Raw genomic sequence first — 144,179 nt, 5'->3', positions numbered from 1 at the left:
ATGGGTTGCGGAGGATTTTTAACTGAGTGTTAAATTGCAATCCATAAGTCATTTCATACAAAAATATAGCCCGTTACGCATGATAAATCGCATTACAATCATCTATGATTAATTATGTCAGCTTTTTGCTAATGGGCAAAATAATGGTATGTTTGACTCGGATAAATATCCCACCACATGTTCACTTGAGAATTTAATGAGCGTTTATTATTCTCTTAAAAGCTTTGCGTCCATAGCTCATTTGCATCTTTAACATGTTTCAAACATGCATATCCATTTTTAAAACATGTGTGGATGAAAGGTCTTTCTTGCAAAATTCCAAGCTATTAGGGTTAAACTAGTGGAATTTCCCAAAATTGGATAACAAAACTTTTGTGTTCATTTGTGTTGGGTGAATAAATTTTCTTTATTTATATTTGTTATTGTTTTAAATTTTTTCCATACATCAACTATAAAATTTTCATTTTGTTGTAAGTTTTTTGGCTTGTTTGTTTTCGGGATGAAGGGAGAGCGAAAAGTCAGAGTTTTGATTTAAGAAAAGAGTGTACATCTAAAATGGCAAAGCACAATGCACAATTGTAGGGAGAGATAATTCCAAACAGTGTCTGTAATTTTTAAGGATTGCAAGCTCTTTTTGGTTTTTATATCTCAGGGTTTGCAATCATCGGGAAAAATTGGTGGCAGAGGATTTTTAACTTAGTGTTGAATTGCAATCCATAAGTCATTTCATACAAAAATATAGCCCATTACGCATGATAAATCACTTTACAATCATCTATGATTGTTAGATCAAATTTTTGAAAATGGGCAAAATAATGACTTGTTAGACTCGGGTAAATATCCCACCGCACATTCACTTGAGAATTTAACGAGCGTTTGTTATTCTCTTTAAAAGCTTTGGATCCATAGGTCATTTGAATCTTTAACATGTTTCAAGCATGCCTATCCATTTTTAAAAGATGTGTAGAAAAAATCTCCTTCATGTAAAATTCCAAGCTTAATACGGTTGGACTAATGGAATTTCCCAAACTTGGATAACAAAACTTTTGTGTTCGTTTGTGGTGTGTGAATAGATATTTCTATTTACATTAGTTATTATTTTAAATATTTTCCACACATCAACTATAAAATTTTTATTTTGTTGCGATCTTTTGTGCCTTTTTTGTTTACGAGATGAAGGGAGAGCGAAAAAATCGAAGTTTTGATTTAAGAAAAATGTGTACATCTAAAACGGAAATGCACAATGCACATATGTAGAGAGAGATAATTCCAAAGAGTGTCAGTAATTTTTAGGGATTGTAAGCACCTTTTCGGTTTTATGTCTCAGGTTTTGCAATCGTCAGGAAAAATGGGTTGCGGAGGATTTTTAACTGAGTGTTGAATTGCAATCCATAAGTCATTTCACACTAAAATATAGCCCGTTACTCATGATAAATCACATTACAATCATCTATGATTAATTATGTCAGCTTTTTACAAATGGGCAAAATAATGGCATGTTTGACTCGAGTCAATATCCCACACCAAGTTCACTTGAGAATTTAATGAGCGTTTCTTATTCTCTTTAAAAGCTTTGCATCCATAGCTCATTTGCATCTTTAACATGTTTCAAACATGCATATCCATTTTTAAAACATGTGTGGACGAAATCTCGTTCTTGCAAAATTCCAAGCTATAACGGTTAAACTAGTAGAATTTCCCAAAATTGGATAACAAAACTTTTGGGTTCATTTGTTTTGGGTGAATAAATTTTCTTCATTTATATTTGTTATTGTTTTAAATTTTTTTCCATACATCAACTATAAAATTTTCATTTTGTTGTAAGCTTTTTGCCTTGTTTGTTTTCGGGATGAAGGGAGAGCGAAAAGTCAAAGTTTTGATTTAAGAAAAAAGTGTACATCTAAAATGGAAAAACACAATCCACAATTGTAGCAAGAGATAATTCCAAAGAGTGCCTGTAATTTTTAGGGATTGTAAGCTCTTTTTAGTTTTTATATCTCAGGTTTTGCAATCGTCGGGAAAAATTGGTGGCAGAACATTTTTAACTGAGTGTTGAATTGCAATCCGTACGTCATTTCATACAAAAATATAGGCCGTTACGCATGATAAATCGCTTTACAATCATGAATGATTGTTAGATCAAATTTTTAAAAATGGGCAAAATAATGACTTGTTTGACTCGGGTAAATATCCCACCGCACGTTCACTTGAGAATTTAATGAGCGTTTGTTATTCTATTTAAAAGCTTTGGATCCATAGGTCATTTGAATCTTTAACATGTTTCAAGCATGCATATCCATTTTTAAAACATGTGTAGAAAAAATCTCCTTCATGTAAAATTCCAAGCATATTGGGTTGGACTAATGGAATTTCCCAAACTTGGAAAACAAAACTTTTATGTTCATTTGTGCTGTGTGAATAGATATTTTTTATTTACATTAGTTATTATTTTAAATATTTTCCACACATCAACTATAAAATTTTTATTTTGTGGTAATCTTTTTTGCCTTTTTGTTTTTTTGCTGGATGAAGGAGGAGCTAAAACTCAAAGTTCTGATTTAAGAAAAAAGTGTACATCTAAAATGGAAAAGCACAATGCACAAATGTAGAGAGAGCTATTTCCAAAGAGTGTCTGTATGTTTTAGGGATCGTATGAACCTTTTCGTTTTTATATCTAAGGTTTTGCAATCGACGGGAAACGGGGGAGGCGGGCGATTTTTAACTGAGTGTTGACTTCAAATCCATAAGTCATTTCTTACAAAAATATAGCCCGTTACGCATGACAAATCACTTTACAATAATCTATGATTGTTAGCTAAATTTTTTGAATATGGGCAAAATAATGGCTTGTTTGACTCGGGCAAATATCACACCGCACGTTCACTTGAGAATTTAATGAGCGTTTGTTATTCTCTTTAAAAGCTTTGGATCCATAGGTCATTTGAATCTTTAACATTTTCTGGCATGCATAACCATTTTAAAAACATGTGTAGAAAAAATCTCCTTGATGTAAAATTCAAAGATATTAGTTTTGGACTAGCGAAATTTCCCAAACTTGGATAACAAAACTTTTGTGTTCATTTGTGGTGTGTGAATAAATTTTCTTCATTTAATTTTTTTATTGTTTTAAACTTTTTCCGTACAACAACTATGAAATTTTCATTTTGTTGTGATATTTTTGCCTTTTTTGTTTACGGGATGAAGGGAGAGCGAAAAACTCGAAGTTTTGATTTAAGAAAAATGTGTACATCTAAAACAACAGTGCACAATGCACATATGTAGAGAGAGATAATTCCAAAGGGTGTTTGTAAGTTTTATGGATTGTAAGCACCTTTTCGTTTTTATATCTCAGGTTTTGCAATCGTCGGGAAAAATGGGTTGCGGAGGATTTTTAACTGAGTGTTGAATTGAATCCATAAGTAATGTCATACAAAAATATAGCCCGTTACGCATGATAAATCACATTACAATCATCTATGATTAATTATGTCAGCTTTTTGAAAATGGGCAAAATAATGGCATGTTTGACTCGGGTAAATATCCCACGCAAGTTCACTTGAGAATTTAATGAGCGTTTGTTATTCTCTTTAAGAGGTTTGCATCCATAGCTCATTTGCATCTTTAACATGTTTCAAACATGCATATCCATTTTTAAAACATGTGTGGATGAAATCTCTTTCTTGCAAAATTCCAAGCTATTAGGGTTAAACTAGTGGAATTTCCCAAAATTGGATAAAAAAACTTTTGTGTTCATTAGTGTGGGGTGAATAAATTTTCTTTAATTATATTTGTTATTGTTTTAAATATTTTCCATACATCAACTATAAAATTTTCATTTTGTTGTAGGCTTTTTGCCTTGTTTGTTTTCAGGATGAAGGGAGAGCGAAAAGTCAAAGTTTTTATTTAAGAAAAAAGTGTACATCTAAAATGAAAAAGCACAATGGACAATTGTAGGGAAAGATAATTCCTAAGAGTATCTGTAATTTTTAGGGATTGGAAGCTCTTTTTAGTTTTTATATCTCAGATTTTACAATCGTTGGGAAAAATTGGTGGTAGAGGATTTTTAACTGAGTGTTGAATTGCAATCGATAAGTCATTTCATACAAAAATATAACCCGTTACGGATGATAAATCACTTTACAATCATCTATCATTGTTAGATCAATTTTTTTAAAATTGGACAATTAATGACTTCTTAGACTCAGGTAAATATCCAACCGCACGTTCACTTGAGAAATTAATGAGCGTTGGTTATTCTCTTTAAAAGCTTTGGATCCATAGGTCGTTTGAATCTTTAACATGTTTTAAGCATGCATATTCATTTTTAAAACATGTGTAGAAAAAATCTCCTTCGTGTAAAATTCCAAGCTTAGTAGGGTTGGACTAATGGAATTTCCCAAACTTGGATAACAAAACTTTTGTGTTCATTTGTGGTGTGTGAATAGATATTTTTTATTTACATTAGTTAATATTTTAAATATTTTCCACACATCAACTATAAAATTTTTATTTTGTGTGATGTTTTTTGCCTTTTTTGTTTACGGGATGAAGGGGGAGCGAAAACTCAAAGTTCTGATTTAAGAAAAAAGTGTACATCTAAAATGGAAATGCACAATGCACAAATGTAGAGAGAGATATTTCCAAAGAGTCCCTGTATTTTTTAGGGATCGTATACACGTTTTCGTTTTTATATCTAAGGTTTTGCAATTGTCGGGAAACGGGGGAGGTGAGCGATATTTAACTGAGTGTTGACTTCAAATCCATAAGTCATTTCTTACCAAAATATAGCCCGTTACGCATGACAAATCACTTTACAATCATCCATGATTGTTAGCTCAACTTTTTGAATATGGGCAAAATAATAGCTTGTTTGACTCGGGCAAATATCCCACCGCACGTTCATTTGTGAATTTAATGAGCGTTTGTTATTCTCTTTAAAAGCTTTGGATCCATAGGTCATTTGAATCTTTAACATGTCTCAAACATGCATATCCATTTTTAAGACATGTGTAGAAAAAATCTCCTTCTTGCAAAATTCCAAGATATTAGTTTTGGACTTGTGGAATTTCCCAAACTTGGATAACAAAATTTTTGTGTTCATTTGTGGTGTGTGATTAAATTTTCTTCATTTATTTTTTTATTGTTTTAAACAGTTTCGTACATCAACTATGAAATTTTCATTTTTCTGTGAGCCTTTTGCCTTGTTTATTTTCAGGATGAAGGGAGAGCGAAAAAACAAAGTTTTGATTTAAGAAAAAAGTGTGCATTTGAAACGGAAAAGCACAATGCACATATGTAGAGAGAGACAATTCCAAAGAGTGTCGGTAATTTTTAGGAATTGTAAGCACCTTTTTGTTTTTATATCTCAGGTTTTGCAATCGTCAGAAAAAATTGGTGGCGGTGGACTTTTAACTAAGTGTTGAATTGCAATCCATAAGTCCTTTCATACAAAAATATGGACCGTTACGCATGATAAATCACATTACGATCATCTATGATTAATTATATCAGCTTTTTAAAAATGGGCAAAATAATGGCATGTTTGACTCGGGTAAATATCCCACCGCAAATTCACTTGAGTATTTAATGAGCGTTTGTTATTCTCTTTAAATGCCTTGCATCCATAGCTCATTTGCATCTTTAACATATTTCAAACATGCATATCCATTTTTAAAACATGTGTGGATGAAATCTCTTTCTTGCAAAATTCCAAGTTATTAGGGTTAAACTAGTGGAATTTCCCAAAATTGGATAAAAAAACTTTTGTGTTCATTTGTGTTGGGTGAATAAATTTTATTTATTTATATTTTTTATTGTTTTAAATTTTTTCCATACATCAACTATAAAATTTTCATTTTGTTGTAAGCTTTTTGCCTTGTTTGTTTTAAGGATGAAGGGAGAGCGAAAAGTCAAAGTTTTGATTTAAGAAAAGAGTATACATCTAAAATGGAAAAGCACAATGCACAATTGTAGAGAGAGATAATTCCAAAGAGTGTCTATAATTTTTAGGGATTGTAAGCTCTTTTTAGTTTTTATATCTCAGGTTTTTCAATCGTCGCGAAAAATTGGTGGCAGAGGATTTTTAACTGAGTGTTGAATTGCAATCCATAAGTCATTTCATACAAAAATATAGCCAGTTACGCATGATAAATCACTTTACAATCATCTATGATTGTTAGATCAAATTTTTGAAAATGGGAAAAATAATGACTTGTTAGACTCGGGTAAATATCCAACCGCACGTTCATTTGAGAATTTAATGAGCGTTGGTTATTCTCTTTAATATCTTTGGATCCATAGGTCATTTGAATCTTTAACATGTTTCAAGCATACATATCCATTTTTAAAACATGTGTAGAAAAAATCTCCTTCATGTAAAATTCCAAGAATAATAGGGTTGGACTAACGGAATTTCCCAAACTTGGAAAACAAAACTTTTATGTTCATTTGCGCTGTGTGAATAGATATTTTTTATTTAAATTAGTTATTATTTTAAATATTTTCCACACATCAACTATAAAATTTTTATTTTGTGGTAATGTTTTTTGCCTTTTTTTTTTTTTTTCTGGATGAAGGAGGAGCTAAAACTCAAAGTTCTGATTTAAGAAAAAAGTGTACATCTAAACTGGAAATGCACAATGCACAAATGTAGAGAGATATTTCCAAATAGTGTCTGTCTGTTTTAGGGATCGTATGCACTTTTTCGTTTTTATATCTAAGGTTTTGCAATCGTCGGGAAACGAGGGAGGCGGGCGATTTTTAATTGAGTGTTGACTTCTAATCCATAAGTCATTTCTTAAGAAAATATAGCCCGTTATGCATGACAAATCACTTTACAATCACCTATGATTGTTAGCTCAACTTTTTGAATATGGGCAAAATAATGGCTTGTTTGACTCGGGCAAATATCCCACCACACGTTCACTTGAGAATTTAATGAGCGTTTGGTATTATCTTTAAAAGCTTTGGATCCATAGGTCATTTGAATCTTTAACATGTTTCTGGCATGCATATCCATTTTTTAAACATGTGTAGAAAAAATCTCCTTCATGTAAAATTCCAATATATTAGTTTTGGACTAGTGGAATTTCCCAAACTTGGATAACAAAACTTTTGTGTTCATTTGTGGTGTGTGAATAAATTTTCTTCATTTACTTTTTTTATTGTTTTAAACTTTTTCCGTACATCAACTACGGAATTTTCATTTTGCTGTGATCAATTTGCCTTTTTTGTTTATGGGATGAAGGAAGAGCGAAAAACTCGAAGTTTTGATTTAAGAAAAATGTGTACGTCTATAATGGATATGCATAATGCACATAAGTAGAGAGAGATAATTCCAAAGAGTGTCTGTAATTTTTAGGGATTGTAAGCACCTTTTCGTTTTTATATCTCAGGTTTTGCAATCGTCGGGAAAAATGCGTTGCAGGGGGATTTTTATTAACTGAGTGTAGAATTGCAATCCATAAGTCATTTCATACAAAAATATAGCCTATTACGCATGATAAATCACATTACAATCATCTATGATTAATTATGTCAGCTTTTTGCGAATGGGCAAAATAATGGCATGTTTGACTCGGGTAAATATCCCACCGCAAGTTAACTTGAGAATTTAATGAGCGTTTGTTATTCTCTCTAAAAGCTTTGCATCCATACCTCATTTGCATCTTTAACATGTTTCAAACAAGCATATCCATTTTTAAAACATGTGTGCACGAAATCTTTTTCTTGCGAAATTCCAAGCTATTAGGGTTAAACAAGTGGAATTTCCCAAAATTGGATAACAAAAATTTTGTGTTCATTTGTGTTGGGTGAATAAATTTTATTTATTTATATTTTTTATTGTTTTAAATTTTTTCCATACATCAACTATAAATTTTTCATTTTGTTGTAAGTTTTTTGCCTTGTTTGTTTTCGGGATGAAGGGAGAGCGAAAAGTCAAGGTTTTGATTTAAGAAAAAAGTGTACATCTAAAATGGGAAAGCACAATGCACAATTGTAGGGAGAGATAATTCCAAAGAGTGTCTGTAATTTTTAGGGATTGTAAGCTCTTTTACGATTTTATATCTCAGGTTTTGCAATCGTCGGGAAAAATTGGTGGCAGAGGATTTTTAACTGAGTGTTGAATTGCAATCCATAAGTCATTTCATACAAAAATATAGACCGTTACGCACAAGAAATCACTTTACAATCATCTATGATTTTTAGATCAAATTTTTGAAAATGGGCAAAATAATAACTTGTTAGACTCGGGTTAATATCCCGCCACACGTTCACTTGAGAATTTAATGAGCGTTTGTTATTCTCTTTAAAAGCTTTGGATCTATAGGTCATTTGAATCTTTAACATGTTTCAAGCATGCATATCCATTTTTAAAACATGTGTACAAAAAATCTCCTTCATGTAAAATTCCGAGCTTAATAGGGTTGGACTAATGGAATTTCCCAAACTTGGATAACAAAACTTTTGTGTTCATTTGTGGTGTGTGAATAGATATTTTTTATTTACGTTAGTTATTATTTTAAATATTTTCCACACATCAACTATAAATTTTTTATTTTGTTGTGATCTTTTTTGCCTTTTTTGTTTACGGAATGAAGCGGGAGCGCAAACTCAAAGTTCTGATTTAAGAAAAAAGTATACATCTAAAATGGAAATGCACAATGCACAAATGTAGAGAGAGATATTTCCAAAGAGTGTATGTATGTTTTAGGGATCGTATGCCCTTTTTTCGTGCCCTTTTTTCGTTTTTATATCTAAGGTTTTGCAATAGTTGGGAAACGGGGGAGGCGGGCAATTTTTAACTGAGTGTTGACTTCAAATCCATAAGTTATTTCTTACAAAAATATAGCCCGTTACGGATGACAAATCACTTTACAATCATCTATAATTGTTAGCTCAAATTTTTGAAAATGGGCAAAATAATGGCTTGCTTGACTTGGGCAAATATCCCACCGCACGTTCACTTGAGAATTTAATGAGCGTTTGTCATTCTCTTTAAAAGCTTTGGATCCATAGGTCATTTGAATCTTTAACATGTTTCTGGCATGCATATCCATTTTTAAAACATGTGTAGAAAAAATCTCCTTCTTGTAAAATTCCAAGATATTAGTTTTGGACTAGTGGAATTTCCCAAACTTGGATAACAAAACTTTTGTGAATAAATTTTCTTCATTTACTTTTTTTTATTGTTTTAAACTTTTTCCTTACATCAACTATGAAATTTTCATTTTGCTGTTATCTATTTGCCTTTTTTGTTTACAGGATGAAGGGAGAGCGAAAAACGAAGTTTTGATTTAAGAAAAATGTGTACATCTAAAACGGAAATGCACAATGCACATATGTAGAGAGAGATAATTCCAAACAGTATTTGTAATTTTTAGAGATTGTAAGCACCTTTTCATTTTTTTATCTCAGGTTTTGCAATCGTCAGGAAAAATGGGTTGCGGAGGATTTTTAACTGAGTGTTGAATTGCAATCCATAAGTCATTTCATACAAAAATATAGCCCGTTACACATGATAAATCACATTACAATCATCTTTGATTAATTATGTCAGCTTTTTGCAAATGGGCAAAATAATGGCATGTTTGACTCGGGTAAATATCCCACCGCTAGTTCACTTGAGAATTTAATGAGCGTTTGTTATTCTCTTTAAAAGCTTTGCATCCATAGCTCATTTGCATCTTTAACATGTTTCAAACATGCATATCCATTTTTAAAACATGTGTGGATCAAATCTCTTTCTTGCAAAATTCCAAGCTATTAGGGTTAAACTAGTGGAATTTCCCAAAATTTGATAACAATAAATTTGTGTTCATTTGTATTGGGTGAATAAATTTTCTTTATTTATATTTGTTGTTGTTTTAAATTTTTTCCATACATCAACTATGAAATTTTCATTTTGTTGTAAGCTTTTTTCCTTGTTTGTTTTCAGGATGAAGGGAGAACGCAAAGTCAAAGTTTTGATATAAGAAAAAAGTGTACATCTTAAATGGAAAAGAACAATGCACAATTGTGGGGAGAGATAATTCCAAAGAGTGTCTGTAATTTTTAGGGATTGTAAGTTCTTTTCAGTTTTTATATCTCAGGTTTTGCAATCGTTGGGAAAAATTAGTGGTAGAGGATTTTTAACTGAGTGTTGAATTGCAATCAATAAGTCATTTCATACAAAAATATAGCCCGTTACGCATGATCAATCACTTTACAATCATCTATGATTGTGAGATCAAATTTTTGAAAATGGGCAAAATAATGACTTGTTAGACTCGGGTAATATCGCACCGCACGTTCACTTGAGAATTTAATGAGTGTTTGTTATTCTCTTTGAAAGCTTTGGATCCATAGGTCATTTGAATCTTAAACATATTTCAAGCATGCATATCCATTTTTTAAACATGTGTAGAAAAAATCTCCTTCATGTAAAATTCTAAGCTTAATAGGGTTGGACTAATGGAATTTCCCAAACTTGGATAACAAAACTTTTGTGTTCATTTGTGGTCTGTGAATAGATATTTTTTATTGACCTTAGTTATTATTTTAAATATTTTCCACACATCAACTATAAAATTTTTATTTTGTTGTGATCTTTTTTGCCTTTTTTGTTTACACGATGAAGGGGGAGCGAAAACTCAAAGTTCTTATTTAAGAAAAAAGTGTACATCGAAAATGCAAACGCACAATGCACAAAAGTAGAGAGAGATAGTTCCAAAGAGTGTCCGTACGTTTTAGGGATCGTATGCACTTTTTTCGTTTTTATATCTAAGGTTTTGCCATCGTCGGGAAACGGGGGAGGCAGGCGATTTTTTACTGAGTGTTGACTTCAAATCCATAAGTCATTTCTTACAAAAATATAGCCCGTTACGCATGACAAATCACTTTACAATCATGTATGATTGTTAGCTCAACGTTTTGAATATGGGCAAAATAATGGCTTGTTTGACTCGGGCAAATATCCCACCGCACGTTCACTTGAGAATTTAATGAGTGTTTGTTTTTCTCTTTAAAAGCTTTGGATCCATAGGTCATTTGAATCTTTAACATGTTTCTGGCATGCATATCCATTTTTAAAACATGTGTAGAAAAAATCTCCTTCATGTAAAATTCCAAGATATTAGTTTTGGACTAGTGGAATTTCCCAAACGAGGATAACAAAACTTTTGTGTTCATTTGTGGTGTGTGAATAAATTTTCTTCACTTACTTTTTTTATTGTTTTAAAATTTTTCCATACATCAACTATGAAATTTTCATTTTGCTGTGATCTAATTGCCTTTTTTGTTTGCGGGATGAAGGGAGAGCGAAAAACTCGAAGTTTTTATTTAAGAAAAATGTGTACATCTAAAACAGAAATGCACAATGCACATATGTAGAGAGAGATAATTCCAAAGAGTGTTTATAATTTTTAGGGATTGTAAGCACCTTTTCGGTTTTATATCTCAGATTTTGCAATCGTCGGGAAAAATGGGTTGCGGAGGATTTTTAACTGAGTGTTTAATTGCAATCCATAAGTCATTTCATAAAAAAATATAGCCCGTTATGTATGATAAATCACATTACAATCATCTATGAGTAATTATATCAGCTTTTTGCAAATGGGCAAAATAATGACATGTTTGACTCGGGTAAATATCCCACCGCAAGTTCACTTGAGAATTTAATGAGCGTTTGTTATTTATTTAAAAGCTTTGCATCTATAACTCATTTGCATCTTTAACATGTTTCAAACATGCATATCCATTTTTAAAACATTTGTGGGTTAAACTAGTGGAATTTCCCAAAATTGGATAACAAAACTTTTGTGTTCATTTGAGTTTGGTGAATAAATTTTCTTTATTTATATTTGTTATTCTTTTAAATTTTTTCCATACATCAACTATAAAATTTTCATTTTGTTGTAAGCTTTTTGCCTTGTTTGTTTTCGGGATGAAAGGAGAGCGAAAAGTCAAAGTTTTGATTTAAGAAAAAAGTGTACATCTAAAATGGAAAAGCACAATGCACAATTGTAGATAGAGATAATTCCAAAGAGTGTCTGTAATTCTTAGGGATTGTAAGCTCTTTTTAGTTTTTATATCTCAGGTTTTGCAATCGTTGGGAAAAATGGGTTGCGGAGGATTTTTAACTGAGTGTTGAATTGAATCCATAAGTAATGTCATACAAAAATATAGCCCGTTACGCATGATAAATCACATTACAATCATCTATGATTAATTATGTCAGCTTTTTGAAAATGGGCAAAATAATGGCATGTTTGACTCGGGTAAATATCCCACGCCAAGTTCACTTGAGAATTTAATGAGCGTTTGTTATTCTCTTTAAAAGGTTTGCATCCATAGCTCATTTGCATCTTTAACATGTTTCAAACATGCATATCCATTTTTAAAACATGTGTGGATGAAATCTCTTTCTTGCAAAATTCCAAGCTATTAGGGTTAAACTAGTGGAATTTCCCTAAATTGGATAAAAAAACTTTTGTGTTCATTAGTGTGGGGTGAATAAATTTTCTTTAATTATATTTGTTATTTTTTTAAATATTTTCCATACATCAACTATAAAATTTTCATTTTGTTGTAGGCTTTTTGCCTTGTTTGTTTTCAGGATGAAGGGAGAGCGAAAAGTCAAAGTTTTTATTTAAGAAAAAAGTGTACATCTAAAATGAAAAAGCACAATGGACAGTTGTAGGGAAAGATAATTCCTAAGAGTGTCTGTAATTTTTAGGGATTGGAAGCTCTTTTTAGTTTTTATATCTCAGGTTTTACAATCGTTGGGAAAAATTGGTGGTAGAGGATTTTTAACTGAGTGTTGAATTGCAATCCATAAGTCATTTCATACAAAAATATAGCCCGTTACGGATGATAAATCACTTTACAATCATCTATCATTGTTAGATCAAATTTTTTAAAATTGGACAATTAATGACTTCTTAGACTCAGGTAAATATCCAACCGCACGTTCACTTGAGAAATTAATGAGCGTTGGTTATTCTCTTTAAAAGCTTTGGATCCATAGGTCGTTTGAATCTTTAACATGTTTTAAGCATGCATATTCATTTTTAAAACATGTGTAGAAAAAATCTCCTTCGTGTAAAATTCCAAGCTTAATAGTGTTGGACTAATGGAATTTCCCAAACTTGGATAACAAAACTTTTGTGTTCATTTGTGGTGTGTGAATAGATATTTTTTATTTACATTAGTTATTATTTTAAATATTTTCCACACATCAGCTATAAAATTTTTATTTTGTGTGATTTTTTTGCCATTTTTGTTTACGGGATGAAGGGGGAGCGAAAACTCAAAGTTCTGATTTAAGAAAAAAGTGTACATCTAAAATGGAAATACACAATGCACAAATGTAGAAAGAGATATTTCCTAAGAGTCCCTGTATTTTTTAGGGATCGTATACACGTTTTCGTTTTTATATCTAAGGTTTTGCAATTGTCGGGAAACGGGGGAGGTGAGCGATATTTAACTGAGTGTTGACTTCAAATCCATAAGTCATTTCTTACCAAAATATAGCCCGTTACGCATGACAAATCAGTTTACAATCATCCATGATTGTTAGCTCAACTTTTTTAATATGGGCAAAATAATGGCTTGTTTGACTCGGGCAAATATCCCACCGCACGTTCATTTGTGAATTTAATGAGCGTTTGTTATTCTCTTTAAAAGCTTTGGATCCATAGGTCATTTGAATCTTTAACATGTCTCAAACATGCATATCCATTTTTAAAACATGTGTAGAAAAAATCTCCTTCTTGTAAAATTCCAAGATATTAGTTTTGGACTAGTGGAATTTCCCAAACTTGGATAACAAAACTTTTGTGAATAAATTTTCTTCATTTACTTTTTTTTATTGTTTTAAACTTTTTCCTTACATCAACTATGAAATTTTCATTTTGCTGTTATCTATTTGCCTTTTTTGTTTACAGGATGAAGGGAGAGCGAAAAACGAAGTTTTGATTTAAGAAAAATGTGTACGTCTAAAACGGAAATGCACAATGCCCATATGTAGAGAGAGATAATTCCAAAGAGTGTCTGTAATTTTTAGGGATTGTAAGCACCTTTTCGTTTTTATATCTCAGGTTTTGCAATCGTCGAGAAAAATGGGTTGCGGAGGATTTTTAACTGAGTGTTGAATTGCAATCCATAAGTCATTTCATGTAAAATATAGCCCGTTATGCATGATAAATCATATTACAATGATCTATGATTAATTATGTCTGCTTTTGCAAATGGACAAAATAATGGCATGTTTGACTCGGGTATACATCCCACCGCAAGTTCACTGGAGAATTTAATGAGCGTTTGTTATTCTCTTTAAAAGCTTTGAATCCATAGCTCATTTGCGTCTTTAACATGTTTCAAACATGCATATCCTTTTTTAAAACATGTGTGGATGAAATCTCTTTCTTGCAAAATTCCCAGCTCTTAGGGTTAAACTAGTGGAATTTCCGAAGAATTTCCCAAAATTGGATAACAAAACTTTTGTGTTCATTTGTGTTGCGTGAATAAATTTTCTTTATTTATATTTGTTATTGTTTTAAATTTTTTCCAGACATCAACTATAAAATTTCCATTTTGTTGTAAGCTTTTTGCCTTGTTTGTTTTCGGGGTGAAGGCAGAGCGAAAAGTCAAAGTTTTTATTTTAGAAAAAAGTGTACATCTAAAATGGAAAAGCACAATGCACAATTGTAGGGAGAGTTAATTCCAAAGAGTGTCTGTAAATTTTAGGGATTGTAAGCTCTTTTTAGTTTTTATATCTCAGGTTTTGCAATCGTCTAGAAAAATTGGTGGCAGAGGATTTTCAACTGATTGTTGAATTGCAATCCATAAGTAATTTCATACAAAAATATAGCCCGTTACGCATGATAAATCACTTTACAATAATCGATGATTGCTAGATCAATTTTTTGAAAATGGGCAAAATAATGACTTGTTAGACTCGGGTAAATATCCCACCGCACGTTCACTTGAGAATTTAATGAGCGTTTTTTATTCTCTTTAAAAGCTTTGGATCCATGGGTCATTTGAATCTTTAACATGTTTCAAGCATGCATATCCATTTTTAAAACATGTGTAGAAAAAATCTCCTTCATGTAAAATTCCAAGCTTAATAGGGTTGGACTAATGGAATTTTCCAAACTTGGATAACAAAACTTTTGTGTTCTTTTGTGGTGTGTGAATAGATATTTTTTATTTACATTAGTTATTATTTTAAATATTTTCCCCACATCAACTATAAATTTTTTATTTTGTTGTGATCTTTTTTGCCTTTTTTGTTTATGGGATGAAGGGGGAGCGAAAACGCAAAGTTTTGATTTAAGAAAAAAGTGTACATCTAAAATGGAAATGCACAATGCACAAATGTAGAGAGAGATATTTCCAAAGAGTATCTGTATGTTTTAGGGATCGTATGCACTTTTTTCATTTTTATATCTAAGGTTTTGCATTCGTCGGGAAAGGGGGGAGGCGGGCGATTTTTAACTGAGTGTTGACTTCAAATCCATAAGTCATTTCTTACAAACATATAGCCCGTTACGCATGACAAATCACTTTACGATCATCTATGATTGTTAGCTCAACTTTTTGAATATGGGCAAAATAATGGCTTGTTTAACTCGGGCAAATATCCCACCGCACGTTCACTTGAGAATTTAATGAGCGTTTGTTATTCTCTTTAAAAGCATTGGATCCATAGGTGATTTGAATCTTTAACATGTTTCTGGCATGCATATCCATTTTTAAAACATGTGTCGAAAAAAATCTCCTTCATGTAAAATTCCAAGATATTAGTTTTGGACTAGTGGAATTTCCCAAACTTGGATAACAAAACTTTTGAGTTCATTTGTGGTGTGTGAATAAATTTTCTTCATTTACTTTTTTTATTGTTTTAAACTTTTTCCGTACATCAACTATTAAATTTTCATTTTGCTGTAATCTATTTGCCTTTTTTGTTTACGGGATGAAGGGAGAGCAAAAAACACAAAGTTTTGATTTAAGAAAAATGTGTACATCTAAAAAAGAAATGCGCACAATGCACATATGTAGAGAGAGATAATTCCAAAGAATGTTTATAATTTTTAGGGATTGTAAGCACCTTTTCGTTTTTATATCTCAGGTTTTGCAATCGTCGGGAAAAATGGGTTGCGGTGGATTTTTCACTGAGTGTTGAATTGCAATCCATAAGTCATTTCACACAAAATATAGCCCGTTATGCATGATAAATCACATTACAATCATCTATGATTAATTATGTCAGCTTTTTTCAAATGGGCAAAATAATGGCATGTTTGAGTCGGGTAAATATCCCACCCCAAGTTCACTTGAGAATTTAATGAGCGTTTGTTATTCTCTTTAAAAGCTTTGCATCCATAGCTCATTTGCATCTTTAACATGTATCAAACATGCGTATCCATTTTTATAACATGTGTGGACGAAATCTCTTTCTTGCAAAATTCCAAGCTATTAGGGTTAAACTAGTGAAATTTCCCAAAATTGGATAACAAAACTTTTGTGTTCATTTGTGTTGGGTGAATAAATTTTCTTTATTTATTTTTGTTATTGTTTTAAATTTTTTCCATACATCGACTATAAAATTTTCAATTTGTTGTAAGCTTTTTGCCTTGTTTGCTTTTGGGATGAACGTAGAGCGAAAAGTCAAAGTTTTGATTTAAGAAAGAAGTGTACGTCTAAAATGGAAAAGCACAATGCAAAATTGTAGGGAGTGATAATTACAATGAGTCTCTGTAATTTTTAGTGATTGTAAGCTCTTTTTAGTTTTTATATCTCAGGTTTTGCAATCGTCGAGAAAAATTGGTGGCAGAGGATTTTTAACTGAGTGTTGAATTGCAATCCATAAGTCATTTCATACAAAAATATAGCCCGTTACGCATGATAAGTCACTTTACAATCATTATGATTGTTAGATCAAATTTTTGAAAGTGGGCAAAATAATGACTTGTTGGACTCGGGTAAATATCCCACTGCACGTTCACTTGAGAATTTAATGAGCGTTTGTTATTCTCTTTAAAAGCTTTGGATCCATAGGTCATTTGAATATTTAACAAGTCTCAAGCACTCATATCCATTTTTAAAACATGTGTAGAAAAAATCTCCTTCATGTAAAATTCCGAGCTTAATAGGGTTGGACTAATGGAATTTCCCAAACTTGGATAACAAAACTTTTTTGTTCATTTGTGGTGTGTGAATAGATATTTTTTATTTACATTAGTTATTATTTTAAATATTTTCCACACATCAACTATAAAATTTTTATTTTGTTGCGATCTTTTTTGTCTTTTTTGTTTATGGGATGAATGGGGAGCGAAAACTCAAATTCTGATTTAAGAAAAAAGTGTACATCTAAAATGGAAATGCACAATGCACACATGTAGAGAGAGATATTTCCAAAGAGTGTCTGTATGTTTTAGGGATCGTATGCACTTTTTCGTTTTTATATCTAAGGTTTTGCAATCGTCGGGAAACGAGGGAGGCGGGCGATTTTTAACTGTGTGTGTTGACTTCAAATCCATAAGTCATTTCTTACAAAAATATAGCCTGTTACGCATGACAAATCACTTTACAATCACCAATGATTGTTAGCTCAACTTTTTGAATATGGGAAAAATAATGTCTTGTTTGACTCGGGCAAATATCCCACTGCACGTTCACATGAGAATTTAATGAGCCTTTGTTATTCTCTTTAAAAGCTTTGGATCCAAAGGTCATTTGAATGTTTAACATGTTTCTGGCATGCGTATCCATTTTTAAAATATGTGTAGAAAAAAACTCCTTCATGTAAAATTCCAAGATACTAGTTTTGGACAAGTGGAATTTCCCAAACTTGGATAACAAATTTTTTTTGTTCATTTGTGGTGTGTGAATAAATTTTCTTCATTTACTTTTTTTTTGTTTTAAACTTTTTCCGTACATCAACTATGAAATTTTCATTTTGCTGTGATCTATTTGCCTTTTTTGTTCACGGGATGAAGGGAGAGCGAAAAACTCGAAGTTTTGATTTAAGAAAAATGTGTACATCTAAAACGGAAATCCACAATGCACATATGTAGAGAGAGATAATTCCAAAGAGTGTCTATAATTTTTAGGGATTGTGAGCACCTTTTTGTTTTTATATCTCAGGTTTTGCAATCGTCGGGAAAAATGGGTTGCGGAGGATTTTTAACTGAGTGTTGAATTGCAATCCATAAGTCATTTCATACAAAAATATAGCCCGTTACGCATGATAAATGACTTTACAATCATCTATGTTTGTTAGATCAATTTTTTGAAAATGGGCAAAATAATGACTTGTTAGGCTCGGGTAAATATCCCACCTCACGTTCACTTGAGAATTTAATGAGCGTTTGTTATTCTCTTTAAAATCTTTGCATCCATAGCTCATTTGTATCTTTAACATGTTTCAAACATGCATATCCATTTTTAAAACATGTGTGGAATAAATCTCTTTCTTGCAAAATTCCAAGCTATTAGGGTTAAACTAGTGGAATTTCCCAAAATTGGATAACCAAACTTTTGTTTTCATTTGTGTTGCGTGAATAAATTTTCTTTATTTATATTTTTAATTGTTTTAAATTATTTCCATACATCACCTATAAAATTTTCATTTTGTTGTAAGCTTTTTGCCTCTTTTGTTTTCAGGATGAAGGGAGAGCGAAAAGTCAAAGTTTTGATTTAAGAAAAAAGTGTACATCTGAAATGGAAAAGCACAATTTAAAATTGTAGGGAGAGATAATTCCAAAGAGTGTCTGAAATTTTTAGGGATTGTAAGCTCTTTTTAGTTTTTATATCTCAGGTTTTGCAATCATCGGGAAAAATTGGTAGCAAAGGATTTTTAAATGAGTGTTGAATTGCAATCCATAAGTTATTTCATACAAAAATATAGCCCGTTACGCATGATAAATCACTTTGCAATCATCTATGATTGTTAGATCAAATTTTTGAAAATGGGCAAAATAATGACTTGTTAGGCTCGGGTAAATATCCCACCGAACGTTCACTTGAGAATTTAATGAGAGTTTTTTATTCTCTTTAAAAGCTTTGGATCCATAGGTCATTTGAATATTTAAAAAGCTTCAAGCATGCATATCCATTTTTAAAACATGTGTAGAAAAAATCTCCTTCTTGTAATATTTACATTAGTTATTATTTTAAATATTTTCCACACATCCACTATAAAATTTTTATTTTGTTGTGATCTTTTTTGCCTTTTTTGTTTACAGGATGAAGAGGGGGCGAAAACTCAAAGTTCTGATTTAAGAAAAAAGTGTACATCTAAAATGGAAATGCACAATGCAAAAATGTAGATAGAGATATTTCCAAAGAGTGTATGTATGTTTTAGGGATCGTATGGACTTTTTTTGTTTTTTTATCTAAGGTTTTGCAATCGTCGGGAAACGGGGGAGGCGGGCAATTTTTAACTGAGTGTTGACTTCAAATCCATAAGTCATTTCTTACAAAAATATAGCCCGTTACGCATGACATATCTCTTTACAATCATCTATGATTGCTAGCTCAACGTTTTGAATATGGGCAAAATAATGGCTTGTTTGACTCGGGCAAATATCGCACCGCACGTTCACTTGAGAGTTTAATGAGCGTTTTTTATTCTCTTTAAAAGCTTCGGATCCATAGGTCATTTGAATCTTTAACATGTTTCTGGCATGCATATCCATTTTTAAAACAAGTGCAGAAAAAATCTCCTTCATGTAAAATTCCAAGATATTAGTTTTGGACTAGTGGAATTTCCTAAACTTGGATAAAAAAAATTTTGTGTTCATTTGTGGTGTGTGAATAAATTTTTTTCATTTACTTTTTTATTGTTTTAAACATTTTCCATACATCAACTATGAAATTTTCATTTTGCTATGATCTATTTGGCTTTTTTGTTTACGGGATGAAGGGAGAGCGAAAAACTCAAAGTTTTGATTTAAGAAAAATGTGGACATCTAAAACGGAAATGCACAATGCACATATGTAGAGAGAGATAATTCTAAAGAGTGTCTGTAATTTTTAGGGATTGTAAGCACCTTTTATTTTTTATATCTCAGGTTTTGCAATCGTCGGGAAAAATGGGTTGCGGAGGATTTTTAACTGAGTGTTGAATTTCAATCCATAAGTCATTTCATACAAAAATATAGCCCGTTACGCATGATAAATCACATTACAATCATCTATGATTAATTATGTCAGATTTTTGCAAATGGGCAAAATAATAGGCATATCTAACTCGAGTAAATATCCCACCGCAAGTTCACTTGAGAATTTAATGAGCGTTTGTTATTCTCTTTGAAAGCTTAGCATCCATAGCTCATTTGCATCTTTAACATGTTGCAAACATGCATATCCATTTTTAAAACATGTGTGGATCAAATCTCTTTCTTGCAAAATTCCAAGCTATTAGGGTTAAACTAGTGCAATTTCCCAAAATTGGATAACAAAACTTTTTTCCTCATTTGTGTTGGGTGAATAAATTTTTTTTATTTATATTTGTTATTGTTTTAAATTTTTCCACACATCAACTATAAAATTTTCATTTTGTTGTAAGCATTTTGCCTTGTTTGTTTTCGGGATAATGGGAAAGCGAAAAGTCAAAGTTTTGATTCAAGAAAAGTGTGTACATCTAAACAGGAAAAGCACAATGCAAAATTGTAGGGAGAGATAATTCCAAAGAGTTTCTGTAATTTTTAGGGATTGTAAGCTCTTTTTAGTTTTTATATCTCAGGTTTTGCAATTGTCGGGAAAAATTGGCGGGAGAGGATTTTTAACTGAGTGTTGACTTCAAATCCATAAGTCATTTCTTACAAAAATATAGCCCGTTACGCAGGACAAATCACTTTACAATCATCTATGATTGTTAGCTCAACATTTTGAATATGGGCAAAATAATGACTTGTTAGACTCGGGTAAATATCCCACAGCACGTTCACTTGAGAATTTAACGAGCGTTTGTTATTCTCTTTCAAAGCTTTGGATCCATGGGTCATTTGAATCTTTAACATGTTTAGAGCATGCATATCCATTTTTAAAACATGTGTAGAAAAAATCTCCTTCATGTAAAATTCCAAGCTTAATAGGGTTGGACTAATGGAATTTCCCAAACATGGATAAGAAAACTTTTGTGTTCATTTGTGGTGTGTGAATAGATATTTTTTATTTACATTAGTTATTATTTTAATATTTTCCACACATCAACTATAAAATATTTATTTTGTTATGATCTTTTTTGCCTTTTTTGTTTACGGGATGAAGGGGGAGCGAAAACTCAAAGTTCTGATTTCAGAAAAAAGTGTACGTCTAAAATGGAAATGCACAATGCACAAATGTAGAGAGAGATATCTCCAAAGAGTGTCTGTATGTTTTAGGGATCGTATGCACTTTTTTCGTTTTTATATCTAAGGTTTTGCAATCGTAGGGAAACGTAGGAGGCGGGCGATTTTTAATTGAGTGTTGACTTCAAATCCATAAGTCATTTATTACAAAAATATAGCCCATTACGCATGACAAATCACTTTACGATCATCTATGATTGTTAGCTCAACGTTTTGAATATGGGCTAAATAATGGCTTGTTTGACTCGGGCAAATATCCCACCGCACTTTCACTTGAGAATTTAATGAGCGTTTGTTATTCTCTTTAAAAGCTTCGGTTCCATAGGTCATTTGAATATTTAACATGTTTCTGGCATGCATATCTATTTTTAAAACATGTGTAGAAGAAATCTCCTTCATGAAAAATTCCAAGATAATAATTTTGGACTAGAGGAATTTCGCAAACTTGGATAACAAAACTTTTGTGTTCATTTGTGGTGTGTGAATAAATTTTCTTCATTTACTTTTTTTTATTGTTTTAAACTTTTTCCGTACATCAACTATGAAATTTTCATTGTTTTGTGATCTATTTGCCTTTTTTTTTTACGAGATGAAGGGAGAGCGTAAAACTCTTAGTTTTGATTTAAGAAAAAAGTGTACATCTAAAACGGAAATGCACACCGCACATATGTAGAGAGAGATAATTCCAAAGAGTGTTTGTAATTTTTAGGGATTGTAAGCAGCTTTTCGTTTTTATATCTCAGGTTTTGCAATCGTCGGGAAAAATGGGTTGCGGAGGATTTTTAACTGAGTGTTAAATTGCAATCCATAAGTCATTTCATACAAAAATATAGCCCGTTACGCATGATAAATCGCATTACAATCATCTATGATTAATTATGTCAGCTTTTTGCTAATGGGCAAAATAATGGTATGTTTGACTCGGATAAATATCCCACCACAAGTTCACTTGAGAATTTAATGAGCATTTATTATTCTCTTAAAAGCTTTGCATCCATAGCTCATTGGCATCTTTAACATGTTTCAAACATGCATATCCATTTTTAAAACATGTGTGGATGAAATGTCTTTCTTGCAAAATTCCAAGCTATTAGGGTTAAACTAGTGGAATTTCCCAAAATTGGATAACAAAACTTTTGTGTTCAATTGTGTTGGGTGAATAAATTTTCTTTATTTATATTTTTTATTGTTTTAAATTTTTTCCATACATCAACTATAAAATTTTCATTTTGTTGTAAGCTTTTTGCCGTGTTTGTTTTCGGGATGAAGGGAGAGCGAAAAGTCAGAGTTTTGATTTAAGGAAAGAGTGTACATCTAAAATGGCAAAGCACAATGCACAATTGTAGGGAGAGATAATTCCAAATAGTGTCTATAATTTTTAGGGATTGCAAGCTCTTTTTGGTTTTTATATCTCAGGGTTTGCAATCATCGGGAAAAATTGGTGGCAGAGGATTTTTAACTTAGTGTTGAATTGCAATCCATAAGTCATTTCATACAAAAATATAGCCCATTACGCATGATAAATCACTTTACAACCATCTATGATTGTTAGATCAAATTTTTGAAAATCGGCAAAATAATGACTTGTTAGACTCGGGTAAATATCCCACCGCACGTTCACTTGAGAATTTAACGAGCGTTTGTTATTCTCTTTAAAAGCTTTGGATCCATAGGTCATTTGAATCTTTAACATGTTTCAAGCATGCATATCCATTTTTAAAACATGTGTAGAAAAAATCTCCTTCATGTAAAATTCCATGCTTAATAGGGTTGAATTAATGGAATTTCGCAAACATGGATAAGAAAACTTTTGTGTTCATTTGTGGTGTGGGAATACATATTTTTTATATACATTAGTTATTATTTTAAATATTTTCCACACATCAACTATAAAATTTTTATTTTGTTGTGATCTTTTTTGCCTTTTTTGTTTACAGGATGAAGGGGGAGCGAAAACTCAAAGTTCTGATTTAAGAAAAAAGTGTACATCTAAAAGGAAAGTGCACAATGCACAAATGTAGAGAGAGATATTTCCGAAGAGAGTCATTATGTTTTAGGGATTGTATGCACTTTTTTCGTTTTTATATCTAAGGTTTTGCAATTGTTGGGAAACGGGGGAGGTTGGCGAATTTTAACTGAGTGTTGACTTCAAATCCATAAGTCATTTCTTACAAAAATGTAGCCTGTTACGCATGAAAAATCACTTTACAATCATCTATGATGGTTAGCTCAACGTTTTGAATATGAGCAAAATAATGGCTTGTTTGACTCGGGGAAATATCCCACCACATTTTCACTTGAGAATTTAATGAGTATTTGTTATTCTATTTTAAAGCTTTGGATCCATAGGTCATTTGAATCTTTAACATGTTTCTGGCATGCATATCCATTTTTAAAACATGTGTAGAAAAAATCTCCTTCATGTAAAATTCCAAGATATTAGTTTTGGACTAGTGGATTTTCCCAAACTTGGATAACAAAACTTTTGTGTTCATTTGTGGTGTGTGAATAAATTATCTTCATTTACTTTTTTTATTGTTTTAATCTTTTTCCGTACATCAACTATGAAATTTTCATTTTGCTGTGATCTTTTTGCCTTTTTTTTTTATGGGATGAAGGGAGAGCGAAAAACTCGAAGTTTTGATTTAAGAAAAATGTGTACATCTAAAACGGAAATGCACAATGCACATATGTAGAGAGAGATAATTCCAAACAGTATTTGTAATTTTTAGAGATTGTAAGCACCTTTTCATTTTTTTATCTCAGGTTTTGCAATCGTCAGGAAAAATGGGTTGCGGAGGATTTTTAACTGAGTGTTGAATTGCAATCCATAAGTCATTTCATACAAAAATATAGCCCGTTACACATGATAAATCACATTACAATCATCTTTGATTAATTATGTCAGCTTTTTGCAAATGGGCAAAATAATGGCATGTTTGACTCGGGTAAATATCCCACCGCTAGTTCACTTGAGAATTTAATGAGCGTTTGTTATTCTCTTTAAAAGCTTTGCATCCATAGCTCATTTGCATCTTTAACATGTTTCAAACATGCATATCCATTTTTAAAACATGTGTGGATCAAATCTCTTTCTTGCAAAATTCCAAGCTATTAGGGTTAAACTAGTGGAATTTCCCAAAATTTGATAACAATAAATTTGTGTTCATTTGTATTGGGTGAATAAATTTTCTTTATTTATATTTGTTGTTGTTTTAAATTTTTTCCATACATCAACTATGAAATTTTCATTTTGTTGTAAGCTTTTTTCCTTGTTTGTTTTCGGGATGAAGGGAGAACGCAAAGTCAAAGTTTTGATATAAGAAAAAAGTGTACATCTTAAATGGAAAAGAACAATGCACAATTGTGGGGAGAGATAATTCCAAAGAGTGTCTGTAATTTTTAGGGATTGTAAGTTCTTTTCAGTTTTTATATCTCAGGTTTTGCAATCGTTGGGAAAAATTAGTGGCAGAGGATTTTTAACTGAGTGTTGAATTGCAATCAATAAGTCATTTCATACAAAAATATAGCCCGTTACGCATGATCAATCACTTTACAATCATCTATGATTGTGAGATCAAATTTTTGAAAATGGGCAAAATAATGACTTGTTAGACTCGGGTAATATCGCACCGCACGTTCACTTGAGAATTTAATGAGTGTTTGTTATTCTCTTTGAAAGCTTTGGATCCATAGGTCATTTGAATCTTAAACATATTTCAAGCATGCATATCCATTTTTTAAACATGTGTAGAAAAAATCTCCTTCATGTAAAATTCTAAGCTTAATAGGGTTGGACTAATGGAATTTCCCAAACTTGGATAACAAAACTTTTGTGTTCATTTGTGGTCTGTGAATAGATATTTTTTATTGACCTTAGTTATTATTTTAAATATTTTCCACACATCAACTATAAAATTTTTATTTTGTTGTGATCTTTTTTGCCTTTTTTGTTTACACGATGAAGGGGGAGCGAAAACTCAAAGTTCTTATTTAAGAAAAAAGTGTACATCGAAAATGCAAACGCACAATGCACAAAAGTAGAGAGAGATAGTTCCAAAGAGTGTCCGTACGTTTTAGGGATCGTATGCACTTTTTTCGTTTTTATATCTAAGGTTTTGCCATCGTCGGGAAACGGGGGAGGCAGGCGATTTTTTACTGAGTGTTGACTTCAAATCCATAAGTCATTTCTTACAAAAATATAGCCCGTTACGCATGACAAATCACTTTACAATCATGTATGATTGTTAGCTCAACGTTTTGAATATGGGCAAAATAATGGCTTGTTTGACTCGGGCAAATATCCCACCGCACGTTCACTTGAGAATTTAATGAGTGTTTGTTTTTCTCTTTAAAAGCTTTGGATCCATAGGTCATTTGAATCTTTAACATGTTTCTGGCATGCATATCCATTTTTAAAACATGTGTAGAAAAAATCTCCTTCATGTAAAATTCCAAGATATTAGTTTTGGACTAGTGGAATTTCCCAAACGAGGATAACAAAACTTTTGTGTTCATTTGTGGTGTGTGAATAAATTTTCTTCACTTACTTTTTTTATTGTTTTAAAATTTTTCCATACATCAACTATGAAATTTTCATTTTGCTGTGATCTAATTGCCTTTTTTGTTTGCGGGATGAAGGGAGAGCGAAAAACTCGAAGTTTTTATTTAAGAAAAATGTGTACATCTAAAACAGAAATGCACAATGCACATATGTAGAGAGAGATAATTCCAAAGAGTGTTTATAATTTTTAGGGATTGTAAGCACCTTTTCGGTTTTATATCTCAGATTTTGCAATCGTCGGGAAAAATGGGTTGCGGAGGATTTTTAACTGAGTGTTTAATTGCAATCCATAAGTCATTTCATAAAAAAATATAGCCCGTTATGTATGATAAATCACATTACAATCATCTATGAGTAATTATATCAGCTTTTTGCAAATGGGCAAAATAATGACATGTTTGACTCGGGTAAATATCCCACCGCAAGTTCACTTGAGAATTTAATGAGCGTTTGTTATTTATTTAAAAGCTTTGCATCTATAACTCATTTGCATCTTTAACATGTTTCAAACATGCATATCCATTTTTAAAACATTTGTGGGTTAAACTAGTGGAATTTCCCAAAATTGGATAACAAAACTTTTGTGTTCATTTGAGTTTGGTGAATAAATTTTCTTTATTTATATTTGTTATTCTTTTAAATTTTTTCCATACATCAACTATAAAATTTTCATTTTGTTGTAAGCTTTTTGCCTTGTTTGTTTTCGGGATGAAAGGAGAGCGAAAAGTCAAAGTTTTGATTTAAGAAAAAAGTGTACATCTAAAATGGAAAAGCACAATGCACAATTGTAGATAGAGATAATTCCAAAGAGTGTCTGTAATTCTTAGGGATTGTAAGCTCTTTTTAGTTTTTATATCTCAGGTTTTGCAATCGTTGGGAAAAATGGGTTGCGGAGGATTTTTAACTGAGTGTTGAATTGAATCCATAAGTAATGTCATACAAAAATATAGCCCGTTACGCATGATAAATCACATTACAATCATCTATGATTAATTATGTCAGCTTTTTGAAAATGGGCAAAATAATGGCATGTTTGACTCGGGTAAATATCCCACGCCAAGTTCACTTGAGAATTTAATGAGCGTTTGTTATTCTCTTTAAAAGGTTTGCATCCATAGCTCATTTGCATCTTTAACATGTTTCAAACATGCATATCCATTTTTAAAACATGTGTGGATGAAATCTCTTTCTTGCAAAATTCCAAGCTATTAGGGTTAAACTAGTGGAATTTCCCTAAATTGGATAAAAAAACTTTTGTGTTCATTAGTGTGGGGTGAATAAATTTTCTTTAATTATATTTGTTATTTTTTTAAATATTTTCCATACATCAACTATAAAATTTTCATTTTGTTGTAGGCTTTTTGCCTTGTTTGTTTTCAGGATGAAGGGAGAGCGAAAAGTCAAAGTTTTTATTTAAGAAAAAAGTGTACATCTAAAATGAAAAAGCACAATGGACAGTTGTAGGGAAAGATAATTCCTAAGAGTGTCTGTAATTTTTAGGGATTGGAAGCTCTTTTTAGTTTTTATATCTCAGGTTTTACAATCGTTGGGAAAAATTGGTGGTAGAGGATTTTTAACTGAGTGTTGAATTGCAATCCATAAGTCATTTCATACAAAAATATAGCCCGTTACGGATGATAAATCACTTTACAATCATCTATCATTGTTAGATCAAATTTTTTAAAATTGGACAATTAATGACTTCTTAGACTCAGGTAAATATCCAACCGCACGTTCACTTGAGAAATTAATGAGCGTTGGTTATTCTCTTTAAAAGCTTTGGATCCATAGGTCGTTTGAATCTTTAACATGTTTTAAGCATGCATATTCATTTTTAAAACATGTGTAGAAAAAATCTCCTTCGTGTAAAATTCCAAGCTTAATAGTGTTGGACTAATGGAATTTCCCAAACTTGGATAACAAAACTTTTGTGTTCATTTGTGGTGTGTGAATAGATATTTTTTATTTACATTAGTTATTATTTTAAATATTTTCCACACATCAGCTATAAAATTTTTATTTTGTGTGATTTTTTTGCCATTTTTGTTTACGGGATGAAGGGGGAGCGAAAACTCAAAGTTCTGATTTAAGAAAAAAGTGTACATCTAAAATGGAAATACACAATGCACAAATGTAGAAAGAGATATTTCCTAAGAGTCCCTGTATTTTTTAGGGATCGTATACACGTTTTCGTTTTTATATCTAAGGTTTTGCAATTGTCGGGAAACGGGGGAGGTGAGCGATATTTAACTGAGTGTTGACTTCAAATCCATAAGTCATTTCTTACCAAAATATAGCCCGTTACGCATGACAAATCAGTTTACAATCATCCATGATTGTTAGCTCAACTTTTTTAATATGGGCAAAATAATGGCTTGTTTGACTCGGGCAAATATCCCACCGCACGTTCATTTGTGAATTTAATGAGCGTTTGTTATTCTCTTTAAAAGCTTTGGATCCATAGGTCATTTGAATCTTTAACATGTCTCAAACATGCATATCCATTTTTAAAACATGTGTAGAAAAAATCTCCTTCTTGCAAAATTCCAAGATATTAGTTTTGGACTTGTGGAATTTCCCAAACTTGGATAAAAAAACTTTTTTGTTCATTTGTGGTGTGTGATTAAATTTTCTTCATTTATTTTTTTTATTGTTTTAAACAGTTTCGTACATCAACTATGAAATTTTCATTTTTCTGTGAGCCTTTTGCCTTGTTTATTTTCAGGATGAAGGGAGAGCGAAAAAACAAAGTTTTGATTTAAGAAAAAAGTGTGCATTTGAAACGGAAAATCACAATGCACATATGTAGAGAGAGACAATTCCAAAGAGTGTCGGTAATTTTTAGGGATTGTAAGCACCTTTTCGTTTTTATATCTCAGGTTTTGCAATCGTCAGAAAAAATTGGTGGCGGTGGACTTTTAACTGAGTGTTGAATTGCAATCCATAAGTCATTTCATACAAAAATATGGACCGTTACGCATGATAAATCACATTACTATCATCTATGATTAATTATGTCAGCTTTTTAAAAAAGGGCAAAATAATGGCATGTTTGACTCGGGTAAATATCCCACCGCAAGTTCACTTGAGTATTTAATGAGCGTTTGTTATTCACTTTAAATGCCTTGCATCCATAGCTCATTTGCATCTTTAACATATTTCAAACATGCATATCCATTTTTAAAACATGTGTGGATGAAATCTTTTTCTTGCAAAATTCCAAGTTATTAGGGTTAAACTAGTGGAATTTCCCAAAATTGGATTAAAAAACTTTTGTGTTCATTTGTGTTGGGTGAATAAATTTTATTTATTTATATTTTTTATTGTTTTAAATTTTTTCCATACATCAACTATAAAATTTTCATTTTGTTGTAAGCTTTTTGCCTTGTTTGTTTTCAGGATGAAGGGAGAGCGAAAAGTCAAAGTTTTGATTTAAGAAAAGTGTGTACATCTAAAATGGAAAAGCACAATGCACAATTGTAGGGAGAGATAATTCCAAGGAGTGTCTATAATTTTTAGGGATTGTAAGCTCTTTTTAGTTTTTATATCTCAGGTTTTTCAATGGTCGCGAAAAATTGGTGGCAGAGGATTTTTAACTGAGTGTTGAATTGCAATCCATAAGTCATTTCATACAAAAATATAGCCAGTTACGCATGATAAATCACTTTACAATCATCTATGATTGTTAGATCAAATTTTTGAAAATAGGAAAATAATGACTTGTTAGACTCGGGTAAATATCCAATCGCACGTTCATTTGAGAATTTAATGAGCGTTGGTTATTCTCTTTAATATCTTTGGATCCATAGGTCATTTGAATCTTTAACATGTTTCAAGCATGCATATACATTTTTAAAACATGTGTAGAAAAAATCTCCTTCATGTAAAATTCCAAGAATAATAGGGTTGGACTAAGGAGGAGCTAAAACTCAAAGTTCTGATTTAAGAAAAAAGTGTACATCTAAACTGGAAATGCACAATGCACAAATGTAGAGAGATATTTCCAAATAGTGTCTGTCTGTTTTAGGGATCGTATGCACTTTTTCGTTTTTATATCTATGGTTTTGCAATCGTCGGGAAACGAGGGAGGCGGGCGATTTTTAACTGAGTGTTGACTTCAAATCCATAAGTCATTTCTTAAGAAAATATAGCCCGTTATGCATGACAAATCACTTTACAATCACCTATGATTGTTAGCTCAACTTTTTGAATATGGGCAAAATAATGGCTTGTTTGACTCGGGCAAATATCCCACCGCACGTTCACTTGAGAATTTAATGAGCGTTTGGTATTATCTTTAAAAGCTTTGGATCCATAGGTCATTTGAATCTTTAACATGTTTCTGGCATGCTTATCCATTTTTAAAACTTGTGTAGAAAAAATATCCTTCATGTAAAATTCCAATATATTAGTTTTGGACTAGTGGAATTTCCCAAACTTGGATAACAAAACTTTTGTGTTCATTTGTGGTGTGTGAATAAATTTTCTTCATTTACTTTTTTTATTGTTTTAAACTTTTTTCGTACATCAACTATGGAATTTTCATTTTGCTGTGATCAATTTGCCTTTTTTGTTTATGGGATGAAGGGAGAGCGAAAAACTCGAAGTTTTGATTTAAGAAAAATGTGTACATCTAAAACGGAAATGCATAATGCACATAAGTAGAGAGAGATAATTCCAAAGAGTGTCTGTAATTTTTAGGGATTGTAAGCACCTTTTCGTTTTTATATCTCAGGTTTTGCAATCGTCGGGAAAAATGGGTTGCAGGGGGATTTTTAACTGAGTGTTGAATTGCAATCCATAAGTCATTTCATACAAAAATATAGCCTATTACGCATGATAAATCACATTACAATCATCTATGATTAATTATGTCAGCTTTTTGCGAATGGGCAAAATAATGGCATGTTTGACTCGGGTAAATATCCCACCGCAAGTTCACTTGAGAATTTAATGAGCGTTTGTTATTCTCTCTAAAAGCTTTGCATCCTTACCTCATTTGCATCTTTAACATGTTTCAAACAAGCATATCCATTTTTAAATCATGTGTGCACGAAATCTTTTTCTTGCGAAATTCCAAGCTATTAAGGTTAAACAAGTGGAATTTCCCAAAATTGGATAACAAAACTTTTGTGTTCATTTGTGTTGGGTGAATAAATTTTCTTTATTTATATTTTTTATTGTTTTAAATTTTTTCCATACATCAACTATAAGTTTTTCATTTTGTTGTAAGTTTTTTGCCTTGTTTGTTTTCGGGATGAAGGGAGAGCGAAAAGTCAAGGTTTTGATTTAAGAAAAAAGTGTACATCTAAAATGGGAAAGCACAATGCACAATTGTAGGGAGAGATAATTCCAAAGAGTGTCTGTAATTTTTAGGGATTGTAAGCTCTTTTACGATTTTATATCTCAGGTTCTGCAATCGTCGGGAAAAATTGGTGGCAGAAGATTTTTAACTGAGTGTTGAATTTCAATCCATAAGTCATTTCATACAAAAATATAGCCCGTTACGCATAATAAATCACTTTACAATCATCTATGATTGTTAGATCAAATTTTTGAAAATGGGTAAAATAATAACTTGTTAGACTCGGGTAAATATCCCACCACACGTTCACTTGAGAATTTAATGAGCGTTTGTTATTCTCTTTAAAAGCTTTGGCTCCATAGGTCTTTTGAATCTTTAACATGTTTCAAGCATGCATATCCATTTTTAAAACATTTGTAGCACAATTCTCCTTCATGTAAAAATCCAAGCTTAATACGGTTGGACTAATGGAATTTCCCAAACTTGGATAACAAAACTTTTGTGTTCATTTGTGGTGTGTGAATAGATATTTTTTATTTACATTATTTATTATTTTAAATATTTTCCACACATCAACTTCAAATTTTTTATTTTGTTGTAAGCTTTTTGCCTTGTTTGTTTTCGGGATGAAGGGAGAGCGAAAAGTCAAAGTTTTGATTTAAGAAAAGAGTGTACATCTAAAATGGAAAAGCACAATGCACAATTGTAGGGAGAGATAATTCCAAAAAGTGTCTGTAATTTTTAGGGATTGTAAGCTCTTTTTAGTTTTTATATCTCAGGTTTTTCAATCGTCGGGAAAAATTGGTGGCAGAGGATTTTTAACTGAGTGTTGAATTGCAATCCATAAGTCATTTGATACAAAAATATAGCCAGTTACGCATGATAAATCACTTTACAATCATCTATGATTGTTAGATCAAATTTTTGAAAATGGGAAAAATAATGACTTGTTAGACTCGGGTAAATATCCAACCGCACGTTCATTTGAGAATTTAATGAGCGTTGGTTATTCTCTTTAATATCTTTGGATCCATAGGTCATTTGAATCTTTAACATGTTTCAAGCATGCATATCCATTTTTAAAACATGTGTAGAAAAAATCTCCTTCATGTAAAATTCCAAGAATAATAGGGTTGGACTAATGGAATTTCCCAAACTTGGAAAACAAAACTTTTATGTTCATTTGTGCTGTGTGAATAGATATTTTTTATTTATATTAGTTATTATTTTAAATATTTTCCACACATCAACTATAAAATTTTTATTTTGTGGTAATCTTTTTTGCCTTTTTTTTATTTGCTGGATGAAGGAGGAGCTAAAACTCAAAGTTCTGATTTAAGAAAAAAGTTACATCTAAAATGGAAATGCACAATGCACAAATGTAGAGAGTGATATTTCCAAATAGTGTCTGTCTGTTTTAGGGATCGTATGCACTTTTTCGTTTTTATATCTAAGGTTTTGCAATCGTCGGGAAACGAGGGAGGCGAGCGATTTTTAACTGAGTGTTGACTTCAAATCCATAAGTCATTTCTTAAGAAAATATAGCCCGTTATGCATGACAAATCACTTTACAATCACCTATGATTGTTAGCTCAACTTTTTGAATATGGGCAAAATAATGGCTTGTTTGACTCGGGCAAATATCCCACCGCACGTTCACTTGAGAATTTAATGAGCGTTTGGTATTATCTTTAAAAGCTTTGGATCCATAGGTCATTTGAATCTTTAACATGTTTCTGGCATGCATATCCATTTTTAAAACATGTGTAGAAAAAATCTCCTTCATGTAAAATTCTAATATATTAGTTTTGGACAAGTGGAATTTCCCAAACTTGGATAACAAAACTTTTGTGTTCATTTGTGGTGTGTGAATAAATTTTCTTCATTTACTTTTTTTATTGTTTTAAACTTTTTCTGTACATCAACTATGGAATTTTCATTTTGCTGTGATCAATTTGCCTTTTTTGTTTATGGGATGAAGGGAGAGCGAAAAACTCGAAGTTTTGATTTAAGAAAAATGTGTACATCTAAAACGGTAATGCATAATACACATAAGTAGAGAGAGATAATTCCAAAGAGTGTCTGTAATTTTTAGGGATTGTAAGCACCTTCTCGTTTTTATAACTCAGGTTTTGCAATCGTCGGGAAAAATGGGTTGCAGGGGGATTTTTAACTGAGTGTTGAATTGCAATCCATAAGTCATTTTATACAAAAATATAGCCTATTACGCATGATAAATCAAATTACAATCATCTATGATTAATTATGTTAGCTTTTTGCGAATGGGCAAAATAATGGCATGTTTGACTCGGGTAAATATCCCACCGCAAGTTCACTTGAGAATTTAATGAGCGTTTTTTATTCACTCTAAAAGCTTTGCATCCATACCTCATTTGCATCTTTAACATGTTTCAAACATGCATATCCATTTTTAAAACATGTGTGGACGAAATCTCTTTCTTGCAAAATTCCAAGCAATTAGGGTTAAACTAGTGGAATTTCCCAAAATTGGATAACAAAACGTTTGTGTTCATTTGTGTTGGGTGAATAAATTTTCTTTATTTATATTTGTTATTGTTTTAAATTTTTTCCATACATGAACTATAAAATTTTCATTTTGTTGTAAGCTTTTTGCCTTATTTGTTTTCGGGATGAAGGGAGAGAGAAAAGTCAAAGTTTTTATTTAAGAAAAAAGTGTACATCTAAAATGGAAAAGCACAATGCACAACTGTAGGGAGAGATAATTCCTAAGAGTGCCTATAATTTTTAGGGATTGTAAGCTCTTTTTAGTTTTTATATCTCAGGTTTTGCAATCGTCGAGAAAAATTGGTGGCAGAGGATTTTTAACTGAGTGTTGAATTGCAATCCATAAGTCATTAGATACAAAAATATAGCCCGTTACGCAAGTTAAATCACTTTACAATCATCTATGATTGTTAGATCAAATTTTTGAAAATGGGCAAAATAATGACTTGTTAGGCTCGGGTAAATATCCCACCGCACGTTCACTTGAGAATTTAATGAATGTTTGTTATTCTCTTTAAAAGCTTTGGATCCATAGGTCATTTGAATCTTTAACATGTTTCACGCATGCATATCCATTTTTAAAACATGTGGAGAAAAAATCTCCTTCATGTAAAATTCCAAGCTTAATAGGGTTGGACTAATAGAATTTCCCAAACTTGGATAACAAAACTTTTGTGTTCATTTGTGGTGTGTGAATAGATATTTTTTATTTACATTAGTTATTAGTTTAAATATTTTCCACACTTCAAGTATAAAATTTTTATTTTGTTGTGATCTTTTTTGCCTTTTTTGTTTACGGGATGAAGGGGGAGCGAAAACTCAAAGTTCTGATTTAAGAAAAAGTGTACATCTAAAATGGAAATGCACAATGCACAAATGTAGAGAGAGATATTTCCAAAGAGTGTTTGTATGTTTTAGGGATCGTATGCACTTTTTTCGTTTTTTTATCTAAGGTTTTGCAATCGTGGGGAAACGGGGGAGGCGGGTGAGTTTTAACTGAGTGTTCACTTCAAATCCATAAGTCATTTCTTACAAAAATATAGCTCGTTACGCATGACAAATCACTTTACAATCACCTAAGATTGTTAGCTCAACGATTTGAATATGGGCAAAATAATGGCTTGTTTGACTCGGACAAATATCCCACCGCACGTTCACTTGAGAATTTAATGAGCGTTTGTTATTCTCTTCAAAAGTTTTGGATCCATAGGTCATTTGAATCTTTAACATGTTTCTGGCATGCATATCCAATTTTAAAACATGTGTAGAAAAAATCTCTCTTCAAGTAAAATTTCAAGATATTAGTTTTGAACTAGTGGAATTTCCCAAACTTGGATAACAAAACTTTTGTGTTCATTTGTGGTGTGTGAATAAATTTTCTTCATTTACTTTTTTTATTGTTTTAATCTTTTTCCGTACATCAACTATGAAATTTTCATTTTGCTGTGATCTATTTGCCTATTTTGTTTACGGGATGAAGCGAGAGCGAAAAACTAGAAGTTTTGATTTAAGAAAAATGCGTACATATAAAACGGAAATGCACAATGCACATATGTAGAGAGAGATAATTCCAAAGAGTGTTTGTAATTTTTAGGGATTGTAAGCACCTTTTCGTTTTTATATCTCTGGTTTAGCAATCGTCGGGAAAAATGAGTTGCGAAGGATTTTTAACTGAGTGTTGAATTGCAATCCATAAGTCATTTCATACAAAAATATATCCCGTTACGCATGATAAATCACATTACAATCATCTATGGTTAATTATGTCAAATTTTTGAAAATGGCCAAAATAATGACTTGTTAGACTCGGGTAAATATCCCACCGCACGTTCACTTGAGAATTTTAGGAACGTTTGTTATTCTCTTTAAATGCTTTGGATCCATAGGTCATTCGAATCTTTAACATGTTTCAACCATGAATATCCATTTTTAAAACATGTGTAGAAAAAATCTCCTTCATGTAAAATTCCAAGCTTAATAGGGTTGGACTAATGGAATTTCCCAAACTTGGATAACAAAACTTTTGTCTTCATTTGTGTCGGGTGAATAAATTTTCTTTATGTATATTCGTTATTGTTTTAAATTTTTTCCATATATCAACTATAAAATTTTCATTTTGTTGTAAGTTTTTTGCCTTGTTTGTTTTCGAGATGAAGGGAGAGCGAAAAGTCAAAGTTTTGATTTAAGAAAAAAGTGTACATCTAAAATGGAAAAGCACAATGCACAATTGTAAGGGGAGATAATTCCAAAGAGTTTCTGTAATTTTTAGGGATTGTAAGCTCTTTTTAGTTTTTATATCTCAGGTTTTGCAATCGTCGGGAAAAATTGGTGGCAGAGGATTTTTAACTCAGTGTTGAATTGCAATCCATAAGTCATTTTATACAAAAATATAGCCCGTTACGCATGATAAATCACATTACAATCATCTATGATTAATTATGTCAAATTTTTGAAAAAGGGCAAAATAATGACTTGTTAGACTCGGGTAAATATCCCACCGCACGTTCACTTGAGAATTTAATGAGCCTATGTTATTCTCTTTAAAAGCTTTGGATCCATAGATCATTTGAATCTTTAACATGTTTCAAGCATGCATATCCATTTTTAAAACATGTGTAGAAAAAATCTCCTTCATGTAAAATTCCAAGCTTAATAGTGTTGGACTAATGGAATTTCCCAAACTTGGATAACAAAACTTTTGTGTTCATTTGTGGTGTGTGAATAGATATTTTTTAATTACGTTAATTATTATTTTAAATATTTTTCGCACATCAACTATAAATGTTTTTATTTTGTTGTAATCTTTTTTGCCTTTTCTTTTCCGGGATGAATGGGGAGCGAAAACTCAAAGTTCTGATTTAAGAAAAAAGTGTACATCTAAAATGGAAATGCACAATGCACAAATGTAGTGAGAGATATTTACAAAGAGTGTCTGTATGTTTTAGGGATCGTATGCACACTTTCGTTTTTATATCTAAGGTTTTTCAATCGTCGGGAACTGGGGGATGAGGGCGATTTTTAACTGAGTGTTGACTTCAAATCCATAAGTCATTTCTTACCAAAATATAGCCCGTTACTCAAGACAAATCACTTTACAATCACCTATGATTGTTAGCTCAACTTTTTGAATATGGGCAAAATAATGGCTTGTTTGACTCGGGCAAATATCCCGCCGCACGTTCACTTGAGAATTTAATGAGCATTTGTTATTTTCTTTAAAAGCTTTGGATCCATGGGTCATTTGAATCTTTAACATGTTTCTTGCATGCATATCAATTTTTAAAACATGTGTAGAAAAAATCTCCTTCATGTAAAATGCCAAGATAAATGTTTTGGACCAGTGGAATTTCCCAAACTTGGATAACAAAACTTTTGTGTTCATTTGTGGTGTGTGTATAAATTTTCTTCATTTACTTTTACGTGATGAAGGGAGAGCGAAAAACTCGACGTTTTGAGTTAAGAAAAATGTGTACATCTAAAACGGAAATGCACAATGCACATATGTAGAGAGAGATAATTCCAAAGAGTGTCTTTAATTTTTGGGGATTGTAAGCACCTTTTCGTTTTTATATCTCAGGTTTTGCAATCGTTGGGAAAATGGGTTGCGGAGGATTTTTAACTGAGTGTTGAATTTAAATCCATAAGTCATTTCATACAAAAATATAGCCCGTTACGCATGATAAATCACATTACAATCGTCTATGATTAATTATGTCAGCTTTTTGCAAATGGGAAAAATAATGGCATGGTTGACTCTGGTAAATATCCCACCGCAAGTTCACTTGAGAATTTAATGAGCGTTTGTTATTCTCTTTAAAAGCTTTGCATCCATAGCTCATTTGCATCTTTAACATGTTTCAAAAACGCATATCCATTTTAAAACATGTATGGATGAAATCTCTTTCATGCAAAATTCCTAGCTATTAGGGTTAAACTAGTGGAATTTCCCAAAATTGGATAACAAAACTTTTGTGTTCATTTGTGTTGGGTGAGTAAATTTTCTTTATTTATATTTGTTATTGTTTTAAATTTTTTCCATACATCAACTATAACATTTTCATTTTGTTGTAAGCTTTTTGCCTTGTTTGATTTCGGGATGAAGGGAGAGCAAAAAGTCAAAGTTTTGATTTAAGAAAAAAGTGTACATCTAAAATGGAAATGCACAATGCACAAATGTAGAGAGAGATATTTCCAATGAGTGTCTGTATGTTTTATGGATCGGATGCACTCTTTCGTTTTTATATCTAAGGTTTTACAATCGTCGTGAAACGGGGGAGGCGGGCGATTTTTAACTGAGTGTTGACTTCAAATCCATAAGTCATTTCTTACAAAAATATAGCCCGTTACGCATGACGAATCAATTTACAATCATCTATGATTGTTTGCTCAACTTTTTGAATATGGGCAAAATAATGGCTTGTTTGACTCGGGCAAATATCCCACCGCACGTTCACTTGACAATTTACGGAGCGTTTGTTATTCTCTTTAAAAGATTTGGATCTATAGGTCATTTGAATCTTTAACATGTTTCTGGCATGCATATCTAATTTCAAAACATGTGTATAAAAAATCTCCTTCAACTAAAATTCCAAGATATTAGTTTTGGACTAGTGGAATTTCCCAAACTTGGATAGCAAAACTTTTGTGTTCATTTGTGGTGTGTGAATAAATTTTCTTAATTTAATTTTTTTATTTTTTTAAACTTTTTCCATACATCAACAATGAAATTTTCATTTTGCTGTGATCTATTTGCCTTTTTTGTTTATGGGATGAAGGGAGAGCGAAAAACTCGAAGTTTTGATTTAAGAAAAATGCGTAGATCTAAAACGGAAATGCACAATACACATATGTAGAGAGAGATAATTCCAAAGAGTGTCTGTAATTTTTAGGGATTGTAAGCACCTTTTCATTTTTATATCTCAGGTTTTGCAATCATCGAAAAAAATGGGTTCCGGGGGATTTTTAACTGAGTGTTGAATAGCAATCCATAAGTCATTTCACACAAAAATATAGCCCGTTACGCATGATAAATCACATTACAATCATCTAGGATTAATTATGTCAAATTTTTGAAAATGGGCAACATAATGACTTGTTAGACGGGTAAATATCCCACCACACGTTCACTTGAGAATTTAATGAGCATTTGTTATTCTCTTTAAAAGCTTTGGATCCATAGGTCATTTGAATCTTTAACATATTTCAAGCATGCATATCCATTTTTAAAACATGTGTAGAAAAAATCCCCTTCATGTAAAATTCCAACCTTAATAGGGGTTGACTAATGGAATTTCCAAAACTTAGATAACAAAACTTTTGTGTTCATTTGTGTTGGGTGAATAAATTTTCTTTATTTATATTTGTTATTGTTTTAAATTTTTTCCATACATCAACTATAAAAATTTCATTTTGTTGTAAGCTTTTTGCTTTGTTTGTTTTCGGGATGAAGCGAGAACGAAAAGTTAAAGTTTTGATTTAAGAAAAAAGTGTACATCTAAAATGGAAAAGCACAATGCACAATTGTAGGGGGAGATAATTCCGAAGAATGTCTGTAATTTTTAGGGATTGTAAGCTCTTTTTAGTTTTTATATCTCAGGTTTTGCAATCGTCGGGAAAAATTGGTGGCAGAGGATTTTTAACTGAGTGTTGAATTGCAATCCGTAAGTCATTTTATAAAAAAATATAGCCCATTACGCATGATAAATCACTTTACAATCATCTATGATTGTTAGATCAAATTTTTGAAAATGGGCAATATAATGACTTGTTAGACTCGGGTAAATATCCCACCGCACGTTCACTTGGAAATTTAATGAGCATTTGTTATTCTCTTTAAAAGCTTTGGATCCATTGGTCATTTGAATCTTTAACATGTTTCATGCATGCATATCCATTTTTAAAACATGTGTAGAAAAAATCTCCTTCATGTAAAATTCCATGCTTAATAGGGTTGGACTAATGGAATTTCCCAAACATGGATAACAAAACTTTTGTGTTCATTTGTGGTGTGTGAATAGATATTTTTTATTTACATTAGTTATATTTTAAATATTTTCCACACATCAACTATAAATTTTTTATTTTGTTGTGATCTTTTTTGCCTTTTTTGTTTACGGGATGAAGGGGGAGCAAAAACTCAAAGTTCTGATTTAAGAAAAAAGTGTACATCTAAAATGGGAATGCATAATGAAAAAATGTAGAGAGATATTTCCAAAGAGTGTTTGTATGTTTTAGGGATCGTATGCACTTTTTCGTTTTTATATCTAAGGTTTTGTAATCGTCGGGAAACGGGGGAGGCGGGCGATTTTTAACTGAGTGTTGACTTCAAATCCATAAGTCATTTCTTACAAAAATGTAGCCCGTTATGCATGACAAATCACTTTACAATCATCTATGATTGCTAGCACAACTTTTTGAATATGGGCAAAATAATGGTTTATTTGACTCGGGCAAATATCCCATCGCACGTTCACTTGAGAATTTAATGAGCGTTTATTATTCTCTTTAAAAGCTTTAGATCCACAGGTCATTTGAATCTTTAACATGTTTCTGGCATGCATATTCATTTTTTAAACATGTGTAGAAAATATCTCCTTCACGTTAAATTCCAAGATATTAGTTTTGGACTAGTGGAATTTCCCAAACTTGGATAACAAAACTTTTGTGTTCATTTGTTGTGTGTGAATAAATTTTCTTCATTTAATTTTTTTATTGTTTTAAAATTTTTCCCTACATCAACTATGAAATTTTCATTTTGCTGTGATCTATTTGCCTTTTTTGTTACGAGATGAAGGGAGGGCGAAAAACTCGAAGTTTTGATTTAAGAAAAATGTGTACATCTAAAACGGAAATTCACAATGCACATATGTGGAGAGAGATAATTCCAAAGAGTGTCTGTAATTTTTAGGGACTGTAAGCACCTTTTCGTTTTTATATCTCAGGTTTTAAATCGTCGGGAAAAATGGGTATCGGAGGATTTTTAACTGAGTGTTGAATTGCAATCCATAAGTCATTTCATACAAAAATATAGCCCGTTACGCATGATAAATCACATTACAATCATCAATGATTAATTATGTCAACTTTTTGCAAATGGGCAAAATAATGGCATGTTTGACTCGGGTAAATATCCCAGCGCAAGTTCACTTGAGAATTTAATGAGTGTTTGTTATTCTCTTTAAAAGCTTTGCATCCATAGCTCATTTGCGTCTTTAACATGTTTCAAACATGCATATCCATTTTTAAAACATGTGTGGATGAAATCTCTTTCTTTCAAAATTCCAAGCTATTAGGGTTAAACTAGTGGAATTTCCGAAAATTGGATAACAAAACTTTTGTGTTCATTTGTGTTGGGTGAATAAATTTTCTTTATTTATATTTTTTATTGTTTAAAATTTTTTCCATACATCAACTATAACATTTTCATTTTGTTGTAAGCTTTTTGCCATGTTTGTTTTCGGGATGAAGGGAGAGCGAAAAGTCAAAGTTATGACTTAAGAAAAAAGTGTACATATAAAATGGAAATGCACAATGCACAAATGTAGAGAGAGATATTTCCAAAGAGTGTCTATATATTTAGGGATCGGATGCACTCTTTCGTTTTTATATCTAAGGTTTTGCAATCGTCGGGAAACGGGGGAGGCGGGTGATCTTTAACTGAGTGTTGACTTCAAATCCATAAGTCATTTCTTAGAAAAATATAGCCCGTTATGCATGACGAATCACTTTACAATCATCTATGATTGTTAGCTCAACATTTTGAATATGGGCAAAACAATGGCTTGTTTGACTCGGGCAAATATCCCACCGCACGTTCACTTGAGAATTTAATGAGCGTTTGTTATTCTCTTTAAAAGCTTTGGATCTATAGGTCATTTGAATCTGTAACATGTTTCTGGCATGCATATCCAATTTTAAAACATATGTAGAAAAAATCTCCTTCAAGTAAAATTCTAAGATATTAGTTTTGGATTAGTGGAATTTCCCAAAGTTGGATAACAAAACTTTTGTGTTCATTTGTGGTGTGTGAATAAATTTCCTTAATTTAATTTTTTTTATTGTTTTAAACTTTTTCCGTACATCAACTATGAAAATTTCATTTTGTTGTGATCTATTTGCCATTTTTGTTTACGGGATGAAGGGAGAGCGAAAAACTCGAAGTTATGATTTAAGAAAAATGCGTAGATCTAAAACGGAAATGCACAATGCACATATGTAGAAAGAGATAATTCCAAAGAGTGTCTGTAATTTTTAGGGATTGTAAGCACCTTTTCTTTTTTATATCTCAGGTTTTGCAATCATCGGGAAAAATGGGTTCCGGTGGATTTTTAACTGTGTTTTGAATTGCAATCCATAAGTCATTTCATACAAAAATATAGCCCGTTACGCATGATAAATCACATAATGACTTGTTAGACTCGGGTAAATATCCCACCACACGTTCACTTGAGAATTTAATGAGCATTTGTTATTCTCTTTAAAAGCTTTGGATCCATAGGTCATTTGAATCTTTAACATGTTTCAAGCATGCATATCCATTTTTAAAACATGTGTAGAAAAAATCTCCTTCATGTAAAATTCCAAGCTTAATAGGGTTGGACTAATGGAATTTCCAAAACTTGGATAACAAAGCTTTTGTGTTCATATGTGTTGGGTGAATAAATTTTCTTTATTTATATTTTTTATTGTTTTAAATTTTTTCCATACATCAACTATAAAAATTTCATTTTGTTGTAAGCTTTTTGCCTTGTTTGTTTTCGGGATGAAGGGAGAGCTAAAAGTTAAAGTTTTGATTTAAGAAAAAAGTGTACATCTAAAATGGAAAACCACAACGCACAATTGTAGGGGGAGATAAGTCCGAAGAGTGTCTATAATTTTTAGGGATTGTAAGCTCTTTTTAGTTTTTATATCTCAGGTTTTGCAATCGTCGGGAAAAATTGGTGGTAGAGGATTTTTAACTGAGTGTTGAATTGCAATCCACAAGTCATTTCATACAAAAATATAGCCCGTTACGCATGATAAATCACTTTACAATGATTTATGATTGTTAGATCAAATTTTTGAAAATGGGCAAAATAATGACTTGTTAGACTCGGGTAAATATCCCACCGCAAGTTCACTTGAGAATTTAATGAGCGTTTGTTATTCTCTTTAAAAGCTTTGCATCCATAGCTCATTTGCATCTTTAACATGTTTCAAACATGCATATCCATTTTTAAAACATGTGTAGATCAAAATCTCTTTCTTTCAAAATTCCAAGCTATTAGGGTTAAACTAGTGGAATTTCCGAAAATTGGATAACAAAACTTTTGTGTTCATTTGTGTTCGGTGAATAAATTTTCTTTATTTATATTTGTTATTGTTTTAAATTTTTTCCATACATCAACTATAAAAATTTCATTTTGTTGTAAGCTTTTTGCCTTGTTTGTTTTCGGGATGAAGGGAGAGCGAAAAGTTAAAGTTTTGATTTAAGAAAAAAGTGTACATCTAAAATGGAAAAGCACAATGCACAATTGTAGGGGGATATAATTCCGAAGAGTGTCTGTAATTTTTAGGGATTGTAAGCACTTTTTAGTTTTTATATCTCAGGTTTATCAATCATAGGGAAAAATTGGTGGCAGAGGACTATTAACTGAGTGTTGAATTGCAATCCACAAGTCATTTCATACAAAAAATATAGCCCGTTATGCATGATAAATCACTTCACAATCATCTATGATTGTTAGATCAAATTTTTGAAAATGGGCAAAATAATGACTTGTTAGACTCGGGTAAATATCCCACCTCACGTTCACTTGGGAGTGTAATGAGCGTTTGTTATTCTCTTTAAAAGATTTGGATCCAGAGGTCATTTGAAACTTTAACATGTTTCAAGCATGCATATCCATTTTTAAAACATGTGTCGAAAAAATCTCCTTCATGTAAAATTCCAAGCTTAATAGGGTTGGACTAATGGAATTTCCCAAACTTGGAAAACAAAACTTTTGTCTTCATTTGTGGTGTGTGAAAAGATATTTTTGATTTAGATTAGTTATTATTTTAAATATTTTCCACACATCAACTATAAAATTTTTATTTTGTTGTGATCTTTTTTGCCTTTTTTGTTTACGGGATGAAGGGGGAACGAAAACCCAAAGTTCTGATTTAAGAAAAAAGTGTACATCTAAAATGGAAATGCACAATGCACAAATATAGAGAGAGATATTTCCAAAGAGTGTCTGTATGTTTTAGGGATCGTATCCACTTTTTCATTTTTATATCTAAGGTTTTCCAATCGTCGGGAAACGGGGGAGGCGGGCGATTTTTAACTGAGTGTTGACTTCAAATCCATAAGTCATTTCTTACAAAAATATAGCCCGTTACGCATGACAAATCACTTTACAATCACCTATGATTGTTAGCTCAACTTTTTGAATATGGGTAAAATAATGGCTTGTTTGGCTCGGGCAAATATCCCACCGCACGTTCACTTGAGAATTTAATGAGCGTTTGTTATTCTCTTTAAATGCTTTGGATCCATAGGTCATTTGAATCTTTAACATATTGTTAGCATGCATATCCATTTTTAAAACATGTGTAGAAAAAATCTCCTTCATGTAAAATTCCAAGATATTAGTTTTGGACTAGTGGTATTTCCCAAACTTGGATAACAAAACTTTTGTGTTCATTTGTGGTGTGTGAATAAATTTTTTTTATTTACTTTTTTTATTGTTTTATACTTCTTCTGTGCATCAACTGTGAAATTTTCATTTTGCTGTGATCTATTTGCCTTTTTTGTTTACGGGATGAAGGGAGAGCGAAAAACTCGAAGTTTCCATTTAAGAAAAATACGTCCATCTAAAACGGAAATGAACAATGCACATATGTAGAGATATAATTCCAAAGAATGTCTGTAATTTTTAGGGATTGTAAGCATCTTTTCGTTTTTATATCTCAGGTTTTGCAATCGTTGGGAAAAATGGGTTGCGCATGATTTTTAACTGAGTGTTGAATTGCAATCCATAAGTCATTTCATACAAAAATATAGCCCGTTACGCATGATAAATCACATTACAATCACCTATGATTAATTATGTCAGCTTTTTGCAAATGGGCAAAATAATGGAATGTTTGACATAGGTAAATATCCCACCGCAAGTTCACTTGAGAATTTAGTGAGCATTTGTTATTCTCTTTAAAAGCTTTGGATCCATAGGTCATTTGAATCTTTAACATGTTTCTTGCATGCATATCCATTTTTAAAACATGTGTAGAAAAAACTCCTTCATGTAAAATTCCAAGATATTAGTTTTGGACTAGTGGAATTTCCCAAACTTGGATAACAAAACTTTTGTGTTCATTTGTAGTGTGTGAATAAATTTTCTTCATTTACTTTTTTTATCGTTTTATACTTCTTCCATACATCAACTATGAAATTTTCATTTTGCTGTGATCTATTTGCTTTTTTTGTTTACGGGATGAAGGGAGAGCGAAAAACTCAAAGTTTTGATTTAAGAAAAATACGTCCATCTAAAACGGAAATGCACAATGCACATATGTAGAGAGATAATTCCAATGAATGTCTGTAATTTTTAGGGATTGTAAGCACCTTTTCGTTTTTATATCTTAGGTTTTGCAATCGTCGGGAAAAATGGGTTGAGGATGATTTTTAACTGAATGTTGAATTGCAATCCATAAGTCATTTCATACAAAAATATAGCCCGTTACGCATGATAAATCACTTTACAATCATCTATGATATTTTTTGCCTTTTTTGGTTACGGGCTGAAAGGGGAGCGAAAACTGAAAGTTCTGATTTAAGAAAATAGTGTACATCTAAAATGGCAATGCGCAATGAACAAATGTAGAGAGAGATATTTCCAAAGAGTTTCTATATATTTTAGGGATCGTATACACTCTTTCGTTTTTATATCTAAGGTTTTCCAATCGTCGGGAAATGGGGGAGGTGTGCGATTTTTAACTGAGTGTTGACTTCAACTCCATAAGTCATTTCTTACAAAAATATAGCCCGTTACGCATGACAAATCACTTTTAATCATCTATGATTGTTAGCTCAACTTTTTGAATATGGGAAAAATAATGGCTTGTTTGACTCGGGCAAATATCCCACCGCATGTTCACTTGAGAATTTAATGAGAGTTTGTTATTCTCTTTAAAAAATTTGGATCCATAGCTGATTTGAATCTTTAACATGTTTCTGGCATGCATATCCATTTTTTAAACATGTGTAGAAAAAATCTCCTTCATGTAAAATTCCAAGATATTAGTTTTGGACTAGTTGAATTTCCAAAACTTGGATAACAAAACTTTTATGTTCAATTGTGGTGTGTGAATAATTTTTCTTCATTTACTTTTCTTTTGTTTTAAACCTTTTCCGTACATCAACTATGAAATTTTCATTTTGCTGTGATCTATTTGCCTTTTTTGTTTACGGGATGAAGGGAGAGCGAAAAACTCGAAGTTTTTATTTCAGAAAAATGTGTACATCTAAAATGGAAATGCACAATGCACATATGTAGAGAGGGATAATTCCAAAGAGTGTTTGTAATTTTTAGGGATTGTAAGCACATTTTCGTTTTTATATCTCAGGTTTTGCAATCGTCGAGAAAAATGGGTTGCGGAGGATTTTTAACTGAGTGTTGAATTGCAATCCATAAGTCATTTCATACAAAAATATAGGCTGTTACACATGATAAATCACATTACAATCATCTATGATTAATTATGTCAGCTTTTTGCAAATGCGCGAAATAATGGCATGTTTGACTCGGTTAAATATCCCACCTCAAGTTCACTTGAGAATTTAATGAGAGTTTGTTATTCTCTTTAAAAGCTTTTCATCCATAGCTCATTTGCATCTTTAACATGTTTCAAACATGCATATCCATTTTTAAAACATGTTTGGATGAAATCTCTTTCATGCAAAATTTCAAGCTATTAGGGTAAAACTAATGAAATTTTCCAAAATTGGATAACAAAACTTTTGTGTTCATTTGTGTTGGGTGAATAAATTTTATTTATTTACATTTTTTATTGTTTTAAATTTTTTCCATACATCAACTATAAAATTTTCATTTTGTTGTAAGCTTTTTGCCTTGTTTGTTTTCGGGATGAAGGGAGAGTGAAAAGTCAAAGTTTTGATTTGAGAAAAAAGTGTACATCTAAAAAGGAAAATCACAATGCACAATTTTAGGAAGAGATAATTCCAAAGAGTGTCTGTAATTTTTAGGGATTGTAAGCTCTTTTAAGTTTTTATATCTCAGGTTTTGCAATCGTAAGGAAAAATTGGTGGTAGAGGATTTTTAACTGAGTGTTGAATTGCAATCCATAATCATTTCATACAAAAATATAGCCCGTTACGCATGATAAATCACTTTACAATCATATATGATTGTTAGATCAAATTTTTGAAAATGGGCAAAATAATGACTTGTTTGACTCGGGTAAATATCCCACCGCACGTTCACTTGGGTATTTAATGAGCGTTTGTTTTTCTCTTTAAAAGCTTTGGATCCATAGGTCATTTGAATCTTTAACATGTTTCAAGCATGCATATCCATTTTTAAAACATGTGTAGAAAAAATCTCCTTCATGTAAAATTCCAAGCTTAATAGGGTTGGACTAATGGAATTTCCCAAACCTGGATAACAAAACTTTTGTCTTCATTTGTGGTGTGTCAATAGATATTTTTTATTTACATTAATTATAATTTAAAATATTTTCCACACATCAACTATAAAATTTTTATTTTGTTGTGATCTTTTTTGCCTTTTTTGTTTACGGGATGAAGGGGGAGCGAAAACTCAAAGTTCTGATTTAAGAAAAAAGTGTACATCTAAAATGGAAATGCACAATGCACAAATGTAGAGAGAGATATTTCCAAAGAGTGTCTCTAAGTTTTAGGGATCGTATGCACTTTTTCGTTTTTATATCTAAGGTTTTGCAATCGTCGAGAAACGGGGAAGGCGGGCAATTTTTAACTGAGTGTTGACTTCAAATCCATAAGTTATTTCTTAAAAAAATATAGCCCGTTACACATGACAAATCACTTTACAATCACCTATGATTGTTAGCTCAACATTTTGAATATGGGCAAAATAATGTCTTGTTTGTCTCGGACAAATATCCCACCGCACGTTCACTTGAGAATTTAATGAGCATTTTTTATTATCTTTAAATGCCTTGGATCCATAGGTCATTTGAATCTTTAACATGTTTCTTGCATGCGTATCCATTTTTAAAACATGTGTAGAAAAAATCTCCTTCATGTAAAATTCATAGATATTAGTTTTGGACTAGTGGAATTTCCCAAACTTGGATAACAAAAAATTTGTGTTCATTTGTGGTGTGTGAATAAATTTTCTTCATTTACTTTTTTTATTGTTTTATACTTCTTCCGTACATCAACTACAAAATTTTAATTTTGCTGTGATCTATTTGCCTTTTTTGTTTACGGGATGAAGGAAGAGCGAAAAACTCGAAGTTTTGATTTAAGAAAAATGTGTAAATCTAAAACGGAAATGCACAATGCATATATGTAGAGAGAGATAATTCAAAAGAGTGTCTTTAATTTTTAGGGATTGTAAGCACCTTTTCGTTTTTATATCTCAGGTTTTGCAATCGTCGGGAAAAATGGGTTGCGGAGGATATTTAACTAAGAGTTGAATTGTAATCCGTAAGTCATTTCATACAAAAATATAGCCTGTTATGCATGATAAATCACATTACAATCATCAATGATTAATTATGTCAGCTTTTTGCAAATGGGCAAAATAATGGCATATTTGACTCGGGTAAATATCCCACCGCAAGTTCACTTGAGAATTTAGTGAGCGTTTGTTATTCTCATTAAAAGCTTTGCATCCATAGCTCATTTGCATCTTTAACATGTTTCAAACATGCATATCCATTTTTAAAACATGTGTGGATGAAATCTCTTTCTTGCAAAATTTCAAGCTATTAGGGTTAAACTAGTGGAATTTCCCAAAATTGGATAACAAAACTTTTGTGTTCATTTGTGTTGGGTGAATAAAATTTCTTTATTTATATTTTTTATTGTTTTAAATTTTTTCCATACATCAACTATAAAATTTTCATTTTGTTGTAAGCTTTTTGCCTTGTTTGTTTTCGGGATGAAGGGAGAGCGAAAAGTCAAAGTTTTGATTTAAGAAAAAAGTGTACCTCTAAAATGGAAAAGCACAATGCAAAATTGTAGGGCGAGATAATTCCAAAGTGTGTCTGTAATTTTTAGGAATTGTAAGCTCTTTTTAGTTATTATATCTCAGGTTTTGCAATCGTCGAAAAAAATTGGTGGCATAGGATTTTTAACTGAGTGTTGAATTGCAATCCATAATCATTTCATAAAAAAATATACCCCGTTACGCATGATAAATCACTTTACAGTCATCTATGATTGTTAGATCAAATTTTTGAAAATGGGCAAAATAATGACTTGTTCGACTCGGGTAAATATCCCACCGCACGTTCACTTGGGAATTTAATGAGCGTTTGTTATTCTCTTTAAAAGCATTGGATCCATAGGTCATTTGAATCTTTAACATGTTTCAAGCATGCATATCCATTTTTAAAAGATGTGTAGAAAAATCTCCTTCATGTAAAATTCCAAGCTTAATAGGGTTGGACTAATGGAATTTGCCAAACTTGGATAACAAACCTTTTGTCTTCATTTGTGGTGTGTGAATAGATATTTTTTATTTACATTAGTTATTATTTTAAATATTTTCCACACATCAACTATAAAATTTGTATTTTGTTGTGATCTTTTTTGCCTTTTTTGTTTACGGGATGAAGGGGGATCTAAAACTCAAGTTCTGATTTAAGAAAAAAGTGTACATCTAAAATGGAAATGCACAATGCACAAATGTAGAGAGAGATATTTCCAAAGAGTGTCTGTATGTTTTAGGGATCGTATGCACTTTTTCTTTTTTATATCTAAGGTTTGGCAATCGTCGAGAAACGGGGGAGGCGAGCGATTTTTAACTGAGTGTTGACTTCAAATCCATAAGTCATTTCTTACAAAAATGTAGCCCGTTGCGCATGACAAATCACTTTACAATCACCTATGATTGTTAGCTCAACTTTTTGAATATGGGCAAAATAATGGCTTGTTTGTCTCTGGCAAATATCCCACCGCACGTTCACTTGAGAATTTAAAGAGCGTTTGTTATTCTCTTTAAATGCTTTGGATCCATAGGTCATTTGAATCTTTAACTTGTTTCTTGCATGCATATCCATTTTTAAAACATTTGTAGAAAAAATCTCCTTCATGTAAAATTCCAAGATATTAGTTTTGGACTAGTGGAATTTTCCAAACTTGGATAACAAAACTTTTGTGTTCATTTGTGTTGTGTGAATAAATTTTCTTCATTTACTTTTTTTATTGTTTTATAGTTCTTCCGTACATCAACTATGAAAATTTCATTTGCTGTGATCTATTTGCCTTTTTTGTTTACGGGATGAAGGGAGAGCGAAAAACTCGAAGGTTTGATTTAAGAAAAATGTGTACATCTAAAAGGGAAATGCACAATGCACATATGTAAAGAGAGATAATTCCTAAGAGTGTCTGTAATTTTTAGGGATTGTAAGCACCTTTTCGTTTTTATATCTCAGGTTTTGCAATCATTGGGAAAAATGGGTTGCGGAGGATTTTTAACTGAGTGTTGAATTGCAATCCATAAGTCATTTCATACAAAAATATAGCCCATTACACATGATAAATCACATTACAATCATCTATGATTAATTATGTTAGCTTTTTGCAAATGGGCAAAATAAAGGCATGTTTGACTCGGGTAAATATCCCACTGCAAGTTCACTTGAGAATTTAATGAGCGTTTGTTATTCTCTTTAAAAGCTTTGCATCTATAGCTCATTTGTATCTTTAACATGTTTCAAACATGCATATCCATTTTTAAAACATGTGTGGATGAAATCTCTTTCTTGCAAAATTCCAAGCTATTAGGGTTAAACTAGTGGAATTTCCCAAAATTGGATAACAAAACTTTTGTGTTCATTTGTGTTGGGTGAATAATTTTTCTTTATTTATATTTGTGGTTGTTTTAAATTTTTTCCATACATCAACTATAAAATTTTCATGTTGTTGTAAGCTTTTTGCCTTGTTTGTTTTCCGGATGAAGGGAGAACGAAAAGTCAAAGTTCTGATTTAAGAAAAAAGTGTACATCTAAAATGGAAAAGCACAATGAAAAATTGTAGGGAGAGATAATTCCAAAGAGTGTCTGTAATTTGTGGGGATTGTAAGCTCTTTTTAGTTTTTATATCTCAGGTTTTGCAATCGTCGGGAAAAATTGGTGGTAGAGGATTTTTAACTGAGTGTTGAATTGAATCCATAAGTCATTTCATAGAAAAATACAGCCCGTTACACATGTTGAATCACTTTACAATCATCTATGATTGTTAGATCAAATTTTTGAAAATGGGCAAACTATTGACTTGTTAGACTCGGGTAAATATCCCACCGCATGTTCACTTGAGAATTTAATGTGTTTGTTATTCTCTTGAAAAGCTTTGGATCCATAGGTCATTTGAATCATTAGCATGTTTCAAGCATGCATATCCATTTTTAAAACATGTGTAGAAAAAATCTCCTTCATGTAAAATTCCAAACTTAATAGGGTTGGACTAATGGAATTTCCCAAACTTGGATAACAAAACTTTTGTGTTCATTTGTGGTGTGTGAATAGATGTTTTTTATTTACATTAGTTATTATCTTAAATATTTTCCACACATCTACTATAAAATTTTTATTTTGTTGTGATCTTTTTTGCCTTTTTTGTTTACGGGTTGAAGGGGGAGCGAAAACTCAAAGTTCTGATTTAATAAAAAAGTGTACATCTAAAATGGAAATGCACAATGCACAAATGTAGAGACAGATATTTCCAAAGAGTGTTTGTATGTTTTAGGGATCGTATGCACTTTTTCGTTTTTATGTCAAAGGTTTTGCAATCGTCGGGAAACGAGGGAGGCGGGCGATTTTTAACTGAGTGTTGACTTGAAATCCATAAGTCAATTCTTGCAAAAATATAGCACGTTACGCATGACAAATCACTTTACAAGCACCTATGATTGTTAGCTCAACTTTTTGAATATGGGAAAAATAATGGCTTGTATGACTCGGGCAAATATCCCATCGCACGTTCACTTGAGAATTTAATGAGAGTTTGTTATTCTCCTTAAAACCTTTGGATCCATAGGTCATTTAAATCTTTAACATTTTTCTGGCATGCATATCCATTTTTAAAACAAGTGTAGAAAAAATCTCCTTAATGTAAAATTCCAAGATATTTGTTTTGGACTAGTGGAATTTCCAAAACTTGGATACCAAAACTTTTGTGTTCGTTTGTGGTGTGTGAATAAATTTTCTTCATTTTCTTTTTTTGTTGTTTTAAATTTTTTCCGTACATCAACTATGAAATTTTCATTTTGCTGTGATCTATTTGCCATTTTTGTTTACGGGATGAAGGGAGAGCGAAAAACTCGAAGTTTTGATTTAAGAAAAATGTGGACATCTAAAACAGAAATGCACAATGAAAATATGAAGAGAGAGATAATTCCAAAGAGTGTCTGTAATTTTGAGGGATTGTAAGCAACTTTTCGTTTTTATATCTCAGGTTTTGGAATCATCGGGAAAAATGAGTTGCGGAGGATTTTTAACTAAGTGTTACATTGCAATCCATAAGTCATTTCATACAAACATATACCCGTTACGCATGGTAAATCACATTACAATCATCTATGATTAATTATGTCAGCTTTTTGCAAATGGGCAAAATAATGACATGTTTGACTCGGGTAAATATCCCACCGCAAGTTCACTTGAGAATTTAATGAGTGTTTGTTATTCTCATTAAAAGCTGCGCATCCATAGCTCATTTGCATCTTTAACATGTTTCAAACATGCATATCCATTTTTAAAACATGTGTGGATGAAATTTCTTTCTTGCAAAATTCCAAGCTATTAGGGTTAAACTTGTGGAATTTCCCAAATTTGGATAACAAAACTTTTGTGTTCATTTGTGTTGGGAGAATAATTTTTCTTTATTTATATTTTTTATTGTTTTAAATTTTTTCCATACATCAACTATAAAATTTTCATGTTGTTGTAAGCTTTTTGCCTTGTTTGTTTTTCGGATGAAGGGAGAGTGAAAAGTCAAAGTTTTGATTTAAGAAAAAAGTGTACATCTAAAATGGAAAAGCACAATGCAAAATTGTAGGGAGAGATAATTCCAAAGAGTGTCTGTAATTTTTAGGGATTGTAAGCTCTTTTTAGTTTTTATATCTCAGGTTTTGCAATCGTCGGGAAAAATTGGTGGTAGAGGATTTTTAACTGAGTGTTGAATTGCAATCCATAAGTCATTTCATAGAAAAATACAGCCCATTACGGTTGATAAATCACTTTACAATCATCTATGATTGTTAGATCAAATTTTTGAAAATGGGCAAAATAATGACTTGTTAGACTCGGGTAAATATCCCACTGCATGTTCACTTGAGAATTTAATGAGCGTTTGTTATTCTCTTTAAAAGCTTTGGATCCATAGGTCATTTGAATCTTTAACATGTTTCAAGCATGCATATCCATTTTTAAAACATGCGCAGAAAAAATCTCCTTCATGTAAAATTCCAAGCTTAATAGGGTTGGACTAATGGAATTTCCCAAACTTGGATAACAAAACTTTTGTGTTCATTTTTGGTGTGTGAATAGATATTTTTTATTTACATTAGTTATTGTTTTTAATATTTTCCACACATCAACTCTAAAATTTTTATTTTGTTGTGATCTTTTTTGCCATTTTTGTTTACGGGTTGAAGGGGGAGCGAAAACTCAAAGTTCTGATTTAGGAAAAAAGTGTACATCTAAAATGGAAATGCACAATGCACAAATGTAGAGAGAGATATTTCCAAAGAGTGTCTGTATGTTTTAGGGATCATATGCACTTTTTCTTTTTTATATCAAAGGTTTTGTATTCGTCGGGAAACGGGGGAGGCGGGCGATTTTTAACTGAGTGTTGACTTGAAATCCATCAGTCATTTATTACAAAAATATGGCCCATTACGCATGACAAATCACTTTACAATCACCTATGATTGTTAGCTCAAGTTTTTGAATATGGGCAAAATAATGGCTTGTTTGACTCGGGCAAATATCCCACCGCACGTTCACTTGAGAATTTAATGAGCGTTTGATATTCTCTTTAAAAGCTTTGGATCCATAGGTCATTTGAATCTTTAAAATGTTTCTGGCATGCATATCCATTTTTAAAATTTCAAATCTCCTTCATGTAAAATTCCAAGATATTAGTTTTGGACTAGTGGAATTTCCAAAACGTGGATAACAAAAGTTTTGTGTTCGTTTGTGGTGTGTGAATAAATTTTCTTCAATTAATTTTTTTATTGTTTTATACTTTTTCCGTACATCAACTATGAAATTTTCATTTTGCTGTGATCTATTTGCCTTTTTTGTTTACGGAATGAAGGGAGAGCGAAAAACTCGAAGTTTTGATTTAAGAAAAATGTGTACAGCTAAAACCGAAATGCACAATGCACATATGAAGAGAGAAATAATTCCAAAGAGTGTTTGTAATTTTTAGGGATTGTAAGCACCTTTTCATTTTTATATCTCAGGTTTTGCAATCGTCGAGAAAAATGAGTTGCGGAGGATTTTTAACTGAGTGTTGAATTGCAATCTATAAGTCATTTCATACAAAAATGTTGCCCGTTACGCATGGTGAATCACATTACAATCATCTATGATTAATTATGTCAGCTTTTTGCAAATGGGCAAAATAATGGCATGTTTGACTCGGGTACATATCCCACCGCAAGTTCACTTGAGAATTTAATGAGCGTTTGTTATTCTCTTTAAAAGCTTCGCATCCATAGCACATTTGCATCTTTAACAGATTTCAACCATGCATATCCATTTTTAAAACATGTGTGGATGAAATATCTTTCTTGCAAAATTCCAAGCTATTACGGTTAAACTAGTGGAATTTCCAAAAATTGGATAACAAAACTTTTGTGTTCATTTGTGTTGGGTGAATAAATTTTATTTATTTACATTTTTTATTGTTTTAAATTTTTTCCATACATCAACAATAAAATTTTCATGTTGTTGTAAGCTTTTTGCGTTGGTTGTTTTCGGGATGAAGGGAGAGCGAAAAGTCAAAGTTTTGATTTAAGAAAAAAATGTACGTCTAAAATGGAAAAGCACAATGCACAATTGTAGGGAGAGATAATTCAAAAGAATGTCTGTAATTTTTTGGGATTGTAAGTTCTTTTTAGTTTTTATATCTGAGGTTTTGCAATCGTCGGGAAAAATCGGTGGTAGAGGATTTTTAACTGAGTGTTGAATTGCAATCAATAAGTCATTTCATACAAAAATATATCCCGTTACGCATTATAAATCACTTTACAATCTTCTATGATTGTTAGATCAAATTTTTCAAAATAGGCAAAATAATGACTTGTTAGACTAGGGTAAATATCCCACCGCACGTTCACTTGAGAATTTAATGAGCATTTTTTATTCTCTTTAAAAGCTTTGGATCCATAAGTCATTTGAATCTTTAACATGTTTCAAGCATGCATATCCATTTTTAAAACATGTGTAGAAAAAATCTCCTTCATGTAAAATTCCTAGCTTAATAGGGTTGGACTAATGGAATGTCCCAAACCTGGATAACAAAACTTTTGTGTTCATTTGTGGAATGTGAATCTATATTTTTTATTTACATTAGTTATTATATTAAATATTTTCGACACATCAACTATAAAATTTTTATTTTGTTATTATCTTTTTTGCCTTTTTTTGTTTACGGGATGAAGGGGGAGCGAAAACTCAAAGTTATGTTTGAAGAAAAAAGAGTACATCTAAAATGGAAATGCAATATGCACAAATGTAGAGAGAGATATTTCCAAAGAGTGTCTGTATGTTTTAGGGATCGTATGCACTTTTTTGGTTTTTATATCTAAGGTTTTGCAATCGTCGGGAAACGGGGGAGGCGGGCTATTTTTAACTGGGTGTTGACTTCAAATCCATAAGTCATTTCTTACAAAAATATAGCCCGTTACGCATGACAAATCACTTTACAATCATCTATGATTGTTAGCTCAACGTTTTGAATATGGACAAAATAATGGCTTGTTTGACTCGGGCAAATATCCCACCGCACGTTCACTTGAGAATTTAAAGAGCGTTTGTTATTCTCTTTAAAAGCTTCGGATCCATAGGTCATTTGAATCTTTAACATGTTTTTGGCTTGCATATCCATTTTTAAAACATGTGTAGAAAAAATCTCCTTCGTGTAAAATTCCAAGATATTAGTTTTGGACTAGTAGAATTTCCCAAACTTGGATAACAAAACTTTTGTGTTCATTTGTGGTGTGTGATTAAATTTTCTTCATTTACTTTTTTTATTGTTTTAAACTTTTTCCGTACATCAACTATGAAATTTTGATTTTGCTGTGATCTATTTGCCTTTTTTCTTTACGGGATGAAGGGAGAGCGAAAAACTCGAAGTTTTGATTTAAGAAAAATGTGTACATCTAAAACGGAAATGCACAATGCACATATGTAGAGAGAGATAATTCCAAAGAGTGTCTGTAATTTTTAGGGTTTGTAAGTACCTTTCCGTTTTTATATCTTAGGTTTTGCAATCGTTGGGAAAAATGGGTTGCGGAGGATTTTTAACTGAGTAATGAATTGCAATCCATAAGTCATTTCATACAAAAATATAGCCCGTTACACATGATAAATCACATTACAATCATATATGATTAATTATGTCAGCTTTTTTCAAATGGGCAAAATAATGGCATGTTTGACTCGGGTAAATATCCCACCACAAGTTCACTTGAGAATTTGATGAGCGTTTGTTATTCTCTTTAAAACCTTTGCATCCACAGCTCATTTGCATCTTTAACATGTTTCAAACATGCATATCCATTTTTAAAACATGTGTGGATGAAATCTCTTTCTTGCAAAATTCCAAGCTATTATAGTTAAACTAGTGGAATTTCCCAAAATTGGATAACAAAACTTTTGTGTTGGGTGAATAAATTTTCTTCCATAGATCAACCATAAAATTTTCATTTTGTTGTAAGCTTTTGCCTTGTTTCTTTTTAGGATGAAGGGAGAGCGAAAAGTCAAAGTTTTGATTTAAGAAAAAACTGTACATCTAAAATGGAAAAGCACAATGGACAATTGTAGGGAGAGATAATTCCAAAGAGTGTCTGTAATTTTTAGGGATTTAAAGCTCTTTTTAGTTTTTATATCTGAGGTTTCGCAATCGTAGGGAAAAATCGATGGTAGAGGATTTTTAACTGAGTGTTGAATTGCAATCTATAAGTTATTTCATACAAAAATATATCCCATTACGCATTATAAATCAATTTAAAATCTTCTATGATTGTTAGATCAAATTTTTGAAAATGGGTAAAATAATGACTTGTTAGACTAGGGTAAATATCCCACCGCACGTTCACTTGTGAATTTAATGAGTGTCTGTTATTCTCTTTAAAAGCTTTGGATCCATAGGTCATTTGAATCTTTGACATGTTTCAAGCATACATATCCATTTTTAAAACATGTGTAGAAAAAATCTCCTTCATGTAAAATCCAAGCTTAATAGGGTTGGACTAATGGAATTTCCCAAACTTGGATAACAAAACTTTTATGTTCATTTGTGGTGTGTGAATAGATATTTTTTATTTATATTAGTTATTATTTTAAACATTTTCCACACATCAACTATAAAATTTTTATTTTGTTGTGATCTTTTTTGTATTTTTTGATTACAGGATGAAGGGGAGCGAAAACTAAAAGTTCTGATTGATGAAAAAAGAGTCCATCTAAAATGGAAAAGCACAATGCACAAATGTAGAGAGAGATATTTCCAAAGAGTGTCTGTATGTTTTAGGTATCGAATGCACTTTTTTTCGTTTTTATATCTAAGGTTTTGCAATCGTCGGGAAACGGGAGAGGCGGGAGATTTTTAACTGAGTGTTGACTTCAAATCCATAACTCATTTCTTACAAAAAGTATAGCCCGTTACACATGACAAATCACATTACAATCAGCTATTATTGTTAGCTAAACTTTTTGAATATGGGCAAAATAATGGCTTGTTTGACTCGAGCAAATATCCCACCGCACGTTCACTTGAAAATTTAATGAGCGTTTGTTATTCTCTTTAATAGCATTGGATCTATAGGTCATTTGAATCTTTAACATGTTTCTGGCATGCATATCCATTTTTAAAACATGTGTAGAAAAAATCTCCTTCATGTAAAATTCCAAGATATTAGTTTTGGACTAGTGGAATTTCCCAAACTTGGATAACAAAACTTTTGTGTTCAATTGTGGTGTGTGAATAAATTGTCTTCATTTTCTTTTTTCTTTTTTTTAAACTTTTTCCGTACATCAACTATGAAATTTTCATTTCGCTGTGATCTATTTGCCTTTTTTGTTTACAGGATAAATGGAGAGCGAAAAACTCGATGTTTTGATTTAAGAAAAATGTGTACATCTGAAACGGAAATGCACATTACACATATGTACAGAGAGATAATTCCAAAGTGTGTGTGTAATTTTTAGGGATTGTAAGCACCTTTACGTTTTTATATCTCAGGTTTTGCAATCGTCGGGAAAAATGGGTTGCGGAGGATTTTTAACTGAGTGTTGAAGTGCAATCCATAAGTCATTTCGTACAAAAATATAGCCCGTTACGCATGATAAATCACATTACAATCATCTATGATTAATTATGTCAACTTTTTGCAAATGGGCAAAATAATGGCATGTTTGACTCGGGTAAATATCCCACCCCAAGTTCACTTGAGAATTTAATGAGCGTTTGTTATTCCCTTTAAAAGCTTTGGATCCACAGGTCGTTTGAATCTTTAACATTTTTCAAGCATGCAAATCCATTTTTAAAACATGTGTGGATGAAATCTCTTTCTTTCAAAATTCCAAGCTATTAGGGTTAAACTAGTGGAATTTCCCAAAATTGTATAACAAACCTTTGGTGTTCAGTTGTGTTGGGTGAATAAATTTTCTTTATTTATATTTGTTATTGTTTTAAATTTTTTCCATACATCAACTATAAAATTTTCATTTATTGTAAGCTTTTTACCTTGTTTGTTTTCGGGATGAAGGGAGAGCGAAAAGTCAATGTTTTGATTTAAGAAAAAAGTGTACATCAAAAATGGAAAAGCACAATGCACAATTGTAGGGAGAAATAATTCCAAAGAGTGTCTATAATTTTTAGGGATTGTAAGCACGTTTTCGTTTTTATATCTCAGGTATTGCAATCGTCGAGAAAAATGGGCTGCGGAGGATTTTTAACTGAGTGTTGAATTGCAATCCATAAGACATTTCATACAAAAATATAGCCCGTTACGCATGATAAATCACTTTACAATCGTCTATGATTAATTATGTCAGCTTTTTGCAAATGGGCAAAATAATTGCAAGTATGACTCGGGTAAATATCCCACCGCAAGTTCACTTGAGAATTTAATGAGGGTTTGTTATTCTCTTTAAAAGCTTTGCATCCATAGCTCATTTGCATCTTTAACATGTTTCAAACATTCATATCCATTTTTAAAACATGTGTGGATGAAATCTCTTTCTTGCAAAATTCCAAGCAATTGGGGTTAAACTAGTAGAATTTCCTAAAATTGGAAAAGAAAACTTTTCTGTTCATTTGTGTTGGGTGAATAAATTTTCTTTATTTATATTTGTTATTGTTTTAATTTTTTCCATACATCAACTATAAAATTTTCATTTTGTTGTAAGCTTTTTGCCTTGTTTGTTTTCGGGATGAAGGGAGAGCGAAAAGTCAATGTTTTGATTTAAGAAAAGAGTATACATCTAAAATGGAAAAGCACAATGCACAATTGTAGGGAGAGATAATTCCAAAGAGTGTCTATATTTTTTAGGGATTGTAAGCTCTTTTTAGTTTTTATATCTCAGGTTTTTCAATCGTCGGGAAAAATTGGTGACAGAGGATTTTTAACTGAGTGTTGAATTGCAATCCATAAGTCATTTCTTACAAAAATATAGCCCGTTACGTATGACTAATTACTTTACAATCATCTATGATTGTTAGCTCAACATTTTGAATATGGGCAAAATAATGGCTTGTTTGACTCGGGCAAATATCCCACCGCACGTTCACTTGATAATTTAATGAGCGTTTGTTATTCTCTTTAAAAGCTTTGGATCCATATGTCATTTGAATCTTTAACATGTTTGTGGCATTCATATCCATTTTTAAAACATGTGAAGAAAAAATCTCCTTCATGTAAAATTCCAAGATATTAGTTTTGGACTAGTGAAATTTCCCAAACTTGGATAACAAAAATTTTGTGTTCATTTGTGGTGTGTGAATAAATTTTCTTTGTTTACTTTTTTTATTGTTTTAAACTTTTTCCGTACATCAACTATGAAATTTTCATTTTGCTGTGTTCTATTTGCCTTTTTTTTTTTACGGGATGAAGGGAGAGCGAAAAACTTGAAGTTTTGATTTAAGAAAAATATGTACATCTAAAACGGAAATGAACAATGCACATATGTAGAGAGAGATAATTCCAAAGAGTGTCTGTAATTTTTAGGGATTGTAAGTACCTTTTTATTTTTATATCACAGGTTTTGCAATCGTCGGGAAAAATGGGTTGCGGAGGATTTTTAACTGAGTGTTGAATTGCAATCCATAAGTCATTTAACACAAAAATATAGCCCGTTACGCTTGATAAATCACATTACAATCATCTATGATTAATTATGTCAGCTTTTTGCAAATGGGCAAACTAATGGCATGTTTGACTTGGGTAAATATCCCACCGCTAGTTCACTTGAGAATTTATTGAGAGTTTGTTATTCTCTTTAAAAGCTTTGCATCCATAGCACATTTTCATCTTTAACATGATTCAAACATGCATATCCATTTTTAAAACATGTGTGGACAAAATCTCTTTCTTGCAAAATTCCAAGCTATTAGGGTTAAAATAGTGGAATTTCCCAAAATTGGATAACAAAACTTTTGTGTTCATTTGTGTTGGGTGAATAAATTTTCTTTATTTATATTTGTTATTGTTTTAAATTTTATCCATACATCAACTATAAAATTTTCATTTTGTTGTAAGATTTTTGCCTTGTTTGTTTTCGGGATGAAGGGAGAGCGAAAAGTCAGAGTTTTGATTTAAGAAAAAAGTGTACATCTAAAATGGAAAAGCACAATGAAAAATTGGAGGGAGAGAAAATTCCAAAGAGTGTCTATAATTTTTAGGGATTGTAAGCTCTTTTTTAGTTTTTATATCTCAGGTTTTGCAATCGTCGGGAAAAATTGGTGGCAGTGGAGTTTTAACTAAGTGTTGAATTGCAATCCATAAGTCATTTCATACAAAAATATAGCCGGTTACGCAAGATAAATCACTTTACAATCATCTATGATTGTTAGATCAAATTTTTGAAAATGGGCAAAATAATGACTTGTTAGACTCGGGTAAATATCCCACCGCACGTTCACTTGAGAATTTAATGAGCGTTTGTTTTTCTCTTTAAAAGTTTTGGATCCATAGGTCATTTGAATCTTTAACATGTTTCTGGCATGCATATCCATTTTTAAAACATGTGTAGAAAAAATCTCCTTCATGTAAAATTCCAAGATATTAGTTTTGGACTAGTGGAATTTCCCAAACTTGGATAACAAAACTTTTGTGTTCAATTGTGGTGTGTGAATAAATTTTCTTTGTTTACTTTTTTTATTGTTTTAAACTTTTTCCGTACATCAACTATGAAATTTTCATTTTGCTGTGTTCTATTTGCCTTTTTTTTTTTACGGGATGAAGGGAGAGCGAAAAACTTGAAGTTTTGATTTAAGAAAAATATGTACATCTAAAACGGAAATGAACAATGCACATATGTAGAGAGAGATAATTCCAAAGAGTGTCTGTAATTTTTAGGGATTGTAAGTACCTTTTTATTTTTATATCACAGGTTTTGCAATCGTCGGGAAAAATGGGTTGCGGAGGATTTTTAACTGAGTGTTGAATTGCAATCCATAAGTCATTTAACACAAAAATATAGCCCGTTACGCTTGATAAATCACATTACAATCATCTATGATTAATTATGTCAGCTTTTTGCAAATGGGCAAACTAATGGCATGTTTGACTTGGGTAAATATCCCACCGCTAGTTCACTTGAGAATTTATTGAGAGTTTGTTATTCTCTTTAAAAGCTTTGCATCCATAGCACATTTTCATCTTTAACATGATTCAAACATGCATATCCATTTTTAAAACATGTGTGGACAAAATCTCTTTCTTGCAAAATTCCAAGCTATTAGGGTTAAAATAGTGGAATTTCCCAAAATTGGATAACAAAACTTTTGTGTTCATTTGTGTTGGGTGAATAAATTTTCTTTTTTTTATATTTTTTATTGTTTTAAATTTTTTCCATGCATAAACCATAAAATTTTCATTTTGTTGTAAGCTTTTTGCCTTGTTTGTTTTCGGGATGAAGGGAGAGCGTAAAGTCAAAGTTTTGAGTTAAGAAAAAAGTGTACATCTAAAATGGAAAAGCACAATGCACCATTGTGGGGAGAGATAATTCCAAAGAGTGTCTTTAATTTTTAGGGATTGTAAGCTCTTTTTTAGTTTTTATATCTCATGTTTTGCAATCGTCAGGAAAAATTGGTGGCAGAGGATTTTTAACTGAGTGTTGAATTGCAATCCATAAGTCATTTCATACAAAAATATAGCCCGTTACGCATGATAAATCACTTTACAATCATCTATGATTGTTAGATCAAATTTTTCAAAATGGGCAAAATATTGACTTGTCAGACTCAGGTAAATATCCCACCGCACGTTCACTTGAGAATTTAATGAGCGTTTGTTATTCTCTTTAAAAGCTTTGGATGCATAGATCATTTGAATCGTTAACATGTTTCAAGCATGGATATCCAATTTTAAAACATGTTTAGAAAAAATCTCCTTCAAGTAAAATTCCAAGCTTAATAGGGTTGGAAAAGTGGAATTTCCAAAACTTGGATAACAAAACTTTTGTGTTCATTTGTGGTGTGTGAATAGATATTTTTTATTTACATTAGTTATTATTTTAAATATTTTCCACACATCAACTATAAAATTTTTATTTTGTTGTGATCTTTTTTGCCTTTTTTGTTCACGGGATGAAGGGGGAGCGAAAACTCAAAGTTCTAATTTAAGAAAAAAGTGTACATCTAAAATGGAAATGCACAATGCACATGTGTAGAGAGAGATATTTCCAAAGAGTGTCTATATGTTTTAGGGATCGTATGCACTTTTTCATTTTTATATCTAAGGTTTTGCAATCGTCGGGAAACGGGGGAGCCGGGCGATTTTTAACTGAGTGTTGACTTCAAATCCATAAGTCATTTCTTATGAAAATATAGCCCGTTACGCATGACTAATCACTTTACAATCATCTATGATTGTTAGCTCAACTTTTTGAATATGGGGAAAATAATGGCTTGTTTGACTCCGGCAAATATCCCATCGCACGTTCACTTGAGAATTTAGTGACCGTTTGTTATTTTTTTTAAAAGCTTTGGATCCATAGGTCAGTTGAATCTTTAACAAGTTTCTGGCTTGCATATCCATTTTTTAAACATGTAGAAAAACTCCCCTTCATGTAAAATTCCAAGATATTAGTTTTGGACTAGTGGAATTTCCCAAACTTGGATAACAAAACTTTTGTGTTCATTTGTGGTGTGTGAATAAATTTTCTTCGTTTACTTTTTTTATTGTTTTAAACTTTTTCCGTCCATCAACTATGAAATTTTCATTTTGCTGTGATCTATTTGCCTTTTTTTTTTACGGGATGAAGGGAGAGCGAAAAACTCGAAGTTTTGATTTAAGAAAAATGTGTACATCTAAAACGGAAATGCACAATGCACATATGTAGAGAGAGATAATTCCAAAGAGTGTCTGTAATTTTTAGGGATTGTAAGTACTTTTTCGTTTTTATATCTCAGGTTTTACAATCGTCGGGAAAAATGGGTTGCGGAGGATTTTTAATTGAGTGTTGAATTACAATCCATAAGTCATTTAATAAAAAAATATAGCCCGTTACGCTTGATAAATCACATTACAATCATCTATGATTAATTATGTCAGCTTTTTGCAAATGGGAAAACTAATGGCATGTTTGACTCGGGTAAATATCCCACCGCAAGTTCACTTGAGAATTTAATGAGCATTTGTTATTCTCTTTAAAACCTTTGCATCCATAGCTGATTTGCATCCTTACCATGCTTCAAACAAGCATATCCATTTTTAAAACATGTGTGGACGAAATCTCTTTCTTGCAAAATTCCAAACTATTATGGTTAAACTAGTGGAATTTCCCAAAATTGGATAACAAAACTTTTGTGTTCATTTGTGTTGGGTGAATAAATTTTTTTTTATATTTTTTATTGTTTTAAATTTTATCCATACATCAACTATAAAATTTTTATTTTGTTGTAAGCTTTTTGCCTTGTTTGTTTTCGGGATGAAGGGAGAGCGAAAAGTCAAAGTTTTGATTTAAGAAAAAAGTGTACATCTAAAATGGAAAAGCACAATGCACAATTGTAGGGAGAGATAATTCCAATGTAATTTTTAGGGATTGTAAGCACATTTTTAGTTCTTATATCTCAGGTTTTGCAATCGTCGGGAAAAATTGGTGGCAGAGGATTTTTAACTGAGTGTTGAATTGCAATCCATAAGTCATTTCATACAAAAATATGGCCCGTTACGCAAGATAAATCACTCTACAATCACCTATGATTGTTAGATCAAATTTTTGAAAATGGGCAAAATAATGACTTGTTAGACTCGGGTAAATATCCCACCGCACGTTCACTTGAGAATTTAATGAGCGTTTGTTATTCTCTTTAAAAGCTTTGGATCCATAGGTCATTTCAATCTTTAACATGTTTCAAGCATGCATATCAATTTTTAAAACATGTGTAGAAAAATTCTCCTTCATGTAAAATTCCAAGCTTAATAGGGTTAGACTAACGGAATTTCCCAAATTTGGATAACAAAACTTTTGTGTTCATTTGTGGCGTGTGAATAGATATTTTTTATATACATTAATTATTATTTAAGTATTTTCGACACATCAACTATCAAATTTTTATTTTGTTGTGATCTTTTTTGCCTTTTTTTTTTACAGGATGATGGGAGAATGAAAACTCAAAGTTCTGATTTAAGAAAAAAGTGTACATCTAAAATGGAAATGCACAATGCACAAATGTAGAGAGAGATATTTCCAAGGAGTGTTTTTATATTTTAGGGGTCGAATGCACTTTTTCGTTTTTATATCTCAGGTTTTGCAATCGTCGGGAAAAATGGGTTGCGGAGGATTTTTAACTGAGTGTTGAATTGCAATCCATAAGTCATTTCATACTAAAATATAGCCCATTACGCATAATAAATCACATTACAATCATCTATGAATAATTATGTCAGATTTTTACAAATGGGTAAAATAATGGCATGTTTGACTCGGGTAAATATCCCACCGTAAGTTCACTTGAGAATTTAATGAGCGTTTGTTATTCTCTTTAAAATATTTGCATCCATAGCTCATTTGCATCTTTAACATGTTTCAAACATGCATATCCATTTTTAAAACATGTGTGGAGGAAATCTCTTTCTTGCAAAATTCCATGCAATTAGGGTTAAACTAGTGGAATTTCCCAAAATTGGAAAACAAACCTTTTGTGTTCATTTGTGTTAGGTGAATAAAGTTTCTTTATTTGTATTTGTTATTGTTTTAAATTTTTTCCATACATCAACCATAAAATTTTAATTTTGTTGTAAGCTTTTTGCCTTGTTTGTTTTCGGGATGAAGGGAGAGCGAAAAGTTAAAGTTTTGATTTAAGCAAAAAGTGTACATCTAAAATGGAAAAGCACAATGCAAAATTGTAGGGAGAGATAATTCCAAAGAGTGTCTGTAATTCTTAGGGATTGTAAGCTCTTTTTTAGTTTTTATATATCAGGTTTTGCAATCGTCGAGAAAAATTGGTGGCAGAGGATTTTTAACAGAGTGTTGAATTGCAATCCATAAGTCATTTCATGCAAAAATATACCCTGTGACGCATGATAAATCACTTTACAATCATCTATGATTTTTAGATAAAATTTTTGAAAATGGGCAAAATAATGACTTGTTAGACTCGGGTAAATATCCCACCGCACGTTCACTTGAGAATTCAATGAGCATTTGTTATTCTCTTTAAAAGCTTTGGATCCATATCTCATTTGAATCTTTTACATGTTTCAAGCATGGATATCCATTTTTAAAACATGTGTTGTAAAAATCTCCTCCAAATAAAATTCCAAGCTTAATTGGGTTGGACTAATGCAATTTCCCAAACTCTAATGACAAAACTTATGTGTTCATTTGTGGTGTGTGAATAGATATTTTTTATTTACATTAGTTATTATTTTAAATATTTTCCACACATCAACTATTAAATTTTAATTTGTTGTGATCTTTTTTGCCTTTTTTGTTTACGGGATGAAGGGCGAGCTAAAACTCAAAGTTCTGATTTAAGAAAAAAGTGTACATCTAAAATGGAAATGCACAATGCACAAATGTAGAGAGAGATATATCCAAAGAGTGTCTGTATGTTTTAGGGATCGTATGCAGTTATTCATTTTTATATCTAAGGTTTTGCAATCGTCGGGAAACGGGGGAGGCGGGCGATTTTTAATTGAGTGTTGACTTCAAATCTATAAGTCATTTCTTACAAAAATATAGCCCGTTAAGAATGACAAATCACTTTACAATCAGCTATGATTATTAGCTCAACTTTTTGAATATGAGCAAAATAATGGCTTGTTTCACTCGAGCAAATATCCCACTGCACGTTCACTTGAGAATTTAATGAGCGTTTGTTATTCTCTTTAAAAGCTTTGGATCCATAGGTCATTTGAATCTTTAACATGTTTCTGGCATGCATATCCATTTTTAAAACATGTGTAGAAAAAATCTCCTTCTTGTAAAATTCCAAGATATTAGTTTTGGACAAGTGGAATTTCCCAAACTTGGATAACAAAACTTTTGTGTTCATTTGTGGTGTGTGAATAAATTTTCTTCATCCACTTTTTGTATTGTTTTAAATTTTTTTCGTACATCAACTATGAAATTTTCATTTTGCTGTGATCTATTTGCCTTTTTTGTTTACGGGATGAAGGGAGAGCGAAAAACTCGAAGTTTTGATTTAAGAAAAATGTGTACATCTAAAACGGAAATGCACAATGCACATATGTAGAGAGAGATAATTCAAAAGAGTGTCTGTAATTTTTAGGGATTGTAAGCACCATTCCGTTTTTATATCTTAGGTTTTGCAATCGTCGGGAAAAATGGGTTGCAGAGCATTTTTAACTGAGTGTTGAATTGCAATCCATAAGTCATTTCATACAAAAATATAGCCCGTTACGCATGATAAATCATATTACAATCATCTATGATTAATTATGTCAGCTTTTTCCAAGTGGGCAAAATAATGGCATCTTTGACTCCTTTAAATATCCCACTGCAAATTCACTTGAGAATTTATTGTGCCTTTGTTATTCTCTTTAAAAGCTTTGCATCCATAGCTCATTTGCATCTTTAACATGTTTCAAACATGCATATCCCTTTTTTAAACATGTGTGAACGAAATCTCTTTCTTGTAAAATTCCATGCTATTATGGTTAATCTAAAGGAATTTCAAAAAATTGGATAACACAACTTTTTGTGTTCATTTGTGTTGGGTGAATAAATTTTCTTTATTTATATTTTTTATTATTTTAAATTTTTTCCATACGTCAACTATAAAATTTTTATTTTTTTAAAGCTTTTTGCCTTGTTTGTTTTCGGGATGAAGGGAGAGCGAAAAGTCAAAGTTTTGATTTAAGAAAAAAGTGTACATATAAAATGGAAAAGCACAATGCACAATTGTAGGGAGAGATAATTCCAAAGTGTGTCTATAATTTTTTTGGATTGTAAGCTATTTTTTAGTTTTTATATCTCAGGTTTTGCAATCGTCGGGAAAAATTGGTGGCAGGGGATTTTTGACTAAGTGTTGAATTGCAATCCATAAGTCATTTCATACAAAAATATAGCCCGTTACGTATGATAAATCACTTTAAAATCATCTATGATTGTTAGATCAAATTTTTGAAAATGGGCAAAATAATGACTTGTTAGACTCGGGTAAATATCCCACCGCACGTTCACTTGAGAATTCAATGAGCGTTTGTTATTCTCTTTAAAAGCTTTGGATCCATAGGTCATTTGAATCTTTAACATGTTTCAAGCATGCATATTCATTTGTAAAACATGTGTAGAAAAAATCTCCTTCATGTAAAATTCCAAGCTTAATAGGGTTGGACTAATGCAATTTCCCAAACTCTAATAACAAAACTTTTGTGTTCATTTGTGGTGTGTGAATAGATATTTTTTATTTCAATTAGTTATTATTTTAAATATTTTCCACACATCAACTATAAAATTTTAATTTGTTGTGATCTTTTTGCCTTTTTTGTTCACGGGATGAAGGGGGAGCTAAAACTCAAAGTTCTGATTTAAGAAAAAAGTGTACATCTAAAATGGAAATGCAATACACAAATGTAGAGAGTGATATTTCCAAAGAGTGTCTGTATGTTTTAGGGATCGTATGCAGTTTTTTGTTTTTATATCTAAGGTTTTGCAATCGTCGGGAAACGGGGGAGGCAGGCGATTTTCAATTGAGTATTGACTTCAAATCTATAAGTCATTTCTTACAAAAATATAGCCCGTTATGAATGACAAATCATTTTACAATCATCTATGATTGTTAGCTCAACATTTTGAATATGGGCAAAATAATGGCTTGTTTGACTCGGGCAAATATCCCATCACACGTTCACTTGAGAATTTAATGAGCGTTTGTTATTCTCTTTAAAAGCTTTGGATCCATAGGTCATTTGAATCTTTAACATGTTTCTGGCATGCATATCCATTTTTAAACATGTGTAGAAAAAATTCCCTTCATGTAAAATTCCAAGATATTAGTTTTGGACAAGTGGAATTTCCCAAACTTGGATAACAAAACTTTTGTGTTCATTTGTGGTGTGTGAATAAATTTTCTTCATTCACTTTTTGTATTGTTTTAAACTTTTTCTGTACATCAACTATGAAATTTTCAGTTTGCTGTGATCTATTTGCCTTTTTTGTTTACGGGATGAAGGGAGAGCGAAAAACTCGAAGTTTTGATTTAAGAAAAATGTGTACATCTAAAACGGAAATGCACAATGCACATATGTAGAGAGAGATAATTCAAAAGAGTGTCTGTAATTTTTAGGGATTGTAAGCACCATTCCGTTTTTATATCTCAGGTTTTGCAATCGTCGGGAAAAATGGGTTGCAGAGCATTTTTAACTGAGTGTTGAATTGCAATCCATAAGTCATTTCATACAAAAATATAGCCCGTTACGCATGATAAATCACATTACAATCATCTATGATTAATTATGTCAGCTTTTTCCAAGTGGGCAAAATAATGGCATCTTTGACTCCGGTAAATATCCCACCACAAGTTCACTTGAGAATTTATTGAGCGTTTGTTATTCTCTTTAAAAGCTTTGCATCCATAGCTCATTTGCATCTTTAACATGTTTCAAACATGCATATCCCTTTTTTAAACATGTGTGGACGAAATCTCTTTCTTGTAAAATTCCATGCTATTGGGGTTAATCTAGAGGAATTTCAAAAAATTGGATAACACAACTTTTTGTGTTCATTTGTGTTGGGTGAATAAATTTTCTTTATTTATATTTTTTATTTTTTTAAATTTTTTCCATACGTCAACTATAAAATTTTTATTTTTTTTAAGCTTTTTGCCTTGTTTGTTTTCGGGATGAAGGGAGAGCGAAAAGTCAAAGTTTTGATTTAAGAAAAAAGTGTACATCTAAAATGGAAAAGAACAATGCACAATTGTAGGGAGAGATAATTCCAAAGTGTGTCTATACTTTTTAGGGATTGTAAGCTCTTTTTTAGTTTTTATATCTCAGGTTTTGCAATCGTTGGGAAAAATTGGTGGCAGAGGATTTTTGACTAAGTGTTGAATTGCAATCCATAAGTCATTTCATACAAAAATATAGCCCGTTACGCATGATAAATCACTTTAAAATCATCTATGATTGTTAGATCAAATTTTTGAAAATGGGCAAAATAATGACTTGTTAGACTCGGGTAAATATCCCACCGCACGTTCACTTGAGAACTTAATGAGCGTTTGGAATTATCTTTAAAACTTTGGATCCATAGGTCATTTGAATCTTTAACATGTTTCAAGCATCCATATCCATTTTTAAAACATGTAGAAAAAATCTCCTTCATGTAAAATTCCAAGCTTAATAGGGTTGGACTAATGGAATTTCCCAAACTCTAATAACAAAACTTTTGTGTTCATTTGTGGTGTGTGATTAGATATTTTTTATTTACATTAGTTATTATTTTAAATATTTTCCACACATCAACTATAAAATTTGAATTTGTTGTGATTTTTTTTGCCTTTTTTGTTTACAGGATGAAGGGGGAGCTAAAACTCAAAGTTCTGATTTAAGAAAAAAGTGTACATCTAAAATGGAAATGCACAGTGCACAAATGTAGAGAGAGATATTTCCAAAGAGTGTCTGTATGTTTTAGGGATCGTATGCAATTTTTCGTTTTTATATCTAAGGTTTTGCAATCGTCGGGAAACGGGGGAGGCGGGCGATTTTTAATTGAGTGTTGACTTCAAATCTATAAGTCATTTCTTACAAAAATATAGCCCGTTACGAATGACAAATCACTTTACAATCATCTATGATTGTTAGGTCAACATTTTGAATATGAGCAAAATAATGGCTTGTTTGACTCGAAAAATATCCCACTGCACGTTCACTTGAGAATTTAATGAGCATTTATTATTCTCTTTAAAAGCTTTGGATCCATAGGTCATTTGAATCTTTAACATGTTTCTGGCATGCATATCCATTTTTAAAACATGTGTAGAAAAAATCCCCTTCATGTAAAATTCCAAGATATTAGTTTTGGACTAGTGGAATTTCCCAAACTTGGATAACAAAACTTTTGTGTTCATTTGTGGTGTGTGAATAAATTTTCTTCATTCACTTTTTGTATTTTTTTAAACTTTTTCCATACATCAACTATGAAATTTTCTTTTTGCTGTGATCTATTTGCCTTTTTATTTTACGGGATGAAGGGAGAGCGAAAAACTCAAAGTTTTGATTTAAGAAAAATGTGTACATCTAAAACGGAAATGCACAATGCACGTATGTAGAGAGAGATAATTCAAAAGAGTGTCTGTAATTTTTAGGGATTGCAAGCACCATTCCGTTTTTATATCTCAGGTTTTGCAATCGTCGGGAAAAATGGGAGCATTTTTAACTGAGTGTTGAATTGCAATCCATAAGTCATTTCATACAAAAATATAGCTCGTTACGCATGATAAATCACATTACAAACATCTATGATTAATTATGTCAGCTTTTTCCAAGTGGGCAAAATAATGGCATGTTTGACTCCGGTAAATATCCCACCGCAAGTTCACTTGAGAATTTATTGAGCGTTTGTTATTCTCTTTAAAAGCTTTGCATCCATAGCTCATTCGCATCTTTAACATGTTTCAAACATGCATATCCCTTTTTTAAATATGTGTGGACGAAATCTCTTTCTTGTAAAATTCCAAGCAATTAGGGTTAAACTGGTGGAATTTCAAAAAATTGGATCACACAACTTTTTGTGTTCATTTGTGTTGGGTGAATAAATTTTCTTTATTTATATTTCTTATTGTTTTCAATTTTTTCCATACATCAAATATAAAATTTTCATTTTGCTGTAAGCTTTTTACCTTGTTTGTTTTTGGGATAAAGGAAGAGCGAAAAGTCAAAGTTTTGATTTAAGAAAAAAGTGTACATCTAAAATGGAAAAGCACAATGCACAATCGTAGGAAGAGATTATTCCAAAGAGTGTCTGTAATTTTTAGGGATTGTAAGCTATTTTTAGTTTTTATATCTCAGGTTTTGCAATCGTCGGGAAAAATTGGTGGCAAAGGATTTTTAACTGAGTGTTGAATTGCAATCCATAAGTCATGTCATCCAAAAATATAGCCCGTTACGCATGATAAATTACTTTACGATCATCTATGATTGTTAGATCAAATTTTTGAAAATGGGCAAAATAATGGCTTGTTAGACTCGGGTAAATATCTCACCGCACGTTCACTTGAGAATTTAATGAGCGTTTGTTATTCTCTTTAAAAGCTTTAGATCCATAGGTCATTTGAATCTTTAACATGTTTCAAGCATGCATATCCATTTTTAAAACATGTGTAGAAAAAATCTCCTTCATGTCAAATTCCAAGCTTAATAGGGTTGGACTAATGAAATTTCCCAAACTTGGATAACAAAACTTTTGTGTTCATTTGTGGTATGTGAATAGATATTTTTTATTTACATTAGTTGTTATTTTAAATATTTTCCACACATCAACTATCAAATTTTTACTTTGTTGTGATCTTTTTTGCCTTTTTTGTTTACGGGATGAAGGGGGAGCGAAAACTCAAAGATTAGATTTAAGAAAAAAGTGTACATCTAAAATGGAAATGCACAATGAACAAATGTAGAGAGAGATATTTCCAAAAAATGTCTGTATGTTTGAGGGTTCATATGCACTTTTTCGTTTTTATATCTAAGCTTTTGCAATCGTCAAGAAACGGGGGAGGCGGGCGATTTTTAACTGAGTGTTGACTTCAAATCCAGTAGTCATTTCTTACAAAAATATAGCCCGTTACGCATGACAAAACACTTTACAATCACCTGTGATTGCTTGCTCAACTTTTTGAATATGGGCAAAATAATGGCTTGTTTGACTCGGGCAAATATCCCACTGCACGTTCACTTGAGAATTTAATGAGCGTTTGTTATTCTCTTTAAAAAATTTTTGATCCATAGGTCATTTGAATCTTTAACATGTTTCTGGCATGCATATCCATTTTTAAAACATGTGTAGAAAAAATCCCCTTCATGTAAAATTCCAAGATATTAGTTTTAGACTTGTGGAATTTCCCAAACTTGGATAACAAAACTTTTGTGTTCATTTGTGGTGTGTGAATAAATTTTCTTCATTTACTTTTTTTATTGTTTTAAACTTTTTTCGTACATAAACTATGAAATTTTCATTTTGCTGTGATCTATTTGCCTTTTTTGTTTACGGGATGAAGGGAGAGCGAAAAACTCAAAGTTTTGATTTAAGAAAAATGTGTACATCCAAACCGGAAATGCCCAATGCACATATGTAGAGAGAGATAATTCGAAAGAGTGTCTGTAATTTTTAGCGATTGTAAGCACCTTTTCGTTTTTATATCTCAGGTTTTGCAATCGTCGGGAAAAATGGGTTGCGGAGGATTTTTAACTGAGTGTTGAATTGCAATCCATAAGTCATTTCATACAAAAATATAGCCCGTTACACATGATAAATCACATTACAATCATCTATGATTAATTATGTCAGCTTTTTGCAAATGGGCAAAATAATGGCATGTTTGGGTAAATATCCCACCGCAAGTTCACTTGAGAATTTAATGAGCGTTTGTTATTCTCAATAAAATCTTTGCATCCATAGCTCATTTGCATCTTTAACATGTTTCAAACATGCATATCCATTTTTAAAACATGTGTGGACGAAATCTCTTTCTTGCAAAATTCCAAGCTTAATAGGGTTGGACTAATGGAATTTCCCAAACTTGGATAAGAAAACATTTGTGTTCATTTGTGGTGTGTGAATAGATATTTTTTATTTACATTAGTTATTATTTTAAATATTTTCCACACATCAACTATAAAATTTTTAATTTGTTGTGATCTTTTTTGCCTTTTTTTTTACGGGATGAAGGGGGAACGTAAACTCAAAGTTCTAATTTAAGAAAAAAGTGTACATCTAAAATGGAAATGCACAATGCACAAATGTAGAGAGAGATATTTTCAAAGAGTGTTTATATGTTTTAGGGTTCGTATGCACTTTTTTGTTTTTATATCTAAGGTTTTGCAATAGTCGGGAAACGGGGGAGGTGGGCGATTTTTAACTGAATGTTGACTTCAAATCCATAAGTCATTTCTTAAAAAAATATAGCCCGTTATGCATGACAAATCACTTTACAATCATCTGATTGTTAGTTCAACTTTTTGAATATGGGCAAAATAATGGCTTGTTTGACTCGGGCAAATATCCCACTGCATGTTCACTTGAGAATTTAATGAGCGTTTGTTATTCTCTTTAAAATCTTTGGATCCATAGGTCATTTGAATATTTAACATGTTTCTAGCATGCATATCTATTTTTAAAACATGTGTAGAAAAAATCCCCTTCATGTAAAATTCCAAGATATTAGTTTTGGACTAGTGGAATTTCCCAAACTTGGATAACAAAACTTTTGTGTTCATTTGTGGTGTGTGAATAATTTTTCTTAATTTACTTTTTTTATTGTTTTAAACTTTTTTCGTACATCAACTATGAAATTTTCATTTTACTGTGATCTATTTGCCTTTTTTGTTTACGGGATGAAGGGAGAGCAAAAAACTCGAAGTTTTGATTTAAGAAAATTGTGTACATCTAAAAAAGAAATGCACAATGCACATATGTAGAGAGAGATAATTCCAAAGAGTGTGTGTAATTTTTAGGGATTGTAAGCTATTTTTAGTTTTTATATCTCAGGTTTTGCAATCGTCAGGAAAAATTGGTGGCAGAGGATTTTTAATTGAGTGCTGAATTGCAATCCATAAGTCATTTCATACAAAAATATAGCCCGTAACGCATGATAAATTACTTTACAAACATCTATGATTGCTAGATCAAATTTTTGAAAATGGGAAAAATAATGACTTGTTAGACTCGGGTAAATATCCCACCACACGTTCACTTGAGAATTTGATGAGCGTTTGTTATTCTCTTTAAAAGCTTTGGATCCATAGGTCATTTGAATCTTTAACATGTTTCTGGCATGCATATCCATTTTTAAAACATGTGTAGAAAAAATCCCCTTCTTGTAAAATTCCAAGATATTAGTTTTAGACTAGTGGAATTTCCCAAACTTGGATAACAAAACTTTTGTGCTCATTGTGGTGTGTGAATAAATTTTCTTCATTTAATTTTTTTATTGTTTTAAACTTTTTCCGTACATCAACTATGAAATTTTCATTTTGCTGTGATCAATTTGCATTTTTTGTTTACGGGATGAAGGGAGAGCGAAAAAATCGAAGTTTTGACTTAAGAAAAATGTGTACATCAAAAATGGAAATGCACAATGCACATATGTAGAGAGAGATAATTCCAAAGAGTGTCTATAATTTTTAGGGATTGTAAGCACCTTTTCGTTTATATATCTCAAGTTTTGCAATCGTCGGGAAAAATGGGTTGCGGAGGATTTTTAACTAAGTGTTGAGTTGATCTCCGTAAGTCATTTCATACAAAAATATAGCCCGTTACGCATGATAAATCACATTACAATCATCTATGATTAATTATGTCAGCTTTTTACAAATGGGCAAAATAATGGCATGTTCGACTCGGGTAAACATCCCACCGCAAGTTCACTTGAGAATTTAATTAGAGTTTGTTATTCTCATTAAAAGCTTTGCATCCATAGCTCATTTGCATCTTTAACATGTTTCAAAACTTCATATCCATTTTTAAAACATGTGTGGACGAAATCTCTTTCTTGCAAAATTCCAAGCTATTTGGGTTAAACTAGTGGAATTTCCAAAAATTGGATAACGAAACTTTTGTGTTCATTTGTGTTGGGTGAATAAATTTTATTTATTTATATTTGTCATTGTTTTAATTTTTTTCCATACATCAACTATAAAATTTTCATTTTGTTGTAAGCTTTTTGCCTTGTTTGTTTTTGGGATGAAGGCAGAGCGAAAAGTCAAAGTTTTGATTTAAGAAAAATCTGTGCATATAAAATGGAAAAGCACAATGCACAATTGTAGGGAGAGATAATTCCAAAGAGTGTCTGTAATTTTTAGGGATTGTAAGCTCTTTTTAGTTTTTATATCTCAGGTTTTGCAATCGTCGAGAAAAATTGGTGGCAGAGGATTTTTAACTGAGGGTTGAATTGCAATCCATAAGTCATTTCATACAAAAATATGGCTCGTTACGCATGATAAATCACTTTACAATCATCTATGATTGTTAGATCAAATGTTTTAAAATGGGAAAATAATGACTTGTTAGTCTCGGGTAAATATCCCATCGCACGTTCACTTGAGAATTTAATGAGCGTTTGTTATTCTCTTTAAAAGCTTTGGATCCATAGGTCATTTGAATCTTTAACATATTTCAAGCATGCATATCAGTTTTTAAAACATGTGTAGAAAAAATCTCCTTCATGTAAAATTCCAAGCTTAATAGGGTTGGAAAAATGGAATTTCCCAAGCTTGGATAACAAAACTTTTGTGTTCATTTGTGGTGTGTGAATAGATATTTTTTATTTACATTTGTTATTATTTTAAATATTTTCCACACATCAACTATAAAATTTTTATTTTGTTGTGATCCTTTTTGCCTTTTTTGTTTACGGGATGAAGGGGGAGCGAAAACTCAAAATTCTGAATTAAGGAAAAAGTGTGCATCTAAAATGGAAATGCACAATGCACAAATGTAGAGAGAGATAATTCCAATGAGTGTCTGTATGTTTTAGGAACGTATGCACTCTTTCGTTTTTATATCTAAGGTTTTGCAATCGTCGGGAAACGGGGGAGGCCGGCGATTTTTAACTTAGTGTTGACTTTAAATCCATAAGTCATTTCTTACAAAAATATAGCCCATTACACATGACAAATCACTTTACAATCATCTATAATTGTTAGCTCAAGTTTTTGAATATGGGCAAAATAATGGCTTGTTTGACTCGGGCAAATATCCCACTGCACGTTAACTTGAGAATTTAATGAGCGTTTGTTATTCTCTTTAAAAGCTTTGGATCCATAGGTCATTTGAATATTTAACATGTTTCTGGCATGCATATCCATTTTTAAAACATATGTGGAAAAAATCCCCTTCAAGTAAAATTCCAAGATATTAGTTTTGGACAAGTGGAATTTCCCAAACTTGGATAACAAAACTTTTGTGTTAATTTGTGGTGTGTGAATAAATTTTCTTCATTTACTTTTTTTATTGTTTTAAACTTTTTCCATAAATCAACTATGAAATTTTCATTTTGCTGTGATCTATTTGCCTTTTTTGTTTACGAGATGAGGGGAGAGCGAAAAAGTCAAAGTTTTGATTTAAGAAAAATGTGTACATCTAAAATGGAAATGCACAATGCACATATGTAGAGAGAGATAATCCCAAAGAGTGTTTGTAATTTTTAGGGATTGTAAGCACCTTTTCGTTTTTATTTCTCACGTTTTGCAATCGTCAGGAAAAATGGGTTGCTGAGGATTTTTAACTGAGTGTTGAATTGCAATCCATAAGTCATTTCGTACAAAAATATAGCCCGTTACGCATGATACATCACATTACAATCATCTATGATTAATTATGTCAGCTTTTTGCAAATTGGCAAAATAATGGCATGTTAGACTACGGTAAATATCCCACCGCAAGTTCACTTGAGAATTTAATGAGCGTTTGTTATTCTCATTACAAGCTTTGCATCCATTGCTCATTTGCATCTTTAAATTGTTTCAAACATGCATCTCCATTTTTAAAACATGTGTAGACAAAATCATTTTCTTGCAAAATTCCAAGCTATTAGGGTTAAACTAGTGGAATTTCCCAAATTTGGATAACAAAACTTTTGTGTTCATTTGTGTTGGGTGAATAAATTTTATTTATTTATATTTGTTATTGTTTTAAATTTTTTCCATACATCAACAGTAAAATTTTCATTTTGTTGTAAGTTTTTTGCCTTGTTTGTTTTCGGGATGAAGGGAGAGCGAAAAGTCAAAGTTTTTATTTAAGAAAAAAGTGTGCATCTAAAATGGAAAAGCTCAATGCAAAATTGTAGGGAGAGATAATTCCAAAGAGTGTCTGTAATTTTTAGGGATTGTAAGCTATTTTTAGTTTTTTTATCTCAGGTTTTGCAATCGTCTGGAAAAATTGGTGGCAGAGGATTTTTAACTGATTGCTGAATTGCAATCCATAAGTCATTTCATACAAAAATATAGCCCGTTACGCATGATAAATCACTTTACAATCATCTATGATTGCTAGATCAAATTTTTGAAAATGGGCAAAATAATGACTTATTAGACTCGGGTAAATATCCCACCACACGTTCACTTGAGAATTTAATGAGCGTTTGTTATTCTCTTTAAAAGCTTTGGATCCATAGGTCATTTGAATCTTTAACATGTTTCTGGAATGCATATCCATTTTTAAAACATGTGTAGAAAAAATCCCCTTCTTGTAAAATTCCAAGATATTAGTTTTGGACTAGTGGAATTTCCCAAACTTGGATAACAAAACTTTTGTGCTCATTTGTGGTGTGTGAATAAATTTTCTTCATTTACTTTTTTTATTGTTTTAAACTTTTTCCGTACATCAACTATGAAATTTTCCTTTTGCTGTGATCTATTTGCCTTTTTGGTTTACGGGATGAAGGGAGAGCGAAAAACTCGAAGTTTTGATTTTAAGAAAAATGTGTACATCAAAAATGGAAAAGCACAATGCACATATGTAGAGAGAGATAATTCCAAAGAGTGTCTGTAAGTTTTAGGGATTGTAAGCACCTTTTCGTTTTTATATCTCAGGTTTTGGAATCGTCGGGAAAAATGGGTTGCGGAGGATTTTTAACTGAGTGTTGAATTGCAATCCATAAGTCATTTCATACAAAAATATAGCACGTTACGCATGATAAATCACTTTACAATCATCTATGATTGTTAGATCGAATTTTTGAGAATGGGCAAAATAATGACTTGTTAGTCTCGGGTAAATATCCCACCGCACGTTCACATGAGAATTTAATGAGCATTTGTTATTCTCTTTAAAAGCTTTGGATCCATAGGTCATTTGAATCTTTAACATGTTTCAAGCATGCATATCCATTTTTAAAACATGTGTAGAAAAAATCTCCTTCATGTAAAATTCCAAGCTTAATAGGGTTGGACTAATGGAATTTCCAAAACCTGGATAACAAAACTTTTGTGTTCATTTGTGGTGTGTGAATAGATATTTTTTATTTACATTAGTTACTATTGTAAATATTTTCCACACATCAACTATAAAATTTTTATTTTGTTGTGATCCTTTTTGCCTTTTTTGTTTACGGGATGAAGGGGGAGCGAAAACTCGAAGTTCTGAATTAACAAAAAAGTGTACATCTCAAATGGAAATGCACAATGCACAAATGTAGAGAGAGATAATTCAAAAGAGTGTCTGTATGTTTTAGGGATCGTATGCACTCTTTCGTTTTTATATCTAAGGTTTTGCAATCGTCGGGAAACGGGGGAGGTGGACGATTTTTAACTGAGTGTTAACTTCAAATCCATAAGTCATTTCTTGCAAAAAGATAGCCCGTTACGCATGTCAAATCACTTTACAATCATCTATGATTGTTAGCTCAACTTTTTGAATATGGGCGAAATAATGGCTTGTTTGGCTCGGGCAAATATGCCACCGACGGTCACTTGAGAATTTAATGAGCGTTTGTTATTCTCTTTAAAAGCTTTGGATCCATAGGTCATTTGAATATTTAACATGTTTCTGGCAAGCATATCCATTTTTAAAACATGTGTAGAAAAAATCCCCTTCATGTAAAATTCCAAGATATTAGTTTTGGACAAGTGGAATTTCCCAAACTTGGATAACAAAACTATTGTGTTCATTTGTGGTGTGTGAATAAATTTTCTTCATTTACTTTTTTTATTGTTTTAAACTTTTTCCGTAAATCAACTATGAAATTTTCATTTTGCTGTGATCTATTTGCCTTTTTTGTTTACGGGATGAAGGGAGAGCGAAAAACTCAAGGTTTTGATTTAAGAAAAATGTGTACATCTAAAATGGAAATGCACAATGCACATATGTAGAGAGAGATAATTCCAAAGAGTGTCTGTAATTTTTAGGGATTGTAAGCACCTTTTCGTTTTTATATCTCACGTTTGGCAATCGTCGGGAAAAATGGGTTGCGGAGGATTTTTAACTGAGTGTTGAATTGCAATCCATAAGTCATTTCATACAAAAATATAGCCCGTTATTCATGATAAATCACATTACAATAATCTATGATTAATTATGTCAGCTTTTTGCAAATGGGCAAAATAATGGCCTGTTTGACTCGGGTAAATATCCCACCGCAAGTTCACTTGAGAATTTAATGAGAGTTTGTTATTCTCATTAAATGCTATGCATCCATAGCTCATTTGCAGCTTTAACATGTTTCTAAACTTCATATCCATTTTTAAAACATGTGTGGACGAAATCTCTTTCTTGCAAAATTCCAAGCTATTTGGGTTAGACTAGTGGAATTTCGAAAAATTGGATAACAAAACTTTTGTGTTCATTTGTGTTGGGTGAATAAATTTTCTTTATTTATATTTGTTATTGTTTTAATTTTTTTCCATACATCAACAGTAAAATTTTTATTTTGTTGTAAGCTTTTTGCCTTGTTTGTTTTTGGGATGAAGGGTGAGTGAAAAGTCAAAGTTTAGATTTAAGAAAAAAGTGTACAACTAAAATGGAAAAGCACAATGCACAATTGTAGGGAGAGATAATTCCAAAGAGTGTCGATAATTTTTAGGGATTGCAAGCTCTTTTTAGTTTTTATAACTCAGGTTTTGCAATCGTCGGGAAAAATTGGTGGCAGTGGATTTTTAACTGAGGGTTGAATTGCAATCCAAAAGTCATTTCATACAAAAATATTGCCCGCTACGCATTATAAATCACTTTACAATGATCGATGATTGTTAGATCAAAATATTAAAAAGTGGCAAAATAATGACTTGTTAGACTCGGGTAAATATCCCACCGCACATTCACTTGAGAATTTAATGAGCGTCTGTTATTCTCTTTAAAAGATTTGGATCCATAGGTCATTTGAATCTTTAACATGTTTCTGGCATGCATATCCATTTTTAAAACATGTGTTGAAAAAATCCCCTTCATGTAAAATTCCAAGATATTAGTTTTGGACTAGTGGAATTCCCAAACTTGGATAACAAAACTTTTGTGTTCATTTGTGGTGTGTGAATAAATTTTCTTCACCTACTTTTTTTTTTGTTTTAAACTTTTTCCGTACATCAACTATGAAATTTTCATTTTGCTGTGATCTATTTGCCTTTTTTGTTTACGGGATGAAGGGAGAGCGAAAACTCAAAGTTCAGATTTAAGAAAAAAGTGTACATCTAAAATGGAAATGCACAATGCACAAATGTAGAGAGAGATATTTCCAAAAAATGTATGTATGTTTTAGGGTTCATATGAACTTTTCGTTTTTATATCTAAGGTTTTGCAATCATCGGGAAACGGGGGAGGCGGGTGATTTTTAACTGAGTGTTGACTTCAAATCCATTAGTCATTTCTTACAAAAATATAGCCCGTTTCGCATGACAAATCACTTTACAATCCCCTATGATTGTTAGCTCACCTTTTTGAATATGGGCAAAATAATAGCTTGTTTGACTTGGGCAAATATCCCACCGCACGTTTACTTGAGAATTTAATGAGCGTTTGTTATTCTATTTAAAAGCTTTGGATCCATAGGTCATTTGAATCTTTAACATGTTTCTGGCATGCATATCCATTTTTAAAACAAGTGTAGAAAAAATCTCCTTCATGTAAAATTCCAAGATATTAGTTTTGGACTTGTGGAATTTCCCAAACTTGGATAAATAAACTTTTGTGTTCATTTGTGGTGTGTCAATAAATTTTCTTCAGTTACTTTTTTTATTGTTTTAAACTTTTTCCGTACATCAACTATGAAATTTTCATTTTGCTGTGATCTATTTGCCTTTTTTGTTTACGGGATGAAGGGAGAGCGAAAAACTCGAAGTTTTGATTTAAGAAACATGTGTACATCTAAAACGGAAATGCACAATGCACATATGTAGAGAGATAATTCCAAAGAGTTTGTGTAATTTTTAGGGATTGTAAGCACCTTTTCGTTTTTATATCTAAGGTTTTGCAGTCGTCGGAAAAAATGGGTTGCGGAGGATTTTCAACTGAGTGTTGAATTGCAATCCATAAGTCATTTCATACAAAAATATAGCCCGTTACGCATGATAAATCACATTACAATCACCTATGATTAATTCTGTCAGCTTTCTGCAAATGGGCAAAATAATGGCATGTTTGACTCGGGTAAATATCCCACCGCAATTCACTTGAGAATTTAATGAGCGTTTGTTATTCTCTTTAAAAGCTTTGCATCCATAGCTCATTTGCATCTTTAACATGTTTCAAACATGCATATCCATTTTTAAAACATGTGTGGATGAAATCTCTTTCTTGCAAAATTCCAAGCTATTACGGTTAAACTAGTGGACTTTCCCAAAATTGGATAAGAAAACTTTTGTGTTCATTTGTGTTGGGTGAATAAATTTTCTTTATTTATATTTGTTATTTTTTAAAATTTTTTCCATACATCAACTATAAAATTTTCATTTTGTTGTAAGCTTTTTGCCTTGTTTGTTTTCGGGATGAAGGGAGAGCAAAAAGTCAAAGTTTTGATTTAAGAAAAAAGTGTACATCTAAAATGGAAAAGCACAATGCACAATTGTAGGGAGAGATAATTCCAAAGAGTGTCTGTAATTTTCAGGGATTGTAAGCTCTTTTTAGTTTTTATATCTCAGGTTTTGCAATCGTCTGGAAAAATGGGTTGCGGAGGATTTTTAACTGAGTGTTGAATTGCAATCCATAAGTCATTTCATACAAAAATATAGCCCGTTATGCATGATAAATCACATTACAATCATCTATCATTAATTATGTCAGCTTTTTGAAAATGGGCAAAATAATGGCATATTTGACTCGGGTAAATATCCCACCTCAAGTTCATTTGAGAATTTAATGAGCGTTTGTCATTCTCTTTAAAAGCTTTGCATCCATAGCTCATTTGCATCTTTAACATGTTTCAAACATGCATATCCATTTTTAAAATATGTGTGGACGAAATCTCTTTCTTGCAAAATTCCAAGCTACTAGGGTTAAACTAGTGGATTTTCCCAAAATTGGATAACAAAACTTTTGTGTTCATTTGTCTTGGGGTAATAAATTTTCTTTATTTATATTTTTTATTTTTTTAAATTTTTTCCATACATCAACTATAAAGTTTTCATTTTATTGTAAGCTTTTTGCCTAGTTTGTTTTCGCGATGAAGGGAGAGCGAAAAGTCAAAGTTTTGATTTAACAAAAAACTGTACATCTAAAATGGAAAAGCGCAATGCACAATTGTAGGGAGAGATAATTTTAAAGAGTGTCTGTAATTTTAAGGGATTGTAAACTCTTTTTAGTTTTTATATCTCAGGTTTTGCAATGGTCGGGAAAAATTAGTGGCAGAGGATTTTTAATTGAGTGTTGAATTGCAATCCATAAGTTATTTCATACAAAAATATAGCCCGTTACGCATGATAAATAACTTTACAATCATCTATGATTGTAAGATAAATTTTTTGAAAATGGGCAAAATAATGACTTGTTAGGCTCGAGTAAATATCCCACCGCACGTTCACTCTAGAATTTAATGAGCATTTGTTATTCTCTTTAAAAGCTTTGGATCCATAGGTCATTTGAATCTTTAACATGTTTCTAGCTTGCATATCCATTTTTAAAACATGTGTAGAAAAGATCTCCTTCATGTAAAATTCCAAGATATTAGTTTTGGACTAGTGGAATTTCCCAAACTTGGCTAAAAAAACTTTTGTGTTCATTTGTGGTGTGTGAATAAATTTCCTTCATTTACTTTTTTTTATTTTTTTAAACTTTTTTCGTACATCAACTATGAAATTTTCATTTTGCTGTGATCTATTTGCCTTTTTTGTTTACGGGATGGAGGGAGAGCGAAAAACCTCGAAGTTTTGATTTAAGAAAAATGTGTACATTTAAAACGGAAATGCACAATGCACATATGTAGAGAGATAATTCCAAAGAGTGTCTGTAATTTTTAGAGATTGTAAGCACTTTTTCGTTTTTATATCTCAGGTTTTGCAATCGTCGGGAAAAATGGGTTGCGGAGGATTTTTGACTGAGTGTTGAATTGCAATCCATAAGTCATTTCATACAAAAATATGGCCCGTTCCGCATGATAAATCACATCACAATCATCTATGATTATTATGTCAGCTTTTTGCAAATGGGCAAAATAGTGCCTGTTTTACTCGGGTAAATATCCCACTGCAAGTTCACTTGAGAATTTAATGAGCGTTTGTTATTCTCTTTAAATTCTTTGCATCCATAGCTCATTTGCATCTTTAATAGGTTTCAAACATGCATATCCATTTTTAAAACATGTGTGGATGAAATCTCTTTCTTGCAAAATTCCAAGCTATTAGGGTAAAACTAGTGGAATTTCCCAAAATTGGATAACAAAACTTTTGTGTTCATTTGTGTTGGGTGAATAAATTTTCTTTATTTATATTTTTTATTGTTTTAAATTTTTCCATACATCAACTATAAAATTTTCATTTTGTTGTAAGCATTTTGCCTTATTTGTTTTCGGGATGAAGGGAGAGCGAAATGTCAAAGTTTTGATTTAAAAAAAAAGTGTACATCTAAAATGGAAAAGCACAATGTAAAATTGTAGTGAGAGTTAATTCCAAAGAGTTTCGGTAATTTTTAGGGATTGTAAGCTGTTTTTAGTTTTTATATCTCAGGTTTTGCAATAGTCGGGAAAAATTGGTGGCAGAGGATTTTTAACTGAGTGTTGAATTGCAATCCATAAGTTATTTCTTACAAAAATATAGCCCATTACACATGATAAATCACTTTACAATCATCTATGATTGTTAGATCAAATTTTTGAAAATGGGCAAAATAATGACTTGTTAGACTCGGGTAAATATCCCACCGCACGTTCATTTGAGAATTTAATGAGCGTTTGTTATTCTCTTTAAAAGCTTTGGATCCGTAGGTCATTTGAATCTTTAACATGGTTCAAGCATGCATATCCATTTTTAAAACATGTGTACAAAAAATCTCCTTCATGTAAAATTCCAACCTTAATAGGGTTGACTAATGGAATTTCCCAAACTTGGATAAGGAAACTTTATTGTTCATTTGTCGTGTGTGAATAGATATTTTTTATTTACATTAGTTATTATTTTAAATATTTTCCACAAATCAACTATAAAAATTTTATTTTGTTGTGATCTTTTTTGCCTTTTTTTTTTTACAGGATGAAGAGGGAGCGAAAACTCAAAGGTGGGATTTAAGAAAAAAGTGTACCTCTAAAATGGAAATGCACAATGCACAAATGTAGAGAGAGATATTTCCAAAGAGTGTATGTATGTTTTAGGGATTGTAAGCAGTTTTTCATTTTTCTGTCTAAGGCTTTGCAATCGTCGGGAATCGAGGGAGGCAGGCGATTTTTAACTGAGTGTTGACTTCAAATCCATAAGTCCTTTTTTACAAAAATATAGTCCATTACGCATGACAAATCACTTTACAAATCATCTATGATTGTTAGCTCAACTTTTTGAATATGGGCAAAACAATGGCTTGTTTGACTCGGGCAAATATCCCACCCCTCGTTCACTTGAAAATTTAATGAGCGTTTGTTATTATCTTTAAAAGCTTTGGATCCATAGGTCATTTAAATCATTAACATTTTTCTGGCATGCATATCCATTTTTAAAACATGTGTAGAAAAAATCTCCTTCATGTAAAATTCCAAGATATTAGATTTGGACAAGTGGAATTTCCCAAACTTGGATAACAAAACTTTTGTGTTCATTTGTGGTGTGTGAATAAATTTTCTTCATTTACTTTTTTTATTGTTTTAAACTTTTTCCGTATATCAACTATGAAATTTTCATTTTGCTGTGATCTATTTGCCTTTTTTGTTTACGGGATGAAGGGAGAGCGAAAAAGTCGAAGTTTTGATTTAAGAAAAATGTGTACATCTAAAACGGAAATGCAAAATGCACATATGTAGAGAGAGATAATTCCAAAGAGTGTCTGTAATTTTTCGGGATTGTAAGCACTTTTTCGTTTTTATATCTCAAGTTTTGCAGTCGTCTGGAAAAATGGGTTGCGGAGGATTTTTAACTGAGTGTTGAAATGCAACCCATAAGTCATTTCATACAAAAATATAGCCCGTTACGCATGATAAATTACATCACAATATTCTATGATTATTATGTCAGCTTTTTCCAAATGGGCAAAATAATGGCATGTTTGACTCGGGTAAATATCCCACCGCAAGTTCACTTGAGAATTTAATGAGCGTTTGTTATTCTCTTTAAAAGCTTTGCATCCATAGCTCATTTGAATCTTTAACATGTTTCAAACATGCATATCCATTTTTAAAACATGTGTGGATGAAATCTCTTTTTTGCAAAATTCCAAGCTATTAGGGTTAAACTAGTGGAATTTCCCAAAATTGGATAACAAAACTTTTGTGTTCATTTGTGTTGGGTGAATAAATTTTCTTTATTTGTATTTTTTATTGTTTTAAATTTTTTCCATACATCAACTATAAAATTTTCATTTTGTTATAAGCTTTTTCCCTTGTTTGTTTTCGGGATGAAGGGAGAGCGAAAAGTAAAAGTTTTCATTTAAGAAAAAAGTATACATCTAAAATGAAAAAGCACAATGCACAATTGTAGGGAGAGATAATTCCAAAGAGTGTCTATAATTTTTAGGGATTGTAAGCTGTTTTTAGTTTTTATATCTCAGGTTTTGCAATCGTCGGGAAAAATTGGTACAGAGGATTTTTAACTGAGTATTGAATTGCAATCCATAAGTCATTTCATACAAAAATATAGCTCGTTACGCATGATAAATCACTTTACAATCATCTATGATTGTTAGATCAAATTTTTGAAAATGGGCAAAATAATGACTTGTTAGACTCAGGTAAATATCCCACCGCACGTTCATTTGAGAATTTAATGAGCATTTGTTATTCTCTTTAAAAGCTTTGGATCCGTAGGTCATTTGAATCTTTAACATGGTTCAAGCATGCATATCCATTTTTAAAACATGTGTAGAAAAAATCTCCTTCATGTAAAATTCCAACCATAATAGGGTTGACTAATGGAATTTCCCAAACTTGGATAAGGAAACTTTATTGTTCATTTGTCGTGTGTGAATAGATATTTTTTATTTACATTAGTTATTATTTTAAATATTTTCCACAAATCAACTATAAAAATTTTATTTTGTTGTGATCTTTTTTGCCTTTTTTTTTTACAGGATGAAGAGGGAGCGAAAACTTAAAGTTGTGGTTTAAGAAAAAAATGTACATCTAAAATGAAAATGCACAATGCACAAATGTAGAGAGTGATATTTCCAAAGAGTGTCTGTATGTTTTAGGGATCGTATGCACTTTTTCGTTTTTATATCGAAGGTTTTGCAATCATCGGGAAACGGGGGAGGCGGGCGATTTTTAACTGAGTGTTGACTTCAAATCCATAAGTCATTTATTACAAAAATATAGCCCATTACGCATGACAAATTACTTTACAAATCATCTATGATTGTTAGCTCAACTTTTTGAATATGGGCAAAATAATGGCTTGTTTGACTCGGGCAAATATCCCACCGCACGTTCACTTGAGAATTTAATGAGTGTTTGTTATTATCTTTAAAAGCTTTGGATCCATAGGTCATTTGAATCATTAACATGTTTCTGGCATGCATATCCATTTTTAAAACATGTGTAGAAAAAAATCTCCTTCATGTAAAATTCCATGATATTAGTTTTGGACTAGTGGAATTTCCCAAACTTGGATAACAAAACTTTTGTGTTCATTTGTGGTGTGTGAATAAAATTTTTTTATTGTTTTAAACTTTTTCCGTACATCAACTATGAAATTTTCATTTTGCTATGATCTATTTGTCTTTTTTGTATACGGGAAGAAGGAGAGCGAAAAACTCGAAGTTTTGATTTAAGAAAAATGTGTACATCTAAAACAGAAATGCACTATGCACATATGTAGAGAGAGATAATTCCAAAGAGTGTCTGTAATTTTTAGGGACTGTAAGCACTTCTTTGTTTTTATATCTCAGGTTCTGCAATCGTCGGGAAAAATGGGTTGTGGAGGATGTTTAACTGAGTGTTGAAATGCAACCCATAAGTCATTTCATACAAAAGTATAGCCCGTTACGCATGATCAATCACATTACAATCATCTATGATTAATTATGTCAATTTTTTGCAAATGGGCAAAATAATGGCATGTTTGACTCGGGTAAATATCCCGCGCCAAGTTCACATGAGAATTTAATGAGCGTTTGTTATTCTCTTTAAAAGCTTTGCATCATTAGATCATTTGCATCTTTAAAATGTTTCAAAAATGCATATCCATTTTTAAAACATGTGTGGAAGAAATCTCTTTCTTGCAAAATTCCATGCTATTAGGGTTAAACTAGTGGAATTTCCCAAAATTGGATAACAAAACTTTTGTGTTCTTTTGTGTTGGGTGAATAAATTTTCTTTATTTATATTTTTTATTGTTTTAAATTTTTTCCATACATCAACTATAAAATTTTCGGGGGAGGCGGGCGATTTTTAACTGAGGTTTTGCAATCATAGGGAAACGGGGGAGGCGGGCGATTTTTAATTGAGTGTTGACTTCAAATCCATAAGTCATTTCTTACAAAAATATATCCCGTTACGCATGACAAATCACTTTACATTCACCTATGATTGTTAGCTCAACTTTTTGAATATGGGCAAAATAATGGCTTGTTTGACTCGGGCAAATATCCCACCGCACGTTCACTTGAGAATTTAATGAGCGTTTGTTATTCTCTTTAAAAATTTTGGATCCATGGGTCACTTGAATCTTTAACATGTTTCTGGCATGCATATCCATTTTTAAAACATGTGAAAAAATCTCCTTCATTGAAAATTCCAAGATATTAGTTTTTGACTAGTGGAATTTCCCAAACTTGGACAACAAAACTTTTGTGTTCATTTGTGGTGTGTGAATAAATTTTCGTCATTTACTTTTTTTATTGTTTTAAACTTTTTCCGTACATCAACTATGAAATTTTCATTTGGCTGTGATTTATTTGCTTTTTTTGTTTACGGGATGAAGGGAGAGCGAAAAAGTCGAAATTTTGATTTAAGAAAAATGTGTACATCTAAAACGGAAATGCACAGTGCACATATGTAGAGAGAGATAATTCCAAAGAGTGTTTGTAATTTTTAGGGATTGTAAGCACCTTTTCGTTGTTATATCTCAGGTTTTGCAATCGTCGGGAAAAATGGGTTGCGGAGGATTTTTAACTGAGTGCTGAATTGCAATCCAAAAGTAATTTCATACAAAAATATAGCCCGTTACGCATGATAAATCCCATTACAATCATCTATAATTAATTATGTTAACTTTTTGCAAATGGGCAAAATAACGGCATGTTTGACTCGGGTAAACATCCCCCCGCAGGTTCACTTGAGAATTTAATGAGCGTTTGTTATTCTCTTTAAAAGCTTTGCATCATTTGCATCTTTAACATGTTTCAAACACGCATATCCATTTTTAAAACATGTGTGGACGAAATTTCTTTCTTGCAAAATTCCAACCTATTAGGGTTAAACTAGTGGAATTTCCCAAAATTGGATAACAAAACTTTTGTGTTCATTTGTGTTGGGTGAATAAATTTTCTTTATTTATATTTGTTATTGCTTTAAATTTTTTCCATACATCAACTATAAAATTTTCATTTTGTTTTAAGCTTTTTGCCTTGTTTGTTTTCAGGATGAAGGGAGAGCGAAAAGTCAAAGTTTTGATTTAAGAAAAGAGTGTACATCTAAAATGGAAAAGCACAATGCACAATTGTAGGGAGAGATAATTCCAAAGAGTGTCTATAATTTTTAGGGAATGTAAGCTCTTTTTAGTTTTTATATCTAAGGTTTTGATCTCGTCAGGAAAAATTGGTGGCAAAAATTTTTTAACTAAGTGTTGAATTGCAATCCATAAGTCATTTCATACAAAAATATAGGCCGTTATGCATGATAAATCACATTACAATCATCTATGATTAATTATGTCAGCGTTTTGCAAATGGGCAAAATAATGGCATGTATGACTCGGGCAAAATATCCCACCACAAGTTCTCTTGATAATTTAATGAGCGTTTGTTATTCTCCTTAAAATCTTTGCATCCATAGCTCATTTACATCTTTAACATGTTTCTAACATGCATATCTATTTTTAAAACATGTGTGGACGAAATCGCTTTCTTGCAAAATTTCGAGCTATTAGGGTTAAACTAATGGAATTTCCCAAAATTGGATAACAAAACTTTTGTGTTCATTTGTGTTGGGTGAATAAATTTTCTTTATTTATATTTGTTATTGTTTTAAATTTTTTCCATACATTAACAATAAAATTTTCATTTTGTTGTAGGCTTTTTGCCTTGTTTGTTTTCAGGATGAAGGGAGAGCGAAAAGTCAAAGTTTTGATTTAAGAAAAAAGTGTACATCTGAAATGGAAAAGCACAATGCACAATTGTAGGGAGATATAATTCCAAAGAGTGTCTATAATTTTTAGGGATTGTAAGCTCTTTTTAGTTTTTATATCTGAGGTTTTGCAATCGTCGGGAAAAATTGGTGGCAGAAGATTTTTAACTGAGTGTTAAATTGCAATCCATAAGTCATTTCATAAAAAAATATAGCCCGTTACGCATGATAAATCACTTTACAATCATCTATGATTGTTAGATCAAATTTTTGAAAATGGGCAAAATAATGACTTGTTAGACTCGGGTAAATATCCCACCGCACATTCACTTGAGAATTTAATGAGCGTTTGTTATTCACTTTAAAAGCTTTGGATCCATAGGTCATTTGAATCTTTAACATGTTTCAAGAATGTATATCCATTTTTAAAACATGTATAGAAAAAATCTCCTTCATGTAAAATTCCAAGCTTAATAGGGTTGGACTAATGGAACTTCTCAAACTTGGATAACAAAACTTTTGTGTTCATTTGTGGTGTGTGAATAGATATTTTTTATTTACATTAGTTATTATTTTAAATATTTTCCACCCATCAACTATAAAATTTTTATTTTATTCTGATCTTTTTTGCCTTTTTTGTTTACGGGATGAAGGGGGAGCGAAAACTCAAAGTTTTAATTTAAGAAAAAAGTGTACATCTAAAATGGAAATGCACAATCCACAAATGTAGAGAGAGATATTTCCAAAGGGTGTCTGTATGTTTTAGGGATCGTATACACTCTTTCGTTTTTATATCTAAGGTTTTGCAATCGTCGGGAAACATGGGAGGTGGGCGATTTTTAACTGACTGTTGAATTCAAATCCATAAGTCATTTCTTACAAAAATATAGCCTGTTACGCATGACAAATCACTTTACAATCATCTATGATTGTTAGCTCAACTTTTGGAATATGCGCAAAATAATGGATTGTTTGACTCGGGCAAATATCCCACTGCACGTTCACTTGAGAATTTAAAGAGCGTTTGTTATTCTCTTTAAAAGCTTTGGATCCATAGGTCATTTGAATCTTTATGATGTTTCTGGCATGCATATCCATTTTTAGAACATGTGTAGAAAAAATCTCCTTCATGTAAAATTCCAAGATAATAGTTTTGAACTAGTGGAATTTACCAAACTAGGATAACAAAATTTTGTGTTTTTTTGTGGTGTGTGAATAAATTTTCTTCATTTAATTTTTTTATTGTTTTAACTTTTTCATTACAACAACTATGAAATTATCATTTTGTTGTGCTCTTTTTGCCTATTTTGTTTACAGGATGAAGGGAGAGCGAAAAACTCGAAGTTTTGATTTATGAAAAATGTGTACATCTAAAACGGAAATGCACAATGCACATATGTAGAGAGAGATAATTCCAAAGAGTGTCTGTAATTTTTAGGGATTGTAAGCACCTTTTTCGTTTTTAAATCTCAGGTTTTGCGATCGTCAGGAAAAATGGGTTGCGGAGAATTTTTAACTGAGTGTTGAATTGCACTCCATAAGTCATTTCATACAAAAATATTGCCCGTTACACATGATAAATCACATTACAATCATCTATGATTAATTATGTCAGCTTTTTGCAAATGGGCAAAATAATGGCATGTTTGACTAGGGAAAATATCCCACCGCAAGTTCACTTGAGAATTTTATGAGCGTTTGTTATTCTCTTTAAAACCTTTGCATCCATAGCTCATTTGCATCTTTAACATGTTTCAAATATGCATATCCTTTTTTAAAACATGTGTGGATGAAATCTCTTTCTTGCAAAATTCCAAGCTATTAGGGTTAAACTAGTGGAATTTCACAAAATTGGATAACAAAACTTTTGTGTTCAATTGTGTTGGGTGAATAAATATTATTTATTTATATTTGTTATTGTTTTAAATTTTTTCCGTACATCAACTATAAGATTTTCATTTTGTTGTAAGCTTTTTGCCTTGTTTGTTTTCGGGATGAAGGGATAGCTAAAAGTCAAAGTTTTGATTTAATAAAAGAGTGTAGATCTAAAATGGAAAAGCACAATGCATAATTGTAGGGAGAGATAATTCCAAAGAGTGTCTGTAATTTTTAGGGATTGTAAGCTCTTTTTAGTTTTTATGTCTTAGGTTTTGCAATCGTCGGGAAAAATTGGTGGCAGAAGATTTTTAACTGAGTGTTAAATTGCAATCCATAAGTCATTTCATACAAAAATATAGCCCGTTATGCATGATAAATCACTTTACAATCATCTATGATTATTAGATCAAATTTTTGAAAATGGGCAAAATAATGACTTGTTAGACTCGGGTAAATATCCCACCGCACGTTCACTTGAGAATTTAATGAGCGTTTGTTATTCTCCTTAAAAGCTTTGGATCCATAAGGTCTTTTGAATATTTAAAATGTTTCAAGCATGCATATCCATTTTTAAAACATGTGTAGAAAAAATCTCCTGCCTATAAAATTCCAAGCTTAATAGGGTTGGACTAATGGAATTCCCCAAAGTTGGATAACAAAACTTTTTTGTTCATTTGTGGTGTGTGAATAGATATTTTTTATTTACATTAGTTATTATTTTAAATATTTTTCACACATCAACTATAAAATTTTTATTTTCTAGTGATCTTTTTTGCCTTTTTTTTTTACGGGATGAAGAGGGAGTAAAAACTCAAAGTTCTGATTTAAGAAAAAAATGTACATCTAAAATGGAAATGCGGAATGCAAAAATGTAGAGAGAGATATTTCCAAAGAGTATCTGTATGTTTTAGGGATCGTATGCACTTTTTCGTTTTTATATCTAAGGTTTTGCAATCGTCGGGAAACGGAGGAGGCGGACGATTTTTAACTGAGTGTTGACTTCAAATCCATAAGTCATTTCTTACAAAAAATATAGCCCGTTACGGATGACAAATCACTTTACAATCATCTATGATTGTTAGCTCAACTTTTTGAACATGGGCAAAATAATGGCTTGTTTGACTCGGGCAAATATCCCACCGCACGTTCACTTGAGAATTTAATGAGCGTTTGTTATTCTCTTTAAAAGCTTTGGATCCATAGGTCATTTGAATCTTTAACATGTTTCTGCCATGCATATCCATTTTTTAAACATGTGTAGAAAAAATCTCATTCATGTAAAATTTCAAGATATTAGTTTTGGACTAGTGGAATTTCCCAAACTTGGATAACAAAACTTTTGTGTTCATTTGTGGTGTGTGAATAAATTTTCTTCATTTACTTTTTTTATTGTTTTAAACTTTTTCCGTACATCAACTATGAAATTTTTATTTTGCTGTGATCTATTAGGGTTTTTTGTTTACGGGATGAAGGGAGAGCGAAAAACTCGAAGTTTTGATTTAAGAAAAATGTGTACATCTAAAATGGAAATGCACAATGCACATATGTAGAGAGAGATAATTCCAAAGAGTTTCTGTAATTTTTAGGGATTGTAAGCACCTTTTCATTTTTATATATCATGTTTTGCATTCGTGGGGAAAAATGGGTGGCGGAGGATTTTTAACTGAGTGTTGAATTGCAATCCATAAGTCATTTCATACAAAAATATAGCCCGTTACGCATGATAAATCACATTACAATCATCTATGATTAATTTTGTCTGTTTTTTGCAAATGGGCAAAATAATGGCATGTTTGACTCGGGTAAATATCCCGCGCCAAGTTCACTTGAGAATTTATTGAGCGTTTGTTATTCTCTTTAAAAGCTTTGGATCCATAGCTCATTTGCATCTTTAACATGTTTCAAAGATGCAAATTTATTTTTAAAACATGTGTGGATGAAATCTCTTTCTTGCAAAATTTCAAGCTATTAGGGTTAAACTAGTGGAATTTCCCAAAATTGGATTATAAACTTTTGTGTTCATTTGTGTTGGGTGAATAAATTTTCTTTATTTATATTTGTTATTGTTTTAAATTTTTTCCTTACATCAACTATAAAATTTTCATTTTGTTGTAAGGTTTTTGCCTTGTTTGATTTCAGGATGAAGGGAGAGTGAAAAGTCAAACTTTTGATTTAAGAAAAAAGTGTTAATCTAAAATGGAAAAGCACAATGCACAATTGTAGGGATTTATAACTCCAAAGAGTCTTTGTAATTTTTAGGGATTGTAAGCTCTTTTTAGTTTTTATATCTCAGGTTTTGCAATCGACATGAAAAATTGGTGGCAGAGGATTTTTATCGGAGTGTTGAATTGCAATCCATAAGTCATTTCATACAAAAATATACCCTGTTACGCATGATAAATCACATTACAATCATCTATGATTAATTATGTCAACTTTTTGCAAATGGGGAAAATAATGTCATGTTTGACTCGGGTAAATATCCCACCGCAAGTTCACTTGAGAATTTAATGAGCGTTTGTTATTCTCTTTAAAAACTTTGCATCCATAGCTCATTTGCATCTTTAACATGTTTCAAACATGCATATCCATTTTTAAAACATGTGTTGATGAAATCCCTTTCTTGCAAAATTCCAAGCAATAGGGGTAAACTAGTGGAATTTCCAAAAAAAGGATAACAAAGCTTTTGTGTTCATTTGTGTTGGGTGAATAAATTTTGTTTATTTATATTCGTTACTGTTTTAAATTTTTTCCATACGTCAACTATAAAGTTTTCATTTTGTTGTAGGCTTTTTGCCTTTTTTGTTTTCGGAATGAAGGGAGAGCGAAAAGTCAAAGTTTTGATTAAAGAAAAGAGTGTACATCTAAAATGGAAAAGCTCAATGCACAATTTTTGGGAGAGATAATTCCAAACAGTGTCTGTAATTTTTAGGGATTCTAAACTCTTTTTAGTTTTTATATCTCAGGGTTTGCAATCGTTGGGAAAAATTGGAGGCAGAGGATTTTTAACTGAGTGTTGAATTGCAATCCATAAGACATTTCATACAAAAATATAGCCTGTTACGCATATTTTATCACTTCACAATCATCTATGATTAATTATGTCAGCTTTTTGCAATTGGGCAAAATAATGGCATGTTTGACTCGGGTAAATATCCCACTGCAAGTTCACTTGAGAATTTAATGACCGTTTGTTATTCTCTTTAAAAGATTTGCATCCATAGAACATTTGCATCTTTAACATGTTTCAAACACGCATATCCATTTTTAAAACATGTGTGGATGAAATCTCTTTCTTTCAAAATTCAAAGCTATTAGGGTTAAACTAATGGAATTTCACAAAATTGGATAACAAAACTTTTGTGTTCATTTGTGTTGGGTGAATAAATTTTCTTTATTTATATTTGTTAATGTTTTAAATTTTTTCCATACATCAAATATTAAATTTTCATTTTTTTCTATGTTTTTTGCCTTGTTTTTTTTCGGGATGAAGGGAGAACGAAAAATCAAAGTTTGATTTAAGAAAAGAGTGTAAATCTAAAATGGAAAAGCACAATGCACAATTGTAAAATGGAAAAGCACAATGCACAATTGTAGGGAGTGATAATTCCAAAGAGTGTCTATAATTTTTAGGGATTGTAAGCTCTTTTTAGCTTTTATATCTCAGGTTTTGCAAACATCGGGAAACATTGGTGGCAGAGGATTTTTAACTGAGTGTTGAATTGCAATCCATAAGTCATTTCATACAAAAATATAGCCCGTTACGCATGATGAACCACTTTACAATCATCTATGATTGTTAGATCAAATTTTTTGAAAGTGGGCAAAATAATGACTTATTAGACTCGGGTAAATATCCCACCGCACGTTCACTTGAGAATTTAATGAACGTTGGCTATTCTCTTTAAAAGCTAAGGATCCTTAGGTCATTTGAATTTTTAACATGTTTCAAGCATGCATATCCATTTTAAAAACATGTGTAGAAAAAATCTCCTTCATGTAAAATTTCAAGCTTAATAGGGTTGGACTAATGGAATTTCCCAAACTTGGATAACAAAACTTTTGTGTTCATTTGTGGTGTGTGAATAGATATTTTTTATTTACATTAGTTATTATTTTAAATATTTTCCACACATCAACTATAAAATTTTTGTTTTGTTGTGATCTTTTTTGCCTTTTTTGTTTACGGGATGAAGGGGGAGCGAAAACTCAAAGTTCTGATTTAAGAAAAAAGTGTACATCTAAAATGGAAATGCACAATGCACAAATGTAGAGAGAGATATTTCCAAAGAGTGCCTGTATGTTTTAGGGATCGTATGCACTTTTTCGTTTTTATATCTAAGGTTTTGCAATCGTCGGGAAACGGGGAAGGCGGGCGATTTTTAACTGAGTTTTGACTTCAAATCCATAAGTCATTTCTTACAAAAATATATCCCGTTACGCATGACAAATCACTTTATAATCATCTATGATTTTTAGCTCAATTTTTTGAATATGGGCAAAATAATGGCTTGTTTGACTCGGGCAAATATCCCACCGCACGTTCACTTGAGAATTTAATGAGCGTTTGTTATTCTCTTTAAAAGCTTTGGATCCATAGGTCATTTGAATCTTTAACATGTTTCTGGCATGCATATCCATTTTTAAAACATGTGTAGAAAAAATCTTCTTCATGTAAAATTCCAAAATATTAGTTTTGGACTAGTGGAATTTCCCAAACTTGGATAACAAAACTTTTGTGTTCATTTGTCGTGTGTGAATAAATTTTCTTCATTTACTTTTTTTTATTGTTTTAAACTTTTTCGATAGACCAACTATGAAATTTTCATTTTACTGTGATCTATTTGCCTTTTTTGTTTACGGGATGAAGGGAGAGCGAAAAACTCGAAGTTTTGATTTAAGAAAAATGTGTACATCTAAAACGGAAATGCACAATGCACATATATCGAGATAAATAATTCCAAAGAGTGTCTATAATTTTTAGGGATTGTAAGCACCTTTTTGTTTTTATATCTCAGGTTTTGCAATCGTCGGGAAAAAAGGGTTGCGGAGGATTTTTAACTGAGTGTTGAATTGCAATCCATAAGTCATTTCAAACAAAAATATAGCACGTTACTCATGATAAATCACGTTACAATCATCTATGATTAATTATGACAACTTTTTTCAAATGGGCAAAATAATGGCATGTTTGACTCGGGTAAATATCCCACCGCAAGTTCACTTGAGAATTTAATGAGCGTTTGTTATTCTCTTTAAAAGCTTTGCATCCATAGCTCATTTGCATCTTTAACATGTTTCAAACATGCATATCCACTTTTAAAACATGTGTGGATGAAACCTCTTTCTTGCAAAATTCCAAGCTATTAGGGTTAAACTAGTGGAATTTCCAAAAATTGGATAACAAAACTTTTGTGTTCATTTGTGTTGGGTGAATAAATTTTCTTTATTTATATTTTTTATTTTTTAAAATTTTTCCATACATCAACTATAAAATTTTCATTTTGTTGTAAACTTTTTGCCTTGTTTGTTTTCAGGATGAAAGGAGTGTGAAAAGTCAATGTTTTGATTTAAGAAAAAAGTGTACATCTAAAATGGAAAAGCACAACGCACAATTGTAGGAAGAAATAATTCCAAAGAGTGTCTGTAATTTTTAGGGATTGTAAGCTCTTTTAAGTTTTTATATCTCAGGTTTTGCAATCGTCGGGAAAAATTGGTGGCAGAGGATTTTTAACTGAGTTTTGAATTGAAATCCATAAGTCTTTTCAAACAAAAATATAGCCCGTTACGCATGATAAATCACATTACAATCATCTATGATTAATTATGTCAACTTTTTGCGAATGGGCAAAATAATGGCATGTTTGACTCGGGTAAATATCCGACCGCAAGTTCACTTGAAAATTTAATGAGCGTTTGTTATTCTTTTTAAAAGCTTTGAATCCATAGATCATTTGCATCTTTAACATGTTTCAAACATGCATATCCATTTTTAAAACATGTGTGGATGAAATCACTTTCTTGCAAAATTCCAAGCAATTAGGGTTAAACTAGTGGAATTTCCAAAAATTGGATAAAAAAACTGTTGTGTTCATTTGTGTTAGGTAAATAAATTTTCTTTATTTATATTTGTTATTGTTTTAAATTTTTTCCATACATCAACTATAAAATTTTCATTTAGTTGTAAGCTTTTTGCCTTGCTTGTTTTCAGGATGAAGGGAGAGCGAAAAGTCAAAGTTTTGATTTAAGAAAAAAGTGTACATCTAAAATGGAAAAGCACAATGTACAATTGTAGGGAGAGATAATTCCAAAGAGTGTCTGTAATTTTTAGGGATTGTAAGCTGTTTTTAGGTTTTATATCTCAGGTTTTGCAATCGTCGGGAAAAATTGGTGGCAGAGGATTTTTAACTGAGTGTTGAATAACAATCCATAAGTCATTTCATACAAAAATATAGCCCGTTACGCATGATAAATATCATTACAATCATCTATGATTAATTATGTCAGCTTTTTGCAAATGGGCAAAATAATGGCATGTTTGACTCAAGTAAATATCCTACCGCAAGTTCACTTGTGAATTTAATGAGAGTTTGTTATTCTCTTTAAAAGCTTTTCATCCATAGGTCATCTGCATCTTTAACATGTTTCAAACATGCATATCCATTTTTAAAACATGTGTGGATGAAATCGCTTTTTTCCAAAATTCCAACCTATTAGGGTTAAACTAGTGGAATTTCCCAAAATTGGATAACAAAACTTTTCTGTTCATTTGTGTTGGGTGAATAAATTTTCTTTATTTATATTTGTTATTGTTTTAAATTTTTTCCATACATTGACTATAAAAATTTCATTTTGTTGTAAGCTTTTTGCCTTGTTTGTTTTGGGGATGAAGGGAGAGCGAAAAGTCAAAGTTTTGATTTAAGAAAAAAAGTACATCCAAAATGGAAAAGCACAATGCACAATTGTAGGGAGAGATAATTCCAAAGTGTATCTGTAATTTTTAGGGATTGTAAGCTCTTTTTAGTTTTTATATCTCAGGTTTTGCAATCGTCGGGAAAAATTTGTGGCAGAGGATTTTTAACTGAGTGTTGAATTGCAATCCATAAGTCATTTCATACAAAAATATAGCCCGTTACGCATGATAAATCACATTACAATCATCTATGATTAATTATGACAGCTTTTTGCAAATGGGCAAAATAATGGCATGTTTGACTCGGGTTAATATCCCTCTGCAATTTCTCTTGAGAATTTAATGAGCGTTTGTTATTCTGTTTAAATGCTTTGCATCCATAGCTCATTTGCATCTTTAACGTGTTTCAAACATGCATATCCATTTTTAAAACATGTGTGGATGAAATCTCTTTCTTGCAAAATTCCAAGCTATTAGGGTTAAACTAGTGGAATTTCCAAAAATTGGATAAGAAAACTTTTGTGTTCATTTGTGTTGGGTGAATAAATTTTCTTTCTTTATATTTGTTATTGTTTTAAATTTTTTCCATACATCAACTATAAAATTTTCATTTTTTTGTAAGTTTTTTCCTTGTTTGTTTTCGGGATGAAGGGAGAGCGATAAGTCAAAGTTTTGATTTAAGAAAAGAGTGTACATCTAAAATGGAAAAGCACAATGCACAATTGTAAGGAGAGATAATTCCAAAGTGTGTCTGTAATTTTTAGGGATTGTAAGCTCTTTTTTGCTTTTATATCTCAGGTTTTGCAATCGTCTGGAAAAATTTGTGGCTGAGGATTTTTAACTGAGTGTTGAATTGCAATCCATAAGTCAATTCACACAAAAATATAGCCAGTTACGCATGATAAATCACTTTACAATCATAAAAGATTGTTTGATCAAATTTTTGAAAATGGGCAAAATAATGACTTGTTTGACTCGGGTAAATATCCCACCGCACGTTCACTTGAGAATTTAATGAGCGTTTGTTATTCTCTTTAAAAGCTTTGGATCCATAGGTCATTTGAATCTTTAACATGTTTCAAGCATGCGTATCCATTTTTAAAACATGTGTAGAAAAAATCTACTTCATGTAAAATTCCAAGCTTAGTAAGGTTGGACTAATGGAATTTCCCAAACTTGGATAACAAAACTTTTGTGTTTATTTGTGGTGTGTGAATTGATATTTTTTATTTACATTAGTCATTATTTTAAATATTTTTCACCCATCAACTATAAAATTTTATTTTGTTGTGATCTTTTTTGCTTTTTTTGTTTACGGGATGAAGGGGGAGCGAAAACTCAAAGTTTTGATTGAAGAAAAATGTGTACATCTAAAACGAAAATGCACAATGCACATATGTAGAGAGAGATAATTCCAAAGAGTGTCTGTAATTTTTAGGGATTATAAGCACCTTTTCGTTTTTATATCTCAGGTTTTGCAATCGTCGTAAAAAATGGGTTGCGGAGGATTTTTAACTGAGTGTTGAATTGCAATCCATAAGTCATTTCATACAAAAATATAGCCCGTTACGCATGATAAATCACATTACAATCATCTATGATTGTTAGCTCAACTTTTTGAATATGGGCAAAATAATGGCTTGTTTGACTCAGGCAAATATCCCACCGCACGTTCACTTGAGAATTTAATGAGCGTTTGTTATTCTCTTCAAAAGCTTTGGATCCATAGGTCATTTGAATCTTTAACATGTTTCTGGCATGCATATCCATTTTTAAAACATGTGTAGAAAAAATCTCCTTCATGTAAAATTCCAGGATATTAGTTTTGGACTAGTGGAATTTCCCAAACTCGGATAACAAACCTTTTGTGTTCATTTGTCGTGTGTGAATAAATTTTCTTCATTTACTTTTTTTATTGTTTTAAAATTTTTCCGTATATCAACTATGAAATTTTCATTTTGCTGTGATCTATTTGCCTTTTTTATTTACGGGATGAAGGCAGAGCGTAAAATTCGAAGTTTTGATTTAAGAAAAATGTGTACATCTAAAACGGAAATGCGCAATGCACATATGTAGAGAGAGATAATTCCAAAGAGTGTCTATAATTTTTAGGGATTGTAAGCACCTTTTCGTTTTTATATCTCAGGTTTGGCAATCGTCGGGAAAAATGGGTTGTGGAGGATTTTTAACTGAGTGTTGAATTGCAATCCATAAGTCATTTCATACAAAAATATAGCCCGTTACGCATGATAAATCACATTACAATAATCTATGCTTAATTATGTCACCTTTTTGAAAATGGGCAAAATAATGGCATGTTTGACTCGGGTAAATATCCCACCGCAAGTTCACTTGAGAATTTAATCAGCGTTTGTTATTCTCTTTAAAAACTTTGCATCCATAGCTCATTTTCATCTTTAACATGTTTCAAATATGCATATCCATTTTTAAAACATGTGTGGATGAAATCTCTTTCTTGGAAAATTCCAAGCTATAAGGGTTACTAGTGGAATTTCCCAAAATTGGATAAAAAAACTTTTGTGTTCATTTGTGTTGGGTGAATAAATTTTAATTATTTATATTTGTTATTGTTGTAAATTTTTTCCATACATCAACTACAAAATTTTCATTTTGTTGTAAGCTTTTTGCCTTGTTTGTTTTCGGGATGAAGGGAGATCGAAAAGTCAAAGTTTTGATTTAAGAAAAGAGTGTACATCTAAAATGGACAATCACAATGCACAATTGTTGGGAGAGATAATTCCAAAGAGTGTCTGGAATTTTTAGGGATTGTAATCTCTTTTTAGTTTTTATATCTCATGTTTTGCAATCATTGGGTAAAATTGGTGGTAGAGGATTTTTAACTGAGTCTTGAATTGCAATCCATAAGGCATTTCGTGCAAAAATATAATTACGCATGATAAATCACTTTAAAATCATCTATGATTGTTAGATCAAATTTTTGAAAATGCGCAAAATAATGACTTGTTAGACTCGGGTAAATATCCCACCGCACGTTCACTTGAGAATTTAATGAGCGTTTGTTATTCTCTTTAAAAGCTTTGGATCCATAGGTCATTTGAATCTTTAACATGTTTCAAGCATGCATATCCATTTTTAAAACATGTGTAGAAAAAATATCCTTCATGTAAAATTCCAAGCTTAATAGGGATGGACTAAAGAAATTTCCCACACTTGGATAACAAAACTTGTGTGTTCATTTGTGGTGTGTGAATAGATATTTTTTATTTACATTAGTTATTATTTTAAATATTTTCCACACATCAAATATAAATTTTTTATTTTATTGTGATCTTTTTTGCCTTTTTTATTTACGGGATGAAGGGGGAGCGAAAACTCAAAGTTCTGATTTAAGAAAAAAAGTGTACATCTAAAATGGAAATGCACAATGAAAAAATGTAGAGAGAGATATTTCCAAAGAGTGTCTGTATGTTTTAGGGATCGTATGCACTTTTTCGTTTTTATATCTAAGGTTTTGCAATCGTCGGGAAACGGGGGAGGGGGGAGATTTTTAAATGAGTGTTGACTTCAAATCCATAAGTTATTTCTTAAAAAAATATAGCCCATTACGCATGACAAATCTGTTTACAATCATCTACGATTGTTAGCTCAACTTTTTGAATATGGGCAAAATAATGGCTTGTTTGACTCGAGCAAATATCCCACCGCAGGTTCACTTGAGAATTTAATGAGCGTTTGTGATTCTCTTTAAAAGCTTTGGATCCATAGGTCATTTGAATCTTTAACATGTTTCTGGTATGCATTTCCATATTTAAAACATGCGTAGAAAAAATCTCCTTCATGTAAAATTCCAAGATATTAGTCTTGGACTAGTGGAATTTCCGAAACTTGAATAAATTTTCTTCATTTACTTTTTTTTTTGTTTTAAAATTTTTCCGTACATCAACTATGAAATTTTCATTTTGATGTGATCTATTTGCCTTTTTTTATTACAGCATGAAGGGAGAGAGAAAAACTCAAAGTTTTGATTTCAGAAAAATGTGTACATCTAAAATGGAAAAGCACAATGCACAATTGTAGGGAGAGATAATTCCAAAGAGTGTCTGTAATTTTTAGGGATTCTAAGCTCTTTTTAGTTTTTATATCTCAGGTTTTGCAATCATCGGAAAAAATTGGTGGCAGAGGATTTTTAACTGAGTGTTGAATTGCAAACCTTAAGTCATTTCATACAAAAATATAGCCCGTTACGCATGATAAATCACTTTACAATCATCTATGATTGTTAGATCAAATTTTTGAAAATGGGCAAAATAATGACTTGTTAGACTCGGGTAAATATCCCACCGCACGTTCACTTGAGAATTTAATGAGCATTTGTTATTCTCTTTAAAAGCTTTGGATCCATAGGTCATTTGAATCTTTAACATGTTTCAAGCATGCATATCCATTTTTAAAACATGTGTTGAAAAAATCCCCTTCATGTCAAATTCCAAGCTTAAAAGGGTTGGATTAATGGAATTTCCCAAACATGGATAACGAAACTTTTGTGTTCATTTGTGTTGGGTGAATAAATTTTCTTTATTTATATTTGTTATTGTTCTAAATTTTTTCCATACATCAACTATAAAATTTTCATTTTGTTTTCGGGATGAAGGGAGAGCAAAAAGTCAAAGTTTTAATTGAAGAAAAAAGTGTACATCTAAAATAGAAAAACACAATGCACAATTGTAGGGAGAGATAATTCCAAGGAATGTCTATAATTTTTAGGGATTGTAAGCTCTTTTAAGTTTTTATATCTCAGGTTTTGCAATCGTCAGGAAAAATTGGTGGCAGAAAATTTTTAACTAAGTGTTGAATTGCAAACCATAAGTCATTTCATACAAAAATATAGCCCGTTACGCATGATAAATCACTTTACAATCATCTATGATTGTTAGATCAAATTTTTTAAAATGGGCAAAATAATGACTTGTTAGACTCGAGTAAATATCCCACCGCACGTTCACTTGAGAATTTAATGAGCGTTTGTTATTCACTTTAAAAGCTTTGGATCCATCGGTCATTTGAATCTTTAACATGTTTCAAGCATGCATATCCATTTTTAAAACATGTGTAGAAAAAATCTCCTTCATGTAAAATTCCAAGCTTAATAGGGTTGGACTAATGGAATTTCCCATACTTGGATAACAAAACTTTTGTGTTCATTTGTTGTGAGTGAATAGATATTTTTTATTTACATTAGTTATTATTTTAAATATTTTCCACACATCAACTAAAATTTTTTTATTTTGTTGTGATCTTTTTTGCTTGATTTTTTTACGGGATGAAGGGGGAGCGAAAACCCAAAGTTCTGATTTAAGAAAAAAGTATACATCTAAAATGGAAATGCACAATGCGCAAATGTAGAGAGAGATATTTCCAAAGAGTGTCTGTATGTTTTAGGGATCGTATGCACTTTTTTCGTTTTAATATCTAAGGTTTTGCATTCGTCGGGAAACGGGGGAGGCTGGCGATTTTAACTGAGTGTTGACATCAAATCCATAAGTCATTTCTTACAAAAATATAGCCCGTTACAAATGACAAATCACTTTACAATCATCTATCAATTTTAGCTCAACTTTTTGAATATGGGCAAAATAAAGACTTGTTTGACTCGGGCAAATATCCCAGCGCACGTTCACTTGAGAATTTAATGTGCTTTTGTTATTCTCTTTAAAATCTTTGGATCTATAGGTCATTTGAATCTTTAACATGTTTCTGTCATGTATATCCATTTTTAAAACATGTGTAGAAAAAATCTCCTTCATGTAAAATTTCAAGATATTAGTTTTGGACTGGTGGAATTTCCCAAACTTGGATAACAAAACTTTTGTGTTCATTTGTGGTGTGTGAATAAATTTTCTTCATTTGCTTTTTTTATTGTTTTAAACTTTTTCCGTACACCAACTATGAAATTTTCATTTTGCTGTGATCTATTCGCCTTTTTTGTTTATGGGATGAAGGGAGAGCGAAAAACTCGAAGTTTTGATTGAAGAAAAATGTGTACATCTAAAACGGAAATGCACAATGCACATATGTAGAGAGGGATAATTCCAAAGAGTGTCTGTAATTTTTAGGGATTGTAAGCACCTTTTCGTTTTTATATCTCAGGTTTTGCAATCGTCAGGAAAAATGGGTAGCAGAGGATTTTTAACTGAGTGTTGAATTGCAATCCATAAGTTATTTCGTACGAAAATATAGCCCGTTACGCATGATAAATCACATTACATTCATCTATGATTAATTATGTAAGCATTTTTCAAATGGGCAAAATAATGGCATGTTTGACTCGGGTAAATATCCCACCGCAAGTTCACTTGAGAAATTAAAGAGTGTTTGTTATTCTCTTTAAAAGCTTTGAATCCATAGCTCATTTTCATCTTTAACATGTTTCAAACATGCATATCCATTTTTAAAACATGTGTGGACGAAATCTCTTTCTTGCAAAATTCCAAGCTTTTAGGGTTAAACTAGTGGAATTTCCAAAAATTGGATAACAAAACTTTTGTGTTCATTTGTGTTGGGTGAATAAATTTTCTTTATTTATATTTGTTTTTATTTTAAATTTTTTCCATACATCAACTATAAAATTTTCATTTTGTTGTAAGCTTTTTGCCTTGTTTGTTTTCGGGAAGAAGGGAGAGCGAAAGATCAAAGTTTTGATTTAAGAAAAAAGTGTACATCTAAAATGGAAAAGCACAATGCACAATTGTAGGGAGAGATAATTCCAAAGAGTGTCTGGAATTTTTAGGGATTGTAAGCTCTTTTTAGTTTTTATATCTCAGGTTTTGCAATCGTCGGGGAAAAATTGGTGGCAGAGGATTTTTAACTGAGTGTTGAATTGCAATCCATAAGTCATTTCATACAAAAATATAGCCCGTTACGCATGATAAATCACTTTACAATCATCTCTGATTGTTAGATCAAATTTTTGAAAATGGGCAAAATAATGACTTGTTAGACTCGGGTAAATATCCCATCGCAAGTTCACTTGAGAATTTAATGAGCGTTTGTTATTCTCTTTAAAAGGTTTGAATCCATAAGTCATTTGAATCTTTAACATGTTTCAAGCACGCCTATCCATTTTTAAAACATGTGTAGAAAAAATGTCCTTCATGTAAAATTCCAAGCTTAATAGGGTTTGACAAATGGAATTTCCCAAACTTGGATAACAAAACTTTTGTGTTCATTTGTGGTGTGTGAATAGATATTTTTTATTTACATTAGTTATTATTTTAAATATTTTCCACACATCAACTATAAAATTTTTATTTTGTTGTGGTCTTTTTTGCCTTTTTTATTTATGGGATGAAGGGGGACCGAAAACTCAAAGTTCTGATTTAAGAAAAAAAGTGTACATCTAAAATGGAAATGCACAATGCACAAATGTAGAGAGAGATATATCCAAAGCGTGTCTGTATGTTTTAGGGATCGTATGCACTTTTTCGTTTTTATATCTAAGGTTTTGTAATCGTTGGGAAACGGGGGAGGCGGGCGATTTTTAACAGGGTGTTGACTTCAAATCCATAAGTTATTTCTGACAAAAATATAGCCCGTTACGCATGACAAATCACTTTCCAATCATCTATGATTGTTACCTCAAATTTTTGAATATGGGCAAAATAATGGCTTGTTTGACTCGGGCAAACATCCCACCGCACGTTCACTTGAGAAATTAATGAGCGATTGTTATTTTCTTTAAAAGCTTTGGATCCATAGGTCATTTGAATATTTAACATGTTTCTGGCATGCATATCCATTTTTAAAACATGCGTAGAAAAAATCTCCTTCATGTAAAATTCCAAGATATTAGTTTTGGACTAGTGGAATTTTCCAAACTCGGATAACAAAACTTTTGTGTTCATTTGTGGTGTGTGAATAAATTTTCTACATTTACTTCTTTTATTGTTTTAAACTTTTTCCGTACATTAACTATGAAATTTTCGTTTTGCTGTGATCTATTTGCCTTTTTTGTTTAGGGGATGAAGGGACAGCGAAAAACGCGAAGTTTTGATTTAAGAAAATTGTGTACATCTAAAACGGAAATGCACAATGCACATATGTAGAGAGAGATATTTCCAAAGAGTGTCTGTAATTTTTAGGGATTGTAAGCACCTTTTCGTTTTTATATCTCAGATTTTGAATTCGTCGGGAAAAAATGGGTGGCGGAGGATTTTTAAGTGAGGGTTGAATTGCAGTCCATAAGTCATTTCATACAAAAATATAGCCCGTTATGCATGATAAATCACATTACAATCATCTATGATTAATTATATCAGCTTGTTGCAAATGGGCAAAATAATGGCATTTTTGACTCGGGTAAATATCCCACCGCAAGTTCACTTGAGAATTTAATGAGCGTTTGTTATTCTCTTTAAAAGTTTTGCATCCATAGCTCATTTGCATCTTTAACATGTTTCAAACATGCATATCCATTTTTAAAACATGTGTGGACGAAATCACTTTCTTGCAAAATTCCAAGCTAAAAGGGTTAAACTAGTGGAATTTCCCAAAATTGGACAACAAAACTTTTGTGTTCATTTGTGTTGGTGAATAAATTTTCTTTATTTATATTTCTTATTGTTTTAAATTTTTTCCATACATCAACTATAAAATTTTCATTTAGTTATAAGTTTTTGCCTCGTTTATTTTCGGGATGAAGGGAGTACGTAAAGTCAAAGTTTTGATTTAAGAAAAAAGTGTACATCTAAAATGGAAAAGCACAATGCAAAATTGTATGGTGAGATAATTCCAGAGAATGTAATTAATTTTTAGGGATTGTATACTCTTTATAGTTTTTATATCTCAGGTTTTGCAATCGTCGGGAAAAATTGGTGGCAGAGGATTTTTAACTGAGTGTTGAATTGCAATTCCTAAGTCATTTCATACAAAAATATAGCCCGTTACGCATGATAAATCACTTTACAATCATCTATGATTGTTAGATCAAATTTTTGAAAATGGGCAAAATAACGACTTGTTAGACTCGGGTAAATATCCCACCGCACGTTCACTTGAGAATTTAATGAGCGTTTGTTATTCTCTTTAAAAGCTTTGGATCCAAAGGTCATTTGAATCTTTAACATGTTTCAAGCATGCATATCCATTTTTAAAACCTGTGTAGAAAAAATCTCCTTCATGTAAAATTCCAAGCTTAATAGGGTTGGACTAATGGAAATTCCCAAACATGGATAACAAAACTTTTGTGTTCATTTGTGGTGTGTGAATAGATATTTTTTATTTAAATTATTTATTATTTTAAATATTTCCACACATCAACTATAAATTTTTTATTTTGTTGTGACCTTTTTTGCCTTTTTTGATTACGGGATGAAGGGGGAGCGAAAACTCAAAGTTCAAATTTAAGAAAAAAGAGTACGTCTAAAATGGAAATGCACAATGCAAAAATGTAGAGAGAGATATTTCCAAAGAGTGTCTGTATGTTTTAGGGATCGTAAGCACTTTTTCATTTTTATATCTAAGGTTTTGCAATTGTCGGGAAATGAGAGAGGCGGGCGATTTTTAACTGAGTGTTGACTTCAAATCCATAAGTCATTTCTTACAAAAATATAGCCCGTTATGCTTGACAAATCACTTTACAATCATCTATGATTGTTAGCTCAACTTTTTGAATATGGGCAAAATAATTGCTTGTTTGACTCGGTCAAATATCCCCCCGCACGTTCACTTGAGAATTTAATGAGCGTTTGTTATTCTCTTTAAAAAATTTGGATCCATAGGTCATTTGAATCTTTAACATGTTTCTGGCATGCATATCCATTTTTAAAACATGTGTAGAAAAAATCTCCTCCAAGTAAAATTCCAGGATATTAATTTTGGACAAGTGGAATTTCCCAAACTTGGATAACAAAACTATTGTGTTCATTTGTGGTGTGTGAATAAATTTTCTTCATTTACTTTTTTTATTGTTTTAAACTTTTTTCGTACATCAACTATGAAATTTTCATTTTGTTGTGATCTATTTGCCTTATTTGTTTACGGGATGAAGGGAGAGCCTAAAACTCATACTTTTGAATTAAGAAAAATGTGTACATCTAAAATGGAAATGCACAATGCACATATGTAGAGAGGGATAATTCCAAAGAGTGTTTGTAATTTTGAGGGATTGTAAGCACCTTTTCCTTTTTATATCTCAGGTTTCGCAATCGTCGGGAAAAATGGGTTGCGGAGGATTTTTAACTAAATGTTGAATTGCAATCCATAAGTCATTTCATACAAAAATATAGCCCGTTACGCATGATAAATCACATTACAATCATCTACGATTAATTATGTCAGCTTTTTGCAAATGGGCAAAATAATGGCTTGTTTGACTCGGGTAAATATACCACCGCAAGTTCACTTGAGAATTTAAAGAGCGTTTGTTATTCTCTTTAAAATCTTGGCATCCCTAGCTCATTTGCATCTTTAACAATATTCAAACATGCATATCCATTTTTAAAACATGTGTGGACGAAATCTCTCTCTTGCAAAATTCCAAGTTATTAGGGTTAAACTAGTGGAATTTCCCAAAATTGGATAACAAAACCTTTGTGTTCATTTATGTTGGGTGAATAAATTTTCTTTATTTATATTTGTTATTTTTTAAAATATTTTCCATACATCAACTATAAAATTTTCATTTTGTTGTAAGTTTTTTGCCTTGTTTGTTTTCGGGAGGAAGGGAGAGCGAAAAGTCAAAGTTTTGATTTAAGAAAAAAGTGTACATCTAAAATGGAAAAGCACAATGCTCAATTGTAGGGTGAGATAATTCCAAAGAGTGTCTGTAATTTTTAGGGATTGTAAGCTCTTTTTAGTTTTTATATCTCAGGTTTTGCAATTGTCGGGAAAAATTGGTGGCAGAGGATTTTTAACTGAGTGTTGAATTGTAATCCTTAAGTCATTTCATACAAAAATATAGCCCCTTACGCATGATAAATCCCTTTACAATCATCTATGATTGTTAGATCAAATTTTTGAAAATGGGCAAAATAATGACTTGTTAGACTCGGGTAAATATCCCACCGCACGTTCAGTTGAGAATTTAATGATCGTTTGTTATTCTCTTTAAAAGCTTTGGATCCATAGGTCATTTGAATCTTTATCATGTTTCAAGCATGCATATCCATTTTTAAAACATGTGTAGAAAAAATCTCCTTCATGTAAAATTCCAAGCTTAATAGGGTTGGACTAATGGAATTTCCCAAACTTGGATAACAAAACTTTTGTGTTCATTTGTGGTGTGTGAATAGATATTGTTTATTTACATTAGTTATTATTTTAAACATTTTCCACACATCAACTATAAATTTTTTATTTTGTTGTGATCTTTATTTCCTTTTTTATTTACGGGATGAAGGAGGAGCGAAAACTCAAAGTTCTGATTTAAGAAAAAAGTGTACATCTAAAATGGAAATGCACAATGCACAAATGTAGAGAGAGATATTTCCAAAGAGTGTCTGTATGTTTTAGGGATCATATGCACTTTTTTCGTTTTTATATCAAAGGTTTTGCAATCGTCGGGAAACGGGGGAGGCGGACGATTTTTAACTGAGTGTTGTCTTCAAATCCATAAGTCATTTTTCTTACAAAAATATAGCCCGTTACGCATGACAAATCACTTTACAATCATCTATGATTGTTAGCTCAACTTTTGGAATATGGGCAAAATTATGGCTTGTTTGACTCGGGCAAATATTCCACCGCACGTTCACTTGAGAATTTAATGAGTGTTTGTTATTCTCTTTAAAAGCATTTTATCCATAGGTCATTTGAATCTTTAACATGTTTCTGACATGCATATCCATTTTTAAAACAAGTGTAGAAAAAATCTCCTTCATGAAAAATTCCAAGATATTAGTTTTGGACTAGTGGAATTTCCCAAACTTGGATAACAAAACTTTTGTGTTCATTTTTGGTGTGTGAATAAATTTTCTTCATTTAATTTTTTTGTTGTTTTAAAATTTTTCCGTACATCAACTATGAAATTTTCATTTTGATGTGATCTATTTGCCTTTTTTTATTACAGCATGAAGGGAGAGAGAAAAATTCGAAGTTTTGATTTCAGAAAAATGTGTACATCTAAAATGGAAAAGCACAATGCACAATTGTAGGGAGAGATAATTCCAAAGAATGTCTGTAATTTTTAGGGATTCGAAGCTCTTTTTAGTTTTTATATCTCTGGTTTTGCAATCATGGGAAAAAATTGGTGGCAGAGGATTTTTAACTGAGTGTTGAATTGCAAACCTTAAGTCATTTCATACAAAAATATAGCCCGTTACTCATGATAAATCACTTTACAATCATCTATGACTGTTAGAACAAATTTTTGAAAATGGGCAAAATAATGACTTGTTACACTCGGGTAAATATCCCACCGCACGTTCACTTGAGAATTTAATGAGCATTTGTTATTCTCTTTAAAAGCTTTGGATCCATAGGTCATTTGAATCTTTAACATGTTTCAAGCATGCATATCCGTTTTTAAATCATGTGTAGAAAAAATCCCCTTCATGTCAAATTCCAAGCTTAAAAGGGTTGGACTATTGGAATTTCCCAAACATGGATAACAAAACTTTTGTGTTCATTTGTGTTGGGTGAATAAATTTTCTTTATTTATATTTGTTATTGTTCTAAATTTTTTCCATACATCAACTATAAAATTTTCATTTTGTTGTAAGCTTTTTGCCTTGTTTGTTTTCGGGATGATGGGAGAGCGAAAAGTCAAAGTTTTGATTTAAGAAAAAAGTGTACATCTGAAATAGAAAAACACAATGCACAATTGTAGGGAGAGATAATTCCAAGGAATGTCTGTAATTTTTAGGGATTGTAAGCTCTTTTAAGTTTTTATATCTCAGGTTTTGCAATCGTTGGGAAAAATTGGTGGCAGAAAATTTTTAACTAAGTGTTGAATTGCAAACCATAAGTCATTTCATACAAAAATATAGCCCGTTATGCATGATAAATCACTTTACAATCATCTATGATTGTTAGATCAAATTTTTTAAAATGGGCAAAATAATGACTTGTTAGACTCGGGTAAATATCCCACCGCACGTTCACTTGAGAATTTAATGAGCGTTTGTTATTCACTTTAAAAGCTTTGGATCCATAGGTCATTTGAATCTTTAACATGTTTCAAGCATGCATATCCATTTTTAAAACATGTGTAGAAAAAATCTCCTTCATGTTAAATTCCAAGCTTAATAGGGTTGGACTAATGGAATTTCCCATACTTGGATAACAAAAATTTTGTGTTCATTTGTTGTGAGTGAATAGATATTTTTTATTTACATTAGTTATTATTTTAAATATTTTCCACACATCAACTATAAATTTTTTATTTTGTTGTGATCATTTTTGCCTTATTTGTTTACGGGATGAAGGGGGAGCGAAAACCCAAAGTTCTGATTTAAGAAAAAAGTGTACATCTAAAATGGAAATGCACAATGCGCAAATGTAGAGAGAGATATTTCCAAAGAGTGTCTGTATGTTTTAGGGATCGTATGCACTTTTTTCGTTTTAATATCTAAGGTTTTGCAATCGTCGGGAAACGGGGAAGGCGGGCGATTTTTAACTGAGTGTTGACTTCAAATCCATAAGTCATTTCTTACAAAAATATAGCCCGCTACAAATGACAAATCACTTTACAATCTTCTATCAATTTTACCTCAACTTTTTGAATATGGGCAAAATAATGACTTGTTTGACTCGGGCAAATATCCCACCGCACGTTCACTTGAGAATTTAATGTGCTTTTGTTATTCTCTTTAAAATCTTTGGATCCATAGGTCATTTGAATCTTTAACATGTTTCTGGCATGCATATCCATTTTTAAAACACGTGGAGAAAAAATCTCCTTCATGTAAAATTCCAAGATATTAGTTTTGGACTTGTGGAATTTCCCAAACTTGGATAACAAAACTTTTGTGTTCATTTGTGGTGTGTGAATAAATTTTCTTCACTTACTTTTTTTATTGTTTTAAACTTTTTCCGTACATCAACTATGAAATTTTCATTTTGTTGTGATCTATTTGCCTTTTTTGTTTACGGGATGAAGGGAGAGCGAAAAACTCGAAGTTTTGATTTAAGAAAAATGTGTACATCTAAAACGAAATGCCCAATGCACATATGTAGAGAGGGATAATTCCAAAGAGTGTCTGTAATTTTTAGGGATTGTAAGCACCTTTTCGTTTTTATATCTAAGGTTTTGCAATCATCGGGAAAAATGGGTTGTGGAGGATTTTTAACTGAGTGTTGAATAGCAATCCATAAGTCATTTCGTACAAAAATATAGCCCGTTACGCATGGTTAATCACATTCCAATCATCTATGATTAATTATGTAAGCATTTTTCAAATGGGCAAAATAATGGCATGTTTGACTCGGGTAAATATCCCACCGCAAGTTCACTTGAGAAATTAAAGAGCATTTGGTATTCTCTTTAAAAGCTTTGAATCCATAGCTAATTTTCATCTTTAACATTTTTCAAACATGCATATCCATTTTTAAAACATGTGTGGACGAAATCTCTTTCTTGCAAAATTCCAAGCTTTTAGGTTTAAACTAGTGGAATTTTCCAAAATTGGATAACAAAACTTTTGTGTTCATTTGTGTTGGGTGATTAAATTTTCTTTATTTATATTTGTTTTTATTTTAAATTTTTTCCATACATCAAGTATAAAAGTTTCCTTTTGTTGTAAGTTTTTTGCCTTGTTTGTTTTCGGGATGAAGGGAGAGCGAAAGGTCAAAGTTTTGATTTAAGAAAAAAGTGTACATCTAAAATGGAAAAGCACAATGCAAAATTGTAGGGAGTGATAATTCCAAAGAGTGTCTGTAATTTTTAGGGATTGTAAGCTCTTTTTAGTTTTTATATCTCAGGTTTTGCAATCGTCGGGGAAAAATTGGTGGCAGAGGATTTTTAACTGAGTGTTGAATTGCAATCCATAAGTCCTTTCATACAAAAATATAGCCCGTTACACATGATAAATCACTTTACAATCATCTATGATTGTTAAATCAAATTTTTGAAAATGGGCAAAATAATGACTTGTTAGACTCGGGTAAATATCCCACCGCACGTTCACTTGAGAATTTAATGAGCGTTTGTTATTCTCTTTAAAAGCTTTGGATCCATAGGTCATTTGAATCTTTAACATGTTTCAAGCATGCCTATCCATTTTAAAACATGTGTAGAAAAACTCCCCTTCAAGTAAAATTCCAAGCTTAATAGGGTTGGACTAATGGAATTACCCAAACATGGATAACAAAACTTTTGTGTTCATTTGTGTTGGGTAAATAAATTTTCTTTATTTATATTTGTTATTGTTCTAAATATTTTCCATACATCAACTATGAAATTTTCATTTTGTTGTAAGCTTTTTGCCTTGTTTGTTTTCGGGATAAAGGGAGAGCGAAAAGTCAAAGATTTGATTTAAGAAAACTGTGTACATCTAAAATGGAAAAGCACAATGCACAATTGTAGGGAGAGATAATTCCAAAGAATGTCTGTAATTTTTAGGGATTCTAAGCTCTTTTAAGTTTTTATATCTCAGGTTTTGCAATCGTCGGGAAAAATTGGTGGCAGAGGATTTTTAACTGAGTGTTGAATTGCAATCCATAATTCATTTCATTCAAAAATATAGCCCGTTACGCATGATAAATCACTTTACAATCAATTATAATTGATAGATAAAATTTTTTAAAATGGGCAAAATAATGACTTGTTAGACTCGGGTAAATATCCCACCGCACGTTCACTTAAGAATTTAATGAGCGTCTGTTATTCACTTTAAAAGTTTAGGATCCATAGGTCATTTGAATCTTTAACATATTTCAAGCATCCATATCCATTTTTAAAACATGTGTAGAAAAAATCTCCTTCATGTAAAATTCCATGATTAATAGGGTTGGACTAATGGAATTTCCCAAACATGGATAACAAAACTTTTGTGTTCATTTGTGGTGAGTGAATAGATATTTTTTATTTACATTACTTATTATTTTACATATTTTCCACACATCAACTATAAAATTTTTATTTTTTTGTGATCTTTTTTGCCTTATTTGTTTACGGGATGAAGGGGGAGCGAAAACCCAAAGTTCTGATTTAAGAAAAAAGTGTACATCTAAAATGGAAATGCACAATGCGCAAATGTAGAGAGAGATATTTCCAAAGAGTGTCTGTATGTTTTAGGGATCGTATGCACTTTTTTCGTTTTAATATCTAAGGTTTTGCAATCGTCGGGAAACGGGGGAGGCGGGCAATTTTTAACTGAGTGTTGACTTCAAATCCATAAGTCATTTCTTACAAAAATATAGCCCGTTACAAATGACAAATCACTTTACAATGATCTATAGATTTTAGCTCAACTTTTTGAATATGGGCAAAATAATGACTTGTTTGACTCGGGCAAATATCCCAACGCACGTTCACTTGAGAATTTAATGTGCTTTTGTTATTCTCTTTAAAATCTTTGGATCCATAGGTCATTTGAATCTTTGACATGTTTCTGGCATGCATATCCATTTTTAAAACATGTGTAGAAAAAATCTCCTTCATGTAAAATTCAGAGATATTAGTTTTGGACTTGTGGAATTTCCCAAACTTGGATAACAAAACTTTTGTGTTCATTTGTGGTGTGTGAATAAATTTTCTTCATTTACTTTTTTTATTGTTTTAAACATTTTCTGTACATCAACTATGAAATTTTCATTTTGCTGTGATCTATTTGCCTTTTTGGTTTACGGGATGAAGGGAGAGAGAAAAACTCGAAGTTTTGATTTAAGAAAAATGTGTACATCTAAAACGGAAATGCACAATGCACATATGTAGAGAGGGATAATTCCAAAGAGTGTCTATAATTTTAAGGGATTGTAAGCACCTTTTCTTTTTTATATCTCAGGTTTTCCAATCGTCAGGAAAAATGGGTTGCGGGGGATTTTTAACTGAGTGTTGAATTGCAATCCGTAAGTCATTTCGTACGAAAATATAGCCTGTTACGCATGATAAATCACATTACAATCATCTATGATTAATTATGTCAGCATTTTCCAAATGGGCAAAATAAAGGCATGTTTGACTCGGGTAAATATCCCACCGCAAGTTCACTTGAGAAATTAAAGAGCGTTTGTTATTCTCTTTAAAAACTTTGCATCCATAGCTCATTTGCATCTTTAACATGTTTCAAACATGCATATCCATTTTTAAAACTTGCATGGACGAAATCTCTTTCTTGCAAAATTCCAAGCTATTAGGGTTAAACTAGTGGAATTTCCCAAAATTGGATAACAAAACTTTTGTGTTCATTTGTGTTGGGTGAATAAATTTTATTTATTTATATTTGTTATTCTTTTAAATTTTTTCCATACATGAACTATAAAATTTTCATTTTGTAGTAAGCTTTTTGCCTTGTTTGTTTTCGGGATGATGGGAGAGCGAAAAGTCAAAGTTTTGATTTAAGAAAAAAGTTTACATCTAAAATAGAAATGCACATTGCACAATTGTAGGGAGAGATAATTCCAAAGAGTGTCTGTAATTTTTAGGGATTGTAAGCTCTTTTTAGTTTTTATATCTCAGGTTTTGCAATCGTCGGGGAAAAATTGGTGGCAGAGGATTTTTAACTGAGTGTTGAATAGCAATCCATAAGTCCTTTCATACAAAAATATGGCCCGTTACGCACGATAAATCACTTTACAATCATCTATGATTGTTAGATCAAATTTTTTAAAATGGGCAAAATAATGACTTGTTAGACTCGGGTAAATATCCCACCGCACGTTCACTTGAGAATTTAATGAGCGTTTGTTATTCTCTTTAAAAGCTTTGGATCCATAGGTCATTTGAATCTTTAACATGTTTCAAGCATGCATATCCATTTTTAAAACATGTGTAGAAAAAATCTCCTTCACGTAAAATTCCAAGCTTAATAGGGTTGGACTAATGGAATTTCCCAAACATGGATAACAAAACTTTTGTGTTCGTTTGTGTTTGGTGAATAAATTTTCTTTATTTATATTTGTTATTGTTTTAAATTTTTTCCATACATCGACTAAAAAATTTTCATTTTGTTGTAAGCTTTTTGCCTTGTTTGTTTTCGGGATGAAGGGAGAGCGAAAAGTCAAAGTTTTGATTTAAGAAAAAAGTGTACATCTAAAATGGAAAAGCACAATGCACAATTGTAGGGAGAAATAACTCCAAAGAAGGTCTGTAATTTTTAGGGATTGTAAGCTCTTTTAAGTTTTTATATCTCAGGTTTTACAATCGTCGGGAAAAATTGGTGGCAGAGGATTTTTAACTGAGTGTTGAATTGCAATCCATAATTCATTTCATACAAAAATATAGCCCGTTACGCATGATAAATATAGCCCATTACAATCATCTATGATTGTTAGATCATTTTTTTTTTAAATGGGCAAAATAATGACTTGTTAGGCTCGGGTAAATATCCCACCGCACGTTCACTTAAGAATTTAATGAGCGTCTGTTATTCACTTTAAAAGTTTTGGATCCTTAGGTCATTTGAATCTTTAACATGTTTCAAGCATGCATATCCATTTTTAAAACATGTGTAGAAAAAATCTCCTTCATGTAAAATTCCAAGCTCAATAGGGTTGGACTAATGGAATTTCCCAAACTTGGATAACAAAACTTTTGTGTTTATTTGTGGTGAGTGAATAGATATTTTTTATTTAGATTAGTTATTATTTTAAATAATTTCCACACATCAACTATAAAATTTTTATTTTTTTGTGATCGTTTTTGCCTTATTTGTTTACGGGATGAAGGGAGAGCGAAAACTCAAAGTTCTGATTTAAGAAAAAAGTGTACATCTAAAATGGAAATGCACATTGTGCAAATCTAGAGAGAGATATTTCAAAAGAGTGTCTGTATGTTCTAGGGATCGTATGCATTTTTTTTCATTTTTATATCTAAGGTTTTGCAATCGTCGAGAAAGGGGGAGGCGGGCGATTTTTAACTGAGTGTTGACTTCAAATCCATAAGCCATTTATTACAAAAATATAGCACATTACGCATGACAAATCACTTTACAATCATCTATGTTTTTTACCTCAAGTTTTTTAATATGTGCAAAATAATGGCTTGTTTGACTAGGGCAAATAGCCCACCGCACGTTCACTTGAGAATCTAATGAGAATTTGTTATTATCTTTAAAAGCTTTGGTTCCATAGGTTATTGGATCTTTAACATGTTTCTGGCATGCATATCCATTTTTAAAACATGTGTAGAAAAAATCACCTTCATGTAAAATTCCTAGATATTAGTTTTGGACTAGTGGAATTTCCAAAACTTGGACAACAAAACTTTCGTGTTCATTTGTGGTGTGTGAATAAATTTTCTTCAATTAATTTTTTTGTTGTTTTAAACTTTTTCCGTACATCAACTATGAAATTTTCATTTTGCTGTGATCTATTTGCCTTTTTTGTTTACGGGATAAAGGGGGAGCGAAAAACTCAAAGTTTTGATTTAAAAAAAATGTGTACATCTAAAACGGAAATGCACAATGCACATATGTAGAGAGAGATAATTCCAAAGAATGTCTGTAATTTTTAGGGATTGTAAGCACCATTCCGTTTTTATATCTCAGGTTTTGCAATCGTCGTGAAAAATGGGTTGCGGAGGATTTTTAACTGAGAGTTGAATTTATATCCATAAGTAATTTCAAACAAACATATAGCCCGTTACGCATGATAAATCACATTACAATCATCTATGATTAATAATGTCAGCTTTTTGCAAATGGGCAAAATAATGGCATGTTTGACTCGGGTAAATATCCCACCGCAAGTTCACTTGAGAATTTAATGAGCGTTTGTTATTCTCTTTAAAAGCATTGAATCCATAGCTCATTTGCATCTTTAACATGTTTCAAACATGCATATCCATTTTTAAAACTTGCCTGGACGAAATCTCTTTCTTCCAAAATTCCAAGCTATTAGGGTTAAACTAGTGGAATTTCCCAAAATTGGGTAACAAAACTTTTGTGTTCATTTGGGTTGCGTGAATAAATTTTCTTTATTTATGTTTTTAATTGTTTTAAATTTTTTCCATACATCAACTATAAAATTTTCATTTTGTTGTAACCTTTTTGCCTTGCTTGTTTTCGGGATGAAAGGAGAGAGAAAAGTCAAAGTTTTGATTTAAGAAAAAAATGTACATCTAAAATGGAAAAGCACAATGCACAATTGTAGGGAGAGATAATTCCAAAGAGTGTCTGTAATTTTTAGGGATTGTAAGCTGTTTTTTAGTTTTTATATCTCAGGTTTTGCAATCGTCGGGAAAAATTGGTGGCAAAGGATTTTTAACTGAGTGTTGAATTGCAATCCATAAGTCATTTCGTACAAAAATATAGCCCGTTACGCATGATAAATCACTTTACAATCATCTATGATTGTTTGATCAAATTTTTGAAAATGGGCAAAATAATGACTTGTTAGACTCGGGTAAATATCCCACCGCACGTTCACTTGAGAATTTAATGAGCGTTTGTTATTCTCTTTAAAAGCTTTGGATCCATAGGTCATTTGAATCTTTAACATGTTTCAAGCATGCATATCCATTTTTAAAACATGTGTAGAAAAAATCTCCTTCATGTAAAATTCCAAGCTTTATAGGGTCTGACTGATGGAATTTCTCAAACTTGGATAACAAAACTTTTGTGTTTATTTGTGGTGAGTGAATAGATATTTTTTATTTAGATTAGTTATTATTTTAAATAATTTCCACACATCAACTATAAAATTTTTATTTTTTTGTGATCGTTTTTGCCTTATTTGTTTACGGGATGAAGGGAGAGCGAAAACTCAAAGTTCTGATTTAAGAAAAAAGTGTACATCTAAAATGGAAATGCACATTGCGCAAATCTAGAGAGAGATATTTCAAAAGAGTGTCTGTATGTTCTAGGGATCGTATGCATTTTTTTTCATTTTTATATCTAAGGTTTTGCAATCGTCGAGAAAGGGGGAGGCAGGCGATTTTTAACTGAGTGTTGACTTCAAATCCATAAGCCATTTATTACAAAAATATAGCACATTACGCATGACAAATCACTTTACAATCATCTATGTTTTTTACCTCAAGTTTTTTAATATGTGCAAAATAATGGCTTGTTTGACTAGGGCAAATAGCCCACCGCACGTTCACTTGAGAATTTAATGAGAATTTGTTATTATCTTTAAAAGCTTTGGTTCCATAGGTTATTGGATCTTTAACATGTTTCTGGCATGCATATCCATTTTTAAAACATGTGTAGAAAAAATCACCTTCATGTAAAATTCCTAGATATTAGTTTTGGACTAGTGGAATTTCCAAAACTTGGACAACAAAACTTTCGTGTTCATTTGTGGTGTGTGAATAAATTTTCTTTAATTAATTTTTTTGTTGTTTTAAACTTTTTCCGTACATCAACTATGAAATTTTCATTTTGCTGTGATCTATTTGCCTTTTTTGTTTACGGGATGAAGGGGGAGCGAAAAACTCAAAGTTTTGATTTAAAAAAAAAGTGTACATCTAAAATGGAAATACACAATGCACAATTGTAGGGAGAGATAATTCCAAAGAGTGTCTATAATTTTTAGGGATTGTAAGGTCTTTTTAGTTTTTATATCTCAGGTGTTGCAATCATAGGGAAAAATTGGTGGCAGAGGATTTTTAACTGAGTGTTGAATTGCAATCCATAAGTCATTTCATACAAAAATATACCCCTTTACGCATGATAAATCACTTTACAATCATCTATGATTGTTAGATCAAATTTTTGAAAATGGGCAAAATAATGACTTGTTAGACTCGGGTAAATATTCCACCGCACGTTCACTTAAGAATTTAATGAGCGTTTGTTATTCTCTTTAAAAGCTTTGGATCCATAGGTCATTTGAATCTTTAACATGTTTCAAGCATGCATATCCATTTTTCAAAGATGTGTAGAAAAAATCTCCTTCATGTAAAATTCCAAGCTTATGGGGTTGGACTAATGGAATTTCCCAAACTTGGATAACAAAACTTTTGTGTTCATTTGTGGTGTGTGAATAGATATTTTTTATTTACATTGGTTATTATTTTAAATATTTTCCACACATCAACTATAAAATTTTTATTTTGAAGTGATCCTTTTTGCCTTTTTTGTTTACGGGATGAAGGGGGAGCGAAAACTCGAAGTTCTGATTTAAGAAAAAAGTGTACATCTAAAATGGAAATGCACAATGCACAAATGTAGAGATAGATATTTCCAAAGAGTGTCTGTATGTTTTAGGGATCGTATGCGCTTTTTCGTTTTTATATCTAAGGGGGAGGCGGGCGATTTTTAACTGAGTGTTGACTTCAAATCCATAAGTCATTTCTTACAAAAATATAGCCTGTTACGCATGACAAATCACTTTAAAATCATCTATGATTGTTAGCTCTACTTTTTGAATATGGGCAAAATAATGGCTTGTTTAACTCGGGCAAATATCCCACCGCACGTTCACTTGAGAATTTAATGAACGTTTGTTATTCTCTTTAAAAGCTTTGGATCCATAGGTCATTTGCATCTTTAACATGTTTCAAACATGCATATCCATTTTTAAAACATGTGTAGAAAAAATCTCCTTCATGTAAAATTCCAAGCTTAATAGGGTTGGATTAATGGAATTTCCCAAACTTGGATAACAAAACTTTTGTGTTCATTTGTTGTGTGTGAAATGATATTTTTTATTTACATTAGTTATTATTTTAAATATTTTCCACACATCAACTATAAAAATTTTATTTTGTTGTGATCTTTTTTGCCTTTTTTGTTCACGGGATGAAGGGGGAGCGAAAACTAAAAGTTCTGATTTAAGAAAAAAGTGTACATATAAAATGGAAATGCACAATGCACATATGTAGAGAGAGATAATTCCAAAGAGTGTCTATAATTTTTAGGGATTGTAAGCACCTTTTCGTTTTTATATCTCAGGTTTTGCAATCGTCGGGAAAAATGGCTTGCGGAGGATTTTTAACTGAGTGTTGAATTGCAATCCATAAGTCATTTAATACAGAAATATAGCCCGTTACACATGATAAATCACATTACAATCATCTATGATTAATTATGTCAGCTTTTTGCAAATGGGCAAAATAATGGCATGTTTGACTCGGGTAAGTATCCCACCACAAGTTTACTTGAGAATGTTATGAGCGTTTGTTATTCTCTTTAAAACATTTGCATCCATAGCTCATTTCCATCTTTAACATGTTTCAAACATCCATATCCATTTTTAAAACATGAGTGGACGAAATCTCTTTCTTGTAAAATTCCAAGCAATTAGGGTTAAACTAGTGGAATTTCCCAAAATTGGATAACAAAACTTTTCTACTCTTTTATGTTGGGTGAATAAATTTTATTTATATATATTTGTTGTTTTTTTAAATTTTTTCCATACATCAACTATAAAATTTTCATTTTGTTGTAGGCTCTTTGCCTTGTTTGTTTTCGGGATGAAGGGAGAGCGAAAAGTCAATGTTTTGATTTAAGAAAAAAGTGTACATCTAAAATGGAAAAGCACAATGCAAAATTGTAGGGAGAGATAATTCCAAAGAGTGGATGTAATTTTTAGGGATTGTAAGCTCTTTTTAGTTTTTATATCTCAGGTTTTGCAATCGTCGGGAAAAATTGGTGGCAGAGGATTTTTAAATGCGTGTTGAATTGCAATCCATAAGTCATTTCATACAAGAATATAGCCCGTTACGCATGATAAATCACTTTACAATCATCTATGATTATTAGATCAAATTTTTGAAAATGGGCAAAATAATTATTTGTTAGACTCGTGTAAATATCCCACCGCACGTTCACTTGAGAATTTAATGAGCGTTTGGTATTCCCTTTAAAAGCTTTGGATCCATAGGTCATTTGAATCTTTAACATGTTTCAAGCATGCATATCCATTTTTAAAATATGTGTAGAAAAAATCTCCTTCATGTAAAATTCCAAGCTTAATAGGTAGGACTAATGGAATTTCCCAAACTTGGATAACAAAACTTTTGTGTTCATTTGTGGTGTGTGAATAGATATTTTTTATTTACATTAGTTATTATTTTAAATATTTTCCACACATCAACTATAAAAATTTTATTTTGTTGTGATCTTTTTTGCCTTTTTTGTTTACGAGATGAAGGGGGAGCGAAAACTCGAAGTTCTGATTTAAGAAAAAAGTGTACGTATAAAATGGAAATGCACAATGCACAAATGTGGAGAGAGATATTTCCAAAGAGTGTCTGTATGTTTTAGGGATCGTATGAACTTTTTTTGTTTTTATATCTAAGGTTTTGCAATTGTCGGGAAACGGGGGAAGCGGGCGAATTTTAACTGAGTGTTGACTTAAAATCCATACGTCATTTCCTACAAAAATATAGCCCATTACACATGACAAATCACTTTAAAATCATCTATGATTGGTAGCTCAACGTTTTGAATATGGGCAAAATAATGGCTTGTTTGACTCGGGCAAATATCCCACCGCACGTTCACTTGAGAATTTAATGAGCGTTTGTTATTCTCTTTAAAAGTTTTGGATCCATAGGTCATTTGAATCTTTAACATGTTTCTGGCATGCATATCCATTTTTAAAACATGTGTAGAAAAAATTTCCTTCATGTAAAATTCCAAGATATTAGTTTTGGACTAGTGGAATTTCCCAAACTTGGATAACAAAACTTTTGTGTTCATTTGTGGTGTGTGAATAAATTTTTTTCATTTACTTTTTTTATTGTTTTCAACTTTTTCCGTACATCAACTATGAAATTTTCATTTGGCTGTGATGTATTTGCCTTTTTTGTTTACTGGATGAAGGGAGAGCGAACAACTCGAAGTTTTGATTTAAGAAAAATGTGTACATCTAAAACGGAAATGCACAATGCACATAGGTAGAGAAAGATAATTCCAAAGAGTGTCTGTAATTTTTAGGGATTGTAAGAACCTTTTCGTTTTTATATCTCAGGTTTTGCAATCGTCGGGAAAAATGGGTTGCGGAGGATTTTTAACTGAGTTTTGAATTGCAATCCATAAGTCATTTCATACAAAAATATAGCCCGTTACGCATGATAAATAACAATCCAATCACCTATGATTAATTATGTCAGCTTTTTGCAAATGGGCAAAATAATGGCATGTTTGAATCCGATATATATCCCACACCAAGTTCACTTGAGAATTTAATGAGCGTTTGTTATTCTCTTTAAAAGCTTTGCATCCATAGCTCATTTGCATCTTTAACATGTTTCAAACATGCATATCCAATTTTAAAACATGTGTGGATGAAATCTCTTTCTTGCAAAATTCCAAGCTATTAGGGTTAAACTAGTGGAATTTCCCAGAATTTGATAACAAAACGTTTGTGTTCATTTGTGTTGGGTGAATAAATTTTCTTTATTTATATTTGTTATTGTTTTAAATTTTTTCCATACATCAACTATAAAAATTTCATTTTGTTGTAAGCTTTTTGCCTTGTTTGTTTTGGGGATGAAGGGAGAGCGAAAAGTCAAAGTTTTGATTTAAGAAAAAAGTGTACATCTAAAATGGAAAAGCACAATGCACAATTGTAGGGAGAGATAATTTCAAAGAGTGTCTGTAATTTTTAGGGATTGTAAGCTCTTTTTATTTTTTATGTCTCAGGTTTTGCTATCGTCGGGAAAAATTGTTGGCAGAGGATTTTTAAATGCGTGTTGTATTGCAATCCATAAGTCATTTCATACAAGAATATAGCCCGTTACGCATGATAAATCACTTTACAATCATCTATGATTGTTAGATCAAATTTTTGAAAATGGGCAAAATAATGATTTGTTAGACTCGTGTAAATATCCCACCGCACGTTCATTTGAGAATTTAATGAGCATTTGTTATTCTCTTTAAAAGCTTTGGATCCATAGGTCATTTGAATCTTTAACATGTTTCAAGCATGCATATCCATTTTTAAAATATGTGTAGAAAAAATCTCCTTCATGTAAAATTCCAAGCTTAATAGGGTTGGACTAATGGAATTTCCCAAACTTGGATAACAAAACTTTTGTGTTCATTTGTGGAGTGTGAATAGATATTTTTTATTTACATTAGTTATTATTTTAAATGTTTTCCACACATCAACTATAAAATTTTTATTTCGTTGTGATCTTTTTTGCCTTTTTTGTTTACGGGATGAAGGCGGAGCAAAAACTAAAAGTTCTTATTTAAGAAAAAAGTGTACATCTAAAATGGAAATGCACAATGCAAAAATGTAGAGAGAGATATTTCCTAAGAGTGTCGGTATGTTTTAGGGATCGTATGCACTTTTTTGTTTTTATATCTCAGGTTTTGCAATCGTAGGGAAACGGGTGAGGCGGGCGATTTTTAACTGAGTGTTGACTTCAAATCCATATGTCATTTTTTTCAAAAATATAGCCCGTTACGCATGACAAATCTCTTTACAATCATCTATAATATGGGCAAAATAATGACTTGTTTGACTCGGGCAAATATCCCACCGCACGTTCACTTGAGAATTTAATGAGCGTTTGTTATTCTCTTTAAAAACATTGGATCCATAGGTCATTTGAATCTTTAACATGTTTCTAGCATGCATATCCATTTTTAAAACATGTGTAGAAAAAATCCCCTTCATGTAAAATTCGAAGATATTAATTTTGGACTAGTGGAATTTCCCAAACTTGGATAACAAAACTTTTTTGTTCATTTGTGGTGTGTGAATAAATTTTCTTCATTTAATTTTTTTATTGGTTTAAACTTTTTCCGTACATCAACTATGAAATTTTCAATTTACAGTGAACTATTTGCCTTTTTTTTTTACGGGATGAAGGGAGAGCGAAAAACTCGAAGTTTTGATTTAAGAAAAATGTGTACATCTAAAACGGAAATGCAGAATGCACAAATGTGGAGAGAGATAATTCCAAAGAGTGTCTGTAATTTTTAAGGATTGTAAGCACCTTTTCGTTTTTATATCTTAGGTTTTACAATCGTCGGGAAAAATGGGTTGCCGAGGATTTTTAACTGAGTGTTGAATTGCAATGCATAAGTCATTTCATACAAAAATATAGCCTGTTATGCATGATGAATCACATTACAATCATCTATGATTAATTATGTCAGCTTTTTGCAAATGGGCAAAATAATGGCATGTTTGACTCGGGTAAATATCCCACACCAAATTCATTTGAGAATTTAATGAGCGTTTGTTATTCTCTTTAAAAACTTTGCATCCATAGCTCATTTGCATCTTTAACAAGTTTAAAACATGCGTATCCATTTTTAAAACATGTGTAGATGAAATCTCTTTCTTGCAAAATTCCATGCTATTAGGGTTTAACTAGTGGAATTTCCAAAAATTGGATAACAAAACTTTTGTGTTCATTTTTGTTGGGTGAATAAATTTTCTTTATTTATATTTTTTCCATACATCAACTATAAAATATTCATTTGTTGTAAGCTTTTTGCCTTGTTTGTTTTCGGGATGAAGGGAGAGCGAAAAGTCAAAGTTTTTATTTAAGAAAAAACTTTACATTTAAAATGGAAAAGCACAATTCACAATTGTAGGGAGAGATAATTCCAAAAAGTGTCTGTAATTTTTAGGGATTGTAAGCTCTTTTTAGTTTTTATATCTCAGGTTTTGCAATCGTCGGGAAAAATTGGTGGCAGAGGATTTTTAACTAAGTGTTGAATTGCAATCCTTAAGTCATTTCATACAAAAATATAGCCCGTTAAGCATGATAAATCACTTTACAATCATCTATGATTGTTAGATCAAATTTTTGAAAATGGCAAAGTAATGACTAGTTAGACTCGGGTAAATATCCCACCGCACGTTCACTTGAGAATTTAATGAGCGTTTGTTATTCTCTTTAAAAGCTTTGGATCCATAGGTCATTTGAATCTTTAACATGTTTCAAGCATGCTTATCCATTTTTAAAACATGTGTAGAAAAACTCTCCTTCGTGTAAAATTCCAAGCTTAATATGGTTGGACTAATGGAATTTCCCAAACTTGGATAACAAAACTTTTGTTTTCATTCGTGGTGTGTGAATAGATATTTTCTTTTTACATTAGTTATTATTTTAAATATTTTCCACACATCAACTATAAAAATTTTTATTTTGTTGTGATCTTTTTTGCCTTTTTTGTTTACGAGATGAAGGGGGAGTGAAAACTCGAAGTTCTGATTTAAGAAAAAAGTGTACATATAAAATGGAAATGCACAATGCACAAATGTGGAGAGAGATATTTCCAAAGAGTGTATGTATGTTTTAGGGATCGTATGCACTTTTTTTGTTTTTATATCTAAGGTTTTGCAATCGTTGGGAAACGGGGGCAGCGGGCGAATTTTAACTGAGTGTTGACTTAAAATCCATACGTCATTTCCTACAAAAATATAGCCCATTACACATGACAAATCACTTTAAAATCATCTATGATTGGTAGCTCAACGTTTTGAATATGGGCAAAATAATGGCTTGTTTGACTCGGGCAAATATCCCACCGCACGTTCACTTGAGAATTTAATGAGCGTTTGTTATTCTCTTTAAAAGTTTTGGATCCATAGGTCATTTGAATCTTTAACATGTTTCTGGCATGCATATCCATTTTTAAAACATGTGTAGAAAAAATTTCCTTCATGTAAAATTCCAAGATATTAGTTTTGGACTAGTGGAATTTCCCAAACTTGGATAACAAAACTTTTGTGTTCATTTGTGGTGTGTGAATAAATTTTCTTCATTTACTTTTTTTATTGTTTTCAACTTTTTCCGTACATCAACTATGAAATTTTCATTTGGCTGTGATGTATTTGCCTTTTTTGTTTACTGGATGAAGGGAGAGCGAAAAACTCGAAGTTTTGATTTAAGAAAAATGTGTACATCTAAAACGGAAATGCACAATGCACATAGGTAGAGAAAGATAATTCCAAAGAGTGTCTGTAATTTTTAGGGATTGTAAGAACATTTTCGTTTTTATATCTCAGGTTTTGCAATCGTCGGGAAAAATGGGTTGCGGAGGATTTTTAACTGAGTTTTGAATTGCAATCCATAAGTCATTTCATACAAAAATATAGCCCGTTACGCATGATAAATAACAATCCAATCACCTATGATTAATTATGTCAGCTTTTTGCAAATGGGCAAAATAATGGCATGTTTGACTCCGATATATATCCCACACCAAGTTCACTTGAGAATTTAATGAGCGTTTGTTATTCTCTTTAAAAGCTTTGCATCCATAGCTCATTTGCATCTTTAACATGTTTCAAACATGCATATCCAATTTTAAAACATGTGTGGATGAAATCTCTTTCTTGCAAAATTCCAAGCTATTAGGGTTAAACTAGTGGAATTTCCCAGAATTTGATAACAAAACGTTTGTGTTCATTTGTGTTGGGTGAATAAATTTTCTTTATTTATATTTGTTATTGTTTTAAATTTTTACCATACATCAACTATAAAAATTTCATTTTGTTGTAAGCTTTTTGCCTTGTTTGTTTTGGGGATGAAGGGAGAGCGAAAAGTCAAAGTTTTGATTTAAGAAAAAAGTGTACATCTAAAATGGAAAAGCACAATGCACAATTCTAGGGAGAGATAATTCCAAAGAGTGGATGTAATTTTTAGGGATTGTAAGCTCTTTTTATTTTTTATATCTCAGGTTTTGCAATCGTCTGGAAAAATTGGTGGCATAGGATTTTGAAATGCGTGTTGAATTGCAATCCATAAGTCATTTCATACAAAAATATAGCCCGTTACGCATGATAAATCACTTTACAATCATCTATGATTGTTAGATCAAATTTTTGAAAATGGGCAAAATAATGATTTGTTAGACTCGTGTAAATATCCCACCGCACGTTCACTTGAGAATTTAATGAGCGTTTGTTGTTCTCTTTAAAAGCTTTGGATCCATAGGTCATTTGAATCTTTAACATGTTTCAAGCATGCATATCCATTTTTAAAACATGTGTAGAAAAAATCTCCTTCATGTATAATTCCAAGCTTAATAGGGTTGGACTAATGGAATTTCCCAAACTTGGATAACAAAACTTTTGTGTTCATTTGTGGTGTGTGAATAGATATTTTTTATTTACATTAGTTATTATTTTAAATATTTTCCACACATCAACTATAAAATTTTTATTTTGTTGTGATCCTTTTTGCCTTTTTTGTTTACGGGATGAAGGGGGAGCGAAAACTCAATGTTCTAATTTAAGAAAAAAGCGTACATCTAAAATGGAAATGCGCAATGCACAAATATAGAGAGAGATATTTCCAAAGAGTTTCTATATGTTTTAGGGATCTTATGCACTCTTTCATTTTTATATCTAAGGTTTTGCTATCGTCGGGAAACGGGGGAGGCGGGCGATTTTTAACTGAGTGTTGGCTTCAAATCCATAAGTCATTTCGTACAAAAATATAACCCGTTATGCATGACAAATCAGTTTACAATCACCTATGATTGTTAGCTCAACTTTTTGAAAATGGGCATAATAATGACTTGTTTGACTTGGGCCAATATCCCACCGCACGTTCACTTGAGAATTTAAAGAGCGTTTGTTATTCTCTTTAAAAGCTTTGGATCCTTAGGTCATTTGAATCTTTAACATGTTTCTGGCATGCATATCCATTTTTAAAACATGTGTAGAAAAAATTTCCTTCATGAAAAATTCCAAGATATTAGTTTTGGACTAGTGGAATTTCCCAAACTTGGATAACAAAACTTTTGTGTTCATTTGTGGTGTGTGAATAAATTTTCTTCATTTACTTTTTTTATTGTTTTCAACTTTTTCCGTACATCAACTATGAAATTTTCATTTGGCTGTGATGTATTTGCCTTTTTTGTTTACTGGATGAAGGGAGAGCGAAAAACTCGAAGTTTTGATTTAAGAAAAATGTGTACATCTAAAACGGAAATGCACAATGCACATAGGTAGAGAAAGATAATTCCAAAGAGTGTCTGTAATTTTTAGGGATTGTAAGAACCTTTTCATTTTTATATCTATGGTTTGCAATCGTCGAGAAAAATGGGTTGCGGAGGATTTTTAACTGAGTGTTAAATTGCAATCCATAAGTCATTTCATACAAAAATATAGCCCGTTATGCATGATAAATCACATTACAATCACCTATGATTAATTATGTCAGCTTTTTGCAAATGGGCAAAATAATGGCATGTTTGACTCGGGTAAATATCCCACCGCAAGTTCAAATGAGAATTTAATGAGCGTTTGTTATTCTGTTCAAAAGCTTTGCATCCATAGCTTATTTGCATCTTTAACATGTTTCAAACATGCATATCCATTTTTAAAACATGTGTGGATGAAATCTCTTTCGTGCAAAATTCCAACCTATAGGGTTAAACTAGTGGAATTTCCCAAAATTGGAAAACAAAACTTTTGTGTTCATTGGTGTTGGGTGAATAAATTTTCTTTATTTTTATTTGTTATTGTTTTAAATTTTTTCCATACATCAACTATTAAATTTTCATTTTGTGGTAAAATTTTTGCTATGTTTGTTTTCGGGACGAAGGGAGAGCGAAAAGTCAAACTTTTGATTTAAGAAAAAAGTGTAAATTTAAAATGGAAAAGCACAATGCACAATTGTAGGGAGAGATAATTCCAAAGAGTGTTTGTATATTTTAGGGATTGTAAGCTCTTTTTAGTTTTTATACCTCAGGTTTTGCAATCGTCTGGAAAAATTGGTGGCAGAGGCTTTTTAACTGAGTGTTGAATTGCAATCCATAAGTCATTTCATACAAAAATATAGCCCGTTACGCATGATAAATCACTTTACAATCATATATGATTCTTAGATCAAATTTTTGAAAATGGGCAAAATAATGACTTGTTAGACTCGGGTAAATATCGCACCGCACGTTCACTTGAAAATTTAATGAGCATTTGTCATTCTCTTTAAAAGCTTTGGATCCATAGGTCATTTGAATCTTTAACATGTTTCAAGCATCCATATCCATTTTTAAAACATGTGTAGAAAAAATCTCCTTCGTTTAAAATTCCAAGTTCAATAGGGTTGGACTAATGGAATTTCCAAAACTTGGATAACAAAACTTTTGTGTTCATTTTTGTCTGTGAATAAATATTTTTTATTTACATTATTTATTATTTTAAACATTTTCCATACATCAACCATAAAATTTTTATTTTGTTGTGTTCTTTTTGGCGTTTTTTGTTTACAGGATGAAGGGGGAGCGAAAACTCAAAGTTCTTATTTAAGAAAAAAGTGTACACCTAAAACGGAAATGGACAATGCAAAAATGTAGAGAGAGATATTTCCAAAGAGTGTCTGTATGTTTTAGGGATCGTATGCACTTTTTTTTGTTTTTATATCTAAGGTTTTGCAATGATCGGGAAACGGGGGAGGCGGGCGATTTTTAATAGAGTGTTGACTTCAAATCCATAAGTCATTTCTTCCAAAAATATAGCCCGTTACGCATGACAAATCACTTTACAATCATCTATGATTGTTAGCTCAACATTTTGAATATGGGCAAAATAATGGCTTGTTTGACTCGGGCAAATATCCCACCGCACGTTCACTTGAGAATTTAATGAGCGTTTGTTATTATTCTCTTTAAAAGCTTTGGATCCATAGGTCTTTTGAATCTTTAACATGTTTCTTGAATGCATATCCATTTTTAAAACGTGTAGAAAAAATCTCCTTCATGTAAAATTCCAAGATATTAGTTTTGGACTTGTGGAATTTCCCAAACTTGGATAACAAAACTTTTGTGTTCATTTGTGGTGTGTGAATAAATTTTCTTCATTTACTTTTATTATTGTTTTAAACTTTTTCCATACATCAACTGTGAAATTTTCATTTTGTTGTGATCTATTTGCCTTTTTTAGTTTTCGAAATGAAGGGAGAGCGAAAACTCAAAGTTTTGATTTAAGAAAAATGTGTACATCTAAAACGGAAATGCACAACACACATGTGTAGAGAGAGATAATTCCAAAGAGTGTCTGTAATTTTTAGGGATTATCAGCACCTTTCCGTTTTTATATCTCAGGTTTTGCAATCGTCGGGAAAAATGGGTTGCGGAGGATTTTTAACTGAGTGTTGAATTGCAATCCATAAGTCATTTCATACAAAAATATAGCCCGTTACGCATGATAAATCATATTACAATCATCTATGATTAATTATGTCAGCTTTTTGGAAATGGGCAAAATAATGGCATGTTTGACTCGGGTAAATATCCCACCGCAAGTTCACTTGAGAATTTAATGAGCGTTTGTTGTTCTCTTTAAAAGAATTGCATCCAAAGCCCATTTGCATCTTTAACATGTTTCAAACATGCATATCCATTTTTAAAACATGCGTGGATGAAATCTCTTTCTTGACAAATTCCAAGCTTTTAGGGTTAAACTAGTGGAATTTCCCAAAATTGGATAAAAAAACTTTTGGGTTCATTTGTGTTGGGTGAATAAATTTTCTTTATTTATATTTTTTATTGTTTTAAATTTTTTCGATACATCAACTATAAAATTTTCATTTTGTTGTAAGCTTTTTTCTCTGTTTGTTTTCGGGATGAAAGAAGAGCGAAAAGTCAAAGTTTTGATTTAAGAAAAAAGTGTACATCTAAAATGGAAAAGCACAATGCACAATTGTAGGGAGAGATAATTACAAAGAGTGTCTGTAATTTTTAGGGATTGTAAGCTCTTTTTAGTTTTTATATCTCAGGTTTTGCAATCGTCGGGAAAAATTGGTGGCAGAGGATTTTTAACTGAGTGTTAAATTGCAATCCATAAGTCATTTCATACAAAAATATAGCCCATTACGCATGATAAATCACTTTACAATCATCTATGATTGTTAGATCAAATTTTTGAAAATGGGCAAAATAATGACTTGTTAGGCACGGGTAAATACCCACCGCACGTTCATTTCAGAATTTAATGAGCGTTTGTTATTCTCTTTAAAAGCTTTGGATACATAGGTCATTTGAATCTTTAACATGTTTCAAGCATGCATATCCATTTTTAAAACATGTGTAGAAAAATTCTCCAACGTGTAAAATTCCAAGCTTAAATGGGTTCGACTAAAGGAATTTCCCAAACTTGGATAACAAAACTTTTGTGTTCATTTGTGGTGTGTGAATAGATATTTTTTATTTACATTAGTTATTATTTTAAATATTTTCCACACATCAACTATAAAATTTTTATTTTGTTGTGATCTTTTTTGCCTTTTTTGTTTACGGTATGAAGGGGGAGCGAAAACTCAAAGTTCTGATTTAAGAAAAGTGTTTACATCTAAAATGGAAATGCACAATGCACAAATGTAGAGAGAGATATTTCCAAAGAGTGTCTGTATGTTTTAGGGATCGTATGCACTTTTTCGTTTTTATATCTAAGGATTTGCAATCATCGGGAAACAGGGGAGGCGGGCGATTTTGAACAGAGTGTTGACTTCAAATCCATAAGTGATTTCTTAAAAAAATATAGACCGTTACGTGTGACAAATCACTTTACAATCATCTATGATTGTTAGCTCAACGTTTTGAATATGGGCAAAATAATGGGTTGTTTGACTCGGACAAATATCCCAACGCACATTCACTTGAGAATTTAATGAGCGTTTGTTATTCTCTTTAAAAGCTTTTGATCCATAGGTCATTTGAATCTTTAACATGTTTCTGGCATGCATATTCATTTTTAAAACATGTGTAGAAAAAATCTCCTTCATGTAAAATTCCAAGATATTAGTTTTGGACTAGTGGAATTACCCAAACTTGGATAACAAATTTTTGTGTTCATTTGTGGTGTGTGAATAAATTTTCTTCCTTTGCTTGTTTTATTGTTTTAAATTTTTTCCGTACATCAACTATGAAATTTTCATTTTGCTGTGATCTATTTGCCTTTTTTGTTTACGGGATGAAGGGAGAGCGAAAAACTCGAAGTTTTGATTTAAGAAAAATGTGTACATCTAAAACGGATATGCACAATGCACATATGTAGAGAGAGATAATTCTAAAGAGTGTCTATAAGTTTTTAGGGATTGTAAGAACCTTTTCGTTTTTATATCTCAGGTTTTCCAATCGTCGGGAAAAATGGGTTGCGGAGGTTTTTTAACTGAGTGTTGAATTTGAATCCATAAGTCATTTCATACCAAAATATAGCCCGTTACGCATGATAAATCACATTACAATCATCTATGATTAATTATGTCAGCTTTTTTCAAATAGGCAAAATAATGGCATGTTTGACTCAGGTAAATATCCCATCGCAAGTTCAGTTGAGAATTTAATGAGCGTTTGTTATTCTCTTTAAAAGCTTTGCATCCATAGCTTATTAGCGTCTTTAACATGTTTCAAACATGCATATCCATTTTTAAAACATGTGTGGATGAAATCTCTTTCTTGCAAAATTCCAAGCTATTAGGGTTAGACTAGTAGAATTTCCCAAAATTGGATAACAAAACTTTTGTGTTCATTTGGGTTGGGTGAAATTTTTTTTTATTTATATTTGTTATTGTTTTAAATTTTTTCCATACATCAACTATAAAATTTTCATTTTGTTGTAAGCTTTTTGCCTTGTTTGTTTTCGGGATGAAGGGAGAGCGAAAAGTCAAAGTTTTGATTTAAGAAAAAAGTGTACATTTAAAATGGAAAAACACAATGCACAATTGTGGGGAGAGATAATTCCAAAGAGTGTCTGTAATTTTTAGGGATTGTAAGCACTTTTTAGTTTCTATATCTCTGGTTTTGCAATCGTCTGGAAAAATTGGTGGCAGAGGATTTTTAACTGAGTGTTGAAAATCAATCCGTAACTCATTTCATAGAAAAGAATAGCCTGTTACGCATGATAAATCACTTTACAATCATCTATGATTGTTTGAACAAATTTTTGGAAAATGGGCAAAGTAATGACTTGCAAGACTCACCGAACGTTCACTTGAGAATTTAATGAGCATTTGTTATTCTCTTTAAAAGATATTTATCCATGGGTCATTTGAATATTTAACATGTCTCAAGCATGCATATCCATTTTTAAAACAAGTGTAGAAAAAATCTCCTTCATGTAAAATTCCCAGCTTAATAGGGTTGGACTAATGGAATTTCCCAAACTTGGATAACAAAACTTTTGTGTTCATTTGTGGTGTGTGAATAGATATTTTTTATTTACATTAGTTATTATTTTAAATAATTTCCACACATCAACTATAAAATTTTTATTTTGTTGTGATCTTTTTTGCCTTTTTTGTTTACGAGATGAAGGGGGAACGAAAACTCAAAGTTCTGATTTAAGAAAAAAGTGTACATCTAAAATGGAAATGCACAATGCAAAAATATAGAGAGAGATATTTCCAAAGAGTGTTTGTATGTTTTAGGGATTGTATGCACTTTTTTCGTTTTTATATCTAAGGTTTTGCTATCGTCGGGAAATGGGGGAGGCGGGCAATTTTTAACTGAGAGTTGACTTCAAATCCATAAGTCATTTCTTACAAAAATATAGCCCGTTACGCATGACAAATCACTTTACAATCATCTATGATTGTTAGCTCTACGTTTTGAATATGGAAAAAATAATGGCTTGTTTGACTCGGGCAAATATCCCAACGCACGTTCACTTGAGAATTTAGTTAGCGTTTGTTATTCTCTTTAAAAGCTTTGGATCCATAGGTCATTTGATTCTTTGACATGTTTCTGGCAGGCATATCCATTTTTAAAACATGTGTAGAAAGAATCTCCTTCAAGTAAAATTCCAAGATATTAGTTTTGGACTAGTGGAATTTCCCAAACTTGGATAACAAAACTTTTGTGTTCATTTGTGGTGTGTGAATAAATTTTCTTCATTTACATTTTTTATTGTTTTAAACTTTTTCCGTTCATCAACTATGAAATTTTCATTTTGTTGTTATCTATTTGCCTTTTTTGTTTACGAGATGAAGGGAGAGCGAAAAACTCGAAGTTTTGATTTAAGAAAACTGTGTACATCTAAAACGGAAATGCACAATGCACATATGTAGAGAGAGATAATTCCAAAGAGTGTCTGTAATTTTTAGGGATTGTAAGCACCTTTTCGTTTTTATATCTCCGGTTTTGCAATCGTCGTGAAATATGGGTTGCGGAGGATTTTTAACTGAGTGTTGAATTGCAATCCATAAGTCATTTCATACAAAAATAAAGCCCATTACGCATGATAAATCACATTACAATCATCTATGATTAATTATGTCAGCTATTTCCATATGGGCAAAATAATGGCATGTTTGACTCGTGTAAATATCCCACGCCAAGTTCACTTGAGAATTTAATGAGCGTTTGTTATTCTCTTTAAAATATTTGCATCCATTGCTCATTTGCATCTTTAACATGTTTCAACCATGCATATCCATTTTTAAAACATGTGTGGACGAAATCTCTTTCTTGCAAAATTCAAAGCTATTAGGGTTAAACTAGTGGAATTTCGCAAAATTGGATAACAAAACTTTTGTGTTCATTTTTTGTTCGGTGAATAAATTTTCTTTATTTATATTTGTTATTGGTTTAAATTTTTTCCATACATCAACTATAAAAATTTCGTTTTGTTGTAAGCTTTTTGCCTTGTTTGTTTTCGGGATGAAGGGAGAGCGAAGAGTCAAAGTTTTGATTTAAGAAAAAAGTGTACATCTAAAATGGAAAAGCACAATGCACAATTTTAGGGAGAGATAATTCCAAAGAGTGTCTGTAATTTTAAGGGATTGTAAGCTCTTTTTAGTTTTTATATATCAGGTTTTGCAATCGTCGGGAAAAATTGGTGGCAGAGGATTTTTAACTGAGTGTTGAATTGCAATCCATAAGTCATTTCATACAAAAATATAGCCCATTATGCATGATAAATCACTTTACAATCATCTATGATTGTTACATCAAATTTTTCAAAATGGGCAAAATAATTTCTTGTTAGACTCGGGTAAATATCCCACCGCACATTTACTTGAGAATTTAATGAGCGTTTGTTATTCTCTTTAAAAGTTTGGGATCCATAGGTCATTTGAATCATTAACATGTTTCAAGCATGCATATCCATTTTTAGAACATGTGTAGATAAAATCTCCTTCATGTAAAATTCCAAGCTTAATAGGGTTGGACTAATGGAATTTCCCAAACATGGATAACAAAACTTTTGTGTTCATTTGTGGTGTGTGAATAGATATTTTTTATTTACATTAGTTATAATTTTAAATATTTTTCACACATCAACTATAAAAATTTTATTTTGTTGTGATCTTTTACCTTTTTTTTTTACAGGATGAAGGGGGAGCGAAAACTCAAAGTTCTGATTTAAGTAAAAAGTGCACATCTAAAATGGAAATGCACAATGCACAAATGTACAGAGAGATATTTCCAAAGAGTGTATGTATGTTTTAGGGATCGTATGCCCTTTCTTCGTTTTTATATCTAATGTTTTGCAATCGTCGGGAAACGGGGTAGGCGAGCGAGTTTTAACTAAGTGTTGACTTCAAATCCATAAGTCATCTCTTACAAAAAATATAGCCCGTTACGCATGACAAATCACTTTACAATCATCTATGATTTTTAGCTCAACTTTTTGAATGTGGGCAAAAAAATGGCTTGTTTGACTCGGGCAAATATCCCACCGCACGTTAACTTGAGAATTTAATGACCATTTGTTATTCCATTTAAAAGCTTGGGATCCATAGGTCTTTTGAATCTTTAACATGTTTCTGGCATGCATATCCATTTTTGAAACAAGTGTAGAAAAAATCTCCTTCATGTAAAATTCCAATATATTAGTTTTGGACTAGTGGAATTTCCCAAACTTGGATAACAAAACTTTTGTGTTCATTTGTGGTGTGTGAATAAATTTTCTTCATTTACTTTTTTTTATTGTTTTAAACTTTTTCCGTACCTCAACTATGAAATTTTCATTTTGCTATGATCTATTTGCCTTTTTTGTTTACGGGATGAAGGGAGAGCGAAAAACTAGAAGTTTTGATTTAAGAAAAATGTGTACATCTAAAACGGAAATGCACAATGCACACATGTAGAGAGAGATAATTCCAAAGAGTGTCTATAATTTTTAGGGATTGTAAGCACCTTTTCGTTTTTATATCTCAGGTTTTGCAATCGTCGGGAAAAATGAGTTGCGGAGGATTTTTAACTGAGTGTTGAATTGCAATCCATAAGTCATTTCATAAAAAAATATAGCCCATTACGCATGATAATCACAATACAATCATCTATGATTAATTATGTCAGCTTTTTACAAATGGGCAAAATAATGGCATGTTTGACTCGGGTAAATATCCCATGCAAAGTTCACTTGAAAATTTAATGAGCGTTTGTTATTCTCTTCAAAAGCTTTGCATCCATAGATCATTTGCATCTTTAACATGTTTCAAACATGCATATCCATTTTTAAAACATGTGTGGACGAAATCTCTTTCTTGCAAAATTCCAAGCTAATAGGGTTAAACTAGTGGAATTTCCCAAAATTGGATAACAAAACTTTTGTGTTCATTTGTGTTGGGTGAATAAATTTTATATATTTATATTTTTTATTGTTTTAAATTTTTTCCATACTTCAATTATAAAATTTTCATTTTATTGTAAGCTTTTTGCCTTGTTTGTTTTCGGGATGAAGGGAGAGCGAAAAGTCAAAGTTTTGATTTAAGAAAAAAGTGTACATCTAAAATGGAAAAGCACAATGCACAATTGTAGGGAGAGATAATTCCAAAGAGTGTCTATAATTTTTAGGGATTGTAAGCTCTTTTTAGTTTTTATATCTCAGGTTTTGCAAACGTCGAGAAAAATTAGTGGCAGAGGATTTTTAACTGAGTGTTGAATTGCAATCCATAAGTCATTTCATACAAAAATATAGCCATTACGCAAGATAAATCACTTTACAATCATCTATGATTTTTTGATCAAATTTTAGAAAATGGGCGAAATAATGACTTGTTGGACTTGGGTAAATATCGCACCGCACTTTCACTTGAGAATTTAATGAGCGTTTGTTATTCTCTTTAAAAGCTTTCGATCCATAGGTTTTTTGAATCTTTAACATGTCTCAAGCATGCATATCCATTTTTAAAACATGTGTAGAAAAAATCTCCTTCATTTAAAATTCCAAGCTTAATAGGGTTGGACTAATGGAATTTCCCAAACTTGGATAACAAAACTTTTGTGTTCATTTGTGGTGTGTGAATAGATATTTTTTATTTACATTAGTTATTATTTGAAATATTTTTCACACATCAACTATAAAATTTTTATTTTGTTGTGATCTTTTTTGCCTTTTTTGTTTACAGGATGAAAGGGGAGCGAAAACTTAGAGTTCTGATTTAAGAAAAAACTGTACATGTAAAATGGAAATGCACAATGCACAAATGTAAAGAGAGATATTTCCAAAGAGTGTCTGTATGTTTTAGGGATCGTATGCACTTTTTTATTTTTTATATCTAAGGTTTTGCAATCGTCAGGAAACGGGGGAGGCAGCGATTTTTAACTGAGTGTTGACCTCAAATCCATATGTCATTTCTTACAAAAATATAGCCCGTTACGCATCACAAATCACATTACAACTATCTTTGATTGTTTGCTCAACTTTTTGAATATGGGCAAAATAATGGCTTGTTTGATTCGGGCAAATATCCCTCCGCACGTTCACTAGAGAATTTAAGGAGCGTTTGTTATTCTCTTTAAAAGCTTTGGATCCATAGGTCATTTGAATCTTTAACTTGTTTCTGGCATGCATATCCCTTTTTAAAACATATGTAGAAAAAATCTCCTTCATGTAAAATTCCAAGATATTAGTTTTGGACTAGTGGAATTTCCCAAACTTTGATAACAAAACTTTTGTGTTCATTTTTGGTGTGTGAATAAATTTTCTTCATTTACATTTTTTATTGTTTTAAACTTTTTCCGTACATCAACTATGAAATATTCATTTTGCTGTGATCTATTTGCCTTTTTTGTTTACGGGATGAAGGGAGAGCGAAAAACATGAAGTTTTGATTTAAGAAAAATGTGTACATCTAAAACGGAAATGCACAACACACATATGTAGAGAGAGATAATTCCAAAGAGTGTCTGTAATTTTTAGGGATTGTAAGCTCCTTTTCGTTTTTATATCTCAGGTTTTGCAATCGTAGGGAAAAATGGGTTGCGGAGGATTTTTAACTGAGTGTTGAATTGCAATCCATAAGTCATTTCATATAAAAATATAGCCCGTTACGCATGATAAATTACATTACAATCATCTATGATTAATTATTTCAGCTTTTTGCAAATGGACAAAATAATGGCATGTTTGACTCGGGTAAATATCCCATCACAAGTTCACTTGAGAATTTAATGAGCGTTTGTTATTCTCTTTAAAAGCTTTGCATCCATAGCTCATTTGCATCTTTAACATGTTTCAAACATGCATATCCATTTTTAAAACATGTGTGGATGAAGTCTCTTTCTTGCAAAATTCCATGCTATTAGGGTTAAACTAGTGGAATTTCAAAAAATTGGATATCAAAACTTGTGTGTTCATTTGTGCTGGGGGAATAAATTTTCTTTATTTATATTTTTTATTGTTTTAAATTTTTTTCATACATCAACTATAAAATTTTCATTTTGTTGTAGGCTTTTTGCCTAGTTTGTTCTCGGGATGAAGGGAGAGGGAGAAGTCAAAGTTTTGATTTAAGAAAAAAGTGTACATCTAAAATGGAAAAGCACAATGCACAATTGTAGGGAGAGATAATTCCAAAGAGTGTCGGCAATTTTTAGGGATTGTAAGCTCTTTTTAGTTTTTATATCTCAAGTTTTGCAATCGTCGGGAAAAATTGGTGGCAGAGGATTTTTAACTGAGTGTTGAATTGCAATCCATAAGTCATTTCATACAAAAATATATCCCGTTACGCATGATAAATCACTTTACATTCATCGATGATTGTTAGATCAAATTTTTGAAAATGGGCAAAATAATGACTTGTTAGACTCGGGTAAATATCCCACCGCACGTTCACTTGAGAATTTAATGAGCGTTTGTTATTCTCTTTAAAAGCTTTGGATCCATAGGTCATTTGAATCTTTAACATGTTTCTAGCATGCATATCCATTTTTAAAACATGTGTGGAAAAGATCTCCTTCATGTAAAATTCCAAGCTTAATAGGGTTGGACTAATGGAATTTCCCAAACTTGGATAACAAAACTTTTGTGTTCATTTGTGGTGTGTGAATAGATATTTTTTATTTACATTAGTTATTATGTTAAATATTTTACACACATCAACTATAAAATGTTTCTTTTGTTGTGATCTTTTTTGCCTTTTTTGTTTACGGGATGAAGGGGGAGTGAAAACTCAAAGTTCTGATTGAAGAAAAAATTGTACATCTAAAATGCAAATGCACAATGCACAATTGTAGAGAGAGATATTTCCAAAGAGTGTCTGTATGTTTTAGGGATCGTATGCACTCATTCGTTTTTATATGTAACGTTTTTCAATCGTCGAAAAACGGGGGAGGCGGGCGATTTTTAATTGAGTGTTGACTTCAAATCCATAAGTCATTTCTTACAAAAATATAGCCCGTTACGCATGACAAATCACTTTACAATCATCTGTGATTGTTAGCTCAACTTTTTAAATATGGGCAAAATAATGGCTTGTTTGACTCGGGCAAATATCCCCCCGCACGTTCACTTGAGAATTTAAGGAGCGTTTGTTATTCTCTTTAAAAGCTTTGGATTCATAGGTCATTTGAATCTTTAACATGTTTCTGCCATGCATATCCATTTTTAAAACAGGTGTAGAAAAAATCTCCTTCATGTAAAATTCCAAGATATTAGTTTTGGACTTGTGGAATTTCCAAAACTTGGATAACAAAACTTTTGTGTTCATTTATGGTGTGTGAATAAATTTTCTTCATTTAATTTTTTTATTGTTTTAAAATTTTTCCGTACATCAACTATGAAATTTTGATTTTGCTGTGATCTATTTGCCTTTTTTGTTTACGGGATGAAGGGAGAGCGAAAAACTCGAAGTTTTGATTTAAGAAAAATGTGTACAACTAAAACGGAAATGCACAACGCACATATGTAAAGAGATATAATTCAGAAGAGTGTCTATAATTTTTAGGGATTGTAAGCACCTTTTCGTTTCTGTCTCAGGTTTTGCAATTGTCGGGAAAAATGGGTTGCGGAGGATTTTTAACTAAGTGTTGAATTGCAATCCATAAGTCGTTTCATACAAAAATATAGCCCGTTACACATGATAAATCACATTACAATCATCTATGATTAATTATGTCAGCTTTTTGCAAATGGACAAAATAATGGCATGTTTGACTCGGGTAAATATCCCACACCAAGTTCACTTGAGAATTTAATGAGCGTTTGTTATTCTCTTTAAAAGCTTTGCATCCATAGCTCATTTGCATCTTTAACATGTTTCAAACATGCATATCCATTTTTAAAACATGTGTGGATGAAATGTCTTTCTTGCAAAATTCCAAGCTATTAGGGTTAAACTAGTGGAATTTCCCAAAATTGGATAACAAAACTTTTGTGTTCATTTGTGTTGGGTGAATAAATTTTCTTTATTTATATTTGTTATTGTTTTAAATTTTTCCATACATCAACTATAAAATTTTTATTTTGTTGTAATCTTTTTGCCTTGTTTGTTTTCGGGATGAAGGGAGAGCGAAAAGTCAAAGTTTTGATTTAAGAAAAAAGTGTACATCTAAAATGGAAAAGCACAATGCACAATTTTGGGGAGAGATAATTCCAAAGAGTGTCGGTAATTTTTAGGGATTGTAATGTGTTTTTAGTTTTTATATCTCAGGATTTGCAATCGTCGGGAAAAATTGGTGGCAGAGGATTTTTAACTGAGTGTAGAATTGCAATCCATAAGTCATTTCATACAAAAATATATCCCGTTACGCATGATAAATCACTTTACATTCATTTATGATTGTTAGATCAAATTTTTGTAAATGGGCGAAATAATGACTTGTTAGACTCGGGTAAATATCCCACTGCACGTTCACTTGAGAATTTAATGAGCGTTTGTTATTCGCTTTAAAAGCTTTGGACCCATAGGTCATTTGAATCTTGAACATGTTTCAAGCATGCGTATCCATTTTTAAAACAAGTGTGGAAAAAATATCCTTCATGTAAAATTCCAAGCTTAATAGGGTTGGACTATTGGAATTTCCCAAACTTGGATAACAAAACTTTTGTGTTCATTTGTGGTGTGTGAATAGATATTTTTTATTTACATTAGTTATTATTTTAAATATTTTCCACACATCAACGATAAAATTTATATTTTGTTGTGATCTTTTTTGCCTTTTTTGTTTACGGGATGAAGGGGGTGCGAAAACTCAATGTTCTGATTTAAGAAAAAAGTGTACATCTAAAATGGAAATGCACAATGCACAAATGTAGAGAGAGATATTTTCAAAGAGTGTCTGTATATTTTAGGGATCGTATGCACTCTTTCGTTTTTATATGTAAGGTTTTGCAATCGTCGGGAAACGGGGGAGGCGGGATTTTTAACTGAGTGTTGACCTCAAATCCATAAGTCATTTCTTACAAAAATATAGCCCGTTACCCATGACAAATCACTTTACAGTCATCTATGATTGTTAGCTCAACTTTTTGAATATGGGCAAAATAATGGCTTGTTTGACTCGGGCAAATATCCCACCACACGTTCACTTGAGAATTTAATGACCGTTTCTTATTCTATTTAAAAGCTTTGGATCCATAGGTCATTTGAGTCTTAAACATGTTTCTGGCATGCATATCCATTTTTAAAACATGTGTAGAAAAAATTTCCTTCATGTAAAATTCCAAGATATTAGTTTTGGACTAGTGGAATTTCCCAAACTTGGATAACAAATCTTTTGTGTTCATTTGTGGTGTGTGAATAAATTTTCTTCATTTACTTTTTTTTATTGCTTTAAACTTTTTTCGTACATGAA

This window comes from Aristolochia californica, unplaced genomic scaffold (genome assembly GCF_029961685.1).
Source record: "Aristolochia californica isolate CCGP_79_NKW_82.1479 unplaced genomic scaffold, dmAriCali1.0.hap1 SCAF_7, whole genome shotgun sequence".
Classification (NCBI taxonomy): domain Eukaryota; kingdom Viridiplantae; phylum Streptophyta; class Magnoliopsida; order Piperales; family Aristolochiaceae; genus Aristolochia; species Aristolochia californica.
Note: the sequence above shows the minus strand (reverse complement) of the source record.